This window comes from Anguilla rostrata, chromosome 19 (assembly GCF_018555375.3).
Source record: "Anguilla rostrata isolate EN2019 chromosome 19, ASM1855537v3, whole genome shotgun sequence".
In the NCBI taxonomy this organism is placed as follows: Eukaryota; Metazoa; Chordata; class Actinopteri; order Anguilliformes; family Anguillidae; genus Anguilla; species Anguilla rostrata.
Window position 1 is genome coordinate 9,679,966 of NC_057951.1, and position 132,779 is coordinate 9,812,744.

At 49.3% G+C, this 132,779-nt stretch overlaps 7 protein-coding genes and 1 long non-coding RNA gene across 14 annotated transcripts in view; 4 read left to right on the forward strand and 4 right to left on the reverse strand.

Annotated features, from left to right (window-relative positions):
- Positions 1-4,603, forward strand: part of LOC135246009 (leucine-rich repeat-containing G-protein coupled receptor 5-like) — a 55,602-nt gene extending 50,999 nt beyond the window's left edge. The window contains exons 16-17 of the mRNA XM_064319498.1: positions 142-225; positions 558-4,603. Coding sequence (XP_064175568.1) covers positions 142-225; positions 558-1,621 — 1,148 coding nt within the window. The 3' untranslated portion in view covers positions 1,622-4,603. The remainder of the gene's footprint in view (positions 1-141; positions 226-557) is intronic.
- Positions 4,604-11,026: 6,423 nt separating this feature from the next.
- On the reverse strand, positions 11,027-36,721 carry LOC135246008 (zinc finger C3H1 domain-containing protein). The gene is given in 36 exon segments (XM_064319497.1): positions 11,027-12,137; positions 12,260-12,322; positions 12,764-12,803; positions 12,976-13,077; positions 13,423-13,523; positions 14,322-14,487; positions 15,741-15,845; positions 16,992-17,099; positions 18,208-18,302; positions 18,692-18,890; positions 18,987-19,092; positions 20,115-20,355; positions 21,115-21,303; positions 21,938-22,124; positions 23,321-23,507; positions 23,730-23,858; positions 24,284-24,385; positions 24,581-24,702; positions 24,848-24,979; positions 25,452-25,561; positions 25,695-26,071; positions 26,074-26,230; positions 26,522-26,653; positions 27,240-27,414; positions 28,006-28,137; positions 28,364-28,482; positions 28,646-28,783; positions 30,384-30,533; positions 30,936-31,136; positions 31,521-31,615; positions 31,857-31,980; positions 32,766-32,983; positions 33,542-33,812; positions 33,997-34,091; positions 34,489-34,926; positions 35,989-36,721. Coding segments are annotated over 36 exon segments (5,997 nt in total). The 5' UTR covers positions 36,542-36,721; the 3' UTR covers positions 11,027-11,999.
- A 1,285-nt stretch (positions 36,722-38,006) lies between these two features.
- Positions 38,007-42,138, forward strand: LOC135245808 (transmembrane protein 19-like). Its single transcript, XM_064319093.1, has 6 exons — positions 38,007-38,241; positions 38,849-38,962; positions 40,039-40,173; positions 40,738-40,992; positions 41,204-41,413; positions 41,724-42,138. The coding sequence occupies exons 1-6, from the start codon at positions 38,112-38,114 to the stop codon at positions 41,885-41,887; spliced, it is 1,008 nt and encodes a 335-aa protein (XP_064175163.1). The 5' UTR covers positions 38,007-38,111; the 3' UTR covers positions 41,888-42,138.
- Positions 42,139-50,289: 8,151 nt separating this feature from the next.
- On the forward strand, positions 50,290-72,320 carry LOC135245884 (cystic fibrosis transmembrane conductance regulator-like). The gene is made up of 27 exons (XM_064319248.1): positions 50,290-50,439; positions 51,196-51,306; positions 52,800-52,911; positions 54,465-54,680; positions 55,264-55,353; positions 56,000-56,163; positions 56,552-56,677; positions 57,347-57,593; positions 57,894-57,986; positions 58,090-58,266; positions 58,588-58,779; positions 61,121-61,215; positions 61,516-61,602; positions 61,958-62,660; positions 63,004-63,132; positions 63,384-63,421; positions 63,756-64,018; positions 64,591-64,670; positions 65,123-65,273; positions 66,717-66,944; positions 67,152-67,252; positions 68,004-68,228; positions 68,753-68,908; positions 69,327-69,416; positions 69,781-69,953; positions 70,247-70,352; positions 70,908-72,320. The coding sequence occupies exons 1-27, from the start codon at positions 50,387-50,389 to the stop codon at positions 71,109-71,111; spliced, it is 4,410 nt and encodes a 1,469-aa protein (XP_064175318.1). The 5' UTR covers positions 50,290-50,386; the 3' UTR covers positions 71,112-72,320.
- Positions 72,147-107,174, reverse strand: LOC135245882 (cortactin-binding protein 2-like). Of its 6 annotated transcripts, none has more exons than XM_064319243.1 (24): positions 106,762-107,174; positions 105,976-106,242; positions 104,207-104,304; positions 100,012-100,119; positions 87,496-87,720; positions 86,023-87,412; positions 83,498-83,677; positions 83,041-83,140; positions 82,507-82,657; positions 82,055-82,276; positions 81,591-81,708; positions 80,594-80,824; positions 79,656-79,751; positions 79,379-79,458; positions 78,340-78,426; positions 77,983-78,082; positions 77,405-77,635; positions 76,791-76,978; positions 76,131-76,309; positions 75,778-75,983; positions 75,255-75,434; positions 75,030-75,063; positions 74,858-74,948; positions 72,147-74,516 (listed from the first exon to the last, which is right to left on the reverse strand). In XM_064319243.1, exons 3-24 carry the CDS (start codon positions 104,285-104,287, stop codon positions 74,313-74,315), a joined length of 4,482 nt encoding a protein of 1,493 aa, XP_064175313.1. In that variant the 5' UTR covers positions 104,288-104,304; positions 105,976-106,242; positions 106,762-107,174; the 3' UTR covers positions 72,147-74,312. The 6 variants fall into 6 exon arrangements, with proteins under 6 accessions (XP_064175313.1, XP_064175312.1, XP_064175314.1 ...); XM_064319242.1 differs by having other exon boundaries at positions 105,976-106,270; XM_064319244.1 differs by lacking the exons at positions 105,976-106,242; positions 106,762-107,174 and adding an exon at positions 104,720-104,858.
- A 303-nt stretch (positions 107,175-107,477) lies between these two features.
- Positions 107,478-110,489, forward strand: LOC135245887 (uncharacterized). The gene is made up of 2 exons (XR_010327435.1): positions 107,478-107,788; positions 108,396-110,489. It is a non-coding gene; the product is annotated as an uncharacterized LOC135245887 (long non-coding RNA).
- Positions 110,490-111,124: 635 nt separating this feature from the next.
- LOC135245885 (caveolin-1-like) lies at positions 111,125-116,304 on the reverse strand. 2 transcript variants are annotated; one of them, XM_064319249.1, is made up of 3 exons: positions 116,111-116,304; positions 115,150-115,317; positions 111,125-111,501 (listed from the first exon to the last, which is right to left on the reverse strand). In XM_064319249.1, the coding sequence occupies exons 1-3, from the start codon at positions 116,141-116,143 to the stop codon at positions 111,160-111,162; spliced, it is 543 nt and encodes a 180-aa protein (XP_064175319.1). In that variant the 5' UTR covers positions 116,144-116,304; the 3' UTR covers positions 111,125-111,159. The 2 variants fall into 2 exon arrangements, with proteins under 2 accessions (XP_064175319.1, XP_064175320.1); XM_064319250.1 differs by lacking the exon at positions 116,111-116,304 and having other exon boundaries at positions 111,127-111,501; positions 115,150-116,018.
- A 1,874-nt stretch (positions 116,305-118,178) lies between these two features.
- On the reverse strand, positions 118,179-120,427 carry LOC135245886 (caveolin-2-like). The gene is made up of 3 exons (XM_064319251.1): positions 120,188-120,427; positions 119,650-119,837; positions 118,179-118,680 (listed from the first exon to the last, which is right to left on the reverse strand). Exons 1-3 carry the CDS (start codon positions 120,335-120,337, stop codon positions 118,530-118,532), a joined length of 489 nt encoding a protein of 162 aa, XP_064175321.1. The 5' UTR covers positions 120,338-120,427; the 3' UTR covers positions 118,179-118,529.
- Between the last annotated feature and the right edge of the window lie 12,352 nt (positions 120,428-132,779).

The following is a 132,779-nucleotide window of genomic DNA, read 5'->3' on the forward strand; positions in this document are numbered from 1 at the left end:
TTATGAAAGGCAGGCTCGCGTGCCGCAGACACTCAGCAGGCCCGCGTCCTGCGTTGAACCGAGCGCCGGACACACGATCCCGTCTGCGCAGTTTACGACGCAGGAAAGAGCAGTCTAACGTGATATAATGCTTGATTCCAGAAGACCACGATCTGGAGGACTTTCTGCTGGACCTCGAAGAGGACCCGAAATCCCATCACTCAGTTCAGTGCTCTCCAGCTCCAGGTGGGACGGGGTGTACTCTCTGTTGAGGTCACATCCATGCATCTCCTAACCACAGAACCAAAGAATAAGGCCAGACTGAACCATTAGAGGGGATTACACACATATTAAGTAATTCCACTTAGTTTGGGGAAAACGAGTGGAACTCATCTAAGTCAGGGTTACATCCGGAATGGAGGAACACATATTACAAATGAAAGCAGCTCCCAGGCTGCATTTGATGTTAAGGCTTGGATTAAATATGGCCACCTGACATTTTCTGTTCTGCGTGTATATCATTTGAATGCAGTAGCAGCCTGGACTTGTCAGTGACCGTCGTCTCTGTCTCACTGCAGGTCCGTTCCGCCCGTGTTACCACCTGTTCGGCAGCTGGCTCATCCGCAGCGGGGTGTGGATCATCGTGGCGCTGTCCCTCGTCTGCAACGCCTTGGTGGCGGTCACCATCTTCCTGTCCCCGACCTACGTATCCCCGGCCAAGCACCTGGTCGGCCTCCTCGCCGTGGTCAACACCCTCATGGGCCTGTCCAGTGGCATTCTGGCCGTGGTCGACGCCCTGACGTTCGGCAGCTTCGCCAAATACGGGGCGTGGTGGGAGAGCGGCGCCGGCTGCAAGATCACCGGCTTCCTGTCCGTCTTCGCCTCGGAGACCTGCATCTTCCTGCTGACCACCGCCGCCCTGGAGCGGGGCCTGTCCATCCGCTGCTCCAAGAGGGCGGAGACCAAGTCGTCGGCGGGGAACGTCAGGGTGGCTTCCGCCCTCTGCTTCGTCCTGTCGTTGGCCATCACGGTCCTGCCCCTCCTGCACGTGGGCGAGTACGGCATCTCCTCCCTCTGCCTGCCCCTGCCCTTCGGCGAGCCCTCCAGCCTGGGCTTCATGGTGGCCCTGGTGCTGCTCAACTCCCTCTGCTACTTCGTCATGACCGTCACCTACGCCCGGCTCTACTGCGGCCTGGAGAAGGGCGAGCTGGACAACTTCTGGGACTCCGCCATGATCAAGCACGTGGCCTGGCTGCTCTTCGCCAACTGCGTCCTCTACTTCCCCGTGGCCTTCCTGTCCTTCTCCTCCCTGCTCAGCCTCTCCTTCATCAGCCCGGAGGTGGTCAAGTCCGTCCTGCTGGTCATCGTGCCCCTGCCCGCGTGCCTCAACCCCTTGCTCTACCTGCTCTTCAACCCCCACTTCAAGGAGGACCTGGGCCTGCTCCTCAAGCGGACGCAGTCCTGGAAGAGGACCCAGCGGGCCAGCCTGGTCTCCCTGAACTCGGAGGACGCCGAGAAGCAGTCGTGCGACTCCACGCAAGCCCTGGTCACGCTCACTTCCTCGGACAAGTCGGAGGGCAAGTCGCCGCGCCAGAGCGCGGAGGCGTACCGCCCGCCCGTGCCGTTTGTCCCGTGCCGTTAGGCCTGGCCGTGGAACGGGCTGCACCCCTGGAGTAAACCCTTTTCCTACAGCACCAGACTAACCACATGTCATTCTGCAATACAGTTAAGAGCCCTACATGGAAAACGCTGTACTGCCACCCAGCCCGTAGCCAGATAAAGAAACTGACAAGTTGGAGCATGGAAGGAGCCAGTTAGACTGTCATCCAAATATAGAGGTCGAGTCCAAATTCAGGTCTACAGGCGCCAGTTTTGCATTTACCTCAGCAAAGTCTGTCACTGTCAAGCAACTCTGTCGAGCTCAAGATGTCTTCTGACATCCATAGTGACATGGAATGGAAAACAGTGCTGGTCCTGAATACTAAATTAGTTTGGCAACTTATGGCCACATGCTTAACTGTGTATAATAAAGGTACTGGCCAAAGTTTACTCTCTCTCGAGGAGGAAGTTCTCGATGTTCTCGTAGAGAGCTGCTTCTTGTCCTTTTTTCATGGGGCACGTCTGTCTCCCGAGATACGATGCTTCGTTGATTTCAAACACTTGAAATCAGGCGTCCCGTGCCTACTCTGTTTGGTTAAATTTATTGTGAACCAGAACAGATGTGTGTGACCAATGAAAATTCATCCTTAAAAGGGCATTGTGGCGAGACAAAACTGAGGCACATTTTTACTAAGGATTTGTTAAGCACCTGTCCCAAATGGCAACGTGCCAGTATTTCCTGTTTGGTCTTGTTCACCATCTATAGTTTGTCTTACACATTCACATTATCTATATAAAAAAAATAATAATAATAATAACTTTTTGGGGCCTGATGAGTTCATGCACTCACATTAGGATTCAGGGTATTGCCACGTGGTAATTTTTGTTCTACCGGTTATCACAATGTACCCAGCAGGAATATGTTGTAAAATCCTGTTTTTGATAGTACTTATTTGTGTATATACGACACACTGAGTGCGCGCGTGTGTGTATAGTTATAAAACTGTGACAATCTTGTTATCCTACGTAGGCTATGAGAGCAATTTGTAAAATTTGTCTTCTTGCTCTCGGTGTTTTAATTTTATGTTGTGTTTGATTGCTTGTCGGTTATTGTTTCCTTCTACATTTCATTTACCTACACGCATTGTATTCCCATTCTATTGTCTTAAACGAGACTTGGCATTTTCCAGTGGATTGCTGTTGGTGTGGTTTGCATCGTGAAATCATCTCATCTCAAGTTTTAAAAGTATCCTCTCCCATGTTTACTGAAATTTATTTAGCTATTCAGAGAACTTAAAAGAGAAATTGCGATGAACTGTCAAACTTATTGTTTCACTTTAGACTATATTTCATATTTTACTCTGTTTATAGAGACCAGATTTTGGAAATGTTCTTTATTACAGTCACATGCGTTGTCTGAACTGTCAGAAACTTGTTAATTCTGTCTTGTTAAGCCTGGGAACGGGGACATCTTGTGTCTCCCTTTGTTCTTTGGCCAGGCGTAAGGCTTTGGGCGTTGACCTGGACAGGCCGTCAAGTGGGTCACAGGCTTCCAAGACCACTCAGATTCCAACAACAGAACGAACTCCATCGGGGAGCCATTTCAGTCACTGACATTTTTTCCCGCTTGTTTATTTGAATTTGTTTTGCATTTTTTTGAACAATTGTGTAGACAAACTAACTCTTAATATGAAAAAATCATGTTCCTGTTTCGATGAAGCCTAGGCGAGCTTATTTTAAGAAAAACCCAGAAACACTTCACAAGTCATTTTCACTGCTTTCACTTTCACATCCTCGCCCCCCAGGACTGTTATATCAGGACTAGATCATGGACTCTTCCTCAGTGTCTACAGTACCATTTGTTTTGTCTTTTTTAAAATCAGCTTAATGCCAGTCTTTCTTTAAATGGGCCAGAGGTTAAAAACCTTGTGGGCATATATATATATTTATATATTTGTTTATGTTGCATAAATGCTTCTTAATGCCATTTAAAAATTCTGTTTATGGAACACGCCAGAGCGCTCCTTCAGAATCCCGTGGCACACGCGTGGTTCCACACCAAATCAGCGGATCTCCATTGGCACTTCACATTGGACTGCTTCTGCCAGTTAAAATTTGCAGCGCAGCAATATATCTGTTTCCTGAATGCTCGAATCAAGAGAGCGTTTAGCGTTCTCTAACGTTTAGTGCATTTCCCTTGACCTTGGTTTTTTCATTCAAGTGGGCATCTCTGACATCCACATAGAAGGGACAGATCTGTGCGCACAGAACACTGTTAACGTGCCTCTGGCAGTCCAACCAGTGGAAATGCAGATGATATTCAAAGGTGGCCTCCAGTCTCAGGTCCTGCAGAAGTGTGTGTGTAATTATTAACACCCGAGATGGATAAAAGTGATTTGTGGTTCCGGGAATACTCCGCAAAAATGTTCAATCCTGTCAAGCCGTTTATGTCAGTATCCCCCTGCCAGCTGAAACTCCCCTCCTCTCTGCCTGTTAAATGTAACACACATCTATAAATCACCCTGTCAAGCAATGTTAAACTATGAGCAATGGTATCTGTTACGGAATATAAGCTTTTCTGATGTCATTATGAATATGTTGTTAATGTAAAACAAATGAACTTTTACTTACTCTTTAGACAACAATCACAATACCTTCATGGCACGTTTTCACCAAAAGCTGTCTATTTCTTGTTTTTCTTTATATGTATTGACTTCAGTTTTACCGTTGTTGAACAGATTCTTGATTTGGAAGCAAAGCTATTTTTGTATGATCTAGAGCTCTTTAAGGATTTTTAAAAAAAGGTGTATAAATATAGAGTTGTATTTATATCAAAGTTATATGTGTAAAGAGATGGACTGCTTTGCCCATGCACTGCAGGTTTTAGAACACTGCCTAGCTTTTGCCTCCGTGGTAGCAAAGGTGTTCCTGTACATTCATAGTGGCTGTAAATAGAATGCATATTGGCTTTTTTTATTGGAGTGCTAAATATATGTAATTTGTAATAAACGATTTACCAAACAAACGGTGAATCTGCGATTCTTTTATTCGTAATATTTCTTGAGTAATATATTACTTGTTAATGGAAGCTGAAGGTAAAACTGGAAACGTCATCTTCTTGTGATGATTAAAAATAATAATAATAATAATAACCCTACGTCTGAAATGTGAGGACTGCACTCAGACATAACAGAGCGCACCTAAAATGGAAAGAAGGAGAAACGGCCTGACCGAGATTTTATTTTTCCGATGATTAGAATGTATGAAGAGACCTGAATGGTCATTATGCAGGAGGACGGCACTAGTGCAGCCGAGGGCACTCGTCTTCCCAGACGACCGAGCCGTTTCCCAAAAACCTCTGGAAATTACATGGCTGGCCTGGTAAGAAGAACTGCTGTTGACTCGCGACTGATTCAGATCACTTGCAGGGAAGCAGTGTGTGTGCTCCTTATCCAAACAAGTGTCCTCAAAACACTGAACTTCTCATCCAGAATTTCTAAAAATGTTAAAGTATCATACGTGTGTGTGTGTGTGTGTGTGTGTACATTAATGACTCATGTACTTAAATAAAATTCAATGACATACAAACTAATGTAATTCAATTAATAAACAGTTATGCCAATAAAATATACAGGATTAAGCAAAAGTTATTTTAAAGTCATTTTAAATGAGAAATAAACCACTCTTTCTGGCTGTGGAACTAATCATCGTGTTCCATTCTCATAATGTCATTGCATGTACATTTTCATTAATGCATATTCATAAACAATTCGCAAAGTGTTTGCTTGGTCAAATATTTGCCTACCTACATTAAAAACTACTGCCCAAAAATGTCAGTTTATTATGTATGTATGTAGTTAATTACTTTAGTTTTTATTAGTTCATTTTGTGTGATTTCTTAATCAGTCAGCCTCACTCACCGTGCTCTGAGAGGGAGAAAAGGAATCTGAGCAGCTGGCCTACACTCCTGTACGTTTGCAACACCAGTTTCTCCAAACGACCTTCACATAACCATTTCCATCATATTTCAGACGATGGAAATATTCGTATTTATTTGTTCATTTGCCTGAAGCCCAAATACAGATACAGAGTGTATATTTTTCCAAATGTAAAACACGTCGGAAAACTTTGTCACGGACACATTTTCACGAGCTGTCCCAGTTTTAAAAAATAATACGTTTCTTGCATCGGTGCGTCCCGATCGCCCGGCTAGCTTAAGAAGGCATGTTTGTCCAAGGTACTGTAAATTGTATAAGTACTTTATTTTCTTAACTAATTTGAAAGTAAGCTTGTGAAGACAAAATAATTGTTTCAAAATGTCATCTGCTCAGATAATGAGCAGCACATTTTTCTTGCACTTTGTAAGCAGAAACTGAAGGTTGGAGCAGGATGCAATGGCCCGGATTCTTGTAAAGGAAGGAGACGATTAAGGTGTGCTCACCTATTAACCTGCATGCCAGAAACACAACATTAAACTGTGCCAGGTGTCCTTGCGGTATTCCACCCAGAAAGATCTTCCCATGGGACAAATACACCGGCCCGGTTTACAATGAAGAATTCATAATGCAGTTACTCATTTCATGGAGACAGCTATTAAAAGGCAGCTTATAAAACCAATGATCCGACACAGCACTTGTCAGTGCTACAGGAAACCAGGATAAAAAGAAGATTTCTGTGGAAGGGCCCGACCAAACCACACCGAACGCATGCGGACAACACGGGGCAATCTGGGGCTTTAACATCATCCTGCCCCCCCACATTAATCAAGAGCATACGCGCGCTAATTGTTCTATTTTCAAAGCATAAAGTAAACAGACATCGATCAGGCCGCGTATGAGTGATGTGTTTACCAGACCGGACCCCCCACCCCTCCAGTGTACGGGAATGCGTGTGTTTAACTGCGAGTTAGGGTTCAGATAAACGTTCCGGTTCGGCTGCAGTCGAAACAGAAACCAAACAAAACAAATAATTCGCAAATTTTCCATTTGATTGAGGGAGGCGGGGAGGGAGTGCTGCTGGAAGGGGAGGTGGAGATCCAAATTTTTTTTGACCAATTAGCTGCGTTCAGTATCAGTCTGACTCCTCGGGTGGGCCAGGGCCCCCCAAAGATATGATTCACCATCATTTCAGTTTGAAAGGTCCCTTTGTGCTGCAGCGTATGGCTACACACCTGCTAGTAGATGGTCACCCATCGTCTACAAATGCAGTATCCCCAATATATAAATACGCCTGAAACTACCACTTCCTGTCTCTGAAGTGCCAGATCATCTTAGACCTCACAGAAACAGGAAGCGCATAGCGATGACTGTCCGTGAAAATCTGCACAAAGCTTTATTGTTTTCCTTGGATGTTGGTACTGTATACGCAGAGAAAACTCTTTGAATATTGCCAGGAGTGAATGAGACAACAAGGGGGATTAAGAGCTTTGGAGTCCGTCAGAAGGATAATAGGCGTGTGCGGGACAGGATAAAGTCAGCATTGAATAGTCGATGGCTGCTAAGAATGACTATGAAAACAAAAATGTTCACTCATCCCTAAAGAGTGCTTGGTTTTGGATGCTGAGAATAGCAAAATTCCAATGATTCAATAAGAGGCAGACATAAACTAACTCCTTCCCAATGCATCCCAAGGCCTCGCCAGTCTCATAAGCTAACCTCACATAAAACAAGTGTTTTAGCTCAGCTTGGACGCAGAATGTGATACCAGACCTAGGGGCACATCGCACCCTGGATTCTGAACGTTTTAAGCACAATTTCTACTTGAAACAGTTGAGGCATTTCTGCTGAATTGGTTGGGTAGAATGTGAGGCTCAAATAAGACATTTAATGACAGAGGACTATCGAGGGAACTCACATCTGTGGTTGATTATCAGGTCCCACTTTCACCAAAGGTCCAAAAGGGCCAATTACATCTGTGTTCTTGAGTTCTCCCTCTCAAAAATCACACGTAAAATCCCACTGTATAATCACTAAGTAAACATCTTGCCCTGACAGGTTCCCTTACTAACTGAATCCCTCTCAAGTGGTTCCCTTATAGTCCCAGATCGGGATCAAATATCACAATGGTGGCATGAGTCATAATCTATATCCCACAGGAAATAAACCACACTACTCTTAGGCCTTGTTTGTTAAAAAATAAAATAAAAAATAAACTCACTAACGGTATTAATACCTAAAACAGAATAGGTAAAAATATTTTGATTATGTGAGATAAGTTCTCGTGGAGCCTTGAGTAGAATCCAGTAGGAGAAACCAGGTGTGGTCAATGCCACTTCCCCACTTTTTCATTATCTTTACTATTTGAAAATCAGTCAGCTAGCCTACACTTTCATGTATGCATGTGCTTTCCTCCGTCGATCAAGTAATTTGGAATGTCAACAGGATGTTTTTCTTTTAAATTTAATTTGGAAAGAATTTGACTTTTAAGAGGGCGTGTAGGCAGCTATTTCCGGCTTCCCTTGCCTCAAGTTCCCATAGTTCAATTCTTCATTATTGAAATGTTTGATGGGATGACATCCATTATGAATAATTTTCCTGCAACCGGGAATTACGCAAGGCAAGGGGCCAAAGTAGTTATCAGATGTTTCTTTTGCTGCCTGAAAATTTAGTGCAACTTGCGACACAGCAAGGACTGAATCACCCACCTGCTCAGCCAGCTCGTTTAACGTCCTCGCGGCGTCCTTCTGTCAAATAAGAATAACGTTAGTTAGCTTCTTGTTGAACGTATGTAATAATATAGTTTGTAATTTAGCACAAAAAAATTAGAACTGCACTTAGTCATGCGAATTCAGTTCACTGGAAGCAAAACGTTTTATATTAGCTAAGGTACAGCAAGTTGGCTACATTGCCATACATACATTTAAATGACATAACGTTGGCTAGTTAGCTAGCTACGTTTAGAAGTGGGCGTATCCTTAGCCGAAGAACCGTTCGTTTTTGCAATAATTAATTATTTTTGACAACCTGCGAACTAGCTGAATAAATGTAGCGATAAATAAAGCTATCTTACCATACGTTGCCAGGAAGAATTGGCAGGTTAAATGAAGTTTGCGTCTGGCTAATACATCAATCCATACTTGTCACTATGGAAATATGATTAGTGTCCGTTGCACCTGCTGCGCACGAGAGCGCACGAGAGTTGTTGCTAAGCACCTTGATTAGTAGAATCAGGTGTGTGCACCAGTTCCAGTTCACCAAAATACAAAAGACATATACAAAACACATTCAGTTAAAATTGTGACTTTGAACATTTCAACAGTAGGATGTCTGCATTTTTAAGTCCAGAATATATAGCTTAACTATCCTAAACTACATTTACATTCATGGTATATTTGCCATTGGGCTCTTTCTCTCTCTCACACACAAACACACACACACACATAAACAGTGAAAGCAATCACAGAAAGAAGCCAGAGAGAGGTCTGTTCATGTCTTTAACTGCCCTCGGGATTGTCGGTTCCATCTGAGCGTTTGGTGCACGTTTGACCTCCGCTCCATCACCTAGGGCATTTGACAGGCAGGCTGGGTATGGGATTTCTGTTTCTCGCATCACGAGTGTTGTCAGGAACTGCTGGAGAATCGAGCCCTTCTCCCACGGGCCGTGGGTGGGGAGGGGAGCGGAGTGGGCCAGAGGGGAAGCCAGGTTGTCTGCCATTTCAGCGAGGCCTCAGGGTGCATCAAGCTGTCGGGTAAGGGTGGACTGCACCTTCTCACCTGTTCGGCCTGCTCAAACAGCTTCCTGACAAAAACACAGTTCTCACATCACAGGAAGCACCCCACCCCAACCCCCTCCCAGCCCATAAAGGAAGCCCTCAAGGTTGTGAAAACAAAGCCATTTTTCACAGCTGCTCAGTCAAGGAGAGAATCGTCAAGAGATATGATTGCTGAGGGGGCCTAGCCCGAAATGGTGCCTGGACTGGACTGGCTGTAGGATATACAGCCATGCTGCGGGTTCACTGCAACAGATCACAGTCAAATGGGCTATTATGGGTTTGTCAGGAGAACCACCTGCTGTAAAATGGTTGAGACTGAGATGACCAGCAGTTGTCTGCTCTTAATACTTAAAAAGTAAATAAAAAAATAAAAAAACATTTTTTTAAAGCATCTCAATTCATTCCAAAGCATCCACGAGTTTTCCGAACTGCTTAATTTTTCCCACGCATTAACTTCCAGGAGGAAAATAAACATCTGCTTTATATTGCGATTAGTTTAATCAGATAACACGTTTCATTAACATTTACATTAAAATGCAGTTGCATAAGTAGTAGTATAATACTAACAAACGGTGCGATTCAGTTTTCATTTGACAAAAACTTCTTTCAGATTTTTTACTGTCTCTGGCATATTTTTATGTGTATTTCAAATATCATCCACCATATTTGTAATATTTGGATGCCTGTGAAGTGTAATCTCTTTCATATTTGCATGCAGTTAATAAAAAATGTCATGCTGCACAGTGGCATTAGACAATAACAGAACTGTACAGGCTATACTCCTGATTTGGAAACACTAATATAGTCTGCATCATTCCCTTAAATAACAATACATAGCGCTGAGCACTGTACACCTGCAGCAAATTAACTTTAAACTTTTGCATGCAAGTAAAAGTACTATGTAGGTGTGTTTTTATGGTGACCACCAAACATTCTGAATGCAAGTGTTAAGGTTCCGGTGCTCACAGTGATCGTGGTGGGTAACCGTTTTCTTTTAAATCACACGGCAAAGGATTGACCTATGACCCCTCAGCTGTTTTGAACGGATTCCAATAGCGTTGCGTCAGGTGGATTTCCTCAGTCGTGCCAAGCTTCAAAGCCCTCAATAAAACCCACATAAATCCATTACGTGCAATCCCAGCAAACAGGGAGTTCATAGTGGCCCAAAAGATTAGCATATAAGTATCACATTTGCACTTATTGAAAATTTGAAAACTATGCAAACCTGGCAGCTTTCAGAGACCGAGCAGACATGCCTATTAGGCAATATCCAGATACTTTTTATTTATTTATTTTTTTAAAGAATTTCATGAGTTCATTTTTTTACAGCTCCAGGTTTATAGACTTGGAGGCCAGTGTTGAAGTGAATGTGGGTTGCAGCTGTCTGTAAAGACCGTTACTGATGGCATGTAAGGTTGTGACACAATACCAGACATTTAAATGTGCTTAAAATGACTCGTACTGCCACACTGATAATTGCTTCACGACTCAAATCTCTACAAAGGTATAAAGAGGATCACTTCACAAGGATGAGTGTAATCATTTCATTTCCATAAAAATCTAAATGAAGGAATATGCATGAAGGAAATGTGTCACAATTACACAAAATTAAGTAACGTGTTTAAGTACTACGACTCCCTCCTGAATTTTCAGGGATACTACGATGACTTGAACCTCACAGTGGAAGGCCCACTGCACGGCGAATCCTGCATAACAATGAACAGACAAGACGACAAATTGAATTATATAAAAAATAATTTAATATAAACACATTTCAAAATTTAAATACAAAACAACAAAAAAAAAAACAGTTGAAAGTTTTTTTTTTGCTTTGATAAATCTTCTTTAGGTACTCTTTAATGGATGTTAAATTTTGACAAAAAACAAGATTGCACAAGGACATTTAATCGGGAGCGGTTTGTGAGTTCTGACACGTCGCCGGGGCGCTCAGAGTCAGCCCCACCGCGATTGGCCAGCGGCGCTCTCGCCTTCCAAACATTCGGCAGTCCCGGCAGCAGTGTCTCAAACGCGGCGGAGGCGGCGGCGGCCACCGGAGGGCCAAATAAAATACTTTCTCCCCCTGGCAATCCATCTGTTTATTTGCGATTTTACCGTCTAAAACAAAACGTGAAGGAGCCTGAGCCTTCGCCCCCCCCCCGATACGAAGCAAGGGGGCGGAGCGGGGGAAAAAAAGAGGAGAGCGGCCTAAAAACACGCAAAACGTTAACATCACAGAAAGATGTCACTGGCATTGCACTGGAAACCTCACGTTATAAAACAAAAATCAACGAAAAATTATAAATGACAGTACAAAAAACGAAACAAAAAAAAAAAAAAACAAACGAAAAAAAAAGGAACGGGTAAATTAAAAAAGGAGCAAAGACATCTGTCATTGAGCAGGACCATACTTACGTACGCGGTGCAAGAAGATAAATGCAGCCCAGATACTCAACAATCAGGAGTTCATTTGTCTTCCGGTCACGGCCTTTTCCGGGTTTCCCAAATGACCCTCGTCCGGAGCGAACACTGATTTGGGGAGGGTCTGACAACTTGCCAAGTTTGCCTCTCACACAAGCTAAATTGGGCTGATAAAATTTTTTTTGTTGTTGCATATTTTGCGAAGTGAATTTAAATGTTTTTCAAATTTGAGTTATTAGTTTTTTTGGGCCTGAGGGGTCTTTTGGGGATGACTTAGCTGCAGCTCTAGAGCTCAGCAGTCCTTCCCCTCCGTTCCGGTTGGCCCTAAATTTAACGGTTCATCTAGACTCACTCCGACCTCTTGGCACCTGGCAACAAGTTTTCTCAGTTTGTCAGTTTTACCTCCGTCTGCAGCTTCAAACAGCAGTCGCTGGACGGGAGAGACACAGAGACAGACGGGGTAAGTGCTCGCCGGGCCCTGTCTGAAAAGGCAAGCTTTCAAAATTTCCATATTTTAGTTGAAAGAGGGAAGAGAAAAAAAAAAAAAATTACATCTTTCCACAGAGCGGCACACAGAGGAAGCTTTTGGAGGGCTTGCCGGTAAAGCTGACGCACCTACGAGGATGAGAGAAAAGACAAAAGGAAAAAAAAAAACGCCAACACGCGGGAGGGGTGAGTTAGAGCAACAAGACAAACGGCAAGACCGGGAAGAGCAAGTCTTCAACAATGTGTGTTCCCGTTCCCCTCTGTGATTAACCACAAAAAAGCACAACGCTTGGACACCAAACACTCCGCACCCCTCACACACCAAACACTCCGCACCCCACACACCAAACATTCCGCACCCCTCACACACCAACACTTCAGCTTTTTCCCCACTGTCTTACGTTACATTTTCCTGAACACTGAACATGCCCCTGTAAGAAAAAGGTTTATTGAAACTTTAAGGGGCGGGTCACGGAGGAACCCCCCCCCCCAAAAAAGGGGTGAGTGCGGGAGTCCCGGAATCAGTGAGAGGGCGCACTGCGGCGGGACGGGACACTGGCATGCGCTCACCTCGGATCGTCCGTCTAACTCCCTCTCCACCGCGATCGCGCTGCGGGGCAGACAGGCAAACCACGTCAGCACCGGCCTCAGGGCCACACCGCGCCAAAAACATGCAACAGAGCGCTGCCTATCTGAAGCAATGAAGGGCCGCGGCCTAGCCTAGCCTAGCGTAGCCTAGCGTAGCCTAGCGCCGCGGCTGCAGACGAGAGGGGGGCACTTACATCTGCCAGTTAGCCAGACAGCCGGGGATGCTGTTACTGAGCATGCGGCTCTGCAGCTTCAGGTGCTGGATGTTCCCCTCCTGCCACTCCTGCTGCAGTAACCTGGGCAACGACAGAGAAGACTAACACTCCAGACATTACAGAGCGCACAGCTGATTCTACTTATCCAGGTACTGACTGAAGACCGTGAGTAGCTCTTTAGCCGAGGTAAAAAATGAGCTGGACTAAAACAAAACAAAAACCTGCACCCACACCGGCTCTTTTCGGATAAGACGGGACACCCCTGCCTCAGAGTGCACAGGGGTCTCTGGCAAGGGGAGCTTCAGATCTTCTGGGCAGGAATCCAGAACATTCTACATCACACCCAGCACAAAATGGAGACACAAGACAAAGAGGGGAGGGGATGGTTGCTGAGGGAGTGGGGTTTGGGGTTGGGGGGGCGGGTACCTTAGAGCCAGCTCAGTGTTGCTGGGCATGACGTATCGCAGCCTCTCCAGGACGGAGGAGTGCTGAGACGGGGGCAGGCAGCCCAGGTAGAAGGATATGACCTGCGGAGCACGGGGCACGCCAGTCAGGGTCAGCTTCACCCCCCCCCCCACCCCCCTCCGGATCCCGTTCACCCCAGCATCCGCTAAAAATCAGCCTGCCGAAACATGAGTCAGCCTGCCTTCCCCGGGCCGGACGCAGCCCTGCGCTTACACACGTGTGAGAGTTTAAAACTGCGTCTGCGTTTACCTGATCCCACTCAGCCAAGCGGGGGTAAGAGTGAGCCAGCCCGATTCACCTCACTGCGTCGCATTTACATAGCCAATCAGGAGACACAGCCCACTGAAGAACACTGTCTCCGGGCTGTGCGTACTGAGCGTGTGCGTATATTTGCTTTCACATTCCACCATTTTCCAGAAGCTCAGTTTCGTAACTTTTAAAAGAAATGATTTCCCCTAAAACTGGATCAGTTTCCCTCTGTAAAACAGCCCTGGTGCAGCGTGTTCGCAAACGGCGCTGTACAAACATAAGGGCCCACCGACTGCCGATTGGTGCATTCACCATGACTGTGTGCGTGCTGACTGGAAGACAGCTGGGGGGAGGGGCTAGATAAAGGAAAAGGAAAAGGAGGGAGAGGGACAGAAAGAAGTAGCGGTAGGAAAGAGGAGGAGGAAAACATTGGGAGAGAGGTGAAGAGGAGAGGGGTGAAGAGGAGAGGCAGATGGGAGAGAGGTGACAGTGGGAAGGGGTGGAGGGGAGGGAGGGTGAAGGAGAGGGGTGACAGTGGGAAGGGGTGGAGGGGAGGGAGGGTGAAGGAGAGGGGTGACAGTGGGAAGCGGTGGGAGGGGAGGGAGGGCTACCTTGTTGTGGAAGCTGTAGCAGTTCCAGTACTGGGCGGAGCTGAAGGGGACGGGCAGTCTGCTGGGGGTGGTCACCAGGCAGCGCTGCAGCAGGTCGGTGAAGGCGCTCAGGTCGCGCCTCTTGCACTGGGACCCGGCGAGCGCACTACTGGTGAAGAGGAGATAACTGCAGAGAGAGGGGCACGGTTAGACTCCGCCCACCCCGCTGCCACGCCCCAGCACGCCAGCACAGGCCACGCCTCCCTCTCCCACACACAGGCTGGAGCACAGCAGCTACACGGGCAGGCATGCCAAAAACACAGGGGCTGTGTGTCTCTGTACGGGACAGGGGGAACACAGGGGCTATGTGTCTCTGTACGGGACAGGGGGAACACAGGGGCTGTGTGTCTCTGTACGGGACAGGGGAACACAGGGCTATGTGTCTCTGTACGGGACAGGGGGAACACAGGGGCTGTGTGTCTCTGTACGGGACAGGGGGAACACAGGGGCTATGTGTCTCTGTACGGGACAGGGGGAACACAGGGGCTGTGTGTCTCTGTACGGGACAGGGGGAACACAGGGGCTATGTGTCTCTGTACGGGACAGGGGGAACACAGGGGCTATGTGTCTCTGTACGGACGAACAGGAGGGGGAACACAGGGGCTATGTGTCTCTGTACGGGACAGGGGGAACACAGGGGCTATGTGTCTCTGTACGGGACAGGGGGAACACAGGGGCTATGTGTCTCTGTACGGGACAGGGGGAACACAGGGGCTATGTGTCTCTGTACGGGACAGGGGGAACACAGGGGCTATGTGTCTCTGTACGGGACAGGGGGAACACAGGGCTATGTGTCTCTGTACGGGACAGGGGGAACACAGGGGCTATGTGTCTCTGTACGGGACAGGGGGAACACAGGGGCTATGTGTCTCTGTACGGGACAGGGGGAACACAGGGGCTATGTGTCTCTGTACGGGACAGGGGGAACACAGGGGCTATGTGTCTCTGTACGGGACAGGGGGAACACAGGGGCTATGTGTCTCTGTACGGGACAGGGGAACACAGGGGCTATGTGTCTCTGTACGGGACAGGGGGAACACAGGGGCTATGTGTCTCTGTACGGGACAGGGGGAACACAGGGGCTATGTGTCTCTGTACGGGACAGGGGGAACACAGGGGCTATGTGTCTCTGTACGGGACAGGGGGAACACAGGGGCTATGTGTCTCTGTACGGGACAGGGGGAACACAGGGGCTATGTGTCTCTGTACGGGACAGGGGGAACACAGGGGCTATGTGTCTCTGTACGGGACAGGGGGAACACAGGGGGTCTGTGTCTCTGTACGGGACAGGGGGAACACAGGGGCTATGTGTCTCTGTACGGGACAGGGGGAACACAGGGGGTCTGTGTCTCTGTACGGGACAGGGGGCGGTGTACTTACTCCAGCCACAGCCTCTGCACCACGTCGCGCTGCATGACGGTGCCCAGGGCCCTCTCGAAAGCGTCCACCGCCTCGCCCAGGCTGCCGTACAGAGACTGCCACAGGCTGCGGGACAGAGCGCACGGGATCAGGGAGGGCGGTCTGCGCCACAGTTAAGACCCCCACTCTCCTGCAGACACGTTTCCCAGCCTGCAACAGCACTGAGAATCCACACAACCCAAGAACCCCCGCTGCTGCTGCTGTAATCCAATACGCGTCAAGATAAACGTCTGTCATCAAGACGTGCGATCAAACAGAGAGAGACACGAGCTCAGTCCTGCGCTACACCGGCCTATCAGAGAGCGGCTCCCGCTCCACCACCTACCTGCAGCTGCGCTACACCAGCCTATCAGAGAGCGGCTCCCGCTCCACCACCTACCTGCAGCTGCGCTACACCGGCCTATCAGAGAGCAGGCTCCCGCTCCACCACCTACCTGCAGCTGCGCTACACCGGCCTATCAGAGAGCGGCTCCCGCTCCACCACCTACCTGCAGCTGCACTACACCGTCCTATCAGAGAGCGGCTCCGCTCCACCACTACCTGCAGCTGCGCTACACTGTCCTATCAGAGAGCGGCTCCCGCTCCACCACCTACCTGCAGCTGCGCTACACCGGCCTATCAGAGAGCGGCTCCCGCTCCACCACCTACCTGCAGCTGCACTACACCGTCCTATCAGAGAGCGGCTCCCGCTCCACCACCTACCTGCAGCTGCACTACACCGTCCTATCAGAGAGCGGCTCCCGCTCCACCACCTACCTGCAGCTGCACTACACCGGCCTATCAGAGAGCGGCTCCGCTCCACCACCTACCTGCAGCTGCGCTACACCGGCCTATCAGAGAGCGGCTCCCGCTCCACCACCTACCTGCAGCTGCACTACACCGGCCTATCAGAGAGCGGCTCCCGCTCCACCACCTACCTGCAGCTGCACCGCCGGCCTATCAGAGAGCGGCTCCCGCTCCACCACCTACCTGCAGCTGCACTACACCGTCCTATCAGAGAGCGGCTCCCGCTCCACCACCTACCTGCAGCTGCACCGCCGGCCGCTCGGTGAAAACCCACCCGAGACGTTCCGGGACAGCCGCCTGGCGAAGCCGTACCAGCGTCACGGCGACGACAACGTGAGCCGCGGGCGTGAGAGGTGTGAAGCAGCGGGGGCCGCGGGCCCGGGGCCAGCGCTATCGGGGGCCAGCGCTAACGCGGCGCACACTCACCAGTGCAGCACACACATGTAAGGCATCTGCGCGGTCAGCTGATCCCTCAGCTCTTTTCTGATTGGTGGAGCCTTCAGGGTGCCCTGCACTGGAAAACCCAGGATGTACCTGCCAAGGAAAAGCAGAAACGGTAAAAAAGCACATCACAGAACACAGCCAACTAAAAACTCCTTCAGATTCACGCCAAGCACTATCCCTGAAACACTGCATAAAGGTACACACACACACAGCCTCTGACCCACACACTGCAGTCCGTCCTACCCCCATAATGCATCTCCCATAAGGCCATGGGGCATATTCCACTATGAGGGGCAAATATTTAGGAAATGCACCACTCTGACCTCTCATAAGGAGTAAAAGGTTGCAGGGTTTTTAATTTTGCGGTGTGGTTGAAAGGCCCGTTTGCTGTAGTGAAAACAGAGAGGTATCAGATGAAGGGCTGTGTGTTTTGAACACAGAGCACTCTAACACCCCCCCCCCCCCCCACGCCACCCCCCATCCTGCTGTCCTGAGCCCCAGGGCCCTGGAAGTGTTCATCAGACCCCATCACTCACCCCCCCTCCTCCCCTCCACCCCAAACCAACCCCCCCAGGCAACATTTATCCACATTCCCAAAGCCACAGATAACCACCCATCTCCCCGACAACAGATCCACACCACTCCTCTTTCACAGATACTTCCCTGTGTGGCACTACAGCAGGACAAGCGTAGGCTGTGTTTAGGGGGGGTAACAGCGCCACCTTAGCACGTTAGCTTCGCCCTGCGGGAGTCTTAGCCCTGCGCCTACGAGCCAGACCACAGCCTCACACATCCCAGCTCTACGCCCGCTCTTCCTTCCTCACGCCCGTATAAGGAAACTCAGCCAAGAGGGGCGGGGTCAGCTTCCCGCTTTCCCAAAAGCTGTCGTCTTAGCGGTTTTTTATTTTTTATTCGATTGTTTTAAGCGTGCGCTCAGTGTGCCGTGTCATGGGAGACCTGCGTAGCGGTTCGGCCGTGTGATTTGCGGCTCGCGCCCGTAATCTCCCCGGACGTGGGCCTAAATCCGAGGCTCCCGCTCAGTAAACACTCTGGAAGCGCCCCTCTCTCTCTCCCCGCGGGGGGGGGCGCTGTTTACTCTAGACGGCCGGTAAAAGCATCAGCACGGCCCGTTTGTTCTAGCGGCGAGCGGCACGGCTTCCTGGCGCCGTGTTTACCCGCGAGCCTGTGAAAAACCCACCGCAGCACAAGCACAGGATGCTGCTCCCTCAGCTCGTCCTCACAGAAAGAGAAAACAAACTCCTTAAAGAGCGGGCCGATGGTGTGGGACTGCTCCTGGGGGGGGGGAGACACGGGGGGGCAGTGGGTTAGAGGATGCTGCCACACACAATATTTCATTCTGCTATGTAAGGCTTCATTGTCCCAAACACAAAAAAACTACAAAAAAATAACTCTCTCAATGGTATGAAGCCCCATGTGAAAAAACAGTATGCTGAGGTATATAATTTTACACATAAGAATACTTGTATAAGTATAAGTTTATACAAGTATATAAGTATGCTTAGTATGCTATTTTTCCACATGGGACAGAGAAGCTGCACCCATTTACACCATTGGACGCTTCCCTCACAGTACTGGTTTGTCCCAGGTTTACTGTATTTTCGGCTGCTGTTTTGGGGTGCTGCAGGGCTCCGGGACGGCCCGTCTGCGGGGGGGGCGTGTACCTGGGACAGGAGGAACTTGCAGGCGTGGTAGAGGATCTGCGCGTTGTGCGGGGTGTTGAGCAGCGCGCTCAGCCACACGTTCAGGGCCTTGTCCGGCGTCCCCCCCGCCAGGTGCAGCTCGGCCAGCGCCTCCAGCAGGGGGCAGCAGTCGGGGCAGGGGGCCAGCGCCGCCTCGCACAGCTCCACCGCCGGCTCCAGCCTGCGGGGAGGAAGGGTGTCAGCCCATTGGTCCGCACGTGTCACACGGTGGCACTCAGGCCAATGAGAGGGCAGAGGGGGGTTGGGGGGGCGTTACCTTCCCAGGAGCTGGTGCAGCGCGATCATGTTGGTGTGCAGAGGCAGGCAGGCCAGCGTCCGCTCCCTCAGCGACAGCGTCTCATCTGCACACTGCTGCAGAGCATCTGCAGAACAGCAACACATCAGCACCTCACAGGCACCTCCAGCACCTCACACATCAGCACCTCACAGGCACCTCCAGCACCTCACACATCAGCACCTCACAGGCACCTCCAGAACCTCACGCCTCCAGAACCTCACACCACCAGCACAACTGCAAGCAGCTTATTTACATTACTGTTCAAAGCAAAGCCCGGGGCATTTTGACCTCACATATTTCAGCTGCTTGATAGCACAGAAGTGCATTCTTTTTCTTTTTTTTTGTTGTCAAGCACGAAACATCACATTCTTTACAAAGGTAGCATTCACAAGCTACGAAAGACGCAGTCAGTCGGACGATGGAGGCGTTCTGTAAGGAGCGCAGTTGAAGAGGCACATCGAGATTTGTGGGGTGTCATGCACGGGTGCTTTTCTCCAGAGTGCCAGCAGAGGGCCGGGCGTGGCATGGCGGTTTAGGCGCACCGCTGACCCGCGGCGCTCCGTCTGCAGGCCCCCGCGCCGGCGGTACGGCCGTCCTGTCACGGGCCTGATGGATACCTCGGGGATCAGAGGAGAGCTAATTGGGCAATTAACCCTGGGAGTGCCGGGGGCGTCCCGAGGAGCGTTTCAGCAGCCTTCCCACGTTACTCTCGGCAGAGGCGCTGCTCCCCGACCCCGCCTCTCTGCCCCTCGGTTGACCAATCGTCACCGGGCCTGAGGGCGAACTGGCGGTGGGGTGGGGGGGGCAGGTCAGGGTCAGTGAGGGTCCTCCATTTGTTATTCTCCATTTCCTGTCTCCCAGTGTCTAGAGGAAGGTCAAATGAAACCATCCTGTTGGGGGGGGGCCCACCGGGGCTCCTGGGGCCTGTTACTCATCCTCAGAGCGGCTTCCTGCCGCTGCACAACACAAACAGGACACGCCCTGGCACAGGGACTCAGGTTCCCCCGCTGAGAGACAGGGGAGCGGGGCGGGGGGGGCACGGGGAGGGGACACGGGGAGGGGACACAGGGAGGGGGGCAGGAGGGCCGCCGCATGCTGCTGGCTCACCTCTGAACAGAGTGAGGAGCGCGTCCGGCTGGGTCCGGACGTCCCGCGCCGAGCCCCAGGGCAGCAGGAAGGGCTCGGTGCACACGATGCGGGACGGGTTGGACTGGGCCGGGTCGAACAGGCCCGCGGGCAGGCTGCCAAACTCCAGCAGGTGGATGTAGGACAGCCAGGCCAGCGAGCGATCAGCCACCGTCAGCTGCTCCACCACGCCCTTCTGCTCACTCGATGGCTTCAAGGCACTCTGATGCACACGCACACACACACACACATACACACACACACACACACAGGCACAAGCACAGGCACACACACACACACACACGCATGCACAGGCACAAGCACAGGCACACACACACGCATAAAAAAGCAGAAACAATGTTAGAGTATGAAAATAAAATGGCTCACATTAAAATATTAAGACTAGACAAAAGTAAATATCATCCCAAGTGTTTCAACATCATATTACACAAACACTATCACTACCAAAGATTTCACAGAACTATGAATGTTTGGAATGACGTAATATGCGGTTGCTAGGGTACAGTAGTCCATTCATTCAAAATTTTGTCTAGCTTGAAAAATTCACTGCGACAAGCATGTGACAAAAATCACATGGAGTTGGCACATTGCACGCGACCAGCCTGCAACTTAACTGGCGGGTAAGTAAATCTTACATGACAGACAGACTCACGCACAACATCCTGCACCGTACTGAGAAACACATAACATGTGAAATATGTATCAGTGCTAGACAAACACAAGAATCTACCACGCAGACACGGGGCAGGAGGAAATGCAATAAGAGAGCAGAGCAGAACATGCAGAACGTTCTAGAAACAGTCAGCAGGTCGTGAAGCGCACCCAGCTAATGTAAAATCTGCAGCAGCAGTACCCAGCCGTGGTCAGAACGTGACCAATCATGTTAACGCACGTACACCCCGTACGGAAGCGTGTTAAAAGTGCGTCGGACTCAGCATGGGGGAGCGCAGCGCGGGCTCACCTGCAGAAGGGCCAGGGCGTTCTGCCGCCGGCCAGTGAACAGGCTGAGCTGCACCCTGTACAGGAGGCACTCCAGCAGCTGGAAGGACTGCGGCTCCGAGCAGGCGCCCCCTGCAGCCCCCTGCAGGTACTGCAGCATGCGTCCGCACACAAAGTCCTTGCCTTCGAAGGAGCTCTCAACTGTCAGGTACTGGGGAAGAGAAAGGGGGGGGGAGGGAGAGAGAGGGAAGGAGGGGTAAGGGAAAGAGAAAGAAGAGGAAGGAGAGAGAGAGGAGGAGGCGAGAGTAAATGAGTCAAATTAAAATTTCCAAGAAGCTTGCTAAAAGGGGAACAGCCAGGAGAAAGGTGTCTGCGATACTGAAGGAGATTACACACAGGAACACCTGCCACTTTGGCAGACTCCACAGGAGGCCATTTGTGTGTGACCCTCTGGCACGAGAACAATGGGCCCAGAAAACAAGGGAGGTTTTGTCTGAATCTCACTCACACACACACACACGCTCACAAACACACACACACACACACAAACACACACACAGCCACACAAGCAGCAGCTGAAACCCAGGCCCAGCAAATAATCTACAGTTCACCTTGGGACAGAGACACCCTACCGCTTACAGTTAACTACAGCACCAACTCAAACTACGGAAGAACACGGTCTTGTGCATTAGTGGGTTTGACCCAGGTGCAGTCTGGGTGACAGAGTGAGCTGGCTGCCTCGGCCGTGCGGTACTTCCTCACACAGCCCCTCTCCCTGGGCCGCAGCCCCCCCCCCGGACGGCCCCGCCGGGCTGGGACGGGCGAGCGGCGGGCGCTAAAATCACCTTCCACCACACTTGGTAGCTGGGGGCGTGCTCCACGGCCATCTCGCACATCTCCTGCAGCTCCTCCCTCTTCCCGCGGCGGGAGAACAGGGTGAGGTAGTGGCACCACACCTCCGCGTCGCAGCGGTTGTCCTCCAGCGCCCGGGCCAGCGTGTTCAGGGCCGCGTCCAGGCACTCCGCCGCGGAGCTGCGACAATACAGCGGCTTAGCACAACGCTGCTCACATACCCTGCTAATGCTAGCACTCACCATGATGATGCTAGCACACACCCTGCTAATGCTAGCACACGCCCTGCTAGTGTTAGCACTCCTCACCACACACCCTGCTAATGCTAGCACACAGCCCGCTAATGCTAACACACACCCTGCTAATGTTAGCACACACCTCTCCTTCTGGTTGAGGTACTTGTAGGCCAGTCTGATGCACTCACCTCTCCTTCTGGTTGAGGTACTGTAGCCAGTTGTCCATCACCTCCTTCTGGTTGAGGTACTTGTAGGCCATCTGATCCACTCACCTCTCCTTCTGGTTGAGGTACTTGTAGGCCAGTCTGATGCACTCACCTCTCCTTCTGGTTGAGGTACTTGTAGGCCAGTTTGGTCCACTCACCTCTCCTGGTTGAGGTACTTGTAGGCCAGTTTGATCCACTCACCTCTCCTTCTGGTTGAGGTACTTGTAGGCCAGTTTGGTCCACTCACCTCTCCTGGTTGAGGTACTTGTAGGCCAGTCTGATGCACTCACCTCTCCTTCTGGTTGAGGTACTTGTAGGCCAGTCTGATGCACTCACCTCTCCTTCTGGTTGAGGTACTTGTAGGCCAGTCTGATGCACTCACCTCTCCTTCTGGTTGAGGTACTTGTAGGCCAGTCTGATGCACTCACCTCTCCTTCTGGTTGAGGTACTTGTAGGCCAGTTTGGTCCACTCACCTCTCCTTCTGGTTGAGGTACTTGTAGGCCAGTCTGATCCACTCACCTCTCCTTCTGGTTGAGGTACTTGTAGGCCAGTCTGATGCACTCACCTCTCCTTCTGGTTGAGGTACTTGTAGGCCAGTCTGATGCACTCACCTCTCCTTCTGGTTGAGGTACTTGTAGGCCAGTTTGGTCCACTCACCTCTCCTTCTGGTTGAGGTACTTGTAGGCCAGTTTGGTCCACTCACCTCTCCTTCTGGTTGAGGTACTTGTAGGCCAGTTTGATCCACTCACCTCTCCTTCTGGTTGAGGTACTTGTAGGCCAGTTTGGTCCACTCACCTCTCCTTCTGGTTGAGGTACTTGTAGGCCAGTCTGATGCACTCACCTCTCCTTCTGGTTGAGGTACTTGTAGGCCAGTCTGATGCACTCACCTCTCCTTCTGGTTGAGGTACTTGTAGGCCAGTGTGATGCACTCACCTCTCCTTCTGGTTGAGGTACTTGTAGGCCAGTTTGATCCACAGCTGCACGTCCCGCGGGCTCTCCAGCACGCTGGTCTCCAGGTTGGATATGTCGTCCGTCTCGTTGGTGAAGTAGCGCTCGTCGTCCTGCGTGACGCACACGTCGAGGGCGGAGCTTTGCCTCCAGAGGGGCTTCGAGCAGCCTTCTGTCAGAGAGAGACCCCGCCCACACTCGTCAGAACACAGCGCTGACCAACGCTACAGCTTAACACATCACATAGCACAGGGGTCCTCAATGTTATCCAGAAACGGAAGGTGTGGGTGCAGTCTTTTGTTACAACCAACCACTCAGGCAGCCCCAGTGAAGTGACCCCAGTGAGAGCGGGCACACACGGGCACACACGGGCATGTGGGCACAGGCAGCTCACCCTGCTTCTCCAGCCCCAGGCCGTCGGCCGCGTCCTCGTCGCTGCTGTCCCTGCCCGCCTCCGGCTTCGGGTTCCGCGCCGGGCGTGGCCTCCACTTCCTGGCCTCCTTGCAGGTGGTGTGCGGCGGGACTGGGGTGGGGGGCAGAGAAGAGGGTTCTGTCTCTTAGCAACAAACGCCACAACGGCAACGGGAGGAGCAGCAGCTACAGCAGCACCCTGCCGCTCCACAGAGAGAATATGTGCGGAACAGGCCATGTTTTTTTCTAAATTTTAATTCAGTGTTCTAGAACTCCACAGTGATTGTTACATCAGCATTAGAATGTTCAGTTAATAACATCCTAATCACATGTTTGTGACCTCAGACCTTAGAGGGGTAAACTCAAGGCTGGATTTAACAGAGAGCCATTATAAGGACTCAGGGACAGGAGCGCTGTAGCAGCACTGGGGAGGCTCTGAAGGGAGGGGGAAGAGCGCGGCAGACGATGGCGGGACAGACAGTTTGGGCGGGGCGGGGGCGGGACAGACGGTTTGGGCGGGGCGGGGCGGGCGCTCACCGTGGCCTCGGCTCTCGTTCACTTTGCTCACGAGCAGCACGGCCTTCTGGTCCGTGCCCATGCGGTCCTTATTGGCACCAAACAGCTTGCTCATGTACTTTTCTGGGAGGGACAAAAACAAGGGAAATACAAAAATAAAGAAAAATGTTCAGGCAGTTCAGTGCAGTTCTGCATGCTAACAGACAGGAAGTGGACTGCTCAGACGCTACTAGGAGGGCATTCACAGCACTGGCCCACAGACGCTCTTAGACACAACAACCTCCCAGCGCTACTGACACACGAGGCGGCAGTACCCACCGGTGGCAACGCTGACTTCCTGGTCGGTGCTGCTCTCTGAGCAGCCGATGAGGGGCAGGCTGTAGGACAGGATGTCCTGGAACAACTGCTTTCCGTTCAAAGTGCAGTTCCTCATGTGCTGCCTGGAAAAACAAGCGTTCGCTGGTAAGAGCGCGGAGAGGGAGGGGGAGGGAGAGGAAGAGGGAGAGAGGGAGGGAGCGAGAGGGAGAGGGAGAGGAGACGAGGAGGCGCGACGCGGTGGCGTATTCCCGCCCTGGTCTGACTCACCAGGGACAGGCGTCATCGTTGCACGTGCCCGTCAGGTCGAAGCGGCAGAAACACTTTTCCGGCTCGATGATGTTGCTGTAGGACACGGAACTGAGGGACAGTTTCTCCTTGGTGCGGAAATACGGACTGAATCTGTGAGGACAAGATCGCAACGGAAAACTGGCGCTTAGCCACTGTACTTCTGTACTTACGCACTGTACTTCTGTACTTAACCACTGTACTTCTGTACTTAACCACTGTACTTCTGTACTTCACCACTGTACTTCTGTACTTACGCACTGTACTTCTGTACTTACGCACTGTACTTCTGTACTTAACCACTGTACTTCTATACTTAACCACTGTACTTCTGTACTTACCCACTGTACTTCTGTGCAGATGTGCAGATACGCTTATTCTGGGACAATTACCGTTTGCCATTTATAGCAATTTAGCTACAACCCCCCCTTCGCACAAGATTACAAGCGCAGCGTTTCAGTAAGGGTTTCAACATCCTAGTCAGTCCCTGTTCCCTAATTACTGACCAAGCTAGACACGAGGTGTGTGTGTGTGTGTGTGTGTGTGGCTCTGCGTGTGTGTGTGCGAGTGTGTGTGTAAGACAGACCTGTAAGATCTGAAGGCCAGTAGGGGGCTGTGATAGGGTCCGAATGGCACTGGCTTCAGCTCCCCACGAGTCGCTGGCACAGAGAGCAGCTCCACATCCACAGGGATCTCCTGAACAAACACACACACACACACACACACACACACACAGAAATGTATTTAACGGTGGTGGTTCAGGAAGGCTGCAGCAGGATCGATGCCCTGTCCCTCAGGTTCGGACACACGCGCCCTCGCCCACACTCACCTTCGCGGGCAGCCGGCTCCCCACAGCTCCCCCGGGGGCCAGGAGGCCGCGCTGCATCAGCTGGCCGAGCCGGTCCGACTCCAGGTAGCGCTGGCGCAGGTCCTCCAGGTTGAGCCCCAGCAGCAGCTCGGGCGAGCCGGCGGCGGGCTTGGCGGGTTTCCCGGGCGACACGTCCGGGTGGCGCAGCTTGGGCTTGGTGAAGAAGCCCGACTCGCGGAAGGAGCGGCGGCGCCCCCGCGTGGCGGCGCTGGCGGGGGACAGCTCCTCGTCCTCGGCCTCGGCGTCCTCGCTGGCCAGCGTCAGCTTGTCCTGCGTCAGGTCGTGCAGCGAGGGCTGGGGCAGGGGAAGGGGGCGGGGCTGGGGGCCGGGGGCGGCGGCGCCCCCCGGTGGCGGAGGGCCTGGGCCTCCTTCAGCAGCTGGATCTTCAGGGCGTACTCCGACTCCAGCTGCTGCAGCCGCTGCTTCTGGGCGATGAGCGCGGCGAAGTGCTGCTCCGACGTGCGGGGAGAGCCGTCCAATCGCTGCAGCTTCCTGGGCTGAGGAGGGCACAACACACGCTACATGTGAAAACACGCTAACAGCACGCAGTACACGCTAACAGCACGCAGTACACGCTAACAACACGCAGAACACGCTAACAACACGCATTACATGCTACATGCTAACAACACACATTACATGCTACATGTGAAAATGCTAACCTCAGCTAACTGCCGTACAAACTCACACCAACAGAACAAACGCAGTGTAAAGAAATCGTTGGTCCATCAAACTCCAAAATGTTTTAGAGCTAGCGGTGAAAGGAATGAGGTGGCGGTGCTTCTCACAGTGAAGTGGGCGGGGTCATTCCTGCGCTTGACTCCGCCTCTCCCCGCCACCGCCCGCGCCTGGGCGAGGTCCTTCTCCAGCTTCAGCGCCTGGTGCTTCTTCACCGACACGCGGTGCTGCACCCGGTGGACCTGCGATCAGAGTGTGCAAGCGCGCACTGACCAATCAGAAACTAGTGCACAAGTGTACAGACCTATTAAAGAATGGTGTGGAAAAAAACCAGCCAATCAGAGCACAATGCGTGGACACAGACACGTGTGAGCATGCTGCAAGGACGCTGTGGGAGGGGAGCTGTACGTGTGTGTGTGTGTGAGCTGGCTCAGGGCAGGAAGTGAAATGGCAGTGAATGACACGCCTCACAGAAACAGGAAGGAAGGTCACGCTACACTGACTGACAGATGGGCTGGAATCTGCATGGCCTCATTCACAGGGTCTGAATGGACCCTGACCTACAGAACAGCAGGGAGGTGTGTGTGTATGTGTGTGTGTGCGCGCGTATGTGTGTGTGTGTGCGCTCGCGTATGTGTGTCCGTTTCGGCTTAAAATATTTCATTTTCCGTTGGTCCCCCGGAGCCGAGGACAGCAGGAAGTGGAGCCGTTTATTTGGGGTAATGGTAGCTGAAATAACTCTGTCTGATTTACGCCCCGGCTCGCTCCACACACACACACACACACACACACACACACACACACACACACACATACACATACACACACCTGCTCCTCCAGCTTCTTTAAGAGCAGCCGGTTGGCGCCGGCGATCTTCTCCGACGCCAGGAGCTGCTCCTTCAGCTTGGCGGCTTTGGCCTCGGCCGCGCGCAGCGACTCCCGCTTCCGCTGCTCCTGCTGGAGGAGGTGCTTGAGGAGGACCTCGTCTTTCTGCAGCAGGTTCCTGGGAGTCGGGGGAGGAGGAGGAGGAGGAGATAAACACACGGTGAAGGTGCCGGCTGAGGCGCTCCTCGCTTGAACCAATCCAATCACCGGCCCCCAAATTAAAGACAAGCGACCTGATGCACACACTGCTAACTCTGCCTTTCAACACACCCGCCCAGACACAGCAAACACGCTCCACACACTCTATCTCTTTCACCACACACACACACACACTCTCACACACACACACACACACACACACACACACACACTGCTAATCTGCCTTTCAACCGCACACACACGCAGACACATGCAAACACACTCTCACACACACACACTCTCTCTCACACACACACACACTCTCACACACACACACACACTCTCACACACACACACACACACACTCTCTCTCACACACACACACACACACTGCTAATCTGCCTTTCAACCGCACACACGCAGACACATGCAAACACACTCTCACACACACACACTCTCTCTCACACACACACACACACACACACTGCTAATCTGCCTTTCAACCGCACACACACAGACACATGCAGACACACTCTCACACACACACACAAGCTCACACACACACACTCACTTGTGTTTGGCCAGCTTGTTCTCCGCCTCGGTGACCTGTAGCTGAGCAGCGGCTCTCCCCGCCGCGTCCACCTCAGACTCGGGCGGAGCCTGGCGGGAGGCGTCCGGCCTCAGCACCCGCTGCTTCTCCCTGCTGCAGGACAGACACACAGACACAGACAGACACACAGACAGACTGCCGTCAGCTCCAGCTCCCAGTGCCCTGAGAACCCAACTCCACGTGACTGTCAGGTTTACTCCACCTAATCCAGTACTGTCAGAGGGACCGCAGGGAAACAGTCACAGCTGTAGAGCTGCTGTTTGTCTCTACACCAGTCAGAGAGCCCAGGAGTGTGCAGGGGGCGGGTTTGAAAGATTACCTGGCGATTTCCTCCTTCAGGCGCCGGTACTCCATCTTCTTGGCATCGGGAAGCGCCTCGGGTGTCCTGATTGGGTTATTCTCCTTCTCTGAAGCAGAGCTGCCCTTGGGTTTGGCAGCCTGTGGAGCAGGGACCTGCAGGGCTTGTGTTGAGGATTTGACACTAGTCTGAACACTGAGGTCTGGGGGGAGGGGACACTGGGCCGTGAGGATCTCAGGGGTTTTGGGGAGGGGACACTGGACGGGGCTCTGGGGTTTTGGGGAGGGGACGTTATGGACTCACCTCTGCTGTTCTCCGGGCCTCCTTGATCATGAACTCCAGGCCTCCGAAGGCCATGCGGGCGGGGCTGGGGGCGTCGCCCTCAGAGTCGCTGTCATCGGAGCCGTTCAGCCGCACCACCACCGACTTGTGCCTGGGGAGCTGAGGAGACCAGGCAGCAATAAGCTACAAGCTGCCAACGATGTCACTTCCTGTGATTGAGGATGCCACTGATGCCTCTTCTTAATACAAAACCAAATATGACCAAGCACAAGACACTGCGAGAGCTGTCACTACCCATCACACAGTGTAATAAACCACTACTGATGTTGATTCCTGTAATGAACACAAAGTGGCAGTGATGTCACTTCCCCCCGCAGGCCCAGAGGTGCGCGCGTGTGCCAGCGTGGCTCTCCCGCGGCTGGTTTTCCCCGCTGCGCCAGACGAGCGCCGCTGTCCGTTCACGGCCGCGCCGCCTCTAATGTCTATCCTCGGCCTGGCGGGAATGTAAACACCGGCGTATTATTAGCTACAGGCGCGCGCTCGCCATAAACAACTCACCCGGACAAACGCACAGACCAATCTCAACATGCTAGGTCTCAGAATATTTTGGGGCTGCCAAATGCACTCAGCCAGTCTTTTCAAAATAAATATGGCGTCTAAAGGGACTAGAAGCGGCAGCCAGAGAACCTCCCGCGAGGGGTTTTGGGATTAAAATTAGCAATGTGAACCTGGCAACCCCCCCCCCTCCAAATCTCTCACCAGGACAGGTCTCCAGAGCCCTCCTCCACCGGGAGGCCCCCCCCCCACCCCTCCCGAAAAGCATCCCGCGGGCGGCCAGGCCGGGCCCCGGACCTCACAGTGGGGACCTCACGCCACGCCGCCGCGGCCCCGCCCGCGTCTCACGGGCAAAAAAAAAAGACCAATAAACAAACGGACAAAATTTCCAGCTTCCCACCCGTAGGGGACGCCGTTGCCCGCGGCAACCCAGAAACACCCAGAGCACCGTTTGGGCTCGTCGGGGGTGGGGGGGGGGCTGGGAAAAGGCCTTCTGAAGTCGAACATTCGCCGCCGCCGTCTTTCCTCCCCCCCCCCCGACCGGCAGAGAACAGAGACGGCGGACTGCGCTTAATATAGCCCGCGGCGGCTAAATAAAGCCGGGGACGAACACAAAGGCTTCCCTGTTTACGGGAGGAGCAGCGCAGCGTAGCGCAGCACAGGGAGCGCAGGGAGTGCTTTACCCAGTCACAGCGCGTCTGCAGCTCTGAGCGCACTTTCCCCGCCGCGGCCGAGCTGCGGTCACACTCACAGCTCCAGAAATGAGAGGAATTCAGAGAGCTGCCCATTAACAGTGAGCGTGGGCACATTTAAATCTCTGTTTTATCCACCCATCATACAATGTTCATTCACTGTTAAACTGAAGTGCTACTGTAGTAGCTACAGAGCTATTTAAAAAGTATAGTCTTCAAAGCCGCTGACGTATCCCAATGCACTCCTAGACTTCCACCGTTAAACAATACAAAACAACAATACATTAATACAATCGGACTGCTGCAAATGTTAAATCTACACACCTGCGACACTAAATTAAGCACAGTAAACCACAGTGAATACACCATGATTCTCATCTCGCTATTAGAGCTTATGCTACAGCCTCAAACGTGCTGTGAAGTGGTGAAGCTCATCTTTAAGACGGCACAAGCTGTGAACGGGCCGACTCAATGGAGGCTGGAGCGGGGTCCTGCGCGGACGCGGAACGTACCACCAGCGGAGGGCGAGGGGGGGGATGTCCTCGGCTGAACTTGGTGCTGGCAGCTCGTGACGTGGGAAGGGCGGCGAGGGCACCCCTGGGCACCACCGGGGCGGCTGCGCTGGCCGGGGGGGAGGGAGGGGCGCTGTTGCTGGAGGTGTCCTGCGAGAAAAAAAAAAAAAAAAAAAAACAAATGGGGGGGGAGGGGGTTGGGACTTTCCATCAACCTGAAAAGCACAGATGCATATCCACTCACAGGAAACACACAGCACCCCAGAGAAGAGACTGTAAATCCAGAGGATCCTCAGCTCTCCTGGGACCCAGCAAGGCCAACACCTACCCAGCATCTACCCAGCAGAGCAGGGATGCTCAACCCAGGCCTTCCAGCCCAGCAGTGCTGATGCTGCTGGCTTTCATTATCCCCAACCAATCAGCACTGATTTAAACCAGCGGAGTTACACCTCTGGCCAATCAGTACCATTAATTGATCAGATAACATTAACATCAATAGCGGTGCCTGACGGACAGCAGGAAGCCCCGCCCCTCTCGCACAGTCCCACGTACCTCGGGCCTGAAGGCTCGCTTGCTGGCCAGGGACTTGAGCAGCTCCTCCCTCAGCAGCATCTCCTCCTCCTCCTCTTCGTCGGCGAACGGGGGCTTGGGGGGCATCTCGGGCTCGTCCGGCGGGAGGGGGGGCAGGGGCGGGGGAGGCGCCCCCGGCGACGGGCCCACGGACAGGGGGTCCGGGAAACACTGAGCCGGGGCCTGGGGGCGGGGCCGGGAGAGGACAGGTCTACTTCAGTAAGGTTACGGGCCGTCAATCAAACAGCCCTGTCTAAAAGGAGGGCGGAGCTACACCGGCGGTTCATCCCAGGTCATGTGACCCGCACCCCTCAGGGGCCCAGCCTGGAGCCCACTGCTCCACAGCCGATCCCAAACCCGCCCCGCCCGCGGCCCATGTGAAACACATCCAAAGGTGTTCAGTTACAGAATCGTGTTCAGAAACGCATTAGAGAGGCAAGTCACTACCCAGCACAGCGTGTAGCTTCATGTATTGATGCGTGTGTAAAGGATGCAGAGTGCAGTTAAGTAGGGTGACTGTGTAAACCGCAGAAGGCACAGAGCGCAGACTGGTTAGCGCGTACGTACCAGGCTGAGTGGGGGAGAGTCCGTGGGGAAGGGGTGCGTCGCGGGGATGAATGGCGGAGCGTCGATGCCGAGGGCGTCACGCACTGGGGACGAAGCTGCTCAAAGACAGGCAAAGAAAGACGCACTTCCTCACGCACTAACCATGTGCAGCTAGACAATAGAGCTCGTCACACCCAGACAAGACATGAACACATGAACACTGCTTAATGCTGCAGCTTTTCCCTTAGTGTTAATGGAAAAGAGCACACACACACATTGATATACATACACACACACACACACACACACACACACAGGCGTGACCATGCAGACTGCACACTGGAGCGGCTCCTTTACCTGGCGAGCTGGCCTCGCTGTCCGTGTCCATGGCAACCTCATCGTAGTTGTCGTACTGGTAGAGGTTGCCGGACGTGTCCAGGCCTTGCTTGCCCAGGGACTTCCTGTGCTCCGTGTCCACGGACTGTGACAGAAAACAGCTTATGAGCACCGCTACATCCATCCAGCCCCGAGCGCTCGGCAGGCTAGCTACCATCTGAGCCCGGTGCTGAGGACGCTGCCGCTAGCAACGCCTCCCATCTCCACGGAGACCGCGTTTGCCATGGCACAGGACCACTGGGACTCCCTCACTGCTACTGGCTGCCTGCATGTCCCGCCTCCCGTTGAACACCCCTTCCCTCCTATCGGGGGGGATTTACGCAGTCCCCCCGAGGGCCTGCTCACTTAGCAGCGTTCACACCCCGCCTTAGCGTCCGCCGTTCAGGAGCTCAGCACATAACGTGCGCTCGTTTATATCGATAAGGCTCTGGGGAAGCCACCGAAACGCCAGCGCTTTTGCTCTGGTTCCCGCTGTGAACTCCACGGAGTGTAATTTTAGACGAGCTGCAGGGCTTGTTCAGTTCGGTCTCATGTTCTTTGATGTCGTTATATATTTGGTTTATTGCTGGAGGCCGTAACTGCAGGTGCGCTTCGTTCAAATGAAGCACAGGCTGTCGTCTGGCACGTTACGACTGATTTACCCACATTTGGGTTTGAACAGTCATATCTGCTTTGAAATGTGCCGCACAAGGTCTGGGGTTGCAGTTAAGTCTTTGTAAATTTTACGACAGAGCGTTTTGCTGTCAAACGCACACAGAGTGATCAGCCACTCTGACGCTGATCCAACAGTGCGTGGAACATCCGAAAACAGGCTGTCCCCCCCAGACTAGCGCCCCAGAGAGCCCCGCCCGACCCCGCCCGCCGACTCACCTTGCTGCGGGAGCGTCTCTTGCCCCCCACCAGCTTCATGAAGCGGTTGTACTGCTCGTCCTGGTTGGACAGGTCCCGGATCTTACGGATCTCGTCCTCCCTCTTCCTCCTCTCCTCCTCCTCCTCCTGCTGCAGCCGCTGCTCCTCCTGCTCCTTCTGGTGCTGCAGCTTCCAGGTGCGCAGCTGCTGCTTGCGCCACGCCTGTTTGGCCACTGAACCTGAGGGTGGGGCGGGGCAGGGGGGGTGAGGAGGTTCACAGAAATAGGGTGTATCAGACTGCAGGTGGAGCAGTGTGGCGTATCAGAGTGCAGGGGGAGCAGTGTGCTGTATCAGACTGCAGGGGGAGCAGTGTGCTGTATCAGACTGCAGGGGGAGCAGTGTGCTGTAGCAGAGTGCAGGGGGAGCAGTGTGCTGTAGCAGAGTGCAGGGGGAGCAGTGTGCTGTATCAGACTGCAGGTGGAGCAGTGTGCTGTATCAGAGTGCAGGTGGAGCAGTGTGCTGTATCAGACTGCAGGTGGAGCAGTGTGCTGTATCACAGTGCAGGTGGAGCAGTGTGCTGTATCAGAGTGCAGGTGGAGCAGTGTGCTGTATCAGAGTGCAGGTGGAGCAGTGTGCTGTATCAGACAGTAGGCGGGTACTGTACAATGACGCACTAAGGTACAGGAACACAAACTGCAGCCTCACCCCAAGCTCTGGCTGCAGAAACCTATCAAACCACATTCCGGCGTTTCTGCCAAACCAAACAGCCAGACAGGCAGTCACAGGGCAGCCCTCACCTGGACTGATGTTCTTCTTGCCTGGGTGGGTCTTGGGCACGCTCTTCCCCCTCTCCTGGGGGGCCTTCAGCCCTGGTCTGGCCTTCTCTGGCCCGGCTTTGGGCCCCACGCCGCCCTTCTCCAGCGCAGGCTTGGCCTTGGTGATCTTCTCCTTGCTCTCCTTCATCACCTGCTGCTCCTTCTGCTGCCACTTCTTACTGGCCGACTGCAGGGCCAGGAGGCGGAGCTGCAGCTCTGACAGCTCGTCATCCTCGTCCTTCCCCCGCCCCGCCTGGAAACACAACATCACACAAACTGTTAGCCTATAAATTACTATTTATTTTTTTGGTCAAGTTACCGGAAGTGATCAATTTGGCATTTCTTCATTAGGAGGGGGTCCCTGGTTCCACCTCATCAGTGAACAGAAATGAAAGATACTCACTGTGAAAGAGCGTCTTTCACATGCACACACTCACCTTCACAAGTGGGACATCGGACTTGCTGCTTACGCAGGATATATTTGACAAGTCCAAATCCGCCTCCTCCTCATCGTCCTCATCTTCATCTTCAACTAGAAACAAAATAAAAATGCAAAGCCAAAATTAGTGAGTCAAATATGATTACCCCGCATGCACAATGGTGAACAGACAGCAGCTCTCAGGAGCGGTGAACTGCCTTTCCTGACCAGCTAAAGCATGGAGGCCTGTTTCCATTCACCAGCACATCAAGCAACCAGAATCCAAACAGTGGCTGAACAATGCTTTTCCCCCCCACAGCCCAGCTTAAGAGTTATCCCAAATTTCATTTACGTTCAGGCACCTGGCAGACGACATAGTGCCATGACGGAGCAGTATTTCATGCATGTGCAAATGAGTGTGTCACGCCCAGCGTGACCCGTGCCACAGAAACATGGCCGCACTGGGCCGTCAGCGAGCGCAGGGGCGCGCTGCGTGTATACTGTACCGCACCTTGCGCAGTGGCTGCGGGAGCCGGTGGAGGCGTGGCCTCTGGGCTCCTGTCCGCGTCCGTAGCGGGTTTCTGGTTCATGGCGTCCCTCTCGGCCGGGGTCAGGAGCTTCTGCCTGAGCGGCTTCAGATTGAAGGCCTGGAACGCCTTCTTCTCCGCCTTCTCCGGATCCGGGGGGGCCTCGCCCGCGGCCTCCCCCTGAACACTGTCCGTCTCCAATACCTGTTCAGCCTTAACACCTCTAGGGCCCTCTGCCTCCTTGGGAGGGGAGTCCGCTTTGGGGTCCAGCGCCATCCGTTCCTCCTTGCGAATACATTCCAGCTCCAGCTGGATCTGCTTGTACTTCATGAGCAGGTCCTCGAAGCTCTCGTCAACACCGTTCTCGGTTTTGGCAGAGTTATACATGGGTTTTCTTACCTGGTTCCTCCCGAAAAGCTTCTCTGAGGTCAGGAGTAAAGGACCGTGACGTTATCCTTGTTGACATTTACACGCAGTCAATTTGGCGAAGGACAAATGACCTGGAATCTGATCTCCGCTGAAGTTATTAATTTAAATACAGGTAAATAAGGCAAATTCTAACAAAGGTAGGCAAATGACTCCATCGTGTGGTAACTTACAGAACTGCAGTTCCGGTCCAGAAGTTACAGTTCATACGTATTTCGGACGAAAGATCTTTTTTGATTAATACAGAAGCTACCCTCTATTTCAGTCCGCCCTTAAACCAGAATTAATTTAGAATTAATTTAGTTATTTCTTAATAACAAATGGAAGTAAACGCTGTTTTAAGCGTCCACTGTTAGGTAGCAATGACAGCCAGGAACTGTAAATGACTAAGCGGGTGACATGTAGCCACCCAGCAAACGGTAGCTACTAACATCCCATATTAGGTTATACACTTTACTCAGTTGTGCTTTCAATATCAATAGAAAATGACAAATTTACCTAAGATAATTACCATTAACAAAATCTGACGCAATAGGCATGACAATATATCGCAGTAGGTAGCCAGTGAGCTATCCAACTTTTGAATACGTGTCAACATGTTAGCTAGCTAGGGAACCAGATGGCTAATTGTCAACACTACCTAGCTAGTAGCTACGTCTAGGTACTTGATAAACGTTTGAATATGTTTTAGGTAGCTATGCAAGTCACTGACCAAAAAGCAGCAACATGTTGTTAACGTATTAGGAAATACGTTTACGGCAGGTGTATAACTCTGGTCTTTGAGTCCTACTGTTAGCTAATGTAAGCTACAATAATGTCAGCAAGCTTACGTTGGCGGACAAGGGGATTTCTGCGCACGTTAGCAAGCTAGCTAGCTCGCTACTAGCTACCAGCCACTCAACCAGCTACTCTCAACGATTGCTCAATAGTCACAGACAAGAATGTCTCAGAACGTTTGAAGGGCGATGCCAACATACAGTGACAGACACATATACAATGTTGCTTCGTGCTAAACTCGAGGGTCTGATGGCCACTTAGCCCGTAATGGCAAAGGATACGTTTTCGTGAAGGGGACTCCTTTCGATTCCCATGATTTTCCCCGAAAGCAAACCGGCCCGGTGGCGGCCTTCCAGTCCCTCTACCTCCCCCACCTTCCCCCCAACCTACTCTTCCCCAACCACCGCGACTCTCGTGTGGTTTCCCTCGGTACCTTAGTCTACCAAGAGCCGTGTGGCTGCGCTCCCAAAAAGAGGACCGAGGGCCAGTGTCACAGTGCTGTCCTGAAAGCGGCCGGTCGGGTCCGCTCGGGCCACCTGGCTGTCTGTGTCCTGGGGGGAAGGGTGGGTGCGGGTGAGGTCCGCGATTGAACGGCATTTTTAATCGAAAATCCTGACCTGGCGGGGCTCCCATCATCGAGGGCAACGACCTCGCCGAGGGCTTTGCTTTCCGTGCACATCGTACTGAAGTGCTTGTGGCGCTACTCGTAGTAGTAACGTTAGGCCTCCTATCCCACGGCAACAACAGCTTTTCATCGGTGTCATCGTCGCATATCTCTCCGTCTTCAAGCTCCCCTTCTTCTCTAGGAGACTGGCCACTCGAATTTAACTCCATTACTATCGACGTCTGTACAGATTTTAGTTAGACGACCTCTCGTGTGTCTTCAGTTTCTTGGTTTGAACAATCATTCGACGTTAATACGTTATTTTCGGTCCTGTTTTAGTCGTACTTCAACACCTCCTAGCAGCTTGCTGAATATCCTTTTCCTTTCCAGTCAAGCTTACGTAGTCAAGATATCGCGATACTCTACAGTCCGCTATGTAAGAACAACGTGATTTCGTAATTTAACTCTTTCAACTCCGTAAAATATGTTAATTTACTTTCTGAACGATAGGGGGTGTCCGTCTTTAGGTCCAAAAAATAAAAATAAAAATTAGCCGGATCTTTCTTTTGTCCCGGTATGGATCAGCTCTCAATTCAGTCAAATGTATAGCGACTAGCAATCTGTTAACGTATGAAAACGATATATTATGAGCATTATTTTCATGGTGACATGCAAAGCATTCCATTGTGACAAGTGTAAGATCAGTGTGGGTGGGTTGTATTACATGATTCATCAATTTAATCTGATTCACCTAAATGGCCGCTAATATTTCACATTTTCTTCCGCATACCAAAGATATCAAAGCAATCCCATCTAATAATAAAAGAGCAGTAGCTGGACACCCATCGGGACAATGTCTACAAGTGTAACCTCTGGCTCGTGTGTCCGTCTCCAATCCCCATCATGGACTGGTATCCACTCAGAAACAAATATTGAAACTAACACAAATAACTGTATTTTTCACATTGGGATTATTATGATACTAGAGGCTGCATTATGAACAATACCGTGAAGAATACTGATAGCTTTCGCCAATTTCTAGCTTGGGTTGAATCTGCTGGCCAGCTTAGGTAAATAGATAAGTAATAGATAATTGAATGAAGAAACTAAATAATGTACATCAATGATTTCGGTTTTTGGTTGCCATTCCCACCCTTTTTTTTTGAGACTCATCCAAAAGCAAAAACAGCTGTGAAATTGAAAAGCAATGGCAATTTCAGAAGCTATGAAGTCAGACGGCATGTGATGTTGCGCTTTCTTCTGTTTTCCAGAGCAGGAATATTTTCTCAACTGTCTGTTTGTTTGTGCTGGGGTAGGTAAGCTTTTATTCACCTCTTTACAAGGATTATAGATTGATCAGTTTGTTCAGCTATTTTTATGAATACATTTCATTGAGTACTTTTTTTTCCACTCACCTTTTTTCCACAGGTGGAATCTAAATTTTTAAGATTTAATGAAAGGAGTGTAATTTTCTGTGAAATTTGAACAGGAGAGAGACAGGACTGGCTGTAAAATGCAAAATAAATGAAACTAACATGCATTTTTTCAACTAAATTAATACTGTTGATCTTTTTTGCAGAATACGGTGCAGTAAACCAGTGCTGTAATTGCATAATGATGATAATACAGCCCCTTCTCCTTGGGGAAATACTGTCATGTTTGAAGATGGTCAAAAGCCTATAAAAATGATTCAGCCTGACCATAGAAAAGCACAGTTCTGTCAAGGTGGTGTGAGCTAAGCTCAAATTAGACTGTGTGATAGCCTGTGGTGTCCTGCAGGTACTTTTCTCACCAACCGAGATGGAGTTCGAAGCAGACATCCCGGTGAAGGACTATTTCAAGACCATGGCTGACATGATGATATTCTGTGCATCCCTGGCCGTCTCTTTGGCATTCTGGGTCGTGTCTTTGGCGGCAAGCTCTTACCACGGTGGGTTCCTCAGCGACTCTGGCGCCCCTGTTGATTCAATGTTGTGCACGCTGTGGCTAAACGAGAGTTCAAGGTTGGCCGCGGTAATGTTCTGGACATGGCACAAAGGGGGGTTTTCTTTCTCTGGAAAAATGAGTACAATCCAGGGGGACCCTTTTGGGCAATTCCACCGAGTATGTAGAAATGAGCCTTCTGTACGCCATCTATTTGGTATGCTTGGTACGTGGAACTATGCTCTTCCCCTGAGTTTCGGTTCAAAATAGCCTTTACAATGCTGAAGGGGACATTGAACATACTGCACATCAGACCTATAAGCTGGGGATGGAAACATTATTGTGAAATGCAAATTAATTTTGGTCATTCCAGGGTTTCCTAGTAGCAGGAAAACCACGTAGTACATTAACCTGCTTATAATAAAACCCAGAACGGCTCAAAGCGCGATGCATTGCCAGCACTAATCCTTATATGTACAAGAAAAATAGCAATGCTCTGCGCGCACTTATGTCACATTATTCGTCGTTACACTGGGACTGGAAACCTGAGAGCGATGCAGCAGACAGACCGCGTGCAAGCCCAAAAAACTCCTCTGGATTCATTTGCGTTGCAGGCACTTTGCGGCCCGTATCTCCGTGGCGCTGCCTGTTTTCGGTCCTCGTGCCCTTAATTCTCACAATCCGTGCGACGAGGAACAAGAGCTTGGACCGCAGCGGAGCAATGGGAGGTAAGCAAGAGTCAATAAATTACGCTTAAGTGCGCCCCCGGCACCTGGGAAATCTACTATACAATCTGCTGCAGAAGCTGCGCTATTAACCTGCTTATGTGGGACGAGAGGTCACATTCAAATTTATAGCTCCATTTTGCAGCTGCATGGGTGTCATGACTGGAGCAAGCTGAAAAAAATACTGAACCTAAATCATATCCTTTGCTGCAAGAAACCTATCACAGGCATATTTTTCATTTCTAAATTGCTAGCCAGGGTCAAGGGAGGAAAATGCCACCTTGTAGTGTGGAACAGAGGTCCATCTCATATATGAACCAACAGGTGCTCCTGATGTTGAAGTGAGCAACAGTTCACAAATGGAAAACATTCTTCTTTTCATTTTTACACTCAAGCACTATCCTTTTTTTTGGGGGGGGGGGGGGGAGAATGGGACATTTGTTTTAGTGGATCCGTCATATTTCCCATTGACATCAGGGCACACCACGTGCTTGCTGGTGTGTACTGTACAGCTCTTGTTTTGAGACGCGGTGAACGAAAAGCTCTGCCAATTGATTGTTACACTACTGCCCAAAGAATGCTATCTGCCCAGAGAGTTATCCAGGGCCAGATAAGAACAGCACACGCATCAGCCTCCTTTGCATTCAGCGTGGAAGACGGCTGACTCATGCCGCCAGTTCCTTTAGGGCTTCTCGGGCTCGTACACTGCTGAAGCAGTCATAACGCCACAGGCTTGTGACTCATTTATCTGAGAGGCTATTTGAAAATGCCACAAAGGCGGTGACCGACTTTGCTGTGGTAAAGCGGTATGCAGAATGCCAGGCATGCTGCGTGAGGTAGAATCATACTTTCGGTTTGACATGTGAAATATACACTTAGGCACATTTCAGGTTTTTTTATTATTTTGGACAAGCAATGAGTCCTGCCTTTGACTCCTGCACAAAAGCTTTGTGTTAATTCACCTGCTGAGTCTTACTGTTGATAGGGACGGGCATTGCTGGGTATCGGTGCCACGCTTTATCCAGGTAAAATAAGGGAAGTGACTTCTTACTGTGGATGCATCTCTTTTTTCACGCCAGGAATGCTGGTAGGGTTCACTCTGTCCATGGCCAACCTCAGCTTCTTCTCCGCCTTGCTTGCGTTTTTCGTGACGACCTACAAGCTAGCGAGGTGGAAGGCCGAAGTGAGCAAGCAAACGGACGCAGAATATAAAGGTGAAAACGAGCCCTGTAATGCTGTGCAGATGCATACAGTCTACAGCCTGCGTTTCGTGCGGGTCTGTGTGGCCTATGGAGGGGGAATCACCTTCTGATGCGCATTTCACCTTCACTGTATGGCGAACTTCACTTTCCCCAATCCCTCATACAGAAAAATATGTGGGAAAAACAGATATTTGAGTATTTAACATAATACAACATAATGATAAGGACAGGCAATTCAGCCCATCAATGCCATTTTCCAGACTAAATTGAGCCGAGTGCTCTGATTGCCTACAGACTAGACGGTATCTAACACCTTATCAAGCCTGGTTTTGAAAACCCCCTGAAAATCCCTCTAATTTAAGCATTAGAGCACACTCTTTACTCAAAAAAAAAACAGGTATTCAACTGTTAGAGTACCGTCTCTACTCAAAACAAGAAAATTCACTCATCAAACAAAACCGCTGTTGCAGTTGCAGTTTATATATCTATACGTGCTGTCTAACAGCCACTGCTTTTTGCAGTGTCTGAGCGTGCCCAGATGCTAGTCACAGCACCTGAGGCTGTGCTGTGTTCCAGGGAGCCGGATGGGTCTGCTGCAGGTGTTCTGCATCGGGGGCATCCCCACGGAGCTGGCCCTGTTCTACATGATCGAGACGGGCCCCAGGGAGGCCCCGCTGGATTTCGTCGGGCAGTACACGGCCACCTGGATCTGCCTGTCCCTGCTGGGGGCGCTGGCCTGCAGCGCGGGGAACGTCTGGGCCTCCGAGGTGGGGCCTGTCCTCAGCACGACCCCGCCCCGCCTCATCACCTCCTGGAAGGAGGTCCCTGTGGGTGAGTTGAATTTAAAGTCTTAGAAACAAGGTGCGCAGACTCTTTAGCCAATCAGTGGGGGCTGTTTCAGATGACATTTCAGCACAGAGGAAGGCCTATGAACACTACGAATACAATTAGGCTTTTCCACTTTTGGGGAGAAATGTAAATGCAGAGGGTGAACCAATATCTCAGCGAAAAACGGTACTTGCCTCCTCTCCTTTGTCCACAGGTACGCATGGGGGCGTCACGCCCGTGGGCCTTGCAGCCAGCTTCCTGGGCGGGATGACGGTGGGTGTGGCTTACTTCGTCTCCCAGCTCCTATTCGCCAGCGACCTGAACCTGGCCGCTCCTCAGTGGCCGGTCGTCATGTACGGGGGTGTTGCCGGGCTCACGGGGTCCCTTCTGAGATCCTACCTGGGGGCTCGAGCACAGTACTCAGGTGAGATACGTGTGTGTGTGTGTGTGTGTGTGTGTGTGCGTGAGTGTGCGTGCGTGTGCGTGCGCGCGTGTGTGTGTGTGTTTGTGTGAGTGTGCGTGAGTGTGTGTGTGTGTGTGTGTGTGTGTGTGTGAGTGTGTGGTGTGTGTGTGTGTGTGTGTGTGTGTGTGTGTGGTGTGTGTGTGGTGTGTGTGAGTGTGTGTGTGGTGTGTGTGTGGTGTGTGTGTGTGTGTGGGTGTCATGCGTGTGTGTGTGCGTGTATGTGTGTGTGTGTGCTCTTCCCACTGACAGAGGTGGTTTCTCTCTGCTCCAGGTTATGACGTGAAGACTGGAGAGGTGGTGAGCTACGAGTCTCGGACCACAAAGAGGATCAGCGGGAAGCCGATTCTGGAAGACAACAGCGCCAGCCTCTTCTCTGCCATCCTGATCGCTTGGCTGTTGCCTGGCATGGCGTGGGGCTTCTGGCCAGAGCTGTAGAATAACGCTGCAGGTTATCTGATGTCTGACAGGTCTTACAGTGTTTTATCGCAGGGGGTGTGTCTGGATTAAAACAACCTTGTATATCAGTTATGCAATTATAATGTTACAGGTTGCAATGTTGTGCCTATGAAGGCTTACACTGGAATCACAACTGCAGAAACCAGTGCATTTGGTGTACAAATAAATGTGTGTGTGTGTATTTTTCTGTATGTAGGTCATGCCTAACCAGTGATAAAATTAAAGAGTACAACCCACGTCATGTTTATGCTATGACTAAGGACTGATATATTACATCATATCAGATAAATGTCCACATCATCACATTCACAATCTGGCAGCACAGCAGACAGAGACAGTGTGTTAGCGATAGCGCCAGTGACTGTGTGGAGCACGCAGGAACGTTACCATGGATACGTGTCTCTGTTCCCCCCTATTTGATGGAGCAAAAACTCCGTAATTTCTCTCCTTAATTCACCATCACAAGTGATTCTGTAATTCTCGTCCACAAAAATACATTATTCCCTGTCTATGCCCAGTGGAGGCCTTGCACCTGTCAAATTTCACCATCTGATTTAGCTTAAATATGAAATACCTGTGAATTATAAAAGTTATGCATCACGCTCCACGTGCGGGGACCCATAATCTCGGATTTAATCACACTACTAGACTTACCTGCTGAGCCACAGCTCAGCTCAGATCCCAACACTCTCTGTTAATATCCTGTGTAGTGCATTCTCCCAGTCTTCCAAATGAGGGCAGCATTACAGCAACAGTAGAACTTTTGTATCCCAATTGTAACGTGCATATAAAATCAATTATTTGATTAATCATGGCTGGCAGACATTATCTTAATTAAACTGACGTTGTATTACAAATCACAAGAGTTCTGTATTCACTTATGACACTGGATCTACTCAACCCCCTAAAATTGAGACAATTCTTCGATCTACAGATTATTACTATATACAAATTGAAAGAAGGCACACTGAATAAAAAGTTGTTTTTCTCATGAAATGTTTGTTGACAGAGCCCTGCAGTCACTTGAATAATAAATGCAAGCTTTTTATCCAATACTCTGGCCGGTCTTTTGTATTGTAGAGCACATGTTATGAGGTAGTAGCGCTTTCTTAATTACACTGACTGAGACACCAGAGCGTGTCCTCCCGAGTGGCTCAGCGGGTAAGTGTGCCGGCGTTCTCGTCCTGATGTTCGTGGGTTCAAGCCCCTCTACGGCAGTATGTATGACTGACCCTTGTTCCTCATTCACAGGTGCTGATCCGGATGACGGTGGTGCTGGGTAAGTGTGGGGGGGAGGGTAAAAGGGGGGGACTGGCCCCCCGAGGGTTGGAGAGAGAAAGTGAGGGGGTGTTAGATCAGGAACAGATTGAAGGTGACATGTTGCCAAATGAAACCATAAATTTTAACAGGATTTCATTTACAATATAGGACAATTATTGCTCATACAGCTTTCATTACAACACACTCCTACTGTCTTCAGCAGCCAGCACCACCATCAGCCCCAACACACACGTATCCACGCCTGAAAATGAGAGGCAGAGATTAGACACGCAAACAGCAGAAGCGAGAATCGAACCCACAATCGTTTGGTTAATACCGTCGGCACACTTACCCATCGAGCCACACCACAGCACCGGATGCCAGGCTCTCATTCAGCATAATGAGGTCTACAGGCCAAAAAAAGGCACAGGAGGCTTGAACCCAGGTTCCCTTTGGTGAAAACCAAACCAACTATAGTGAGTCCTCCACCAGAGTTCTGGAGTGGCTCAGAGGGTAAATGCGCTGGTATCACCCAGCATGGAACTGTGGGTTCAAGTCCCACTTGAGGTGTGTGGTAAATCTGTCTCTCAGCCAAACATGGAGATGTGATGGCTGACAGACAGTAAATAACCACACAACCCGATGGAATCCACGATTGGTGGAAAGGGGAGGACACCTGTGCATATACCCAAAGAGCAGCTCCAGAACTCTAAGGCCAATGACTGGTGTGTCATTGATAAAACTGCTTTTTGGCAGCACAATAAAGTCTACTTATAGCTGTGCATTGAACATTAAAAATCCTTTTCTGAAATCCCCTAACATGCTGCAATTTTGCAAAAAGGAAAATTCAGAGACAACACCTATCCATAGTCCAAAGACACGCAGGAAGGCTAATTGGAGCCTAATATGGAATGATTGATCTGAACAGGTCTTCCATCTCTCCCTGATGAGTCCTCAGCCAGCCATGCTCAGGACTCCTACAGGTCCTTGTTCAGAGAGTGCAGTGGTCTTTTGACCAAACCAACTATAGTGAGTCCTCCACCAGAGTTCTGGAGTGGCTCAGAGGGTAAATGCGCTGGTATCACCCAGCAGGGAACTGTGGGTTCAAATCCCACTTGAGGTGTGTGGTAAATCTGTCTTTCAGCCAAACATGGAGATGTGATGGCTGACAGACAGTAAATAACCACACAACCTGATGGAATCCATGATTGGTGGACTGGGGGGACACCTGTGCATATACCCAAAGAGCAGCTCCAGAACTCTAAAGCCAATGACAGGTGTGTCATTGATAATACTGCTTTTTGGGAGCATTTGGAGAAGTTTTACTATTGTACTTTTGGAGTCTTGTGGTGCAGTACTGCCTTGGTAACTTCTCCCTTTCACAGAGCAAGCATGGGTTCAGTTATCATACAGGTGAGCGCTTATACTCATGCTGCTGTTTCCAAATTATAAATTGGGTGTCCCCATACAGCATAATTCAGCCTGAACAGTGAAAGGCGAAAAAGGTTATTTTTCTCTACATTTCTTACTAAACACAATCCCAAAAATATTTTATATCTGATAGGACATATACTTATAGTACATAAATGTGTTCTGGTTACTTTTTTTTTTGTTGCTCGGAATACATGCATTGTCAAAACAGTACAGTGCAACAGTACAGTATACCTATAGTTGTGCATTGAACATTTAAAATCCTTTTCTAAAATCCCCAAGCATGACGCAATTTTACAAAAAGGAAAATTCAGGGACAACACCTGTCCAAAGTCCAAAGACATGCAGGAAGGTTAATTGGAGGGTGTAAATTGCCCATATGTATGAGTATGTTAATGAATGGTGTGTGTGGCCGTTCCTGTGTGTATTCCTGCCTCTCAACCAATACATGGATGGATGGATTTACGTTCTGGGTTTCACAAAGAATTGCATCAACATTTCCATTTTACACCACAGGAGGGCGGTATAGGATAAGAAATGACCAAGTTAACAAAAAAAATATGTGCGGAATTTGACTGTTCTACAATTCGTGGTTTCAGGTACCGCACGACTACCCTGTGAATAACGCACTCACAGATATACAGCGTAGCGCTGAGAAATGTCTGTAAAATAAAGAGAAGCGGTGTGGAATCATGACTATGCAGACGTCGTGAGCTGTGGTAAATAATATGGAATGATTGATCTGAACAGGTCTTCCATCTCTCCCTGATGAGTCCTCAGTCAGCCATGCTCAGGACTCCTACAGGTCCTTGTTCAGAGAGTGCAGTGGTCTTTTGACCAAAGCAACTATAGTGAGTCCTCCACCAGAGTTCTGGAGTGGCTCAGAGGGTAAATGCACTGGTATCGCCCAGCAGGGAACTGTGGGTTCAAGTCCCACTTGAGGTGTGTGGTAAATCTGTCTCTCAGCCAAACATGGAGATGTGATGGCTGACAGACAGTAAATAACCACACAACCTGATGGAATCCATGATTGGTGGACTGGGGGGACACCTGTGCATATACCCAAAGAGCTGCTCCAGAACTCTAAGGCCAATGACTGGTGTGTCATTGATAAAACTGCTTTTTGGGAGCATTTGGAGAAGTTTTACTATTGTACTTTTGGAGTCTTGTGGTGCAGTACTGCCTTGGTAACTTCCCCCCTTCACAGAGCAAGCATGGGTTCAGTTATCATACAGGTGAGCGCTTATACTCATGCTGCTTTTTCCAAATTATAAATTGGGTGTCCCCATACTGCATAATTCAGCCTGAACAGTGAAAGGTGAAAAAGGTTATTTTTCTCTAAATTTCTTACTAAAGACAATCCCAAAAATATTTTATATTTGATGGGACATGCACTTATAGTGCATAAATGTGTTCTGGTTACATTTTTGTTTCTCGGAATACATGCATTGTCAAAACAGTACAGTGCAACAGTACAGTATACCTATAGTTGTGCATTGAACATTAAAAATCCTTTTCTAAAATCCCCTAACATGACATAATTTTACAAAAAGGAAAATTCAGGGACAACACCTGTCCAAAGTCCAAAGACAAGCAGGAAGGCTAATTGGTGGCTCTAAACTGCCCATATGTATGAGTGTGTGAATGAATTGTGTGTGTGGACGTTCCAGCGTGTATTCCTATCTCTCATGCAATACATCGATGGATGGATCTACGTTCTGCGTTTCACACAGAATTGCATCAACATTTCCAATTTACACCACAGGAGGGCGGTATAGGATAAGAAATGACCAAGTCAACAAAAAATCTTACGTGCGGAATTTGACTGTTCTACAATACGTGGTTTCAGTTACCGCACGACTACCCTGTGAATAACACGCATTCACAGATATACAGCGTAGCGCTGAGAAATGTCTGTAAAATAAATAGAAGCGGTGTGGAATCATGACAATGCTGACTGGGTGAGCTGTGGTAAATAATATGGAATGATTGATCTGAACAGGTCTTCCATTTCTCCCTGATGAGTCCTCAGCCAGCCATGCTCAGGACTCCTACAGGTCCTTGTTCAGAGAGTGCAGTGGCCTTTTGACCAAAGCAACTATAGTGAGTCCTCCACCAGAGTTCTGGAGTGGCTCAGAGGGTAAATGCGCTGGTATTGCCCAGCAGGGAACTGTGGGTTCAAGTCCCACTTGAGGTGTGTGGTAAATCTGTCTCTCAGCCAAACATGGAGATGTGATGGCTGACAGGCAATAAATAACCACACAACCTCATGGAATCCACGATTGGTGGAAAGGGGGGGACACCTGTGCATATGCCCAAAGAGCAGCTCCAGAACTCTAAAGCCAATGACTGGTGTGTCATTGATAAAATTGTTTTTCGGGAGCAATTGGAGAACTGTACAAACTTTTAAAAACCACATAAAAAATTGGACATTTAAAATCATTTTCTAGAATCTCCTAGCATGATGCAATTTTACAAGAAGGAAAATTCAGCCTCACTCTGGTACTGGTAATTTGGGGGGGGGGGGGGGTGCAGTATCTGTCCCTCCTGTCTGTAGTCTCCAGAGGGCAGGTATTTGCCACAGATGGAGCAAATTGCCTGTTAATGTTAAGTGCACGGGCACAGGGAACAGCCTCTTTCCCTGACCCGGGACCCCCGTAGGCTTCTGCAGTCCCTTCATATCAGGTTTTTTTTTTTGTTCTCCAAAATATTTTGTCTGCAGAGGAAACAATCAATTTCCTACCCATTAGAACTATGCGCTGGCAGGGTCGCGGGGCGATGCCCGGCGCCGTCGGCATCACATCAGGGGTGGGGGGTGGGGGTAGGTATTTGGGGGGGGGCGAGGAACTTTACCCATGACTTGCTGGGAGAAATGTCTGTGGATGATGACAACACTAAGTGGTTCCAGACAGCCGGGTCTGGAGAGACCTCGTGCCCCATGTCTGCAGCAGTTGGTGGTTTGTGCACAATAAAGCATCATAATGGGCTATCCCATCATGCCTGCATGGAGTGCTGCCTGTCCTGATGGTTTGGGTATTACACATGCTGCTGGGTTAGAGTTGACCAGGACAGCAGAAGTTCTGTTTTTATTCTGGAAACACACAGGTGTCTTTTTTCTCTTCCTGGTCATGACACACAAGCCACCCTGGGTCGACGCCCCACAGCTGTTGATTGACATCTTCTATGCACACTGCAAGCAGGTCTGCACGTGCAAAAGCTGCATCACTGCGGTACGGTCACTAATACGGGAATAGTCCCCAATGCACTGATGTCTGACCATATCTGCAGCTGCCAGGTCGTGGGCTTAACAGACAAACACACGTCACTTTACATTAAGCAGGCTTTTAATGTCGGTACTTTACAAATGTAAAAGAATAAGCGATGCCTAAATATTTACGTGCTCGGGTTCGAGCGTTCGATGTCATTCATCTGGATAAAAATGAAGCGCCTGGGGTTGTTGTGGTTTGCTGCACAGCACTCAAAGCCATTGTGCGGCGGTTCACTGCGAGGATTAATCTGATTTAGACGGAGCCGGTAGCGGAGGCCGCTGCCCTTACGCCGCGTCTGAAGCAGGAGAGCTCGAGGCCGGTGTCTGGCGGACAGAATGACGAAAGCGCCACGCTCCGCGGACCGCTCTTATCAATCACTCTGGAGTTCCGTCACCCTGCGGAACGGCCGCTGCTCCGTCTCGGGCTTAATCGTTTCCTTTTGGAGCCCCAAGCAGCAGTCACCCCCGCACCCCCGCCCCAACTACCAAACTCGTGCAAGACGTATTTCTAGTTCACCGAGACTCAACAGATGCCTTCAATTTTTTTTTTATAAAGGAGAAACAGTGCTGTAAGTGTAAACTGAAAACACGCCATGGATTAGTGGATGTTTTCAATATTTCCCCTTTTTGCGTCACAGACATTAAGTAATGTCAGATGAAGAAAGGGGACTCATATTCTAATTGGTTCCCATCGCTGGCAGGACAACAGACACATTGAAAACAGTAATGCAAAGAGACACTGCTCCAGATATGAGGGTTTTGCTGGGAAGCAAACCATTCCCAGCCAGGATTAGGCTTAGCCATTTGATGTATGACACTGAAGGACACCTTACTTGCAAATCTTGAGAAGTCCTGTTTTTTCCGACAGTTGTGCGAATGCAAAATGTCACATGAAGGTCATTCAAAACGGGTCCAGTTCTCCAACCATCTTGCCAGAGTTGGATGGATACACTTGGGGATGTTCTTAACTGAGCGTTCTAATGCAGATGTAACAATCACTGCTGGTAATTGAAAGCAATTGAGTTCTACAGCAATGCCTATTTTTATATATATAAAAAGCATTATAAAAAACCTCTTCAAGAAGTTAAAGTTAGGAAAATCCTGTAAAGTGCTGTAGAAAAATTACCTGAGACACTTTTGCCAAGATTTTACATTTTGTAAATTAAGTCCAAAATTGTTGCTGGGCTATAGCCGAATAGTTGCATTGCCATTTCACGATACTATATATTAATTCTAGGATTTTGACCTATATGCTATTAAACATAGCTATCTCAGGAGTTGGTTTAATAGTCCAATTAGATTATCTTAGATTCGCAATCAGCCCAAACGAAGCCAGGATATATTAAACTTCATGTAGTATTTGACATAGCCTATTCTAATATTTATAATTTGACGAGATTTTAGTCCTTGAAGTTAAGAATTATTGCACTTATTTCAGGCAGTAAAAAACGCTGTATTCCTGTCAATGTTACAAGCAATTGCATTTGACAGTTCTCCTAATTCTCGGAATTAATGATTGAACAGAATAGGCAATCAACGCGACTATTCTCAATATTCATAATACAAATATAAATTCCAATTAAGGTCAATTAGATATAGCCTACTATGTCACAACATTGCATATCAAGTGTCAAATAAACTGCGCTTTTCCTGCTATTTCCTATTAGCCTACTGGATGTTCTGTTACAATCAATTGTTGGATATGGTGCGAATATAAAATTTGGAGCTCGTCGAATGTACAGGATCATGCAGTGTCATTCTACACCGAAATTCTTTGAGAAACTCTAAACCTATGTTGCTTGTCTGGAGAATCAGAGGAAGGAAAGGTCATCCTACAGGGAAATGTTTTGCCATCAGTGGGATTGCCATCCATATGTTCATCTATAGCAAAAAGGAATGACTCAAGCTTCCAACCGTCACAAACTTTGTAAATGGACAGCGACTGATAGTTTCCAGTTTTCTAGTGATAGTTATAAGGCAAAACACAGAGTTACGATGAGTTTTTCTACATTTTAGAAATGTCTTTAGATATCCACGAGACAGTAATAACAATTACGCAATTTACGCACTTTTACTTTTATTTTTACGCAGAATTATTCCAGACGTCATTTCCAAAATATGCAGCATGGTGCCGCTTTTGCGTCCGGGTTCTCTTCATGGAAGTGACATCTTGAAAGGATGTGTGACAGTTGTCAGCCCTGTAGCTTGCTATTCGCGTTTCAAAAACCCAAAGAAACTCTGGCGCTGCCGCTGCGCAGCTCTGCGCAAACTACGTCGCGAAACCGCTTTGAGTGAGGGAATGCGCTTTCCTAAAACTCCCTGGTTGTCCACCGCGGAGCTCTGACACTGCTGTAAACCTGGACTGAGCCAAACAACACACCAGTGACATCACTGCGTGCTATACACAAGGTGGAGAACAAAACAAGAGGTCTTTTTTGAAAGGGCAGAGTTAACGAGACACCCAATGCCAGAGACACTTCTCGCAGGTACAGACTAAGTAACCGGGTGGTAATTTTAGGATGCAGAAATCACCTGTCGAAGATGCCAACTTCCTCTCCAGATATTTCTTTTGGTAAGAATGAATTTGCTGTACAGGTGCATGGGGTTTTAAAATATAAGAATTCAAATGTACAAATATCAGTAGTGCATTTTGTTTATGCCAATTGGTCATGTAATGCGCAACTTATATTATTTTCTTAAGCTTGCAGTTGTACGGGAGCGAATTTGTTGTTTTTACCGATACACAATGAGTTGATAACATATGAAGTTTATATCATGACTCGAAATGTACAACTACTCAATTTCTTCTGGCAATAACATATAAAGTAGCTTTTCATTTTATCTAGCTTAAAGTATATACTCCGTGTTTATGTATACAGAAACTGGTCATTATTGTGCATGTTGCTTAATGTTTATATCCAATGTCATGTCATGAAAAACATAGTACAATTGCTTGTAATATCGAATAATTTTGTCCATAAAGTATAGGATGCAGATGATATACACATATATGCTGCTATAAAATTGGACTGTTTTAAAAAAAAAAAATCTATAGTACAAAAAAAATGTTTTATTTTTTTGTTTTTATTTTTTACAATTTTCAATGAAAATACTACAATTTTAAAGTGTACTATCATTCGATTCTTTGTTTGAATTTAAAGTTAAAACAAAGATTTCGAGAAATTGTTTCCTTGATCAACTGTGGACAAGTGCATGTGCCTGGCACAGTAAAATATATTTTATTGGTCAGAAATGGTATTGATTTTAGACACTAGCCATGTTAAATTATGTGACTGCTTGTAACTGACCTCTTTTTGCTTTGTTCTAGTTGGACATCTCCAATTTTGAGAAAGGGGTATAAACAGAAACTAGAGCTTTCAGATATATATAAAGCCCCATCTTTTGACACAGCTGACAATCTTTCTGAACGCTTGGAAAGGTGCGTATTTTTAATTGTACATATATATATTTAAAAATATTTCTTTTGGGTAATTATGAGAGAAAATTATGAAACTCCTGCAATAAGCTGATTTCTTCTCAGTTACACTGTAGGTAGGCTATGTCAGAGCACTTGGCAGAAAGGCTCTTGTCTATTTGTCCCAGCCAATTCAATTACAGCATTCAAATTGGTTTGTTGCCAAGTTAGGAAAATTGTGTTCTCAGGAATGTGAGAGAGGTTCAGTGTGAGTGGAACTACTGTAAGGGAAGATTTTTGGCTGGACGTGCCAAGTGTTATTACATAAAGCATTGTGAGGAACATCGACTTAGTAGTTGTTTATTTGATTGTTTCCCAAATAGTAAACACTATTTCTGGAAGATTATGCATTATTTTCTTGGAATAACAGTTCAAAATTCATGTGTCTTTTCATTTGCATTTTTACTACATTAATTAAAAATGCCATGCAGTCTTATACAAAGGCTAAATTGAATGAATCAAATCTATAGCAGATGAAAAAACCAAGTCTTTTTAGTCCCCGGGCTTCCTGCTCTCAAATCATTAGGTATTCTGCTAAACAATGAATGGGTGATTACCTTTCAGAGAGCTACTGTACTAAGCACTCTGTAAGTTCCACGGGTTTGTCTTTTCAAGGAATTTAATTTGTCTGTTTCTTGTTAACACGGTGTGGTGGTCTTCAAGAGAAGGCAGGTTTCATCACCGTTTCTCCGAGCTGGTGGTGAGAGAGAGAAAGAGAGAGAGAGAGAGAGAGAGAAAGAGAGCGATGGAGAGATGAAGCGCACACTTGCGCCTGATTGCCCTTTAACAGTGTTTACTCTAGCAGACGGCACGGCCTCAGGTCCTGAAGAGCAAGTCACGTCTCTGCCCTTCAGGCTCCGGTGTGTTTCCAGTGATTATGGGCGCGCAGCAGGGTCAGGGTAACAGGACTGACGAGAAGCGCCGCCTTAGCCTCAAATGTGGGATGGCGCTTCCGACTGGGCTCCCTCCGCCCCGTGACAAAGACAAAAGACCTCTCACTTTCCTCATTTCCTTACTTCCGTGCGATCGGCCTTGAAATTTAAAGCGCATAAATATCTCGCTTTCAGGTACATGTCATTGTTTTTTGCACTGACTCTGAAGTTCTTCTGAGCGTCTTCTCTGGGCAGAAGCAGTAGCGACATGTGACTCAGCACAGAGTTTCCTCAGGCCCATATTTGGTCATTGCATGGTTTTCTGAATGAGTGCAAAACATGACCTTTCAGTGTAACACGTAGTTTGGCTGATTTTTAATCTGCCACAACGAGCTTTCAGCTGCTACTTGGTCGGCATGGTTTTCGGTGGTCAAGTCCGCCGTCGCCCCCTCGTTTTAAAGACCTCGCCGAACCCCCCAGGGGTATTCACAGACACCCCCCCCCCCGAAACAATGGCGGCGGGCGAGGAGGCGAGACGCCCGTTTAATGACGCGGGTTTTACGGCCCTGTTTCTGTCTGGGGCAGAGAATGGGACAGGGAGCTGGCGTCCACCAAGAAGAGGCCCCGCCTCTTCAGGGCCCTGGCGCGATGCTTCTTCTGGCCTTTCGCCTTCTACGGAGTCCTGCTCTACTTCGGGGTAAGTTTTATGTTTTGTTTTTTTTTTGTTTCGGGGGGGGGGGCTGAAACAGGGTTCAGATTTAGGCTCTTGATGAGATTATCATTATCAGCGGGGTGTGTCAAGCTGGGGGGGGGGTGTCAAGTTGGCAGTGCTTGCAGCCGATGGAGGCGGCTAAGAAGGTAAGGAAGCTTGTTCTTTGCTAGAACCATGTAATTAACCTGAATTGCTTCAGTAATTGTTTCTGGCTGTATAAATGGGCAATGATGGAAATCCTAACCTTTCCGTCTAGGACAAGTGTGTCTACTAAGCAAGAATATAGTGTAATTCAATATTTTTCTAAACCAGTTGTGACTTATTTCTTGGTATTAGTAATTGCCTTTTAAATATGAGCATAATAGTCAAATGGTCAATACATGTTATTCTCTGTCTAATTAAATTTAATTTGTGGGGATTGGCCGTGCTGTACAGAACACTGAAATAAACTAGATCTGAGCCACATTTTCAAAGACGAAGAGAACCTTATTTGGGAATTGTACATTACCTCCGCGTATGCGCCTACCTCACTCGAAACGAGCGATCCCCGTTCGTTAATCTGATCTTCAATCACCCGGAAAGCAGGGTGGAAAAAAAATAATCTCACGGCTAATTGGTAAAACGCACAGCGGTGCTGACTGGAACACAGCACTGAACTGTGTCTGCTGTGCCACTAACAACAGTGATAACACACAGCAGTTTGGTTTACGTGTTGAGAGTATCATCAGCTCTGGAATATCCATAGTGGCAAGTCTCCAGCAGGTATGGCACTGTGTCTCATGGGCTTTCAGCAGAAGGAGATGCCACAACATCCAAAAACCTGCCAGCAACAGATCTGTGCTAATTATAATGGCGTTTAAAGAAGCACAACAATGCCACAAGTACTTCAGATTATCGTACATAATGCTATTAATCATGTTACTAAGTAAATGAATACGGTGCATTTTGTATATTGTCAGGTAGGAACCCCCACCGTGACAGGAACAGTCATTTTGTGTTGTAGGGTCATGCTGATATAATGTAAAAAAAAAACATTAAAGGTGGCTCTAGTTAAAATAATGAGTAACCTGGCTGCCTTAAAATCTTGAGTTAGGTGAACGGCGGACCTTCAGTTCTTGATGCTTCTTCTGCATGAACTGTGAGGAACTGAAGTATGAAGAACTGAAGATCTGTTGTTTGCAAAACTCATTTTTTAAGGCAGTCAGGTTACTCATTATTGTAAGTGTGGCCTCTTGAAAATTTTTACAGTGTGCTGGTTTGTCCTCTGTCCTCTGTGGTCACACTGGAGGATTCCTCTTTACACTTAACCTCTAGAGTCAAGTCACAGACAAGTCTACTGATCTGAGAAGCGGGGTTCAGGACATTGGGGTTTAACTGTTTAACTGTAAGACAGAAGCCAAACCTTACAGTTGTTTAATACTGGCCGTTATCGCCGATCGCTTGAGTGAATTGGCGTTCTTCACCCTAAACGGGTGGCGTTTAAATGCGAGGCATGGGGACTAAAGGCTCTCGTACCCCCCGCCCCGCCCCGCCCGCAGGAGGCCTCCAAGACGGTGCAGCCGCAGCTGCTGGGGAGGATCATCGCCTCCTTCGACCCCTTCCACGCGCCCGAACGCTCGCAGGGCTTCTACCTGGCGCTGGGGCTCTGCCTCCTCTTCACCGCCCGCTTCCTGCTCCTCCAGCCCGCCATCTTCGGACTGCACCACCTGGGAATGCAGATACGGATAGCCCTGTTCAGCCTCATATATAAGAAGGTGATCCCCCCCTCCTCCCTCCCCAACACACACACCTTAATGGTACAATCCGCTTTTTTTTTCATTTTCATTTTCATTTTTGTATGACACACAAATACACTCACAAAAGCAGTACAAAAAAACATATACATACAAAACATAACACAACAAAACAAAAACAAAGGAGGGGGTGGAACAGGACAATCTGATATAAATCTCAGCTGGAGATTTAATATTAAGTAGCACCCACCTATTGGCCACGTTGATACAACAGTAGGATATCACAAGAACATCAGGAACCCTATTGAGGGAGGTGCATGATTACAATACAAGTTACTATCATGATTACAATACACAACATATATTACAGATATGGCACCATCTAAATAGAATATCTTTGCTATATCCTTGTTCTTAAAGGGGAAATAAACCCTTAGCAGAAACATATCTAGACGACCACAGCTGACTGATTCGTCATTCCCCCTGTATTTGTACAGTGTGAGCCCAGGTCATATTGGCCTGACAGAAAAGGAATAAAATGAATCACCTTTGGATTTTAAAAAAATGTGCTCACATGGTTGCAAATGTGGGTCCATCTCTGCAGACTCTAAAGCTCTCCAGTCGGGTTCTGGACAACATCAGCACCGGGCAGCTGGTCAGTCTCATGTCTGCACACCTGAACAAGCTGGACGAGGTAAGCGTGAGATCACATGACAGCGTTTGCTCATTTTTAGAGCCTGTGCCTCTTTGATCTTCCCATTTCGGTAACAACAGAACCAAGTGTGAGACCGAGTCATGGTTTGTTGTGTTTAAAAAAAAACCCAGTTGGGTCTTTCATCCCATGAGAAAGGCATTGGAAAAATCGCGAGGGAATTATAAACCCCTGAATTGGTTGGGGTTTGTGCTGCCTACTTTAAGGGGTTCAGAACCACTCTTTCATTGTACGCTGAGCAGGTGCCAATGGCTGGACTTATCTCAATTCTTACGGGCAGTCAGTGAGTAAATATAATGGAGCATGATGATATAAGCACAACAGTCAAGGCCGTCCAGGAGACATGGGCAGCAGTGCTGATTGTTGATACTGTACACTGGTTGAAAGCAGCTCCCACTCATGTCATTTCACCACTTTTCCACCTTGCCTTCCAAGTAATGCAAGTAATGGCGGTAATGCGCACGGTTCAGTGTGGTTCCCTGTGATCAACTGAATCTCTTGAGCCTGTGCAGTACTGGGGTGTGCGTGTAACCCTGTGTGCGTAACCCTGTGCAGTACTGGGGTGTAACCCTGTGTGCGTAACCCTGTGCAGTACTGGGGTGTAACCCTGTGTGCGGTGTCTCTGCAGAGCCTGGGTCTGGCGCACTTTGTGTGGATCACGCCACTGCAGTGCATCCTGTGCGTGGGGCTGATCTGGGAGCTGATCGAGGCGTCCGGATTCTGCACCCTGGCCGCCCTCACCCTGCTGGCCATCATGCAGGCCTGTCTGTCCCAGAAAATGGGCCCCTACAGGTACCCCCCTGCCCCCCTCCCTCCGTCTCCGCCCGCTTCTGTACCCGTGGGAAGGACCTTCCCCACTCTCACGCTCATCAAATCTATGGCTAAAATCAGTTCATAAGGCACTGAAAGTATAAATGAGGCTTCCAGTACTGAAATCTTTGGGTGGTTTGTAAATCAGATTGATTGGTTTGTGATGCTAATTCACTGGAGTGATGGGTATCCAGCAATGTCCATTCTGAAATATTTCCTTTGATTGAAATTTTAAAAAATTCCAGTTAGATACAGTATATACCCACTAAATTGTTATGGGCAGACAGGTTTTAAGAGACCAGCCCCAGGTCACCTGTGACACTCTAACATGACTGAGCTCCCCCCCCACCCCACCCCACCCCACCCCCAGGACGAAGAGGGCAAAGCTGATCAGCAAGAGGCTGGCACTCACGTCCGAGATCGTGGAGAACATCCAATCAGTCAAAGCCTACGGCTGGGAGGAGATCATGGAGACCATTATCAAAAACATAAGACAGTAAGAGCTTAGTTTACGCCTGGGAGGGTTTATACCTGTGGGTCTTGACCCTGTTCCTGTAGATCTACCGCCCTGTAGATTTTCATTTCAATCCTCATTAGGCACACCTAGCTCTACTAATTAGCAGCTCAATGCAGATCTCTAGCTGTTGAATGAGGTGTGGCTTTGTTAGGGTTGGTGTGAAAACTTACAGGACAGTAGATCTCCAGGAGCAGAGTTAGGCCCTACTGGTTTATACAGAGGCCATATGCAATTTTGGGCACCTGAAAAAGCTGGAGATTAAATTAAATTTTATTTTAAACATTAAATTAAAATGTTTTTTTCTATGGTTCCTTTTATTATGTTTTCTCATTATTTCACATTGTTAATAGTCATTTTAATTTACTATTTTATTATAAAATAAAATAATAAAATGTATGCCCTGTAGCTTTTGAGTCCAACCTGGCATGCAGCACCACGATTAAACTAACAGTCTGGACTGATTTAGCTTAATTTGGCAGAGAGGTCAGTTATGATCTTGGTGCCCAGCAGACTGAGGCATTCCAGGCCTTGCTCAAAGCAGATGAGTGTTCTAGAAGCTTCTACCAGGCAGCTGTGATGTCACAGTCACCTGCTCGCGCCGAGACCTCGGCCAGCGAGCTGCGCGTGAACGAAACCCTCTCACCGCAGGGACGAGATGACCCTGACCAGGAAGATCGGCTCCCTGCGCTACTTCTACAGCGCGGCCTACTTCTACTCGGCCTTCATCGTCATCATCGCCGCCATCGTGCCCTTCGCGCTCAGCAAGGGCATCATCCTGCGGCGCATCTTCACCACGCTGTCCTACTGCATGGTGCTGCGCATGACGCTCACCCGCCAGTTCCCCAACTCCATACAGATGTGGTACGACACCGTGGGCCTCATCAACAAGATCGAGGTAAGAGCGTCACCCATAAAGACCATTCTCAACCACGGGCGATATGGTTTTTTTAGCCATAGACCTTTCTACCCATAACAATGTTTCTTTTAGCCACCTAAGACTTCACACTAATGGATGGTGATTGGTTTTGTCGCCACATAAAGCCATTTCAATGATGGGTGATGAGGTTTGTTTTCACCACATAAGTACACATAATCTCTTTCTTTAGAAGGCGTTTGATGTTACTGAATGCAGTACGAATGCTGTTTGTACAGTCCGTCCTGTGACCGCTGTTGTGTGGGTCTGCCCCCTCGCTAGGAGTACCTGACTAAGGAGGAGTACAAGGTGCTGGAGTACAGCCTCACCACCACGGAGGTGGAGCTGATGAACGTGACGGCCTCCTGGGACGAGGTGGGTGCTTCCACGCGCCGTCCGGCAGACCGGGGCTCAGGGAGGGCGGTGAGAGCGATGTCGAGGAGCTGAAGGCCGGGTTCCCCTTGTCTCGTCCCTTTAGGGAATTGGAGAACTGTTCGAGAAGATCAAACAGGAGAACAAGAACAGCGGACACCCCAACGGCGACGCAGGACTGTTCTTCACCAACCTGTACGTCACGCCCGTCCTGAAGAACATCAGCTTGCACCTGGAGAAGGGGCAGATGTTGGCCGTCGCCGGCTCGACTGGATCAGGAAAGGTAGCGCACACCTGTGGGCCTGTGGGCAGTGGCACACGTCACGTCAGTGTGTTTGCACAGTGCGGGTGTTGATGATGTTGAAACACGCCACAAACCACCAGCAGAGACTCTCCCGGTGGTGCCCACTTCCCAGTAGAAAACGAAATGTTCTCGCAACGTTCCTGGAATGTTTTGTCAATGTTTATAGCGCTTTGCATGAGCTGGGCCTGCTCCCTGTGCCTGTCCGCAGAGCACAAAATGTTCTCGCAACGTTCCCGGAATGTTTTGTCAATGTTATAGCGCTTTGCATGAGCTGGGCCTGCTCCCTGTGCCTGTTCGCAGAGCTCCCTGCTGATGATGATCCTGGGGGAGCTGGTCCCCTCGGAGGGCAAGGTGAAGCACAGCGGCAGGATCTCCTTCTCCCCGCAGACCTCCTGGATCATGCCCGGCTCCATCCGGGACAACATCCTGTTCGGCCTGACCTACGACGAGTACCGCTACACCAGCGTCATCAACGCCTGCCAGCTGGAGGAGGTAGGGCGCCGTCACCTCCACCCACACAACTCTCCTTTCTTTCTTTCCCTCTTTCTCCCTCCTTCCCTCTTTCTCCCCTCTCTCTGTTTCTCTCCCTCACTTTTCTCTCTCTCCCTCTCTCTGTCTCTCACTCTTTCTCTCCCTCTCTCTCCCTCCCCCCTCTCTCTACCCTCTCTCTGTCACTCCAACTCTTTCTCTCCATCTCTTCTCTCTCTCTCTCTTTCTCAGTCCCTCCCAAAGACCACTGCAGCTTTACCACCCCATTTACTCAGAAGTTACTACCAGACATTCACTTGCTCAGAAAAAAAACTGTCTACATTCATGCATCGTTACCTGGGTGCTGTGAAACCATGGAGACTGAACTTACTCAGAGACAGCGGTGACCCACTTCTGTCTACAAAAAGGCACTGTCACATTTCAAAATGGTGACATTTTGCTCTCAAGTTGTCAACACCAGGTTGGCCCAGGAGCTTTGGTGAGGTGCAGAGGTGTTTCACGTTACACCTATTTAGCAATTTCAGCACAGCACAATTCCCCCCCCCACCCCCCAACTCCACTGTCTTGTTCTCTCTCAACGCTGAGAGGGCCAGTCAGATATTCCCAGGGCATTCGGGACAGTCTATGACGAGTGAAAGCTCCATAGTTCAGACAGCAGACACAGAGAGCAAAATGTCCTGGTTTCTGAGGCTGAGTAAGGCTCCTGTTCCCTCCTGCGCTAACCCCCCCCCCCCACACCCACTTAGGAGTAGGGGTGCTATGATGTAATGCAAGTCTGGAAACTTGGATAGACAGGTGACATTCCGCACCTCGCCTGTAGGGGCGCCGGTCGCAGCCTGCATGCTTCCCCGGGGCCAGAAAAGTGAGCGCCTCGATTGCTGTTTCACCAAAAACAATGGCTTTATTGTCAAAGCAAACACCGGCAGCGTGAAACAAATCGGCGGAGAGAAATGACAACAACAGCTGCTAAATGTCAACCGTGCGTACTGGAAGCTCAGATTGAAAGTAGCAGGGCTAATGGCCGTGCTTAAGGCTAATCTCACCACACCCTGTAGCTGCCAGACACTGACGGGTCTGGGATTCCCTCTCCATTTTGAACGGAGCGCTCATTTGCAATGTTAATGTGCCCTGTGAGAGACCTTTACCAGGCGTCATTGATCGTTTCTGTTTATTTGGACACTTGTGGAGGTCACAGCCTTGAATGGAGCAACCTAACTGGACTGGCAACTCTCATCTGTTGACTTAATTAACTTCTAACTGGCTAGTTTGTGAAGTTGCCCTTATTCCATGTCTTGGCACCTGCCTCTTTGAATTGGTTGCATTTAGCAACTTGGCCCTTAAACAAGACAATTTGGGAAGAGTTTTCCTCTCGGCAGGTATAATGGTAGTGTCACTGTATATCCAATTCCACAACAGAACTTAGTGTCCATTTTGTGACTTGCTGATCAGTGTACATTCCCTTAGTTGTCACTACTCTAAGTGCCCTTGATGTGCCCTATAAATGGCTTTTTAGAAAAAGAAGTGTCTGTAAAGAGATTACATTCATTTGCAATTCTATGAAGCAGTTTGCAGTGAAATATATACATTGTGGAAAGACTTCCAAAAGAGTATTTACGCGTACGCTTAGACCAAAGTGATTGGGCTGTGAGATGAATGCTAGCTGTTTAGCCCTGTGTAACGATGTGCTTTTGAACATTTCTGCTTGCTATCGTAATGACAACAGCCATTTAAAAGGTAGGAGATTTTATCGCTTCTTTCCCCACACAGTCACCCCTCCCTCTGTTGGTGTTCTGTTAGAAATGCTAATGACCCTTGTGGACCCCATACAGTACATGTGCTCTAATAAAAATGAATGCAGTCTATCACATTGTGGGTCTCTGATAAGTACCCTTCGTTCTCTTTGTGGAGCCTGCATATAAACACCATGTCCTAGCGTACTTTCACACACTGCATGTGTGTGCTTGGCCAAGCGGGTGCTTGTGGTTTATGCAGTGTTGTGTCGCATGACCATGTTTGGCTGTGTTTGTACATATATGCATTTCATATGACACAAGCGTATTATTTGGTGCATGTGTGAAAATGGTGCATTGTAAAACCATGCGACAGTAAAACTGTTGCAGATAGCGCCTTCCCCTTACAACACATTTAACGTATCAACTTAAGCCAGATTTTATGGGCGCAAATAGGACAGGTAGCCATCAAATTTAGGGAGTCGCCTAACCCTTACCCTTGTGGGATTTGGACTGCCCCACACACAGTACACAGTACGAGGCTAGGCGCTACCCTACCTAATGGGTAGTAAATGTACGACCTCTGCTCTAAAAACTGTCCCGTCCCAACGCAGGACCTCGCCCTCCTCCCAGCCAAAGACAAGACCCCCCTGATGGAGGGAGGGGTGACGCTCAGCAGCGGACAGCGGGCCCGTATCGGTTTGGCCAGGTAACGGTCGCGCACGTGCACCCCTCTGTCTCACTCACAGCCCGTCATACAGTGCCTCCTTAATAAACGCCTCATGGAGCTGATATATACTGTCTACACATACTTTATGAATGCCTTGGTAAACCTTTGGTTGCAGCACTAGTAGAATATGACCAGAATATGATTTATCATATCTCATTTTTTAAATCTTGTTTGTTTTAGAAGACCGTTCAAAATGTCGGTGCCCTTCGACACATTCACTTTCACACATTCATATTTCGGCACATGATTGACAGGTATTTTTTTGCTTTGTTATTGCAGAGCGGTGTACAAAGATGCTGACCTGTACCTCCTGGACTCTCCTTTCACTCACCTGGACATTGTGACAGAGAAAGAAATATTCAACAGGTCAGAAGAATAAAAGTTTTCACGGATTGCACGCATGGATAAACAATTAAAATGTGCAGCATTTTTATGTCATAACATAAAGTGTACCTAGAAAATAGATACAATAAAATAGTTTTGCATTTTAATCTTCTTGCCATGCATGCCTGCTTGCGTACCACTTGTCAACCCCTTCACAGTAAAATGCCCAGTGTTACTTCAACTCTAACAGGCAACATTTGGTCCTCCATTTTACTGTGTGGTGATCTTGGTTCCCCATTGTACTGTGCGGAGATCGTAGCCACTGCCAGCCGCAGTGTGTTTGCTTTGTTTTGAGTGGATTATCTTTGCTCACACACACCTCTGTCTCCGCCTGCAGGTGCCTGTGCAAACTGATGGCCGCCAAGACCCGCGTGGTGGTCACCAGCAAGCTGGAGCACCTGAAACGGGCCGACAAGATCCTGCTGCTGCACAACGGGATGTGCTACTTCTACGGCACCTTCGCCCAGCTGCAGTCCAAGCGGCCCGACTTCAGCTCGCTGCTGCTGGGCCTGGGGTCGTACGACAGCATCGCGGCCGAGCGCCGGGGCTCGGTGCTGACCGAGACGCTGCGCCGCGTCTCCGTGGACGAGACGGCGGGCTCGCGGGCCGACGCCCCCGGCGACGGCCCGGACAAGCGCCGGCCCTCGCTGGTCCTCAACCCGACCTCCGCCGCCGCCGCCGCCGCCGCCTCCCGCCGCTTCTCCCACGCCCGGCTCCCCGAGGACGAGGAGGACGAGGAGGCGGCGGAGAACCGGTTCTCGGTGGTGCCCGAGGACGAGCAGGTGGAGGAGGTGCTGCCCCGTGGCAACGTGTACGCCCACGCCCACACCCTCTCCCGCCAGCGGCGCCAGTCCGTCCTGGCCTTCATCACCAACGCCCAGGACCAGAAGCGCCGGGACCAGAACCAGCAGGCCTTCCGCCGCAGGCTGTCCGCCAAGCCCCAGAGCGAGCTGGCCTCCGAGCTGGACGTCTACGCCCGCCGCCTCTCCAACGACAGCGTCTACGACATCAGCGAGGAGGTGGAGGAGGAGGACATGGAGGTGGGCGTGTCCACATAGCGACAGGCAGCCAGAGGTCGAGGGTCTAACTGCCATTGTAGAGGCGCATCTAAGGGTAGAACTAATAAACTATAGAGAGAGGGAAAAAAGTAACTATGCAAGCGCATTTGGGCTGTTTAAATGAAAACTCCACTCTGCTCAGAGCAAGTAATAAAATCTCACTGTGGAAGAAAGTGTTATATTCAGTGGTGCGATTCAGACAGGTACACAGATCTGAAACCTGATTTCTGAAACTGCCCTTCATTTACATTTACTGTATACTTGTGTTACAGTACAAGTACAGTACAGTACAAATGAGACTTTTTTACCATCTTTATTCCAACAGGAATGTTTTGCAGACGAACGTGAGAATGTGTTTGAGACTACCTCATGGAGCACGTACTTCAGATACGTGTCCACCAACAGGAACCTTGTTTTTACCCTCATCTTCATCGCTGTGGTCTTTGTGATTGAGGTAATTGTGCGATGCTGGGAAAAAAAAAAAAAAAAGAAAAGAAAAAATTGCATAAGCAAAGCAATTGTACTCTGCTAAGAAAATCAGTGAAATAAAAACAAAAATGTTCTTAATGTATTTGTACTCTGCCAGCAATGATAAACAATTTATTTAGAGTACTATTTGCATCTCAGATAATACTCCAAATAAAATGAAGTTTGAGTCTGCATGTCTTGTTATCTGAAATGTTCTATTGTATGCACTTGGTTTAGGTGGCTGGGTCAGTGATTGGCATATTTCTGATTACTGAGTGAGTACCTTTCTTATTTTTTGGCAAATCAAAATGTAGTTCCCTGTTGAATGTTCATCACACTAGTGTTTAATTATTGTTGGTGACTCTGTAGTCTTTTCAGTTTCAGAAATACAAGATGAAATATACCATAGGATACGAAGCAATTTCAAAGCCTAGTCAGATCATTGCTGTTTTTGTTAACATTTTTTAGCAGTGCATGTACAGTATTTATCAAGCATTGTATATAGCGACACGTATACAGCATCTCTGCCACTGGGTGGCAGCTTCATGCCCCACCCACCACACCCCTCCCTTTTTACCCATAATCCTCTTGCGCTGTCAAAACTTTCAGTAAAATCTGGCGGGAGGAGGACGAGAGCACGCACCCCAACATGTCCTCCCAGGGAACGCACTACGCGGTCATCGTCACGCCCACCAGCGCGTACTACATCATCTACATCTACGTGGCGACGTCGGAGAGCGTGCTGGCGCTGGGCTTCTTCCGGGGGCTGCCGCTGGTGCACACGCTGCTCACCGTGTCCAAGAAGCTGCACGAGCAGATGCTCAGCGCCGTCCTGCGCGCGCCCATGGCCGTGCTCAACACCATGAAGTCGGGTACGACTAACGGCCTGCCTCCCCCCCACCCCATCCCACCCCATCCCACCCCAATCCCCCACCACCCCCACTAGAAATGGCCTGTACTTTACCTCCTCCCCCTAACAGCCTGCCTCCCCTACCCACCCCACCCCAAATCCCCCACCACCCCACCGGAGCATGGCCCACTTTACCCTCCCTAACAGCCCATCTACACACCCATCCCTTCATAGCCACACCCAACTGACCCAATACCTGCTGGAACAGCCCCACCCCTCACAGTCCCACTTTACCCTCATGCAGCAGCCCCATACCTCCCCTCCCTCCCCCTCCCCCCAGAGCACTTCCAGTCTGAGGCGGGCTTGCGTGGAAACCTGCTATGACGCACGTTGTCTTGGAGGCATCCAAGGTCCGGGTCAGTCTGTGTCTGCCCTGGACGTCTGCCAGTTACATTTTATACAAAAACAGGGGTTTGTGCTGGACGATTCCTGGACTGCGGTGTCTGACCTTGACGATGAAACAAATGGATTTTTGCAGACCCGTGAGCTTTGTCTGAACTGTGCAGCTTTTTCAGAATTTTTCTTGTTTCCCAGGTCGGATTATGAACAGATTCACCAAAGACATGGCCACTATCGACGACATGCTGCCCCTCATCCTGTTCGATTTGGTCCAGGTGGGTAACTGGATGAGCCTTTGGAAGGATGCAAAATTCTCCACATAAGGCACAAGCCCACACATTTGATAAAATGTATTCACAGAGGCGCCTCACAAAGTTAGCAATGGACGTATTCACACACAGAATGTGTTGGCCTTAAGATCTTTATTGATCCAGTGATATGGATCAACTTTTAGTCTCTCGTGAGCGAGATTATCAATGGGGTGATAAATGTGTCAAACGATGCGTCCAGCAGGATCAGGACAGGATTTCCACTCTCGAAAGAGGATGTGCTACACAGTTCAGCTTCTCTCCTGTGGCCATCTGGGAACTTGCCCTGGGTCTATTTCCAGCCCTCACCCAATTTACATCTATCCTCCATTAGAGGGGTAGAATACTCTTCTAATAGTTACTCTACCCCTCTAACAGGGCCTAGCCATGGTGACCACTCTTAATCTTTCGTCCCGTAGCTGACCCTGATCGTGCTGGGGGCCATCTTCGTGGTGTCCATAATGAGGCCGTACATCTTCATCGCCGCCATCCCGCTCACCATCGTCTTCGTGATCCTGAGGAAGTACTTCCTCCGCACCGCGCAGCAGCTCAGGCAGCTGGAGGCCGAAGGTGAGGAGGTGGCGGGGGGTGAAATCGGGCCGCCCGCGATCCCGGCTGCGCCCCTGTGCTCTTTAGGGTCATGTGACCCGTTTGCCACCATCTATTCAGAAGTGCTCTTCTTCATACACAAGTGCAACACAGGTTTGAGTGACACCAGAAAAAGTCAATTTTTGACCTTAATAGCTGTGAGGGCTGTAGAGCACCATTTTGTCTAGGGCTAGCTAGATAACGCGGTTCACTGCATGTAACTGTATAGGTGCATGATTGACTGGGCACAATTTAGCATACTGCGAACTGTGTCACTCTCATACTGTACAGAGGGGTAACTGTGTCAGTCTCCATATTGTACAGAAGGGCTATTGACAGGAAGTGGGGAAGGAGGTGGGATATGAGCCGGTGTTTTTGATTTCGTTTGGGAAAGAGAGGAGACATTGTCGGCTCAGCCATAGAGTCTGGTGGCGGTGGGGACAGGAGCGGGGGGGGGGGGGGGGGGGGTCACGCTGATGGCGGAAAACGGGAGTGGAAGCAGAGCAGGCGGATGACTCCTGGGCTGAGGAGTGACGGGTACTCACAAAGGAAGCCGTAAAAAAAAAAAAAAAAAGGGGGGGGGGAAGAGTTCACGTCTCGTCCAATCGGCTCACGGTCCAACTGTTCATGATCCAATGAGGCAGAAGCAAGCACCCCGGTTCTGCATTCAGCTTGCTGGCGCCCTGTTCGCCCTCTCGCTGCCTCTCTCCAACATGGCCGCCGTGCGGTCGGTCGCTCTGTCGCTCCTGCCTGTTTCCACGCGGCGCACGCAGGGCGGAGTGTGTGCGGCGGGAGCTGGAAGGGGAATGCGAGCGGGGATTTCCGCACCGGCATCCTGGCATCGGTCACACGCTGCGCCGACGCGGCGCGCTGGGCGACGAGCGAGGAGCGGGGAGCGGGTCAGAGGTGCGCTCTGGAGCGCCGGCCCGCCCCCCTCGTCCCATGCGCGTCGCGTGCGTTGTTTTTTACACTGGGTTTTATTCGGGGGGGGCAGGTAAAAAGGTCACTCTGTGGTAAACAGCCTTTCGTCTGCTTCACAGAAATGCATTTCCACTGTCTGACGTCAAAGTCGCCGCGCGTTCCTGCGGTCCTGCTGGCCGCTGGCCGAGTGAAAAACTTGCGACCTGTGCGACCCGTATCTCTGCTCTGGCTACTGCATGAACTTCAGCTTCTAGCACCTAAATTGCTATCCGGAACTGCAAGTAAATTGCAGTGCGGGGTCACACGACGCAATCCTTAAGGCAATTCAGTCGCAAGCAACAAAAGTTGCGTAGCTAGACCCTAACCATCAGTACTGGCAATTCAAAGCAGTGGAGTTCTAGAGCACTGGTTTGGAATTTTGAAAAAAAAAAACATTCCAAAGAAACGTACTCTTCAGAGGGCCGGAGTCTCTCTCTAAGGCCGCGCGCTGTTCTCCCTCCCCAGCCCGCAGTCCCATCTTCTCCCACCTCATCCTCTCGCTGCGCGGCCTGTGGACCATCCGCGCCTTCGGACGCCAGTCCTACTTCGAGACCCTGTTCCACAAGGCCCTCAACACCCACACCGCCACCTGGCACCTGTACCTGTCCACGCTCCGCTGGTTCCTCTTCCGCATCGACATCCTCTTCGTCCTCTTCTTCACCGCCACCGCCTTCATCGCCGTGGGGACCAACAGTAAGGACCCGCGCCCCCCGGTTCTGTGTAACAGAACGATGAAAAGGCTGCAGACTGAGGACTGTGGGGGTGGGAGGTTATTTAGCTTTGCTTTGTGAAAAACTGTGGTCTCCATATTGGCTGGGAACAGGAAGAGTTTAGGCTCCGTGCAGCTGGAGTAGACCGTGAGGCAGGCCGTATGCTGAGGCTGTTTTTGTGGCCTTGCAGGGGACAAGCCCGGTGAGATCGGCATCATCATCGTCCTGGCCATGCTGATCCTGGGCACCTTCCAGTGGGCGGTCGTCACCAGCATCACAGCGGACGGCCTGGTACGTTCCGTTCCCAAATCCACTGGACTTCATTTCCCAGCATGCACTTTTTCCTGTGAACCAATCAAATTCAAGCATCAGTTACGCACAGAGGGCAAATGATTATATTGACCGTTATAATTCATGTAAATAGCTGTACAAAATAAGTAATTGTACCTTACTGAACCCGTGTTCAGCAGTTGTCTACGATCATGAAAATGCACTTTTGTACGTCGCTTTGGATAAAAGCGTCTGCCAAATGAATGTAATGTAATGGGATTGTTCCCTTTTAACACTTTAAGTACAGAGCAATGCAATGTATATGGAAGTTGGTACTGATATATACCAGTTCAGAGTAACACCTGTACTGTTTCTTAATATGGCACAGAGCAGAACAGGGGCAGCACATTTTCCAATTTATTCATTTTGCATTCATTTGAAGAGTAAAAAATTTAAGAAGGATAGAAGTAGCTAATCAGACTCTATGACGTTTTAATTCTTGGTAACTATTCAAAGAAAAGAGTCCCCAAGTATTATTCATAGGCCCCGTTTACAAATATTCCAGTTCAGTGCTTGTACAGTAAGTAGAAGCCGTAAGAAGCACACATGGACCCAATCTTACCCGCGCACTGCAACATGTACAGTAAATCCACGCACATTTAAACAGACGGGCCAAGCATCATTTGGCAGCCCAAACAAACCTTCCCCTCTAGAGGGAACCCGATTAATGGCTGCGTTACCCCTGGCAACCCTGTTTTCGCCCCGCTTCCAGATGCGATCCGTGGAGCGCGTCTTCAAGTTCATCGACCTGCCGTCGGAGGAGGCCGGGCCCGCGGGCCGGGGCAAGGACAAGGACCTGGTCATCGAGAACCCGCACGTCCACGACGCCTGGCCCTCCAGGGGTCAGATGGAGGTCAGGGACCTCACCGCCAAGTACACGGAGGCCGGGAGGGCCGTCCTGCAGAAGCTGTCCTTCAGCGTGGAGGGCGGGCAGACGGTAAGATGATGGGCGTGATGGGTAATTGTGTTTATAGTCCTCATTAAGTAGTTGAAACTCAGGTCCGGGTGACTCAAGCTTAGATGCAAAAATATTGAGGAGGTGTATAAACGATTTTCAGATTCACAGCCTCAAATAACTTACCTTTTCAGGTAAATAAATGGGTTCCTTTTCAGTGACTTAATCTCTTGCCTAGAAAATGGACAGACAGCATAGATTTCTATCAGAGATGGGTGATGCCAGCTGTTACAGACATTTAACCACTAATGAGCTGAAGTTTTCTGGAGCTTCTCCCTGGATGTGTTGCCTCATTTAGAGGAGCTGCAGCATGACATGCATGCTTCTAATAGGCTGAGGTCATGTCACCTGACCTTGCTCCCGACCCGTTTTAGCCGTGGTTCCTCCAGTAGGCCCAGAGGCAGATGTGCGCTTGACGGTTTGAAAGCTGTCATCTTGTAGCCCGCTGATCCCAGGTCAGTGGTGTGGACGGGCAGCCCATTGGAGTGTGTGTCCTCGCCCTGCAGGTGGGCGTTCTGGGTCGGACGGGCTCGGGGAAGAGCACCCTGCTGGCGGCCCTGCTGCGGCTGGCCTCCACGGACGGAGAGATCTCCATCGACGGCGTCTCCTGGAGCTCTGTGCCCCTGCAGACCTGGAGGAAGGCTTTCGGCGTGGTTCCCCAGGTAACCAAACACCACCAGACGCATGCATGCACCCATGGATACAAACACACAAACACACACACACACACACACACACAAACAGGCACACACTCACGGCTGCACTCACCGTTCTTCATGCATTACTTGCCCTAAATGTCAGATCTACTCATACGTCTCTTAAATCTCACAAATATCTCCATATGACTGTGTCTGGAACTGGAGATTAGAGCCAATCTGGACAATAAAGGGGAAAAAATGGTTACAGTCATGGAATAAAAACAAGTAACATTTGTTTCCAAAAAGCTTCCTGAAAAAAATCATACTCTTGCAAAATCCCAACTCGTATAATTCAAACGTGCTGAGATTGGCAGGAGCAGGGCTGCAAGATCGCTGCTGATAACAACATCCTGATCCCATCTCCTCTTCCTGTTTTGTGCAGAAAATCTTCATTCTGACGGGGTCGTTTCGCATGAATCTGGACCCCTATCTCAAACACAGCGACGAGGAGCTCTGGAGAGTCGCAGAGGAGGTAAACCTTACGCCAAAAATCGGGTCTCTGTTTATCTGTGAGTCGTGATTAAAATGGCACCTCCATATTGAATGTTATATGATGTTCTGTGAGTATGCAGCTAACATATGTACATTTACTGCTGCCTTAAAGGCCATGCGTTTCAGTGTGACAACCTTACAGGTGGAAAGTGCAGGGGTCAGAAAGTTAAAGTCCTGCCATGTGTTTCTTCCACACATGAACTCAGCCAGCTGATTTCAATAATTAGTTGTACCTCCTGGCTGAAGAATTGTGCTCACTAGCAAATCCAGGGGACTGGAACAAAATACTGGAGAGGATTCTACAGTCTGACCCTGGGTTCTCCACCTCTGCTTTTGCACCGCAGGTGGGGCTGAAGTCGGTCATAGAGCAGTTCCCGGACAAGCTGGACTTCCAGCTGGAGGACGGCGGCTACGTTCTGAGCAACGGGCACAAGCAGCTGGTGTGCCTGGCCCGCTCCGTCCTCAGCAAGGCCCGCATCCTGCTGCTGGACGAGCCCAGCGCCCACCTGGACCCCATGTGAGCACCCGCCCGCCCCACCATCTCCCCGCACCACACTCCAGCCAAGCCAGGCCTCCACGCTGCTCTGCTAACAGAGCCAGGAGCTAGGCCTGTGTGTGTGTGTGTGTCACGCAGCGCAAACACACACACATGGGGATTCACACAAACTCACTTCACTATATTCAACTGGCAAAACTCTGGCAACCGCCTTGTGCAGACACTGCGGCCCATCAACACTGGAGTTTGACACCCCTGGTCTAGGCTGACTACTGTGGAGTAGTGCTGATGATGTCATTGCTTGTACCACCCAGAACGCTGCAGGTGCTGAGGAAGACTCTGAAGCACTCCTTCTCCGACTGCACCGTCATGCTCTCCGAGCACCACGTGGAGCCCCTGCTGGAGTGTCAGTCCTTCCTGGTCAGTATCCTGTCCTCTCGCCTGTCACTAAGCAACCTGCTGTGCCGTTTTACTGGTTAAATTCTACTTTTACTGTAATGACTGGTATACGCTGTGAGGCATCCAACAATAAGAGTGATATTAAGGTTAACGGACGATGAGATGTGTCCACAGAGTGCTAGTCTTTTAGTTCAAATTTGCACATTACTTTCATATGTTAATCATTTTTATTTTCTACAATTTACATGATGGTAGCATGGGTAGTTAATGGGGGGGGGAAAAATCACGCTTTTTTTCAAACATCTTATGACTTGTTCTGGGTTTCCCTAGTGCATGCATATCTGGTCAGTACATATAGAACAAAGAGTTTGAGCCAATCTGTTTGAAACTACATGCCTCCCTCTACTGGTTATGTTCAAGCATGGCACTCCTAAACAGTGCACTACTGTTCCACTGAATGTGCAGCCCATCACTCTGCCTTGACCAAGCCACCCCTGCATCTGACCTGGCTTTTGACCCTCTCTCTCTCTCTCTCTCTCTCTCTCTCTCTCCCTTTTCTAAAAAATCATCTCCAAGATGATCGAGGGCAGCTCGCTGAAGACGTACGACTCGATCCAGAAGCTGATGAACGAGACCAGCCACCTGAAGCAAGCCATGAGCAGCCTGGACCGGCAGAAGCTCTTCCCCCTCAACCGCCGGGTCTCCAGCAAGCGCGGGGCTAAGCCAATCAGCTCCCTGCGGGAGGAGGCGGAGGACGAGGTCCACGACACCCGCCTCTGAAACCTCGCCCCTCACCACGGCAACGGCAAGCCAGGCTCCGCCTTTGGATAAGCCTGATGAACAGTGGAGCCACGCCTCTCCTCCAATGACACTGCTACGTTTACACCGCAGTTCCGACCGTCGTCACATGCCCTACGTTTGACCCATAACCTGACCTCCGTACCGTTTGACGTGACGCACGCATGCACACCTCACGACACACACAAGATCTCACGCACATCTCCTCAGAGGGAGACAGACAACAGACAACAGTCCAAGATCATTCAGAACTTTGCGATGTAAGCTAGCAGGCCACTTCAGCGCCGGTGTCTGTACGGTGTTTAGGCTACTGATGTCATTCACGTGCGTTGTGACATTCCTGGCTTAGGTGCGATGGCGGAAAATTTACCTGGGTTCCTAAGGCCCGATCCAGGCCGTACAGGCACACCGCAGGGGAGCTTCAAACGGGTAAACAGCACGCACGAGCGCGGTATAAATTCGAATCGAAAAGATGAGATTCCGTTTTTATTTCTGTGCAGTTTAGACTTGCAATAAAACGGACGCGCAACGCGCAGGTCCACAAATCTGTTTTTACGTCACTTAATGACCAGTGTAATATAGTAGTAGTGTAAATCCTTAGTTTTCAATCGTAACCACGATTTTTTTTGTATATTGATTAATTTGGTGACTTGACGGGCAAAAGCTTGACACTTCAATACGTTGCTGTGCTCGTTTTCATGTCAATGCACTTTACATATCTATGGTACTTATTAGCTGTTGGGACTGTGTAAATCTGATGCCCATTGTCATAAACTGGAAATTCTATTTTCTAAGCTAGATTATTTAATTTTGCGCAAAAACATGAAATGGTATACACTACCACAGAAATTACCTTTGTAATGTGGTAACTTGTCTATTATATGCATATTGAATGGACTTAATGTATAGTGTGTGTTAATAATGTTTCTTCCTTCCAAGGGTAAGGGGATGAGATTTGTTTAGAGAGAGAAATGTGCATTTGTTTGGAGAATGACTGAAATAAATGTGAGAAGAAGGTTCTAGAAACTGGAGTGCAGTTTAATGCTTGTGCTTATGCAGAAAGCAGGGCACTTCTTCAGCCCCCACTCGACAGATACTTAACGCTGGAGCACAACAGAGGCCAGTCCGAACAATTCTTCAGTACACATGAACGTTTCAAATGAAGTAAAATGGGAAAACGCAACACTGTTTTCAACAAAAATGTTTACACGCTTTCTGCTTTAATTCTGTGTCGGGGGGGTTATGAGGGGTTAGGCAGGTATGGGAAATGGCGTAAAGTTCAGTTGAGCGAGGGGAGAGGGGAGGGACTGACTAACAGGACATTTTCTTTTTTTAAATAACTGAGGGGGACACTAACGGTGATCACCCAACTAACTCCAGGCCTCCTGTGTGCTTGCAGTACATGGCAGTGCTCAGCCGAATGAGAAGTGTGCAGCACGGTTGATTGGCTAGTGAGGTGCTCTTCTGGCATATCCTACGTGTCACCATATCCCACAACATCCTAGCTTTCTTCATTTAAAAAAATAACTTACTTATCTAATGGGACTTTTCTCCCCTGGACTCTCTACTGACCGTCAGTCTATGTGGGGTCAAAGTCTATGCCCATAGCATTACTACTAAAACTATACATTCTGGGTTGACAGTAGTTTGTTGTTAAATTCAAACTTATAGTTCTATTGATTGCTAGTGAACTTGCTCAAATAAAAAAATTAAAAATCGAAATGACTTTTTATAACCTTAGCCAACATAATTTAAATGCAATAGAAAGGCAAACATTCAGTGCAACATCCTACAAGCTGGCTAGCAGCAATAAGATGCCAGTAAAACGGCAGCTGCATGAAAAGAAACAAGAAAACTTGTAAATTTAAGGTTTACAATACTTGGCTACAAAACATTACCTAATAAATATTAACACTGCAATGGGGGGAGGGGGGCATTACATTAATTGCCTGTTTGGCAAACCACTGCATAGTTTCCTGGTTTCTTTCTGTGAGTGGACATCGCAGGGTAACCTTAGTTACCCAGCCTGCATGTTCATTCACTGATTGCCATCTAGCTAATCTATTCATTAAATGACAAAGGCTGCTATTTATATTGCAGGCAAGCTGGGTTACAAGTATTGAAAATGCTGTTTTTTAGTTTTAGTTTTTTTTTTTTTTTTTTTTACAGCTGAGATTAGCTTGCATATACATACATAGTTAATGAGCTAGCTGCAAAAGTTAATCACTTTTTTCTTCCACCACTGTGACTGACAGAGGACATCAACGCACTAGCTTCTGACTGGTGACACACAGCATTTCTACTACAAATGGGAAGAGAAGTCCACAGAACGAGCAACTCCTGCAATCATGCAAACCGTTGACTACATATTCTGTTTCTTTTTCTTTTTTAAAAATTATATATCCTCTTTGTGGTTTCATAAATAAGAGCTGTGCATCATGGTGGGTCAAACCATAATTAGTGGTGTGGGGAGGGGGGGATTTGTAATTGAATTCTATGTTTAAAGGAATTACATGGTGTTTTCTGCATAATCATATTTAACGGCAGTCATTGGGGAGGCATGTCCCCCCCCTACCCCCTATATTCCTACATTCTTGGATATGGCTAATTGAAATGTTTATTATGGCTTACGGTTGAAAGAAAATGTCCTGTGTTTTTAGTTATGATACTTATTGCCACGTTCCATTCACTTTGAAACAAGTGAACAATTACAAACCAAATAAATGTTAAAGTACAAACATATGTACAATATTTAAGATCTTCACTGTACAAGTTAAACACCACTGTCCATCTATATACTATAAGTTTCTAGTTCCTATTTACACATTTGGTAAAACCCTGATTGATTGTAACAGTATTTAAAACAACCTTGCAACTATTTAAACATGGAACACTTATGTTCTAAAAAAAAAAAAAAAGCAATATCCAAAAAAATTGTCCTGTTGCTTTGATCCAAATAATTTTTTTTGTTTCGTTTTGCCAAAGGCTGGTTTAACATGTTGAGTTCTCCCCCACCTAAAACTCAATACACTATATAACAGAATAGAACTACGGTCCCCATGTACACAATGTTATACATTGCATCAAGTACGGCTATAACGAGAACAGATACGAAAAGCAGTCTCAGTTCTACTGTGACGAGGTGGAGAGAGAGAACAGGGAAAAGGGGGCGAGGCCTGGGTTTCAGTGCGGCTCTCTGTGCAGGATCCAGATCTCCTCTGGCGGTTTGCTTTTGGGCAACGGCGTCTGCCTTGTTCTGCTGCGCGGGACGCTGCCGGGGGGCTGCAGGGTGCTGGCTGGGACAGGGAGCTGGGACCTGGGTTTGGGGGCCCTGCTTTTGCTGCCGGCGGGCCCAGGGGCGCTGAGGTTCGAGGGAGAGCGACCCACCTGCAGGTAGACAACGGGTGTGTGTCAGTACATTTCCTGGAGGTTAACAGTGCATATTATAGGTTCTATTTATATCTCACTTAAAGAAAAGACTCCCTTATGTATTTTGTATTTTTTAAATGAAATGCATTTTTGATGATATGCATCTTTAGACACATTTACTGGCACATATTTCTTTATATTGACCAAATACACTGTCATCTAAGTTAAGAATATCACTGCCCATATTCATGTGCTGATGCTTGCATTCATGCATTCCCTGTATGTGGTAATGTGAATTTCCATGCATTTCCTTAGTTACATTCTGTCCTTGGTCCCCTTTCGGGGGGCGGGGCTCTTACCTTACTGACGTCCGGCTCGGAGCGGCTGCTGCACATGGCCTGCAGCTCCTGAATGAGGTCATCTGAGCTCAGAGACAGCTGCACGTCCTCCCTGTCGAAGCAAACGCAAACGGATTTAAAACAGCACTCCTTCCGACAGTCTCGGCACCGCCACCCCAACACTAGCGCCTACCTCTGGCCACTGGAGTCAGTGCTGCACAGCAAACCTGCAATGGAGCCACAGGGATAGACATAGAGAGAGACAGAGACAGAGGCAGAGAGACAGAGAGAGAGAGAGAAATTGATTTCCAAAGAGCCATTAAATATAAATATAAGAGCCATAAAGTCATTAAAGCAACCCCCTCCAAGGTCTATAAGGCAACCCCCCTTTCCAGAGACACGTGGGACCCCCGCTCACCCTCTCTGAGCGTGCCACCGGCCCTCCAGGCGGGGGCGGGGCCGCCCTTCTTGCGCGGGCTGGTGCTAGCCTTCCGCCAGCCGGCGGCGTCCCGCCCCTTCTTAGCTCCGCCCTTATTCGGGCTGAGTGACAGCAGGGGGAAGCCACCGCCCTGGAATGCCGGCAGGTGCTCATCTATCTCTGCGTCAGGAAAAAACAAAAAAAAGAGTCTCAAAGGAAATGAAACTTGACATGAAAAGAACGCAGACCCATCCTCTGCGATTAGCTGTTACTATTTTTAACCACCCCCCCCCCACAAACATATGTAGCACTAGGCTACATAAAACAGAAGGAGGCTGTGTCCTGCCAGAACACAAATTATAATACATGCACTCCTGGGTTGAATAGTGAGGGTATAAGTACGCTAGGACACAGTAATGAGTGTGCAGTGTATACTTGAGGGCCGTAACTGAGCATAGAGCTGTAAGAACCATAACTGCGTAGGGGCTGTATTTGCTAAGGCAGAGCCAAGCCCTGTAAGCACCTGTGCGCTGCAGTGGACACCCCTGCAGGACGGCCTTGTTGACCAGGATGCTGAGGGCAGCCTTCACCACAGCCTGTTGCCTGGGACACAGGTTTTTGTTGCTGGGCGACTGGCGCTGGCCCGGAGACCGTTTGGCCGTCACCCTGGCGCCGATGGCTTCCTCCACGCGGGGGACCACCACCACGTTCCACAGCCGGGACAGCCACCTGATCGCACACACACACCCGAAAATATCTTTTACCTAATGATAAACCTCATGCAACATGGCTGCCGCTCTGACTGTTTCTTACCCAGATAACCGCAGCGAGTGGGAGACTGTGGATTGTAATCGGCACAGGCGAGCAGAGACTTACTTGAGGACAGCCTGGGCCTGCTCTGGTACCACGGGGCAGGACAGGAACATCTGTGGCCCTATCAGGGCCTCCGGGGCCCCCAGACGGGTCAGGCAGGAGTTGAGCTGCTGCCACACGGCGCACACCCAGGCCACAGTCCGACTCAGCACGTCGGAGGCGGGAGGCACCTGGCCCCTCATCTGCAGGGGGAACGGCAGAGGGCACACCTGTGTTAGAATGTGTGTGACCAAGGGACACGCGTTCTGAAACAACAGTGTGCCCTTTAACACTGGCCACACATACAGCAATGATGTCACAGTGATGTCACTCTACACCCCAGGGATCTCAAATCGGATTTGGAATGTACTAAACCTGCTTTAGCTGTAACTGTGGGAAACTCCACACAGATTTTTGTCTACATTACAAACCCATGTCATGTCATTTTTCATTGCGTCATTCTGTCATACAAATGAATAATCTACCTACTTCTTCATATGTTTTAAATTAGACAAATGCATAGAAATATATGGTTCATTGGTTTTTTCCATCAATGTTTCAGCTTATTGAACATGTGAAAGTTAATACCATAAAATCTGAATTTGTACTGAACATATAATGGCCCATAAACCCATGCACCCCCCTCCCACCCCTGCCCTGGCCCCGCCCCACCCCGCCTCTGACCTTGTGCACCAGCTTCCTGTTCAGGTGTCGGTTCAGGAGGCCAGATAGTGGTTCTGAGTCCCAGCGCAGCTGCACCCAGCGGAAGTGCTGCTGCAGCAGAAGCTCCGCCCCATGTAGGCGGGGCTTGGTGAGCGTGCCAATCAGAAAGCCGCCCTCGTGGAAGTGGTGCAGGCCGCAGCCGTCCTGAGCTGTCGAGGGACAGAGGTGGGCGGGGTCTTTAACCTCATTAACTCACCTCAAAGAAAAGTCAAGGAATGAGGTGCTACCTTAATCTAAACCTGAGGGGATCAGCGGGATTAAGAATTGACTTTTCAACCCACAATCGTCTATGGGAACATTAGAGTTCATAACCCTTGCAGTTCTGTGAGTTACAGCCTCCATGGAAACTAGAGAATAGCATCATATTCAAATTATACCGTACAGCATTGAAACCAGTCAATTTCACCCAACTCTTTATATAAATATCGAACGCCTGTGTTGGCGAGCAAATGTGTGAATGTCACCCTCAGCTTGTGTTGCGTGTGAAGCCGATGTCTGCTGAAGCTGATTTAAGTGCCCAGAGAGGAACTAACAGAGAACCAGAGCTCCCCCTGGCCACTGAGAGCAGGCCTCACCATGAAGCAGGGGCAGCGGGTAGTCTGAGCCCCAGGGAACCAGAGCTCCCCCTGGCCACTGAGAGCAGGCCTCACCATGAAGCAGGGGCAGCGGGTAGGCCGAGCCCCGGTTCTCCAGCCCTTCGCACAGGTCCCCCAGGAGCTCCGACAGGGAGCGGGCTCTCTCCAGACCCTCCAGCAGCACCACCACACTAGCACCGGTCACACACTGCCGCTCGGGGACCAGGAAGCCTGGAGAGAAACACAACGAGGAGGGAAGAAGGGAGGAGGAGAGAAAAGAGGATAGCAGTGACGCTTACCATCTTCATTTAAACGGTGGACAAATGTAAATGTCCAGCACCAGGCTGGGTGAGAAACACAGAGCACTCCCAAGACTGATGGGACAGCACTAGATCTGCACTGATGGATGAATGAATGAATTTTTTTGACAATTTTAAAATACATATAACACTGTACAGAAGTCATCACATTCATCTCAAATCGAGGAGAAAGAACACGGTAAAGCCAAAACGTCTCAGTTCCTAAAAACTGAACAGGAAAAATATGTACAGACAAGTGATGGAGGTAAATGTCTGTACCACAGTTGATGAAGGTCTCCACCAGCTGTTCCTTGGACAGGGTCTCATCCACCTCCACTCTGATGATGTCACAGCAAACGCCCATAGCTTCCTGTTTGTGCTGAAGGAATGTTTTTTTTTATTTAGACAGCATTAAAGACAGCCATTATCACATATAACACCACAGATGTAACATTCAGCAAGAAATTGAATAGCTACGTATGAAATTTTATCTTGCACATTCCGCAGTTCAGATTTGGTTCTCTTTTATAAGCATCTGAAACAGGGTTTTAACCACTTCACTGTAATCAGTTAAGTCGGCCCCTTGTGGCTGCAGCGTGAGCAGAGGGGGGTTTTGATTGGTGACAGTAAGCCCACCTTTATGCATCGGCAGATTTGATTGGCTATATAATCCTGGCAGCTTCCCTCTAAGCCATGGAAGATGATATTGCGATACTGTTCCACCTGGAGGGGAAACAGACATTCTGTTTTAAAAACCTGCACCATCAGTGCATTAACAGCCATAAGAATACCATTCATCCACAGCATGAGGCATGCATTTCACAGGGGGTGTGTGGCGTGGTTGCAATTGCAGACCTGGGGGGGGGGGGGGTGTTTCTATTTCTATCTGTGCATGTGGCAGTTGGCCAGGTACCACCTATAGTATCTACGAGAGGACCCCCTATTGAAAACGGGAGTTATAAACAGGGGATTTATGTGCAGCATGGAGAACAGCAGGGTGGCTGGGTCTAGTTTTCACCTCAAAAATCAGCAGCCCCTTCTAAATGAAAAAGGCCAGTGTGAAGTGCGTCAAACCCTTAAATCACTTGCTTTAATTCATCAAACATGAGCCCAGTAAAAACGAAAAGCAACAGACCCAAAGGCTCTCCAGGAGCAAGGTTATAGACCTCCTGTTATAGACAGAGCTTATAAACATTCTGGCAGCAAGGCACAGGCACAAATCCAGCACAGTTACACGGTTTGTGTTTGAATGGAAACAACTCTCCGAGAGAGCTGATCTCAGCAAAATATACGTGTTCCACAAACTACCTGCAATGTCCCACAAGACCACATATATATATATGGAAAATAAGCCAGACTTCTTCTACACTGCGCAATTAAGGACTGGCCACAAGAGGGCCCACAAAGACTGAATCACACCGGGAAGAAATGCTACTGTCAGCTGGTCTGAACCGCCCACACATCCTGTACCCCCAGGTATGAAAAAAAAATTTTTAATTTAAAATTAAACAGAGAAGAGAGCTCAAGGTTCGTGTCAAAAATAATCTCCTAAATCACAGGGCAGACACAGAGTGCTTTCTGATCGTCCTCCTGGCCTGAACTGTGAGTGACAGGAAGAGGCCCCGCCCCCCACACACCCCCAACCCTCGTTAGCGCGCACGACCCCCCCCCTCACCAGCCGGATGTAGTTCTGGAGCAGCTGCAGGGGGATCAGAGAATCATACACCAGCTCCTCCAGAGACGACTCAGACAGGCCTGTCAGGAGACAAACAGGGAGGGGGGGGGGGGGGTGAGCAAAGCCTGCCGCCGCCTGCCAGACAGGAAGCAGCCCCTCCAGCCAATCACAGGTAGCCAATCATCCATCAATTCATAGTTATTTGTGACATGAGTGCAGAGAAGGTTCCGGAAGGTTGGGGAGCGGGCGCACGCTCGGTCGGGATTGGCCAGCGCACCTTTCAGCCTGACGGTCAGGTGCTGACAGTGACGCTTCCTTATCAGGTCCCACGGCGACGGGGAGAGCGGCTGGCCAGGGCGCCAAACAGCATCACCTAAAAAAAATAATTGCCATAAAAATAGATTTAAAAAAAATAATAATTAAAAAAAAACAGAAGCACAACAGATCAGAACACAGCAAGGGCAGATAATACCGGCTCGTGGCTGCGTAAAAAGGAACACTGTGTAAATGTGATTCTGCTCGGCAGGAGTGGGGGAGGGAGGAGAGAGGATGAGAAGGGGGGATGGGGGAGAGGGAAACAGACAGCGATTCTCTGATTCAGGGGAGAGACGCTCCAGGAGGACGGAACAATCCGTGCATTTCTTTAATTGTATCGCACTAAGTATCCTCTGCCACTCTCTCTCTCTCTCTCTCCATCTCCGTCTCTCTCTCTCTCTTGCATAATGCATTCGCTTCCTGCTGTCCGTTTCATCTATTCCATCAACCGATTTTTCCGAATTCGCCCAGTCGCCCCCCTCCCCTCCTTTCTCGCTGTGTGAATCAGCCTCTGCGTGTTTCCACCAGCGGGGGCGGACCCAGGTCCTGCAAGGTTAGCTCATTTTACCGAGAGTCGCATTTAACCTTCACACACTCTGCACTGCAGTGCAATAAAATGACAGCTGAAGGCATAAACACATTTTATTTACCAGGGCGGAATTTACGATCCTGCTTTTCTCGATGCTTTGGGTGGCCTGAACTACCCACCCAGCTGATTGGACAGGTCACGTGTCACTCATCCTGTACTTTGTGACCATTCACCAATGGAACACTCAGCAAACCTTGAGAAAGTACTTCAGAATTCCTAGTGAAGGCGTAACAAGTGTCAGCACATATTGAAACTGGTCTGCCGGGCAGTAGGTGGAATATGCAGGGTCATGTGACGCTGAAGTGGCTCACCAATGAGGACGGAGGAGACGCTGTCGGCGCTGAGCCCCAGAGAAGCCCCGCCCCCACTCAACAGGAGGAAGTGAGCGGACAGGGCCCGGGTCAGACTCTGGGACAGCTCCGCCCAGCCGGTGGCCCTGCGCACCGTTACCATGCCGACGGTGAGCCCGTCCTCCAGCATGTCCACGGTGCAGACCCGCTCCTCCGAGCCTCTCTGGATCCGGATCAGAACCCTGTAGGAGTCTGAGGGGCACAGGACGGCGGGGACGGCGGGTGAGAGGAGCGAGACCACCGGCAGACTCGCTACACCGGCGCTAAGCAACAGGGCCACAGCAACACCGAGTTTACAGGAGTTCCTGAGAGGCGCTCTCGCGTGACGCACGCCGTCGCTCCCTGAGGCACACAGAAACAGGGCTGAACCCAACCTTTACGGGGCATTAAAAGCCCACATATGACAGCGGGGGCTCCACAATGACAGACCCCCAAACACGTCAGAGTCATGAACGGGCCCCATTCTCCCAGCAGATGCATATTTACACCGAACACTTGGTGATTTCATGAAAATGTAACGGCACTCTTTGTGACGCGCTGAAGAATTCTCTCTCTCCGACACGTTCCGGAGGACAAAGAGCATTATCAGAGCGAGAGAGTGTACAGTGGCAGTGCATTGTGGGTTAAAAAAAAAACCCCTGACCCAGATGGCAGACTCAATGACTCCCTTTCATAAGCAACACTGTGACATGCTGAGCTCCTCCATCACTGACGCAGTCCAGGATTTCTCAAGGACACCCGTCACAGTTTCCAAGGCTGTTATTTGAGTGAATGTTCTACTGTGAGACCATTTTAATTCAAATTCCATAAAACCTAAAATCCATGGTCTGCAACCCCATAAAGACAAAGCACAGCCCCAAAGCGTACCCAGGGCGACAAACCCTAACAATTCATATAGGACAAATCAAGGGAGCGTGAACACACACACACACACACGCGCAGATGCGCACACACACACCCAGGTTCTCCAGCAGGTCTTTGCAGTCGTCTGTGGCCACGTCATGGATAGTCCGGTTGCACTTGTCCCTTTTCTCAATGTCCAGCTCGCTGTGGCCACACAGCACCTCCAGACAATTCTGAAAGGCACACAGATCCGTGTCAGAAAAACCCTGTGTGTATGGCATGTGTGTAGGTGTGTGTGTGTAAGTGTGTGTGTGAGAAAGAGATTGTGTGTAAGTGTGTGTGTGAGAAAGAGATTGTGTGTGTGTGTGTGAGAGAAAGAGATTGTATGTGTGTGTGTGTGTGTGTGTGTGTGAGAAACAGATTGTGTGTGTGAAAGAGATTGTGTGTGTGTGTGTGTGTGTGTGTGTGAGAAAGAGATTGAGTGTGTGTGTGTGTGTGTGTGTGTGTGTGTGTGTGTGTGTGTGTGTGTGTGTGTGTGTGTGTGTGTGTGTGTGTGATTGACAGGCCGGGCTGGGGGACCTTAAAGCCTTTGGATGCAGCGATGTGGGCGGGGGTCCAGCCGTCCCGGTTGCAGTGGTTGAGGAGGGCGCTGGGCAGGAGGGGGGGCCTCTTGTCCCGGGGGGCGGCGGTCACGGCAGCAGGGGAGGCGGGCTCGGCGCTGGGGGGCGGGTGGTGGAGGAGGAGCTCCAGGCAGAAGGCGTTACCCATGCTGGCCGCGGCGTGCAGGGTCGTCCAGCCGTCCTGCGAACGACACAAACACCCCCGCGGGTTCAGGAGCTGCCCCTCGAATCTTTTTTTGTTTGTTACTGCAACAGCTAAAAAACCAAGGGCTGAATTACACCCTGGTGAGAACACGAGGATGCTGGGAAAAAAAAGCAGCTGCTGCGAAAAAGAGGCGGCTAGATTGTTCCCGTTGCCATGGGAACACCGGCGAGCACCCTTTTACGGCGCTGGGTTTTTTGGGGTCTTACCGCGGTGACGAGGGTGCGGTCGGCCCCGGCGTCCAGCAGGGCCCTGACGCTGTCGGGGCTCCCGCTCCCGCACGCCAGGAAGAGCGCGGTCCGCCCGTCCGCCGCCGCGTGGTCGACGTCCACGGCCACGCCCGCCAGCTCCTCCACGCGCCTGCACACGCACGCGCCAGACACACAGGAGCCGCCGCTCAGTCGACCCCCACCGACCGAGTCCGACTGACAGGGAGGGGACCGGACAGCCTGAGGCAGACACTGCCCCTGTGTGTCTGCACACTTTACACAGCAGGGCAACTCAAACTAAACTCTCTGTGGAAATTACAGAATTGAAAGACCAACGTAAACAAGAAAGATGAAGCAAACTCCACCGGGGAGAAGTGCCAAAGAACTACAGCAAGACTCCGACTTAGTTTTGCGTATAAGAAACACCAGAATACACAGGAGTACCTCAGGCGCTGAGCAACGGTGAGCACCTCTCTCACTCTCTCTCACACTCTCTTCGCACGCTCTCGCTCTCGCTCGCTCTCTCTCTCTCACCTGGGCTTGCCGTGGGCGGCAGCAGTGTGCAGAGGCGTAAAGCCCTTTTTATCTGGAACTTCAGCGGCAACACCTGCAGCCAGCAGCAGCTTCACACATTCTGAGAGAGAGAGAGCGCGAGAGAGAGAGAGAGAGAGAGAGAGAGAGAGAGAGAGAGAGAGAGAGACTTTTGTAATTTACTCTGGATAAGTGCATCGGCCAACTGCCTAACTGTAAATATCTCAAGAAACTCAAATATCATACCTCTGCTTGAGTTATCTATAAAAGACATCCCACATGCAAATCTCCACAGTGGTTTACAGTTCTAATCGACTGACCACTCATTCCATCCTAGGTATGGCAAACTACAGTAAACACCAAAAAAAAAAAAAAACTACCTTCATTTCAAACTCCACTTGGAGATCCAAGTCAAAAGTACAGCCGGGACCTAAAATGGAAACCAGGGGGGGCCCCTCACCTGTGTGTCCGTTTTGAGCAGCAGAACACAAGGCAGCGGCGCCTCCCTCGCCGGGGCTGAGCAGCACGGAGAGCAAAGTGACGTTTCCCTGGGCAGCAGCGAGGAGGAGGAGGGTGCGCCCGTCGACCAGGGGGACGGGGCCCCCGCAGCCTGGCGGGGGGGCTACGGGCGCACACCAGCCTGGGAGTTAAGAGTCACACGGTTTAGAGGGAGGAAGCGAAGGCGTCACGCGCTGGGGGCAGGAGGAGGGGGGGGAGGAGGAGAAAGGGGTGGTGACTACAGTTATAAACCAGCCAGATCTTTCAGCTCCAATGTTGGTTCATACAAATTAAGAGGTAAGAAAGTAATCGGATTAACCTCTGTAGAGGCAGTGGAAAAAAACTGCTATTAATTATTATATTCTCATAAGCTTTTTGTAAAGCATAAGTTGGTCTCTCATTATTCCTCCCAGCCACATGGGGGCAGTGCTGGAGTTGTATTAGATCACTGGGAGGGAGAAAGGGGTCTGAGTCAGTAGGGTGGCGGCGTTATTTGGTGCTCTTGGAGGACAGGCGGTTAAGCGTGTGGATTTTACTGTACAAAGAACAGAAGACCTTGCGAGCAGGACTCCGCCTCAATAACTGAAAAAGGAGACAAAGAGAGAGAGGGGCGTGGTTCAGCCGCCGGTGCGGATCACCGCAACCGAGCAGAGACACGGGACAAGCGCGAGCGGTCTGCACCGCGGTTAAAATGAGTTCTGTGGCAGAGGCCAGGTCTGTAGAGTTCCAGCACTATAAACGCAGGTTTTTTTGACAGGGCAAACGGGTGTTTTCTTCTTAGATGGGAGAGAAGTTTTCTGAAAGGAAAAAGCACCGTTACTGCAGGAAGACCTGCTTAACATTGCTCCCTTCCCTTCAACAACTCCCAACACACCTTTACAGACAAGAGTTGTGTTATGACTGCAGTAAGCTGAAAAATTAGGTGAATGGATCTGAGAATCAATAAAATCAATCTGCATACAGTAAAGAGAGTTTTTTTAGATTTAGAAAGTGTGTCAATGCAAATTAGGCTTTTTTTGGCATTTCCTTGCACTGGCATGAGTTGTACCACAATCATGACAAAATAAAACTGAAATATAATTTCTTAAACGGAAATACTTAAACAGAAGAATAGTATATCCATCATATATTAATATATATATTATGGTACTAAATTAAGATCAGAGAAATACACTTGGTTAGCATCTTGCGTAAATAACTTTTTAAAATTAAACATGGGAAGTTGCCAACGGTCAGAAAGGTGTCAGTGAACAGGAAGCATCACATGCCATTAACAGCCAAACTTCATACGCAAGAGACAAACAGGCAGGAAAGAGAGCAGCCAAACTGTATTAGAGCCTGTGTCAGCTATTTAACAAGCCTCAAAACTGGAATCATTCAAACTAAATACAATCCCTGGCCCCCAAGACAAACCATTTTGTAATGCAGCCAATTCTCCAGGAAGAGACTTTTCACAAAGGGCACCTAGGGCTTTTGATTACATAACTGTTAACAACGATCTTAAACTCCCACATTAGATTTCAAAAATAATATCAAACTCCAATGAAGATATAGCAATTATACAGACTTGAGAGTGAACTGAGAAGAGTTTACAAGTACTTGGGGAAGTACAGACAGTGTTCACCAGCAGGCACAGCCCACACAGTCAATGCTGAGGGCCTTGGTTCCCCTCCCTCTTAAATTTCTCACTCATCCTAGGCGCCTTTTTAAACAGTTTTACGCGTCACTCTGGTTATCCACACTTTTTACGCAACACGACAGGAGCCGAGAACACAGCTTGCTTACTGCTGGCTGGACGAAAGCCAGGACGTGACTACAGACACAGGGCAAGAGACGCAGGGAGGCGGGGTTAGTGACACAGGGGTAGGAGGGGTTAGAGGGATCGGGGTGCGGGATCAGGGAAGACGGGGGCGGGGTCAGGGAAGACGTGCGCGGCATGCGACAGTGAAGGGGGGTCAAAAAGGGGACAGAGCAGCCTCCGGCATCAGCTTCAGAGGGGAGGCGGTTACTACGGTTACTCACAGGAAACCCCAGAACCTGAGAATCGGCGGATCCGACCTGGCCTGCGCGAGCGGCGTTGGGTCGCTCAGCGCACGCGGGGGAACCAGATCCGGGAGAAGCGGGCGGAAATGGGGGGGGGGGGGGGGGGGTGAGAGAAAGCGGCCATTCACAGGATGAAATCTAGAGAAGCACCATCTCCTCTGGAGTCAATAAGCATAAAGACGTGGGTTCGTTTGTTCCGAGAGCACTGACTCGACTATAGAACAGCGCCAGATTAGCCTCTGTGCAAAACCGTATCTCTTAAGGTTTTGACTCGCCCCCCCCCACCTCCCCCACCCACAGCTATGGCCTTTAGTGCAAAGAAATGATCACAGCCAGCGAAGGAGGCGGGCCTTGAGCTGACTGACAGCGTCTGTGAGTGCGGCGGGAGGAGAGAGCGAGAGAGGAGGAGAGAGAGGTGCGGGCGGGCGGGGCCAGGTGTTTTACCTGAGGCTGCTGCCGGGAGGCTGTCTGACTCACAGGGGCTACGGGGCGCGGCGCTAGCGGGGGGGGCGGGGGAGCTAGGGGAACACCCTGCGCATGCGGGCCGGTGGGGCCCCTGCTCCGGGGCGGGGCCGGCACCCACCTGAGTCGCTGTCAAGGCTGGGACGGGACAGCCGCCCCCCCGGCCCGCCAGGTCGACGGCGGGCTTGGGCGGGAGCTGGGGCGTGGCCGGTTTGGGCAGTCCCCCCGCGCCAGGGGCCGGGGGCCTGACGCCTTCCCCCGACACCTTCATGGCGGGGTGGGGCGGGGAGGGTGTCTGAGAGAGGCCCGGCTTTTTGGGTGGGATGGGCGGAGGGTTGCCGCGGTCGATCCGCCCCGGCGTGGGGGACTTGAGGCCGACGTGCGGGCCCAGCCGGGCGGGGACGGGGCCCCCCCCCTCGGGGGCGGGGTGGGGCGGGCCGGGCCGGAGGGCGCCCCCCGCGGGCGGGCTGGTGAAGCGGGACAGGACCTGGGTGACGGTGTGCCGGGCCTGCTGCCGGGCGGCGAAGCTGTCCCGGTTGTTGGGGGACAGGTCCCGGGAGGGGGGGCTGGGCGTGCCGTTTTGGTCCTGCTCGGCGGGGGCCTGGAACTTGTAGCGGGCGGCCTGGACCCGCGGGCTGATCCCGGTGGGGTGGGGCGCTGGAGAGGGGTCGGGCCCCCCCGGGCCGTTCTCGGACTGGGGGAGCCCCCGCGCCCCGCGGCCCACGCCCCCGTAGCTGGCGGGGGACGGTTTGGCGGGGAGGGCGAGGGGCGCCTTCCTCAGCCCCTCCATGCCAATTTCCGCCGCGGGCGGGTCGGTCTGACACATGGCCACCCGGCAGGTCACGTGATCGGTCCCCACGCCGACGGAGACCGTGGCCACCTTGTCCGCGGAGGGTGCGGCTTCGTCCGCAGGGGGCGGGGCCACAGCTGCAGGAGGCGCGGCCGTAGCTTCAGGGGGCGGGGCCTCCCTCTCAGTCCTCAGCTCCTCCACCTGGCGGCGCAGCGCCTCGCTCTCCTCCCTCAGCTCCGCCCCGCGCGCCTCCTCCCGGCCCAGCCGCGCCCGCAGCTGCTCCCGCTCTGTGTCCAGCTCCCACAGCTGCTTCTCCGAGGCCGCCTCCGCCTGCTGCCCCTTCTGCCGCTCCGCCCGCAGCTCCTCCCCCAGCCGGCCCGAGGCCCGCGCCTCCTCCTCCAGCTGGGCGGAGAGCTCCTGGCAGCGGCGCGCCTCCTCGGCCGCCCGGGCGCTCAGCTGCTTGCACTCGCGCACCAGCATGCTGACCATGTGCTTGCCCTTCTCCCGCTCCTCCCTCAGCTGCGCCGACAGCCGCCGCTGCTCCTGCTGCAGGCCCTGCAGCTGCGCCTTCTCCTGCTCCAGCTGCGAAACGGACAGAGTCACTGCACACCTGCGCCTGGGGGGGGGGTGTCACTGTGTGTGATGTAATCGTGGGCGGGGCCTACCTTCTTCTGCCGGGCGTCGGCGGCGGCGAGCTGCGCGGCCATGCGCTCCTGCATCCTCCGGCAGTGCGCCATGACGACCTCCAGCACGGCCAGGGGGCTGGCGCACGGCGCCCGCCGCGCCTTGGCCCCGCCCCCAGACTCGAAGTCGCGCTGCAGCGCCAGGAAGGGGTCCGACAGGTTGAAGTGGCCGTAGCGCTCCTGGATGAAGGCCTCGTTCCGGGGGGCCTGAGGAAGAGGAGGAGGAGGAGGAGGAGCGGGGTGAGCTCGGACAGGCGGTCATTCTCCCGAGTGTGTTTGGCACCGCAGCGCACACGCATTTAGCCTCCCAGGGCTATCCCAGCATGCCGCTGGAAGGCCCCACAGCCGCTCAGCGGGGCACAAGCTGGCACCTGCTGCCCCCTTCTGCCCATGCCCGGCCTGCAACCCAAACCACATCGAGCCGGTCTGATGAACGTACCGCACACAGAGACAGATCCGGTTTCCTCCTGCGTGCAGTAGGAGAATCTAATCTTTCAGCAGTATCCATCAGAGCATAACAAACAGACAGACTGAGGGGGAAATGGAGTTACTCAGGAGTAATGAAGCTGCTTTGGGGATCTGGGGCTCACAGGTTTACAGCAGACAGACAAGCAGAGACGGACAGACAGACAGGCAGAGACGGACAGACAGGCAGGCAGCCAGGCAGACAGAGACAGGCTGACACAGACAGACAGACAGCAGAGACAGACAGACAGGCAGACAGAGACAGACAGACAGACAGGCAGAGACAGACAGACAGAGACAGGCAGAGACAGAGAGACAGATAGACAGACAGATAGACAGGCAGAGACAGATAGACAGACAGGCAGACAGAGACAGGCAGAGACAGACAGGCAGACAGAGACAGGCAGAGACAGACAGACAGAGACAGGCAGACAGACAGAAGACAGACAGGCAGTCAGAGACAGACAGATAGACAGAGACAGGCAGACAGACAGACAGACAGGCAGAGACAGAGAGACAGACAGAGACAGGCAGACAGACAGACAGACAGGCAGAGACAGAGAGACAGATAGACAGGCAGAGACAGACAGACAGGCAGAGACAGACAGACAGACAGAGACAGGCAGAGACAGGCAGAGACAGGCAGAGACAGAGAGACAGATAGACAGACAGATAGACAGGCAGAGACAGATAGACAGACAGGCAGACAGAGACAGGCAGAGACAGACAGGCAGACAGAGACAGGCAGAGACAGACAGACAGAGACAGGCAGACAGACAGAGAGACAGACAGGCAGGCAGAGACAGACAGATAGACAGAGACAGGCAGACAGACAGACAGACAGGCAGAGACAGAGAGACAGACAGAGACAGGCAGACAGACAGACAGACAGGCAGAGACAGAGAGACAGATAGACAGGCAGAGACAGACAGACAGGCAGAGACAGACAGACAGACAGAGACAGGCAGAGACAGGCAGAGACAGGCAGAGACAGGCAGAGACAGACAGAGACAGACAGGCAGACAGAGACAGACAAGGCCTGAGGGAACAGATTCAGCTCCTCTAGATCATCGAGCAGAGAGAAAATCCCCAGCCTGTGAGGACGTGGAGAGTAAGAGAGAACACTGGGGCTACTTGTATTTTGCCAGGCACCATTAATTCCTACACAACTGAAAAAATATATACAAGATAATTAGGACAAGTCTGCAGAACAGACTCTACCCCCCTTTTTTATTGCTAAGCAACACGGTCGTTCATTTAAGCCGTGTGTGTCAGCACTTGACTTGCTTGTAGGAAAATGCATTGTGGGAAGCGCACCGTTTGATTGGCTGACTTATTGACTGACACACAGCCGGTTCACTGTAGGACAGGGAAAACAGATCCAACAGTGTTGTAAGTGAACATGTTAGATGAGTAGGTGCTTTGTCCGTGTTAAAGGGGGGGGGGGGGGGGCAGTGCTGTTTGCCAACGAAGGAAACAATCAATTTTTCTACATAAATAAATATGAAGGGACTGCAGGGCCAAATTCCATTAGACCGCTCTTAGAAATATCTAAACAACCGTGCTGAGCACATCACCATAAGGCCACCAATGACAGTGCCAGGACACATAAACCTAGACAGGAATGAGGAGAGAGGGAGGGAGGGAGGGAGGGAGGGAGAAAGAGCTGCAGCAGAGTGAGTCAGACATCTGCAGCTCTTTCTCCAAGCATCCAAATCCAGCCCCCCCCACCCCAAAACACCCCCCTCCACCACTCCCGAGGTTGGACACCACAAACAGCCAGTGGGGAACCCCAAATAATCCTCTCTTCGCTGATCAAAATCACACAGCGGGTTATTCAGGGATGGCCGGGTGCAGCTCTCCAGCTCTATCAGCAGGGGGCAGAAGGGAGGCGAAAGGTCTCCCCCTGAATCTGAGGAACACAAACACGGCTGCGCTCCTCTCCAAGAGTGTTTACACAGGAGAGACGGCAAGAGACGTCCTCCGGCACTCCAAGGCGCACTTTCCACTGTGTCAAATGCCTTTAAAAGGCGTTGAGAACCTTAAGGAGCGCCACACAGCGAAGACGGATGACACAGGAAATGAAACGGTGCTAAAACTGTATTCACCTTTTTAGAGGCATATAGGGGGACAACCCAAACCCCCTACAAGCTGCACGATGGGTCTCTGCAGGGTTAGAGGCGATGAGGGAAACTGCTTTCTGTCAGTATCCTTCAAATCACATTCAGTCAACATCCCCGCTGTCCATGAGGAATATCAGAGGATTCGTGTTGGACAGCAGGACACACACAGGGATTAAATATCAGGGTCGTAAAGCAGACGCAGGGAGTCGAAGCGACTCTGTACAGGCAGCCATTAGTCACAGTCACGCCCGCCGCCCGGGCCGACGCGACGTCAGACATGATTCATTCATCTGTCAGTCAAAGTGATGGACAGCAACACCGGCTCCGGCAAAAAAAAAAAAGAAAGTGTGAAAAGAAACAACGTTATGGGACACCAGTGACCTTTCGACCAATAAAAAAACGCACCCAAATTCTCACATTTTGGAGAACGCATGATGCCATGAAGGCGAGCAGTGTTTCCATGGCACCCTACCCTCACAGCTGCAGTTCAGATGATGGCATGGGGAAGAGGAGGAGGGGGGGGTGGAGGCTTTTTAAAAGCTGACCTGGAGTCAACCATACCTCAGATCGGCTCTCCCACCCCCAGTACGGTGGCCAGAGAGGACCACGCTGAACCAGGTTCTGTTTGTAGCATGGTGGAATGATCAACTTTGGAGAGTTAAATTCGCTTCTAATCTATCGCGCACTACACGCCTCTACCTACACACTGCCCCCAAACGCAGAACCGTGCAGTCTCACATTCAGTGCGTCACACAGCGTAGCATCACACACTCGTGCACACTCTTAGGAGGACACACTGTTTACACGGCACTGCGCCCCCTGGATCGGGTCTACAAACAAGAGACTGGGGTTATTACTGGCGTAACATTAAGAGCATCAGGTCACAGGTGCTGTTTGTTTACACAGGTCAAGTGCTGCTGCATACTGCTAGTGTCAACCTACAGGAATACACCGCTGAGCAGGAGGTCTTCAGAGCCAGCCAAGTGTGTGTGTGTGTGTGTGTGTGTGTGCATATCTGTGTGTGAGTGTTAGTGCGTGTGCATGTGACAGAGGAGGGATGAAGAGAGTGATGAGTTTTGAAAGAGAGAAGTGACAGAAGAGGGAGGGAGAGAGAGGGGGAGGAAGAATACAAACCCTGACTCCTGACAGCTGCACTGAAAGCACGGAGCATGTAAAATCCACAGCCAAGAAAAGCCCCTCCCCCCGATCCATTATTTAAGACCCCACTAATTACGCATTTATGAGCATCTGAATTTTATATCGGCTGGAGAGATTTCCATCGCTCACGTGGCCGAGCTCTGCTCAACGTGACGAGCAGTCGAGTTCAATATTTACTGTGATGTGCTGCCCAGCGGTATAAATAAACTCAGCTGGCCCCATAAAATGGACGCAGCATTTACGATTTCAGATTCTCACACGACTGCGCAGAGCGGTCCTCGCATTCGAAATGCATTAAACGCGCAGCGGTTCTGCATAACAGCTGTGCAGCTGACCCTAATGATATAATAAATATATATATATATATATAATTTTTATATTTAGGCATATATAAAGGCATCGCTTTCCCGCTGTGACCAGTGGGATGTACCGCCCAGGCCCCTGCCCAGCTTGGGGCCGTTTCCATGCGGTCTTATAGGAGATTCTGACAGCCCCAGGATGGTGACCCAATTCAGAGGAGTCCACACAGACCAGAGCCCCAGAACCCGCGGTGACATTCAGATAAATGAATGCCTCCCTTTGGCCACTGGGACGCTACACTTCAGACAGTATCACCCCGTTAATGATGGCAGGAGGTTAATTACAGCACACAGTTACAGCATGTAATTAATCGTAGTGGATAGCAAGTAGTTAAATACACTGCATAGCTTGAATAGTTCATTACAGCATGCATGCAATTAAAGAACATATTTAATTACAAGCATGCAATTATGGCATATATCATGCAGCTAAATGCAGCACAGTTAACTGCAGTACCAGGTTAATTGCAGAATGCTCGTTACATAATTAACAAGCGCGTATGGTCACGGTGCTGTGAGAGCCTCAGAGAGGACAGGATCTGCTACTTCCTGTCCCTGACCAAGGCGTGACCCCCCCGCTGGGAATACCTCAGCTACAAACAGGAACTTCCTGGAAGCCATTAAAAGGATGGACAGTGTGGATTGATTTCATTAAAAAAAAGTATCTTCTCAGCTCACTGAAATAAACGGTTCCACCACGGCGCTTCTGGTTACATGCGGTCCCCGGGGCCCGGTAAGCCCAAAGCCGTCAGATCAATACGCGTATCAGTCAAGTGCCTGTATCCTCCACCTCGTCAATCACAGTCCCCACCCGGCCACCTCCAGCCCCCCTGCTCCAGTCCAACCCACGTTCCGGAAGGAGAGTCCAGGGGTTCCGGAAAGTGGGGGGGGGAGGTTCGGTGCACCTGCAGCAGCTGACCGTCTGACCGGCACTGAGGGGGTCAGCCTCACTGTGGGGCTTTGTGCACAGAGCCTGGATGGAACAAGGAGCTTTTCAACTACACCCACACACACACTGCTCCCTTTGTAGGTACCAGACTGGACCCCCCCCCCCTCTGTCTGTCTCTCCCTCTCCTTCTCTCTCTCCCTCCCTACCTCTCACTCTCCCCTTCTCTCTCTCTCTCTCTCTCTCTCCTTACCCCCCATCCCTCTCCCTCTCTCCATTTCTCTCTCTCTCTCCACACACAAAGCCGGAGTGGTGAGGAGCTGGGATCACGGACCTCACAGAGTTTCCGGAAAACTCCGCCGTTGGGAAAAGCGAGGCCAGAGCGGACGGAATGTTGACTCACTCCGAAACCGTAGCGCCCAGAAAGGCCACTGGCAGGGTCACGCCCACGCCCCACGGGCCACTAGGGGGAGCCGGGCCAACTGCCCCTCTGCGGCGTGGGCCACATGAATTACATGAATGAAGAAAAAGAAAAGAAAGAAAAAAAACAAAACCGGGAACGTGTTGTGTTCTTTAAACACCCGACGCCTCCGAGGATCACCGTGTATCGAGCAAGACAAATCTCTTAAGATGTTATGTAATAAGTGTGAAACATGCACAGTTCTTGTTTTTTTTTGTTTTTTTAAAGCAGACTGGAGACGTCCTTCTGGAGATAATGAGAGGCAGGACTCGCAGAGCACCCGGGAGTGGGCGGGTGAGCGGCGTGGGGAAATTACCCCACCATTAGCGGCAGATGGGAGACTGTGCGGAACAGCTCTCCGACACAGAGGGCCATATTGTGCAGGATATCAATGCCCCAGCCTGTACGGTCGCCGTGGGCGGATCACGTGACCCAGTGACGGGCAGGCCGCGGTCCTGACGAAGAACGTCCCTCCCGCAGGTTACGTGGGAGTCGGCATTTTCTCTCTCCAGAACCGCAAGGCTGTTTTTTAGGCCGCTCGGTTGTGCCGGTTCACCGCGAAAGCCATGGAGCTGGGAACAACAGCCCCAGTGTCATCCCAGTAACCGTTGGGACAATGGGAACTCCTCTGAGACGTTGGTGTTGAATATTGCACCACACAGAAAGTCTGGCCTGGAGTATGGAAGCTAGGTAATGTACTGGAATACAACGTATAACTGTAATGTACTGTGTTAATTTTTTGGGGGTTTTTTTTGTTGTTGTTGTTGCTTTTTTCAATAAGTAGCCCCATCATAGCCTTAGCTCTTCAAGGCCCTCCATCATGTCACTCCCTAATAAGGATTTGAACCTGCAAGCCCCAAGCAACAGCTACAGCTCCCAGAGCAGTCCAGTGCACAGCTGGCCACAGACCGACCTCACTCAACCAAGCCCCTGGAGCTGAAAGATCAGAGAAACTGTGCCACGTCCAGCTGTTCTGCACGTCACGGGGCAAATCGTCAGGGAAACGGAACAATCAGTTGATAAGGGCAAAGATCGTGGTGTAGAGATGGGGGAGGGGCGGAGCCTGTCAGTTGAGCCTTAGCCCCAGGAGGTGCCCTGTGCAGGATCAGTGGGGAGAGGATTAGGGTGGCCCTCCAATCAAACGTGCACGGGACAGGGCCCTCCAGATCCACTGCTCACACACAGCAGGGGGGGAGGGGGGCAAGGGGAGGACACATGACACAGTAGACACACACACACACTAACGCCCCACCAGGAGGAGGAGCCCACCAGTGCTCAGGTTATTTACCTTCAGTTCCAGACTCACGCATACAGACACATGCGCGTGTACATACCTCACACATATGCACACAAATACAGCTGCACATGTGTGTACTCTCATGAACAAACAGCCCCTAAATTAGCAGGTAATTCAGCTTCGATTTCCCCGCTGTCATGGCGACAGTGACCGGATGACCCATCGTGGCCCCGCCCCCAGCTGTTTTTCCACATTAACCTGCTAAGAACAACATGGGACAGCACACCACCCTGAAACAGAAACCATTTGGAAGGTTCTGGCCACACAACCAGGAAATCAGTCTTTCTTAGAAGACAAGCATTTCCCAGAATCCCCCTCTGCGGAGTTCAGCTGAAGGCTCAATGATAAAACTGATGAGGCACCAGCCGTGGCCGCGCGTTCATCCAGGAGGGCTCAGGAATGATTTTTTTTAAAGATAAACAGCGCGCAGCTGCACACTTCGCAGATGCCAAGAGTAGCAGCTTAGAGAAGCCACACGTGTCATTTCACCTAACTCACAATGCAAAGGCTCACAGGCTCAAAACATTTTTAATCTGAAATTATAGGCACCGCAGTACAGCTGCGGCAGAACATCACGACCGAACTCATCCTGAGCGTGTACCATATCAGAGGGTCATTATGTGCTTAATTCCATGCCTTCTGAAGCCTGGAGTAAAATTAATTTGGCTGTTGTTGGCTCATTTTGGGGATGCAGTCACATACAGTTTCATAGCACCGCTCAGAGAGAGCAGCTGACACACAGCCAAACAGCCGACGCAGCTGACAGGCGAAACCGGGCCAGGAGAATGGATCGCTCGGGCCAGCGACGGAGGCGGCAATCGACCCGAGCCAGACGCACCGAGGCGGTGGCAGCCGTTGGCGTTTACCCCAGCGAATCACGAGGACGGATCACAGCGACAGGGTGCAGCAGAGGCGGGCACATCCCATAACGGCACCTGCCGCGTTGCCCCGGTGCGCCACGCGGGCGGATTAAAAATGCCACCACGTACGAAGGAGAACACCACAGGCCTGGCCCTCCTCCACAGGAACGCACCGCGGGCCACCGACTCCTGCGAGAGCCAGCGCTCGGGACGGAAAACAGGCCGGGCTCTTCAGCACGCCGCGTCACTTACACACGAGAAACGTCCTTCTAAAACACGCCGCGTCCTTCTAAAACACGCCGCGTCCTTCTAAAACACGCCGCGTCCTTCTAAAACACGCCGCGTCCTTCTAAAACACGCCGCGTCCTTCTAAAACACGCCGCGTCCTTCTAAAACACGGGTCATCACAACAGCTGCACCTCAAAACAGCGTGACACTAAAACAGCCGCGGCTTGCTACAAACACGGGGCCGGGTCCTCACAACGAACGACCAGCCAGACGCCGGCGTCCTTGCTAAAATCACGACGACGGTCCTGCGACAGGCACGGCGGTCCTCTAAAAGCACGCCGCGTTGCCCTGTCGCCACGCCGGTCTTAAAAAGCCACCCGTCGAAAGAACACACAGCCTGGTCCTTCAAAACACCGCGCGACTTCTAAGAGCCAGCGCTCGCGAAACAGGCCCTCTAAACACGCCGCGTCCTCTAAACACGCCACGTCCTTCTAAAACACGCCGCGTCCTTCTAAAACACGCCGCGTCCTTCTAAAACACGCCGCGTCCTTCTAAAACACGCCGCGTCCTTCTAAAACACGCCGCGTCCTTCTAAAACACGCCGCGTCCTTCTAAAACACGCCGCGTCCTTCTAAAACACGCTGCGCACTTGAAAAACAAGCTGTGGGCTCTAAAAATAAGCAATGTTCTTTAAATCATTCTATGTTCTTTAGAGCATGCTATGTTCCTGAAAAACAAGCTGTGCTCTTTAAAACATGCTATGCTTAAAACACGCCATCTTCTTTAAAAACAAGCTACAGCTGTACGCTCCTTAATAACACGCTCAGTTCTTCCAAAACAGTGGACAGCTGAGAAGTGTCGCTTGATGAAATAATTAAACAGGCAGACGGCTCCACACAAAGCCACTGCGGCATCAGCGATGCCAGGAGCCCTGGTGAAATTACAAACGCCTCACTGGCACAACACCTGCCCACTCAACAGGTCTGCCCAGGAGGGGGGGGTGGTTACGGATCACAGAATCCTATCAGCTCAGAGCAAGCTTCCCTCCGTGCCAGCCCAGCCATCAGCACAGGCAAGGCCACCAGCCTTAGCGATGCGGAACGGAACAGGAAATAAATCTGGGCAAACCATTCTGGGTGCCTCCCCCTCCCCCCTTTTTCTCTAAAATTGGAACACTCCATGGTATCAACCCTGCAATCTCCTCTGCCAATTTGAGGGGGCACAGACACGCACAGGTGCTCCCCTCCCAAAACACAAGCTGCTGCTCCGTCTCACTCTGCAGTCCACCAGTAGAGCGGAGTGCAAGAGGTCAAAGGTCACAGCTGGGTACCACGAGCACAGCAGTCATCTGTGTTCAGACCCAGAGAAGTGTGAAACAAACCCTCACACATTATGGGTAGTCATGGCGATTGTGACGCAGTGTCGTGATGAAATACAGCAAGCGATAGCAGTTTCTATCAGTTTCTGGCAGCAGACCCATACGCATGCCCTACAACCAGCTGCGGGTCGCCGGGGCAACGGGGCACCGATCCACATGGATCCGGGCCAGCGGCCCAACAGCACTTAACCCGCCATCCAGCCGAATCCGCACACAGCTAATCTCCAGCGCAGACTTCAAAAGGGGGACTCTGCGATGTCCAGAACTCTTCGGACGCTGGTTCTTTTATTCTGCTCACGGACACCACCGCCGGTCTGAGAAACGGCAGGCTCCAGCTGCAGCCGATACGAGCAGCAGACCGGTACAGCCAGGCAGACGCACAGACGGACGGACGGACAGACCCAACGCACTCTCACGTGGATGATTACCCACCCTGTTGAGTGGACTGGCGTCTAAGTGGGTGCGTCCACGTTGCTGAATCCCAAGCTTGCCGTTTTTGTTACGATGAAACCCGATCAAAGTACTTTTTCTTTTTCAGTGTTCAAAGCACCTCCCAAAGAGCACAAAAACCAGTACAAAGGGGGGAAAAATAATAGCAATAAATAGCAGTCATAAAAAAAGCCAAAAAAATGTTTTTTCCCCACGCTGTACCACCGTTCAAATACTAGGCAAATCTGCCCATCGATGCTGTCATCACTCTCGACAACATAAGTCATTATCCTCATCACTACAGTCCGAGAGTCGTGTACCGCAAACATACCAGGCTTCCTGCATAACACAGTTCTCCTCAGAGAGAGAGAGAGGGAAAGAGAGAGAGAGAAAAATGTGAAACCATCATGTAGTCAAAATGAGAGAGCTGTTATAGATGCATGAATAAATTATCAGCAGTACTTGACCGCTTCATAGTCGCATCAGTGGAACTACGACAATTTTGACAGACCTACTTTCCAGCCGTGCGCATACGTCCCTGCTGCTGTTCAGCCAATCGGAATCTCGCATTAATCCAACTTGGCCAATCAGGGTCGCGCATTAATCCAGGCCCACCTCACAACCCTCCAGCATGCAACCCAACAGCTTTAGAGATGACAGCTGGACACGGGACAAATGAAAATGCCCCCCTCTGCCTCCCCTGTATGAGAGCACAGGTTGAATTTTTCAGACATATTTGTGAGGGAAAAATGGGAGAAGAGTGGCAGTATAGAAGGCAAATAACATCCTTCTCCCCCCCCCCCACAAAAACAGCCTCACACCCAGGAGCCCCCGCCACAGGCACCCACGCAGAGACGAGCGGGGGGGAGAGGAGAATTAAGCGTTTTAGCGCATTAACTCGGCCACGGGGCTCAGAGAACCAGCGAGCGCAGAGACGCTCCGCACACTTCCTGTCTGAGGAGGAGAGCGAGCCTCAGACTGCACAAGGCCCTCCATTCACAGGCTCAGACATCTGGGCCTTTCTGAGGCACGGGCAGGGAGAGGCAGGGGAACAGAGCTCATCAGAACACACACACACACACACACACTCATACTCATACTCACACACACACAGATCGGTCTCCTGGGTTCAGGGGACCGACGGACTCAGTCACGCTCGTTTTGGCATCGAAGCCGACCGCATCACCGCAGCCGAAACACACCTTTCGCCGCTCTCGAACACATTTTTTAACCGCTTAAAAATATCAACAACTCAGGATCCTGTAAATAAGAGCAGAAGGCTGCGGAGAAGCAGGTGACGGAGCTCAGGCCGGGGTAATCCGCTCGCTCTCCTCCACCCTTTCATATGAAAAGTGATACGCCGACTCACCAGGCTCCTCCAGCACGCTAATTAATAGCTGAAAGCAAAAAAAGCCTCTTAATAATTCACAATGACATTAAACAATAGCGCCGTGTCCAGAGGCAAGTCTGCCGAGTTTCAAACACCAAATTAAACTTCCTTGACTCTGTGCGATTGTGAAACTTCTAAGATCACTTCAAAAAAATGTTTATTTAACTAATATTAAAAGTGAACGAAATGTATCAATAAGCACATAGTCCAGACACTAAAACGTATGTCCTTGCTGCCCACTTATGCAAGGCAGAGGACCTTTCAGCATTGTGCGCTAATCCCCTCCCACCCCCCCACCCCCCACCCCACCCCCGACTTCATTCTCCCTGAAAACTAGGAACAAGTTTATCTTGCTCTTTTTCCAATCCCAAAATATCCTGGATCGTACAGAAAGAAGGCCAGAAACAGCAGCGCTTTTGTCTTCGGGGGGGGAGCTTATCACGGGGCAAGGCGCACATTTCGGAGAGCGGCGATATCCCTGGAGGAAAGGAACCGGCTAAGAAACACAGCCAAACTGACACAACAGCCAGGATAAGCTGCTCGCGCCCCCAGCCCTCAGCCCCCCTCCAATAAACCCACAGGCACTCTGGAGTGTGCCTGCCTGCCCCCCCCAATCATTTGCTTCATCTGGGGTGTACTGGACATTTTCAAACACTTACTGACATGTTCCAGAACACTACATTAATTTCAGATCGCGATGCCAGCGTGCGCACAAAACGCCGCCCCTTCTGTGTCCGTGGTTCAAGCGGACCGGACCGTTTCGTCCAATCGGGACGGCCTCTCAAAAAATCAGCTGTGCGCTCGCTCAACGCGCGTCCATTTCCCCCCCCCTCACGTACTTCTGGAATCCGCGCCGTGGCAACAGACGCGCATTCTGCTGAGCTGATGCGCCCGGCGAGCCGTGAACCTTTAAAAATGTCAGCCCGCGTTACGCAATCCAATCAGCTCCCGGCGCGCGGAATTCCAGCGCTATTTTTAGCCCGGCCCGGGAGGCCTACGGCATGCGCCGAGCAAGGCCACCGCAATACACTGATCCCTGTGATGAAATCACCGTACAGCAGCAGCACCAATACTACCACCAGGGCCATGACGGTTTCCTAAATGTTAACCGACGCCGAATGTTTTTTTCCCCCCCAGTGCTCAGGATTGTACCTGAACACCGGTGCTCAGAGCATGAAGTCCTACAGCCAGGTAGAGGAGGGTGTTAAGTCACCGGCAGAAGGAGAGTCTCGCTTGACAGAACACAGGACTCCGCCACCCAGATGGCCCATAAATAAAGTTTCTCAGCGACAGTAGGCTTTGGGGGTCGGGGGGTAGTCGGAAACTCAACACCGGCACACGCCCGCAACCATGATACCCCTAACCTCTCCAGCCTTCTGGGAGGCAAAAAGGGCACCCCTGTGTAGATGAAGCTGGCCGGTCAGTGTGCGGTCAGTGTGCGGTCAGTGCACGGTCAGTAACTCACCCTAAGAGCCTCGATAACCAGGTCCCGTGCCTCCAGCTCGCCTTCCATGATGCTGAGCAGAGTCAGAAGCTCGGGCTTGCTCAGGTTGTCCATGTTCAACTCGCATTTCTGCAAGACAAACGCAATGCTGAACTCCCATTCCTGGGAACCAAACGCACCATAAAACTACAACACGGTTACAGTGTGCTTGTATTACCAAGACAAAAAGGAAAGGAGGTCTCTGGAGAACTGGACTGGACAAATGTTGCAGTATCTAATGCTAAACAGGTTTTGCTGACAACCCTTTTAAAGCATTCATTTTGAAACAGGTGAGACAGAGCAAACACACTGTCCAGCTGAAAAATAAAAAAATAATTTCAATAAAAAAAAACGTTACTCACGGTGGCTGCACCGAGAAGCCATTAAGCTCAATTACAATTAACGGGCTCGTTAAAATGCTGATTCTTTAAGTGGAACCTACACAGCAGGCAATAATGGTGATGGTAATTTCAAGTGACCAAACCGCTTTGCCACTTAAACGAATTAAAAGCCCCCCACCCCTCCCCTCCCAACTGCATTAAAAATAGTCCGGAGCTCAATGTTTATTTTCCACTTTCAGCCCTCAGAACAGTCGCTGCTCTGTCAACATCCCAAATTCCGCACTCCTGACTGGCTGACCAAAGACAGGAAATGGATTCTGATTGGAGCTGGAAATCAGCCCAAAAAAGGATGACTTCTTCACTGATATCCCCCATCTTAGAGAGGGCATCATCTCTGAAGTCTCTCATCACTGGGGGGGGGGGGGGACCCAAAATGCTGTTGTGACAGGTGCAGGGTGAAAAGGTTATGCAACAGTTTCTTTCATTTTTTCTTTCAGTATGATGGCCCAATCCAGCTGCAGTCAGCATTCTCCATAACTGAATAAAGAAATGACAAACAATACATCTTGTCCGCACCCGGCACGTGTGTCACAGTCTGTACTGTCGGTCATGAGAGAGAGGGAAATCTCCTCATCTTCTCATTCGTTGTCAGGGCCAAAGCACAATGAGATTAGATCCAATCTGAGTACGCGTCAACCCGTTTGATCAAACTAGCAGTGCAATTCAGTGGCGACCACAGCTTCTGCACATACTCACGGCGTACGGCTCAATGCCGCTTACAACCCACCGTCTTTTTGGAAACACCGTTTAACTCCTTGATTGTTTTTCTCCTTCTGGGATCAAGGGAGACGTTGCGATATCTGATTTTATTAAGCCAAGGGGAAGCGCGTCGCTTGGACTACAGCAGGTCATTCTCTTCAAAAGGTCAGCCCAACCTGATCAATGGCATTTCAGCTCCAATGAAAAACAGCTCTGGGCAGTGTGGCGGACAGAAAAGAGCAAGCTATTGATCCTCAATTCCGATCTATTGATCGGACACTTTTATTGTAATATGGTCAATGCAAAAAAAATAATAATAATAATTTTACCTCATGTACATGCGTCTGTATGACTGGAGCTAAATCATCACAGCCGAGGAGGGTAATTTATTGCTTCCACCGGGGATCTGAATTGTGTTTCTGTGCTTGGCGTGGGAGTGGGGGGTGGGGGGCTGAAATGCTGGGGACAGTTTATATGCTGCTCTCTGTTTAAAGGGCAACAAAAACTGAACGTTTATATATTCACTGATAATACAGTAAAATAAAAAAATAAGACAAAGAAATTGGAATATGCCAATCTTCGAGATGAGTCTCCCACCGTGGAAAAATGTTTTCAACTGATGCAATATAGCATCACTGAGGCATGGCCGCTGTCATCACGTTACAGATAAACAGCTCAATCAAAGAGGTGTGTTCTGGACGCAGGGCACGGCAGGTAAGACGTCTAGACAGCCACAGCATAGTAAAACGTGATTTATTTCAACCTTCCGACAGCAGACGGATCAATAAAACACAACAGCACTCAATAACGGTGACATTTCCCTTTAATAAAGTCTGTCTCTCTTGGTTCACATCCCCACACGCGAGGTTTTTACCCATCGGAACACTTTAATTAAGACGGCTGACATTGTGTTTGCACATCACAACATTAGCACAAGGCTTCCTCCCCTCTGATTGAAGTGATCTCTGCAACAGGACCGCCCCACTGGTACGGGCAAAAAGGGAAGGCATGGGGATGTGCAGAATTAGCCACGTGAACTGAACCAGGACGACATGGCCGCCCTCTAACATCTGTCCCCCCCGTAAAACAAGGAGCACAGTTCTGCATCTGAAACGGTTGGGAAAAACCTGGACCGGAGTCCTGTCCACGGTCACTGGAGGACACGGAAAGGGAGCCTGAGGTAAACCATTGGAACAGCATGCCGTGTTCCTCAGAGCAAACCGGGAATCCCGCTTTAAAGGTCCGTGATCTTTAAACCCTTTAAAGGGGTAATGTCACACACACGTGATCAGAATGTTAACTGAGCATTCTAATTCAGTTAAGAACAGTCTAATGTTCCAATGTTTGAATGTTCTTCACTGAACATTCTCACGCTTGTGTAACAATTATTACTGGTAATTGTGAGCAATGGAGTTCTAGAATACTGATTGAGAATATTTGAAAAATAAATAAATAACATTCCCCCAAAAAAGAACTCCTCTTCAACGGGTTAAGTCAGGGTAAGTTGGGTAATTCAGTACTCTAAGCAGCGCAAGACTAGCCAATGAAATTAAGATAAAATTAGAAAGGTATCGAGTGATCATGCACCCTTACCACTACCTCCATGGTGTCAGAAACATGGTGCCACCACATTCCAGAGGATCCGCGTGTGCCCAAGCTCCCAAAAACATTCCTCGTTATTAACACACATATAAAAACCTGCAGATAAAATAAAATGAAAATATACTGGGCTGTGCCAGTGAAGAAGCTCTGTACAGGAAGAGACCGTTTCAGTACAACTGGCTCCAGGGAGTACAGTCTGTTACATGGCACCTACCCAAGGGGTGTCTGATTAATTCATTATCACACAAGGGGAGCCAGAGAGTTCTGGCACATTGCGTTGCATCCCACGACCAGCTCGTGTAAAAACTTCCCGACAGGTGAAGAAAAGAGGGGAAATCGTATGGGCCAACTGGAGGAAAAATAAGCACTTAAAAAATTTTATTTTTTATTTTATTTCAATCAGTAGCCCAATTCGATAAATCGTGTGATATGTGCGTGGGACGACAGAGACGACGGCTTACACGAGGAACATACCACTGAACTCATTTCTCCCCCAAAAAAACACAGAACCCATACAAATCTTAAACCGTGATTACTCATGTCTGAGTTTAATTGCTGTCCATTTAGTCTTAACGCAAAAAAGGGAATGTCCTTTTTAAAAGACCAAACGCAGAGACTGTCTCTTTTCATGAAAGATGCACGATTTAAATTAAACTGAACGTGTCTTTATGAAATGGTAAAATGCATTAAAAGACAATGATAAGCCACAAAACACCCTTTCTGACCAAAGGTATCTTAAGAACTGATGACTCCACTGCGCGTCGCCAACTCCGCAAATTCTCCACAATTGGAACTCGTAGCATTTTACGTTCCGTGTTTACACGCGGTCTCTGGATAATAATAATATTATCATTTAAAATAATACATTCCCATCATAGATTTTCCAAATAACTTAGGCTATACATCCGCTTTAACAAACAAACATTCGACGTCACGGTATATACATTGTCGTGACGTTAAATGTAAAAACAAGATTTAACCATCTGTATTCCAAACAAATGTGAACAAAATATTTAGTAATGCTCTGGAACTGGCTCCGCCAAATTCAGCCATTACAACCGCAAATCACGGCATATAGCCATATTTTGGTGAAATACCCAAACAATTGCTTTTGGTATACAAAGACTGCTTTGCACATATCTACGGGTTACCAGCTAGGCTATTTCAGAGCATGCTTATAAATGGAACCTCTTTCTCGGCTGTGCTGGATACGGCATTTTTATAAATACAAAGTGCACCTCCAAAGAACTTGTGCAGTTGGCTGGTTTGCTTGCTTGCTTGGTTAGTTTGCTTGCTTGCTTGCTCGCTGCATCACCCCAAAAAATAACACCTCTATCTTCCAAGCCGCTCCAAACGATCAGCCAAAGGAGTCCGACAGAAAAACGATTTGCGCGTTCTTTGTCCGACTGCGCAGCAAAAATGAACCACACGCGTAAATATAATTTGCATTTAATCTTTTACTCAACGCGTCTTACCATTTCGACGCTTCCACACACAGCGGTTGTCAGCGTTTGGATCTGAGAAGGCTGCTCCCCACCCGCTCCGTCCGTCGCCATCTTCTCACTGTAGCGTTCTGGTGAAGCGAGAGCACCACACAGATCAGAAAACAACGCATTCGGCACAGTTTTAACTATTGAGCTGCTGAACGTGAATTGAGATGATTAACGAGCCCCCCCATACGACAGTGTGCCTCTGTGCACCGGGCAATGCACAGAACACCCTCATTTGCATACGGATAAAATGTTCCAGCGGTGGCACGGCCTTAGATCAGTAACTCACTCAGTGGTTCTGAAAGGAGGTGCCCGCCTACCCGGGTACACTGGGACATTCAAATGCTAACTCTCCAGTGGGAGAATATATGCAATTATTTCACACTGTGTCGATTTATGAGGGACACGCTCCGTGACCGTAAGAATCACAGCAATATTATTAAGACAATTAACAATATTACCACAGTTAGGTACAAAGATAAATGTACGGTTTTCGACCTGACACTTGATTTTTGTAGGGTTAATGAACCCGAAGTACTTGTCTCAACATTGTCCGAAACATAAGTTTGAATTTTTTTAAGCCTTCTATTTTGTGGTAGTTTTTTTGTCGAAGCATTTCAGTTTCCATTTAGAAAAGTATACTCTCTTTCTCGTTTTTAATGCAAATAAAATTGTGTCAGCAATGTAGGTTACTGTCCCTGCTCCAACACACCTGATTCAAATGAATGGATTGTCATCAAGCTCTGCAGAAGCCTGGTAACGACCCATTCATTTGAAGCAGGTGTGTTGGAGCAGGGAAACATCTACAACATGTAGGGCAGTGGGTCCCCAGGACCATGGTGGAGAAACACTGTTCTACACCAATATTATGTATTCAGCTTAATCCATTTTAGCGGGGAGGGAGGCTGGTGCTGTTGGGAGGGGTTAGGATGGGAAATGTGAAATGTAGCCTGAATCCGTGCCAAATCCAGTTAATTACGTTTGGTGAAATTGACCGGCCTTCAAAGAAAGAAAAGAAAAAATCCATCTGAGCAGAAGCAGATTGGAAGTGAGAGTCAAAGGAAGGACATACAGTCACCAGGACAAAAATCGCATTACACTCCACACGCATCTGCTCGCACGAGCATGTGAACGCTGGTGTAATCAGATCTGTAATCTGTAATGAACATGGCTCGACGTAAGAGCGTAGGGGGTGTAATTCAGTTAACAGTGGAGTTTAATGAGGCGGACAAGTTTTAAACAACTTTGAAGTTTAGTAGCTTTATGCAACGTCCTCTGCCATGTTTCATAGCATGCACAAGGGCATCAGAGGCTGACGGAATAATGACAAAGTAAAATTTGTGTGTTCTGCTAGGACTTGAAAACTAGAGGAGGGTTATTTTGTCACTAATAAGTAAAACCATTACCTTTCGTTTTTATATCACTGTATGTTTTAAAGTTTATTATTATTTTGATTAAATTCAAATGTTACTAATTAGGGTGCTGATAACATTATTGATAACAACAACAAAACAAATAAGAATATTAATAATAATAATAATAATAATAATAATATACATTTTAAGTAATATTCAGATTAATATTATACTACAAACCTGTTGACAAGTGGTTGAAATGTGAACACCTATAAAGATGAGACTGTACAATGTAAAATGTCAAAAAATTTAATTATCATGAGTAATTCAAAAGAAATGTGAGCTGCCCTGCTGGACTGTGATTAGAGAGGCCCTTCAGATATACCCCCCCCCCCCCACCCCATTCATGTGGACTTGGCTCTGGTTGACTCGGCCATTGTTGGGGGCAGCGGTGGCAGTGGTGTCCTGTTCAGAGGGCCAGAGGGCTGTATCCACACAAGGCCCCTCCAGTGTGCTTCCTCAGGCAGGCAGGGGGGAGAAAAGTGACCCCCGGATCCCCTGTCCCGGCCCTGCTCCAAATCTGCAGCCGCTGCAACCCCCACCAGTGCGGATCCGGCCCGCTGTGGGGGGGGGTCAGGGGGCCTGGAGTGTGTCTCTTCCTGTTGACTGTGCGGTGTCACGTGACATAGGGCTCCTATTCAGCAGTAGAGGCAGCAACCAACCAGAGCAGAATTTGACTGAAGCGGCTCAGTGATCTCTTGCCATTACACAGGGACTCACTTTTATTTGCTCCGACAGTCGTTTCGTAGACATAGACGTACGAGCAGGACATCAGGGGCCAATTGCAGTGTACTTAGCTGGAGTTTAAACCTCAGCTTTAAACCTCCAGACCACATAACTGCATTTCAACTGGAGCAGCTAATCCTTATTCCACAGCTTAGGATAGCTGCTCCAGTTGTTGCAGTTTTGTGGTCTAGAGGTTTAAACCTGAGGTTTAACGTTCAGCTAAGTGCACTGCAAGTTCATTTTACAATGGAAAACATGCAGTCATTAAATCATTTTGTGTTCTTAATACAGTAAGGAATTTTTAAATTGATTGTTGCAGCTTTCTATCTTTATTCTTATCTCTACTAGAAGAACTGAAACAATTTTCCTACTATTGACTGATATAAAAACACACTTTACCTTGCTTTTCCCGGCATGATCGTGTGTGTGTGTGTGTGTGTGTGTGTGTGTGTGTGTGTGTGTGCGTGTGTGGGAGGTTTTGCTTCAAGGCAGTTGATTCAGAGTTTTTCTTCTTCTTTCTCTCTTCCTCTAAGTCCACAGAGATCCGAATGCACCTACATTATGATTTGCTTCCTACTATTAAATAACTCATACACCATATCTCGCCTGACACAAGATAAGAATTTAGTCACGGGAAAGCAATGTAACTTCAAGAAACTATAACACATAACTGAGCCTCTGAGGTCTAGCAGGCAGCCGTGCTGCTTTTCAATATTTACACTGACAGCCCTCTGCAGAGCATGAGAAAGGAACAGAAACGAGTGCTGATGACTGCTCACACAGATTGATAGTGCTATATCGCCACCCAGTGGCCCTTTGTATTTCTGTCTGCGGACCAAGAGGCAGAGAAGTACAAACACACATTTTCACTATAGCTCAGCGGTTCAGTGGGAACACCTGTGTATGCTGGTTTTCGTCCCAATCATAATTACAATCCCACAATTTTGCATGCCATGAAGAACAAAAGTCCCATATTTACACTGTGAGTATGGTGATATATTGCAAACAATGACATAAAAAGAGGTTATAAAAAATGTTTTTTAACTGATCAAATTAGACTGAGGTGACTCAGTAGGTTGCTGATTGGCGAAAGTGTGAACACCTGGCCACTAAAACTAACTAATTGTTAGACAATGAAGGATTCAAGGACAGCCCAAATGACAACGAGCCAAACCTGCATTGTGTTAAGAAAATTAAGGAAGAATGTGAACACGTGTGTCCAACAGCCTTAAAGGAGTAAGAGACTGGCTGTAACAAAATCCAGCAAACACAGGGGTGCCCCAGTACTGCGTTTGAGACCGCTGTAGATTCAATCGCTTCACCAAGCCCTTCCTCTGACGTTCTGCGCTTGTTTTGTGAATCGATGAGGTGATTTAGAAGAGGATGACCGATGAGGAGGAGGGGCTGAGCCTGGATGAGGACAAGGGTCTTTTTGTATAACCTTAACACAGGGGTGCACAACAAGGGGCTGATCCGTTTCAGCATTTTGTGCCGACTTCTCTTCTTAATTATTCAATTAGCTCAATCGTATTTGATCTGAAAATTGCATAAGCACCAGCTGCAGCTGCACACTGCAAGCGTATCCTAAAGAGTTTACTGTGCCCAGGTCCAGGAGTTAACCAGCCTAGTTCATAGAGCTGTCAAAAAACAAAAACTAAGGTAATTGGTTGGAACATTGACCAGCATGCACACTGGCCCCCCAGGACCGGAGTTGTGCACCCCTGCCTTAACACAAAATGAAAGGCATTCAGACATAACTGCAAAGTTTGTCTGTTCTTTTTCTGTTAGTGCCTCCACCGGCAATCGCTCCAACCTTGACAAATGTGGCAGGTAGACGAGAGGCACATGCCAAATGTCAAATCGGGTCTGGGCAGTGGACTCATCAGACTAATAGCACTAGACTGAAAATCTAATTTTTTAAAATTATATGTCAAAGTTCTGAAGCCATGAAAAATACCTTTTACCAGTCTGGTATTACTGCTGAAAGGTACATTTGCCTCAATCTTTCATCTGGACTTTATTTTATCACATAGACTCAGTGGAGGACCTGTGGTGTCTGTGTGGGTAGACGTGATGCGTTTGTCCAGAAGCAACGGCCACTTCCTCCAGTAGCCGCACTGGGTCGCGCACCGGGTCCCGAACGCAGACTGAGAGAAGTGGCCCCTCCAACAGCCATTTTACCAGCAATTTCTGACGGGCCCCACCGGGTGAAACTGACCTCATTCTCCAGCAGATGGCGACATCATTCCAACTGCGTATCCCGGGAGACCTACGCCTGAAGAATGAACAGGCTTCTCTAGGCCAGGCGAAATAAAACAGGGAAAAAATAGACCCGTGATAGAGCATGCGATACCGTACACAAGCGTGTTTACTCAGTGCTGACACACACTGTAAAGCCAGTTTTCATTGTGTGTTTACCTTCTAATATTTTATTCAAACACAACCGGCACCAGAGGATCTACCTGCAGCACGTCTCAATGAAAGAGGAGCTGTCGGCCTGCAAGCACCCTCCTGATGAGGGCATGTTTACTGTGTAGAGCTGAGGAAATGTTTCAGTGAATGATCCGGGTGTATTCTGTCAGTTGAACAGGAGCGTATGAAAAACATCTCCATGGTTACCTCTCATATTCAGCCTATGAGATAAGCCATGTTGTGGCTGTAAGCTATAAATGCTGGGCTCTGTCTGGTTCTGCACATAAAATTTCTGCACCTTCCTTACGGCTGAAACACATGCAACAGATGGCATAATCCCCCATGCCCTTGAAGAAGTTTTCAGAAAACGGACACCACAAACGATTCAGATTAGTTGCATATTTTTAATGTGTTCAGCATGATGTCAGTTTGAGCAGTAAAAAGCAGGGATAGGAAATTCCATATATAAAACATGACCTTTTTTTTTTTTAGCTGAAAGACGCGTTCAAGAAGCACTATTATCATTATCATATAGACAAACAGTTTACACAAATGCAACAGTATGAAATGGTGAGATTATGTCATTATAATATGTTCCCCCATTCCAGTGTGAGGGGAGGGACCCTTTAGCTTTATAACAGGTCCTCACCAGTGTCTGTAGCAGTGCGCCAGACCTGGGTCAAATACATATTTGTTTTGGATTCCAATACTTTTCTGCGCTCTGTTGATCTTGCCTGGTGTAAGTGAGCCAGCCAATGTGACCAGAATGCGGCGTTAGCACTTTTTGAAAGTATTTAATTGGTTCAAATCCGCCAGACAAGATCAGTAAAGCACAGAAAAGTGTTTGAATCCAAAACAAATGCGTATTTGACCCAGGTCTGCAGTGCGCTAAGCAATAAGGATTGCGTCACAGATCGCCACGCAAGATGACTATTAAAGGCACTTAGGGATGCTCTTAAAAATAAAATAAAAATCACTACAATTTGTACTCAATATTTTGGTACATGAAATCATTTGAATATAGTTTTTTAAACAAAAAAGAAAATAAATTCTGCATTAGACAATTAACCCCAGAGGAAGTCAGTAGTTGAGCGTACCACGTAAACACAGTCAGTGGACCTCAAAAAAAAGATTTATAAATTTTTGGCACTTTGTGCACTACCAGTCCCTTTTCTCTGGGTTTGGCGTTCTCACAGAACACCTCTACGTGCCTCTTTAAATACTACAACGGGGCTGTCGGGCTCCAGCCCTGGAGAGCTGCAGTGTCTGCCAGCGTTTGTCGCGTTTCGCCTCTTAAGGGATGCCTTTAAGTCATCGCATAGACGAGTCTACACACCTCGTTTTCGAGGCTTACACTGACTACTGGTCGAAGGGGAAACCCCAAACCCTGCAGACACCGCAATAGTCCAGGACTCCAGTCAGACAGCCGACGCTACGACGCTAGCCTGTACAGCAGCTGTTAAAGCTCAGTGAACCACAGCGAAACAAATTTCACACGTTTTCTTCACTTTCAGAGAGAAAAGCAGGATTTTTCTTATGCTTGACAGTGACACGCGCACGTATCTAGAAGTGCTCAGCCTTCATAACTGAAGAGGGCCTTTTTAAGTACGTTTTAAGTTCCAGGTGTGTGGCTGCATACTTCAAGTGACATTTTTTTTTTTCACGGGGCGGAAAATACTAAAATTAGACCATTCGCGGCCACGTTCTCAGTGGTGTGCTCCTCTGGAAGGAGGGGACAGCCACTGCAGACCCAGGGTGACCCCCCCCAGAGGAACAGACAGAGCAGGGGGGTTTAAGGGCGACTGTGCCTGGGTGCTGGAATGTTCTTTTGGCTGTGCGTCTGTCCATCCGGTCACATGGGGGAGGGTGGAGTAAGCAAGCATACAGCAGCAGGCCCAAACCAACGCACCTTTTTCGTCAGGCGACCGTCTGACAGAGCTTTCCGGGTTTGGTGGCATAGGCACCCCTCCCTGGCACCCCCCCCTCTGAGCAATCCCCCCACCCACCGACCCTGGTCCCCAAAACCCGGCAAACCCCAGTTTTTAGGACATCCAACATAATGAGAGGGAGGGCACTTCCTACCCCTTTGAGAACAATGGAATGAACAATGTGGGGGAGGAACAAAACAAACAAACAAACAAACAAAAAAAAAGCAGGAATAAAATCTAACAGGAAAAAAGGAATGAAAGGAGGCGGGGTCATAGGCCCCGCCCACCCCCACATAGCCACGCCCCCTCCCTCTAGACAATTTCTCATTTCCTGGTGTTCTGGTTGTGATTTTCTTGGCTCTGAGGTCCCTCCATCCCCCCAACCTCCCACCCACCCACCCACCCCCCAACCTTCTTCCCCCCCGCCCCCCTCCTCCTCCTCCTCCTCCTCCTCCTCCTACACCTCCTTGGTGGTGCGCACATGGATGCTGCTGAAGCACTTGCCCACGGCCTCGAAGAAGGGGTCGCAGAAGGTGTGGATGCAGATGGAGTAGACCCGGCTCAGGCAGTGGATCTCGATCAGGTAGCTCTTGACGCACGGCACCACGGCCCAGATGTGCAGGAAGGAGAGGATGGCGAAGAAGATGCCCCACACCAGCGCCAGCGGGATGCCCACCAGCGCCGTCAGCAGCCGGTAGAACCAGTACTTGGTCACGGTGAAGGTGGTGAAGCTCGCCTTCCACACGCCGTCGAAGCTGTACGTCCCCGGGGGCTCTGCGATCACGTCCTCGAAGTCCACCTGGGGTGTGTGTGTGTGTGTGTGTGTGTGTGTGTGTGTGTGTGTGTGTGTGTGTGCGTGTGTGCGAGTGCGTGTGCGTGTGTGAGTGTGCGCGTGTGCGTGAATGCATGCATATGTGTGTGTGAGACAGTGTACATGTGTGTATGTCACAGTATGTATGGGAGACAGTAAGTGTGGGATTGTGCAGGTACGTATGTGTGTGTGTGTGAGAGAGAGAGAGACGGGGGGGGGGGTCAAGAAATGAGACATATTTTCAGCATTTCCTCATTGGAACATTTTAATTTGGCCTTTAAGGAACTCAACAAATCACAGAGCAGCACAGACCCTGCAGCTCCACTGCAGGTCACAACAGAGAACCCCAGCTGCAGCGTGGAGCCCTGGCTGCCATAGCAACGCTCCAGGCACACACGGCTACAGCGCTTGTGCAGACCCACAGTGGAACACTGGCTCATTTTAGGACATACAGAACAGCGCAATTTTATTTTAGTTTGTCACCAGGCAGAGACCTATATAATGTGCCTGATGCTTTATGCTGAACCTGGATCTTTGTGTTTTTGTCTTGAAAACTTCCTAATTTCTAAGATACTTGCTATTTCTCATCCGGGCATTGATTTTAGGGAGCAAACTCTCACTGTCGAGTGAGCTCTGGCGGAGTGAAGAAGCTAAACTTGCTTCGGTTATGAGGACAAAGCGTTCTGCGGGCCGGCTGGATCCTGGCAGGCCTCTTCCTTCACAAACGTAAACGCTGGGTCTTAGAGCAAACACACCTCACCAAGTATCAACATTTGCTCTCTCTTGCGAGCATTTGCCCATGACTTCACTGCTACTGAGGGCATGATGGCACAGTGGAAAAAACACACACACACACACACACGCGCACACACACACACACACACATACTGGGCAAAGAAGGACTTTCCAATGGCTTTCCAAATCATATGTATGCATTTACTCCATGACTAAACTGACATCTGCCATTGATTAGTAAATACAATGAGTGTGTTCTTCAAATGATTTTTTTTTTTAAAGAAACACAATCGGGACTGTGGGAATGGAAAGACATTATTTTCTTCTTTCCAAATAAACACTCACTATATATAGTATGTGTGCGTGTGTGTGTGTGTGTGTGTGCTGTATTCCCATACAATTTTACAGGATGCAGGAAATTCAATCAAGAACAAGTTTCATCCAAGACTCAATGGAATCGGGGGGGCTGGGGGGGGGGGGCATTTTCAGCTAAAGCAAATCTGCAATCCTCATCAAATGAGAAGACCGTTGATAACACAGATTCTGTGATTAAGTTTTGTTTTTTCCCCCTGTTGAAACCCTGTGTTTAAAAAAATACCACATCCATAATGAGAGACTCAACCCACTATGAGAGCGAGAGGTTTGGCTCTGTCAGTGTCACACTGCATTCAGGCCACCAGGGGGTCCCCGCTTTATCACAGAAACACCAACTCTGATGCTTTGGGTAGGTGTTCCTCCCAGAGCAGAGAGTGAGAGAGAGAAAAAGAGAGAAAGAGAGAGAGAGGCGATATCAGTGACAGCATTCCACAGCATTACGAGCCTGCAGCGTAACAATGCCCCTCTCCTTGCCAACACCGGTCATCCAGGGGAAGCTGGTTCACTCCCAGCGCACAGCATGAATCCTGGGAGCATTTTATTACGGACAAATGACCCACTCAAAACTCCACCCCGCTGGGAACGGTTTCTACTTTACCCCCCTCTTGGGTGCCTTAACCCCCTCTCCACCCACCCCCCCCCACCCCCACACCCCACCACCACCACCAGCGCCAGCACCACTCCTCAAGAGATTGCAGTACTGTCCCACTGTGTTATGAAAAGAATGTAGTCTATGAGAGGAGCACATCTATTGTAGGGGAAAGTGTATTTTTGTAGCGAGCTCTTTGATGTGGTGGCAGGGCTGTTTGCAGAGTGAGTGCAGCTGGGTTTCTCTGCAATGCAGCGGTCAAGTTTGGTAGAGAGCGCACTGTACATTCCAGAGGTATTCCCCGCGTGCCACACGTACGGGAGGGGAAGCTGCCTGGGAGAGGTTAGCCCAGGTTTCAATAGAGCTGCAGCTAACCTTCTTGTCATAGGGTGTGTCCGCTTATGACCATAAACACCTAAACAGGCCAATAGGAGCTTGCACACATACAAGGTGCACTGTGGTCCAGTCTAAGAAAGCTGATCCTGTTGCGGTCACCTCAGAACTTCAAACAATGCACATTCTATTCCACTTTAACTGTCGTTCCCTTCCACTTCAGTCTAGTGCCTCTGCATTTGTTCTAGTCCTAGAAGAGCCACCTCTTATATTCTATCTGCTGTTATAACTCAATGCCCTTGTGTCCAAAGTGCTCTCCACTCTGTTCCAAGTGCTGTTCTAAGAAATTCTGCGCTATGAGTCAGAGCCACAGTGTGGACCAGAGCGGATCTCCGGGGACGGTCAGACTGTCCTCTCGTTTCCCGTGCCATCCATCGGGAAGGGGGGGTGGGGGGGGTTCTGAGCATGTGCGAGATCCCCACATTCCGGCTCCGCCCCTCTCACCCAGACGCAAGGGCGTTCCCGCCTCCCACCAGGCCAAGGCCACCACTTCAAAATGCCAAATTAACCTCGCAGGGGAAATATTCAACATAGGGGAGAGGAGTCGGAGATCGGCCAGATGGGCAACAAATGTGACTCCCTGGTCTTAAAACGCTTTAGCTTGTGTATTTTTAGTTTGGGGGCCAGCTGATTAAAAAGACACACCTATGAAAGTTGCAACCCCCCCCCCCCCCCCCCCCCAGAGACACACACACACACACACCCCACACTGTCCTCAGATACACTGGCCATACTGAAAACGACTTAATTTAAGACAGATGTCCAAATATATAAGAAGAGATTTCTGTCAAGCATTCTTTGGAGTTTACATGTATGATCAAACTGAATACAGTTGAAAATAAGCCCTTTGCAAATCGTGCACTTGTTGCACCTTGACAGCACTCGATTGATGCATTTACAGCTTCAGAGTACCACGTCACAACTAAAAAAAAAAAAGGAAAGAAAGAAAGTGTTCAAGCGGAATTAAACGGAACAATTGGACACTGTGCGTGCAAGCGTTCTGACTAAGGATGGGACAGGCACGAGGCAGTTTGGAGCACCTTTTTTCTCGGTTGCTTACAAAGCAGAAATCAGTGGCGTGTTGGATCCCAGGGCATTTTCACGCACGAATTAATTCAGCTTTCAGACACATATGGTCAGATGACAAGTCATTGGCGGACTGAATGGTCTTTATTGACATGCGTAAACCATGCGTAAGATTCCAGCGCTTTAACGTGACAATATAGCTGCATTTCATTAATAATTTTAAAAGCATAATTTGAGTAACTGAAACTCAAACTAGCAGAACGCTCAGTCCGTGTCAAGTTTAACGTTTGTGTTAAAGTAACAGGCATTTTACTGACGCACCTCGCACAAGAAGCTGCCCTTTCCTGCGACAAATCAAAATGCACGCAGTTTATTAAATGGTCACAAATTAAAAACTGTCACATTTTGCAAAGCATATATGACATATTACAATTTTCCTGAGCATCATCATAGACACATACTTCAATTTTAAGGTCCAAAACCGGCGGTAGTGTATGGAGTTGTGGATTTCCACTTACCTTTACAACCTCGTCGTTTAAGTGCTTGGGGTCCCGATTGACCAGGTCGATTTCCTTCGTGTGAACATCATCAAATGCCTTCTCGTTGATACCGTCGTCATCCATACTTTTGTTGTTTGGTTTGTAAATATTCCCTTGTTTCCTAATGAATGGCGAGTGTACGTATTCCTAGTAGTCCAATAAGAACGAAAATAAAGTTAAGTGCGGCAGAGTACGAGCTTGCAGCCTGTCTCAGCCTGGGGTGGTTTTAAATGGATTTAAATGGTTTGTACCACACCCCTCTGAAACAGTGTTCTCACTCTCACCACAAGGGGGGACTACAAAATTATCCTCCCCAGCCACAGCGAGCACGCACATACAACCACCTTTTCAGCGTGTCCACAGCTTGCATTGAATTTCACACCTGACTTTTCAGTCCTTTGGTCAACATAGCAACGCCAAAAACAGACAAGTATAATACTTGAATTAGGCTCAAATAGCAATTGGGAAATGTTTCTAGTTCCTAAATGCAAAATAAAAGTGCACGGTAGTCTATTGATAAATGCACATAACTAACCGTAACATGAAGACAGAATGTGCCAATTGTGCGTAATTGTAGTTCGTCTTAGAATATAACTTGTTTTTCTCCATTGGCATAACCATAAATGATAATATGAGAAGCCAAGTCAAGTAGACAAATGGTTAAACAAATAGGCACGCACATTCCGTTAGGGTGATGATAAACTTAAAGTGTGAAAAGCAGTTACTGTAGGCTCACGATGAAAAAGACTTCAGTTAGAAATCTGTGTTGTCTTCCAGACATAGGTCGCCACACTTTAATTGATTGCACAATTATAGATCCACGAAACATCACTTTCAAAGCACAACGGCGACTGGAAATGCGCGCGTCCGACCCAGGCAACCGCTGTAATCTTGAAGTAAGTGAAAACACCAGTTAAGTACGGACGAGACGGGAACATACCTCCGTCCCCTCGTCCTTAAGTCCTCCAGTCATTCTGTCTCTACTATAAAGAGCGATACGACAATGTCTGTCAAGGCAGTACGGAACTTTTCAGTGGCGATACAGAACCCAAAATGGGAGGCGTGCGGACTTAAATTATCCAGCTTAAGAGGAAGCGTAGTTAGGCTGACATCAAGTCCTGTCACGTAATATTTCCGCGTTGCTCTCAAAGTACAGTGTAATGCTTGTTAGAGACACGGTGCGACTTGCTCTGTAATACAGTGCGCCTTAGTCGCCAGGTAACCACGACTGCAAGATTGGTTGCGTAATTATGTATAAAAATCGAAAAACATAAAACAATAACGCGCATAAATTATAATTATACAATACATTGCTGTGGTCGTTACTATTTTTATTATTGTCGTTATGAGTTTATTGTTATTAATGTCATCTGTTGTATTATTCATGGAAAATGTGTATTGCGTGCGTGTAAACCCATATTTGTATATCTATACAGCTGCAAACCCAACTCATTGTGTTGCTTTTCACAGTTGAGCTTTTAGCTTTTAGCCAACTGTGATGGTTGTTGGTTTTACACAGCTATGCATTTTCAGTTAACCACCTGAAAAGGAATGGATTTGTTGTGTTTAATGGTATTTCAATTCATTTTCCGTTCATTTTTGCCACTTGAATGAATTGCTGCTTATACAAATAATGTAGGATTTATTTTCAGTAATTTGTTATATGACCCTAAGAAATATATTAGCCATATGAAATGGAATTGCAACAGCTGTCCCAATGGGCAGATATAAATCAAAATAAGTTTCCTCTGTCCCAACTAAGAATGCAAATCTGACACTTTGTTACAGGTATACACCTACTAGCAATATAAAGCAAAATAAATTAAGTTTACCAATCTGTTAACCATTTAAGTTGAGCACTTGAGAGCGGTATGAACAGAAATGAGAGCATGATCCCCACGGATAGGATTAGCAAACCGGTGGACTCCGCTAGTGGATCCCGTGTGTGTGTGAAAAGCCTTGTTTTGTGAAGGCAAGGCCACAGCAGGTCAGAGATAATGCAAAAGCAAGCAAAAATACAGCTGTCAAAGCAGGCAGTAGTCTATGGCAAAGGTTTTTTTTTTGTTTGAATATGAAGGCAACACACACAAAGGCACACAAATTACTTGTGACGATGTGTAGAATCTGGCACTGTTTTTCACAGGGGAGATGCGCTCTGAGTGGTATGCATGATCCAGGGCCACTGCAAATCAGCTGATTTTGAATAACTGTCACTCCCAAGATCTTGTCATACTGCAAAAGACTGCACATTTCAAACTCCAGGATAATAAAAGGAGTGTGTAGTAATCTTGACACATTTCCTTGACTAGTCACTTCCCTTACCAAGCCATGCATATCAATCTACGATCCTCCTGAAGTTTAGTCATGAATAACCCCTAGGTACATTAACATTCAGTTGTTATTATTACACACAAGAGTGCTAGCCTACTGGTGAGGTGTTAACAGTTAAAACATTTTAGGGCACTAGCTACTTGATGGAAAATGGCTCTTTTTCAAGAACGGAGTGTAATTTACAACATCTAGCAGCCACAGATGATTTGAATCAGCAAACTAATAGTCAGGTCTGCAGCAGTTCTCCACTGGGCATTTCCTTACGTAACACTGTGGAATCTATGATTTACACGTAGCCCCGAGCCTGCATAGCAGGGTGAGTGTGAATATAGTCTTCATGGCTTCATTATATGGGAATGCACTGCACACAAACCATGACTTAACACGCGTCCCTTATGAGGCGAGGCTAATGTGATTTTTTTCCAAAGACTGAAATACATGTTCGCTACTTTTCCGCAACATAAAAAAAATATTAAGTCTGAATTTTGTGACGGCACGTCACATGACCATTTTGCCTATGAGCCAATCAGTTAATACCCTACTGCGCCAAACGGGTTGGCACTGTGTTGAATGGTACATCCGGGCAAAGTAATGTTTTATTCACCACTCCTTAAATGCATACCACTAAAGCTTTGCCTACAAAAGCAAGGCTGTTATTAAAAGCACAGTGAGATCAATGCAGTTGCAGCAAAAAGTTTTATTTGGCCTTACTGCATATCTGTGTGTTTTTGTGTAAATATGCACATTATATTATATCTTTTAATAAATCGGACTCTAAATGGTCCATTTTTAGACAATATATTCAATAATTTAAAAACCAGTCCAGTATTGCATTGCACAGTCATGTAACGTCTTACCAAACCCATCTGAGGCTAACTTTACTGCAGCTCACATTGCATTTGATCCCATAGAACCATGTGGACAAAATGTCGTCTGACTCAGGAGACGACGTGGAAGCAGAGGAAGACATCTGGTCGCGAATGGAAGGCTTTGCTTGTCTCGGCTCTTGCGGCCTTCATCTCGTCGTCTCAGTTTTCCAGGACCTTGGCGTCGACGGCGGACAAACACGCGCCCGCGCTGTGGAAGAGCGGGGCGATGAACCTGTCCGTCAAACTCCGCCAAACGGTCCGGAGGGGGGGCAGGACCATCAAGAGGCTTCGGATCGCGGGCATCGCCACCCTGTCAAAGAGGAACGGAGGGCCCCGTTTGCTGTTTCACTTCACTTAGGCCAGGGGTGTCCAATCTTATCCAAAATAAAAAGGGCCGGTGTGGGTGCAGGTTTTTGTTCTAGCCCAGCGCTAAGACACCTGATTCTACTTATTGAGGTCTTGATTGAGGACCATGACCACTTAATTGACTGAATCAGGTGTTGTAGTGCTGGACTAAAACAAGAACCTGCGTCCACAGTTTTTGGATCAGATTGGACAACCCTAACTTAGACTAATATATTTATCATACACTTTCCATTTTTTCATTGTTATTGAACTTTTCAGCAAGTCGGAAGAAGGCACAACCTAAATTACATCAAGTCGTACCAAAGTTGCTTAGTGCACACTGAATTGCATTGGGTAAGTTCAAAGTTTCTGGATGTGCACTAAATTATATTAAGTTATATCAAAGTTGCTTAGTGCATACTAAATAATTCACTGTTGTCTCATAATAAGCAATGCTATGGGAAAAAATGGTTAACATATGGAAATATTACGCATTACGCAAATATTTCACAGTCACCCATGCAAACGCTAAAGCATCGCTCCGTGACCTCTTGAACGAATTCTTGGAACGTTCAAACAAGAATTCGGTGGAAAATGTGTTGCTGTAAGGCAGGTGAGAACGATGACAATTTAACAGGAATTGTGCAATCATCTATCTTCTACTGCTAGTCATATCTGCACGTAACCACATGGTGTGAACATAACACCTTTTAGGTAATTCAGGTTTTGAGTATCCCATCTGTCTGGTTTGGGACTCTGACATAGACAGTGACACAAACGCTTAAGCGAGTTATTAAAAATATATTAAGTGGCCAGAGAAGAAAACGCTATAAGCACTGGTAATTCATTGGCAGTTGATTTGAACAACATCGAGTGTTATGGCAAGGCTATAACAAACACGACAGTATGTAAACGCACGGTGAAGGATTCATACCAAATATGTACGCAGCTGAGGACCGCAAAGGCAACCCCGGCAACAAATGACAGTGGGATGGCCAGTACCGTCGTCAGCAGCCGGTACAGTACATATTTAACCAGTTCGAACACCGCGTGACTTCCGATCCACACTTTGTCGAAGCTGTGAGCTGTGCCGGGCTCGCCGACGACATCCTCGAAGCTAACCTGTGGGGCAAGATTGGCACTGTTTCAAAACGACGCGCAAACTGGGTAGACCGCACTTGAGCGTGGGTTTGATACCCCTCGTACTGTTTTGTCGCTGAAAAAGAGCCGACTGCAAGCGCATGTGCGGACAGTGGTCTGTTTAGCTGCTGGTCGACAAGCGCACGCCATGGACATAAATGCGTCTGAACAAAAACGCAAGCTACATAAATTAGATGGAATCCACACAATGGTAGGCAAAAGCGAGACACTCTTGATAGTTGGATTAAAGTATTGTACAAGCTAAAGCTTTCAGCCCGACAAGTAGTTTTATTTGGTTTAGCACTGCTAAAGTCTTCCCAGTCCCCATTTACCTTTAAGTTTCCATTTGTGTCTTGCGGGTCTCTATCTGGCGTCTCCGTAAATACTTTATCTTTCTTGTTTAGAATAGGTTCAACAGATCTATTGAACTCGTCTTCGTCCAAAATAATGCTCGTCTCGGATTTCTCATTTTCGAATCCCATTTTCAGCTCGCAGTCGCTTCAGTGTGGAGTGCGCTGCGCGCGCGCATAGTAACCGGACGGTAAAACGCACCAAGAAAAGACTCACGCCCCCGTTCGCAAAGCAGCGCACTATGGCGTTGACACAGCATTGCTTCTGTAGTCACGTCTTTGGTGACAGTCCTCATAATTTATGCATTGCAGTGTAGATGTATGAACTTAACTTTGATTTAAACATTCATTTAAAACGAAATTACGCATGGAAACTGTTTATGCTTAACAGTGGGTAGTTCGCACGGAAAATGGGTACCCTGAAATAAAGCCATGAAATGTTTCAGTTTGTCCCGCATTCCTTAAAGCTCTGGCCTCTGTGAATGAGACCAAAGGGTTTATTGGGTGTAACAATTAAAGCAAGCAAAACCGTTTCAAAAGAACTCTGCAAAAAACAGTCGTCAATCTTCCTACTTTCCCATTTTGGAATGGGAACCCTTTTAATTTTCTTAGTTTGTGACTGGAATTGAGTCTGCAAATAAACCAGTGCAGCATGGGTGGTGTCATACATGTCTTCAGGACACAGGCCAGTAGCCTTGAAAGATTATACATTAATTACAGAGTCTATAAAAGATAATGAAAGAAAGCTGTAAATGCATTCTTCAGACCACAATATCTATAGCAGGGAGGAGCTGTTGTGAAAAGGGTTCCTTGCAGCATTTAGACTTTGTCCCTTGTTTTCCTGAGAGAATCTCTAAACCTGATTTCAATTTAAATCATAAATGTGAACCTTTCACACAGATCGTATGGTAACTGAAGCTACTGGGGCTCAAGGGTGCGGCAGCTGTGTCACGAGCAAGATTCAAACCCGCGACCCCTCCGGTCGCCGTTCCGCTTTGCTGCAGTCTGCCTGGCGCTGCTGTCTGTGAATGGGAAAAGCGAGCTGTGTGGATCGAGCGTGGCTCTGTGCCGCGCTGGAAAGGCTCTCCCGCCACACTATGAGCTGTGTGGTGAGAGAGAGTACAGCGTAGCGCCGAGGGCGGGCTCTCCGGCGTGCCTCCACGCTACCAGCGCAGAAGCACCGGCGTACCAAACTACCAACACACACGGAGGTGCCGCTCAGCACACCGTCCCCTGCCCTCTGACATCACTGACATGACATCGCTGAGGGAGTCTAACAGGCAAAAACACCATTTGTGTGTGTGTGTGTGTGTGTGTGTGCGTGTGTGTGCATTTGGCACAGTGTGTGCACGTGTGTGTGTGTGTGTGTGCGTGTGTGTGCATTTGGCACAGTGTGTGCACTTGCGTGTGTGTGCTTGGCACAGTGTGTACACGACTACGCGTGTAGATTTGTGTGTGCTTGGCACATTGTGTACGACTAGCGTGTGTTTTGTTGCTTGGATTGTGTACACGACTACGCGTGTAGATTTGTGTGTGCTTGGCACAGTGTGTACACGACTACGCGTGTAGATTTGTGTGTGCTTGGCACAGTGTGTACACGACTACGCGTGTAGATTTGTGTGTGCTTGGCACAGTGTGTACACGACTACGCGTGTAGATTTGTGTGTGCTTGGCACAGTGTGTACACGACTACGCGTGTAGATTTGTGTGTGCTTGGCACATGTGTACACGACTACGCGTGTAGATTTGTGTGTGCTTGGCACAGTGTGTACACGACTACGCGTGTAGATTTGTGTGTGCTTGGCACAGTGTGTACACGACTACGCGTGTAGATTTGTGTGTGCTTGGCACAGTGTGTACACGACTACGCGTGTAGATTTGTGTGTGCTTGGCACAGTGTGTACACGACTACGCGTGTAGATTTGTGTGTGCTTGGCACAGTGTGTACACGACTACGCGTGTAGATTTGTGTGTGCTTGGCACAGTGTGTACACGACTACGCGTGTAGATTTGTGTGTGCTGGCACAGTGTGTACACGACTACGCGTGTAGATTTGTGTGCTTGGCACAGTGTGTACACGACTACGCGTGTAGATTTGTGTGTGCTTGGCACAGTGTGTACACGACTACGCGTGTAGATTTGTGTGCTTGGCACAGTGTGTACACGACTACGCGTGTAGATTTGTGTGTGCTTGGCACAGTGTGTACACGACTACGCGTGTAGATTTGTGTGTGCTTGGCACAGTGTGTACACGACTACGCGTGTAGATTTGTGTGTGCTTGGCACAGTGTGTACACGACTACGCGTGTAGATTTGTGTGTGCTTGGCACAGTGTGTACACGACTACGCGTGTAGATTTGTGTGTGCTTGGCACAGTGTGTACACGACTACGCGTGTAGATTTGTGTGTGCTTGGCACAGTGTGTACACGACTACGCGTGTAGATTTGTGTGTGCTTGGCACAGTGTGTACACGACTACGCGTGTAGATTTGTGTGTGCTTGGCACAGTGTGTACACGACTACGCGTGTAGATTTGTGTGTGCTTGGCACAGTGTGTACACGACTACGCGTGTAGATTTGTGTGTGCTTGGCACAGTGTGTACACGACTACGCGTGTAGATTTGTGTGTGCTTGGCACAGTGTGTCACGACTACGCGTGTAGATTTGTGTGTGCTTGGCACAGTGTGTACACGACTACGCGTGTAGATTTGTGTGTGCTTGGCACAGTGTGTACACGACTACGCGTGTAGATTTGTGTGTGCTTGGCACAGTGTGTACACGACTACGCGTGTAGATTTGTGTGTGCTTGGCACAGTGTGTACACGACTACGCGTGTAGATTTGTGTGTGCTTGGCACAGTGTGTACACGACTACGCGTGTAGATTTGTGTGTGCTTGGCACAGTGTGTACACGACTACGCGTGTAGATTTGTGTGTGCTTGGCACAGTGTGTACACGACTACGCGTGTAGATTTGTGTGTGCTTGGCACATTGTGTACACGACTACGCGTGTAGATTTGTGTGTGCTTGGCACAGTGTGTGCCCATGTATAAATGTGGCCATGGCCTAATTGTGGATGTGGAGCACTAGAAGGGAAATTTAGCATATGGCCAAGGTCTTGTTTTTTGCTCTTTCTGTGGCACTAAAAGGGATGCTTGGCTGCTGTGTCATCACAATCGTCTGTACTTCTGTTCCACAGCCTCTTCCTAGCATCTAATTTCAAAACATGCCTGTAAAAAGCACGTACGGCTGCCTGTTTGGTCATGGATTAGCTTACTGTTGGGTAAAATGGTGGCATTACAAAAGTGAAGATCCCAGTTTTGTTTGGAATTCACACTCAGGGCTACACTGGGCAGTGTACAGCACAGCAGCAAGCTGTCTATGGGGCAAGATCCCAAAATCATCCGACTGTTCAGTATGACCATTTCAGGTGATGGGCAATCGCCTTCTCAATAGATGTTATTTTCCTACCTCAAATGTATAACGATGAGTCAGATACTTCCCTGGGGGTGTCTGACTAACAATGAAACATTAACTTGAAAAACATCATTATGACTGGTTCATAGCAGATGGTCTAACTATGCAGCTGTGTTATTATTCAATCATCAGACCCACAAAAGATAAAAAAAATCTACCTTCCCGTGAATACCCTGGGATTTGTTTTTACTGGAACATTCCAGGTACAGAACCCTTACTCCAGGGTCCATAACTAGGACGCCGTGCTGGGATTGAATACCTGCAGTGAAGCCTCTGGGTCCTCTGTCGCAGGACTTTTTTTTTTTAAAAAGAGGCATACCTACACGTATGTGAACCGCAGGCCAGAGTGGAAAAAACGTCCCATTAAGACGTGTAGCTGAGGAATCTGTCAACGCCACGGAGCTTTTTATCCATCCCCAGGCATTAATGAGTGTTCACACTCCCCTAGCTGTGTGGTGGCGGACTTTCAGACCGCTTTCAGTGGCCTGGCGGTGCAGGTTTGTCCTCTGCTCACAAACTGCGAAGCATTGAAAAGTCACCGAGAGCATTTCGTTTGGAGCCAGTAAACCTGCGCCGGCTGCGTGGGCCGGCGGGGCGAACCGTCCCAGCTCCTCTCAGTCGCCCTCCTCGTGACGGACGCTGCTCTTCACCCGAGCGCGATGTTTGCCCAGCGTCGACTCGCCGAGGTGCCATTTTAAACTTGAAAGCGGAAGGTCGCTCGACAGACAGCAGGCGACATAAAGGCTGCTTTGTTATGAATACGTCTCACCCACCGCTTACAAAATACGCCCTCGGAGAACTGCTTTTGTGACGAAACTGCCTTGTTTCTCCCCTCAAAACTCCTGCCTACACTCCCCCAAAAATTTGGAATCTGGCCCATCACTCCAGTGTTCTCTGGAAAGTTTTGGGGACGGCAAATATAGCATGTGCAACCTCCAAAAATAAACTTTGACCTGGTCGATGGCTCAGTTGCCGTGGCGTTACAGAACATTCCCGTCTCCCGTAAGACAGTTGTCTTTAGCGTGCGAATGACTCCACATTGGCAATGCGTTGCATTATCATTCTGTTCGTGTGTTTATACATTGTGCAGGCGACAGAGTTCAATATCAAAGACGATGATGTCACAATGTAGTGATATCCATCAGGCAATCATGCATGTACACCGCCCTTAGCATTAGCACTGTACTGGCCATGGGAGTGTGGCAGGGGTCTGTAGAGTTGCCCTGAGGGCATAGGAGAGAATGCCCGCTGCTGGTCTCCATAGCCGCGAATCTGGGGGAAGCCCGCCCCCCGTCTGACGTGAGAGGCGGAGCCAGGGGGCCTCCGGCGGGAGACGTACCCGGGACGCGACGCCGCGTGGGGAAATGCGAGGGTGTGTCGCGGGAAGACCCGCCATTCCCACAGGTGGTTTGGCCCTCCCATTCCCCCCGGCCCCGCCCCCCCAGGGATGGGGCCGGGCGCTGCGAGAAAGTGGACGAGCCTCATCTCTGTGAACGCGACTGAACGCGCGTGGCGTGTGCCTGGCTCACCCCAAAACACGAAGGTGCGGTTTCGGGGAACGTGACTGAACAAAAACACCCGTCAATCATCTGTGAGAGAGAGAGAGAGAGAGAGAACAGGAGGGCACTGGGCCAAGAAGCTAAAACTGCAATACCGGAAGAAGAAAAAACAAGAATTTTGAAAAACATACTGTGGTTTTAAATACTTGTGTCGGTCAAGAGGTACTATTTTTAAGAGTCCCAATTGAGGCAGAACGCTAAAAGGATAAGGACCACTTGAAGTAAGGGGAATTATTAGTGAAAACACAAAGAGCTTTAAGACTAGATGACGTTGGCAAAATATCAAACCATCATTTCCCTTGCAAAAAGAAAAAGAAATGACAGACTATAGTGCTGAGTTCTAACAGGTCTAGTGAAACTGTGACTTTAGTTGTGCCCCTTATGCATTCTACATGTGCGTGTCCTCTTGTGCAGTAGAAACTGCTGATGTTCACGGCATATCTCAGCTGTTCAGAGTGTAAGTGCGGCTCGGTGTTAGCGGTAAAGACAGCCGCTCTTTGCTGTTTGCCTGTCAGAGCGATGTTTGTACAGCAGGGGGGAGGCTCCTGAGAGGAGGGAGGCCTTCTAGTGCATCCTGTCTGCCAAAGCTGCTGTTTTCCACCCGCTGACCGCTCTGGGGTCGAGAAACGTTCCAGTGTTGACTCATTAGCCTGACTCCCTGGCACTAATGACTAATCAAAGCAGGGCCTCTGGCTTGGAAGGCAGGCGGCTGCGGCTCCAGCTTCTTCTTCCGTCTGGCCTTTTAGGACTACGGTACGTGAAACCTGACAACATTCTTTTTTTTAATTAATTTGAAAAAAAATTTTTTCCCCACCCAGGTTAGAAGTTCCATTTGTGCTGTTCACGTCACCGATTCTCCAGCCACCCGCCCAGACGAAGAGCACAGGAGAGCAGTCACAGCGGTGCTCTGGTGACTGTGTGGCTCGCTGCAGAGTTCTGCGGTGCTCTAAGAAACGCATCCCCTGCTGACGACACCTGCTCACCTGCAGACTTCCGGCACGTTCTCCTGCGGCGGATCATGCAACGGTAACCCTAGAAACCTTGGCCAACCGTAACCAGAATGGCCCGATCTGGGGAGCCCAGCCTGGAACTCACAAGATCAAAGCTGTAGGGCCGTCCAGCAGAACCATACTAACTGAGGATGAGACTGTTCGGAAGATTTAAAGCTTGCGATGAATAAAACGTTATCATGTGTGCATCAATAGAAAAGAAAAAAAAAACGTCAGTCCATATTTACCCACAAAAGGGCACTTGTTCTCCCGCTGAGAAGACATTCTGTGTATGGCGGTCCTTAGAAAGAAAGAGCCGCTCCTTAGAAAACAACCAGTCAACAACAGCAAGCCCAAGCAAGGGACGACAGAGCAGGCAGCCTGAGCAGCGCTCTCAGCCAGTGGCGTCACTGACGCAGGCACGGCCTTTCCGTTTGCGGGCAAAAACAAAAAAAAGGTGTCTCCTGTCTGCCTGGCAGGAGAGAAAAGAGAACAGCGTTCTGGGCACGGTGCCTGAACCCTGTTCAGAAGGGTTCATCCCTTCATCTCGCTGAACGGCACAAGGTAGGACACATCGGCCTCAGCTCGCCGTTCCCAGGTAAGCACACCTGGGAGCCACGCCTTGCAGCCCCGGGTGCCGTAAGCTGAGAGCCATAGACACCTTTCATATGTTTACCTGGTAAACATCTCAGACAGTGGAGAACCGCACTGGCCGAGGCTCGGCGGGTCTTCGCTCTAAAACCCTGAAGAGCTCTGTCCAGAGGTCACTCCCGGTGGAACACTGATACAGCCACTGAGTGGGGTTCCTTAGTGTGCAACGGAAAATTTGGCGCGCGCAGCTCTGGGCATGGAGAACAGACCGAATGTTTGAAGGGAAATGCTCGATAGCACGCTTCTTACTGGCTGAACAATTACGCTATTAGAGTTTTATGAACTGAGCATTCTAATGCTGATGTAACAATCCCCTACTGGTAGCTGAACGCAATGGAGTTCTAGAACACTGACGTAGAATTTAAAAAAAAAAAAAAAAAACTTCTAAAAGAAACCTACTCTTCAAAGGGTTAACCAGCTTTCCTCTGTGACACAGCAAGCGTCCTTGTGGTCAGCTGGAGATACTGTGTCCATATTTAGACGGGAGTAGATAGCTTCTGTGTCTGCTATCAATGGCTGCTAGAAATATAATCAGAAAAAAATCAATGAGAGCTTTGTGTTTGGCCATTTACCAGCAGCAGGAAATGTACAGTTTTAAGGAGAAAAAATGTATGCATACGATATGTAAGATAAGAAGGAATGTATTTTAGGACAGGCATAGCTGAATTCTTTCGAAATAACAAGCGAGATGCCTCTATCTGTTGAATCAAATCTAAGGTGGGGCATTGCTATAGTCTAACATACTGTTTGGTACTTCAGCTATATCTGTTCAGTAAACACCCATGTCGGGTACACTGTGTAATTTACTTGGGATAAGTGTACTTGCAAAGTGAATAAATCAGAAAGAATGTCATCCTACTTTACTTTCATCTTCAGAAACAAAGAAAAACAGTCCTGGGTCAACATTTTAAAATCTGTTTGTACTTGTTCTTTTGTGCTAGTAACAAAAAACAGTGAGCGATCTGCCTTTTATGATTCAAGACTTATGCACAATGAAATGTAGCCTGCTGGTGCATGTCTATTCATGTACAGAGCCAGCGACTAAAAATCTATTTATTTAATGTTCAGTGGACACAAAGTGCAGCAAGCATGTGAAGATGGCCTTTGTGTTTATTGGTTGTTCAAAAAATGTATCAGGGTTCCGGCCAATGGGAGGGGCCTCAGATACTCGATGGCAGAGGATGCAGGACAGAGTGGCTAAGCGATGTTCCCTTGGTGATACAAAGTTCTCAGCTATGCTCAAACACAAGTTACATGCCAGCAGCCACAGCAAGCTCCGCCTTCCCCACAGCAAACCCCGCCTCCCCCACATCTTCTTTCACTGCCAGCCCAGCTCAGTGGGATTCGCTGAGGGTACCCACAGGAAATCTCACTTAAACAGAAAAAAATATCATGGATTATGTTCACGATGTTGGCTTTCAAGAACAGACGGGCCGGGTGATAGGCAATGCTGACCTCTAGGTGTTCTCCATATTTAAACATCCTACCGCCTTCCTCGATGATTTATAAATGCTCACGATCAGTTCTTTTCCGCAATTTTGTCTTAAACAAGGAAAATGGTTGACAATACATCACGGTAGTCACACAGTTCACAGGAATCGCTAAACTTGGATGCTCACATTCCATTCTGACTGAAATCCGGAGATTTAGGAGTACAAACTTTAGCAATTTTAAAAATGTATAATTGCTTCCTCAAACCTGCAAACACATTCCATGCACTCCACAACCCTTTCTGTGCTTATCGATTAGTTCTATCAGGTGTGCTTGAGGCGGAACACATCAAATACCTGGATTCCATGAGTATTTGTGCACAGTAGGGCCAGGTACATTTCTGTGTGTGTGCATGTGTTTGTGCACACCCGCACATGTACGTGTTACATACATTACTGCATTATTATACTACTGTTTCTGTCATCTTTCTCTCTTTACCAAACTGGAAGAAAAGAATAATAATAATAGTTTTCCCAGCGGTGGGAGAATGTGAAGGCAGGCCAGGGAGAATCCGCAGCAGCAAAGACAACAGCGCTCCCAATTCCCCAGGCCAAGGAGAGCGCCGTTCCCAGCGCTCCGGCCCGGCATTCCCAGATTTTTCCTTATGTGGGCAGCGCGGGGAAAAATGATGGCTCACAGCGAACGTTGCCCTGGAAACGCTCATGCCTCGCATTCTGATGCCGTGACTGAGCTCCAGTGTGTTTGCGTGTTTACAGTACGAGTACGTGTCTGCGTATCTCCGGATCCCACTGCACTGCATCTGAATTCCGGTTCGGATGGAAACAGCACAGCCTTGTGAAACTTTACACTTGGGTTTATTATTACTTATAATGGCCATCAGAATCAGGATGCTTGTGTGAATGGAACTGTTTTTCCAATTAACACTGTTTTCTTTGCCGTGTTTTATGTAACTGATATTTTCATTACATCTTTTCAAAGCGATGTATATTATATCAAGGTGGCCTTGCTCCGATCGTTTTGTCTGACAGAAGAATGTGAAGTATCACTTTTAATACTCCCTCTCTGACAGATTCTCAGTCCTCTCCCTCACATTTTTCTGCTTTACTGCATCAGTCATGAACCGCCATGAAAAAAATAGAAGGATGCAGAAAAGCAGCTGCAGCCAATTCTTGTTTCCTTTTTTGTACTTTTTTTTTTTTTTGGTCAGTCGTACCCTTAGGAATAGAAAACTAAAATAACCATGATCTTAACAACCTTAAAAATAGTTTTGCCATTGATATGTTGTGCTTGTTCTTGTGATATATTGTTCTTAGGGTTAGGCAACAGTGAAACCATTTTTGTGAGGGGCTTCTATCTGTTCCACAGGGAGTCTCTGTGCACACTGAAGACATCAGTGAGACACCTAAAAAAAGAAAGACCACACCTCTTAGGCAAATTCTGCCTGGGTTGTGTTAAGGATTGGAAAAGAAAATCTGTTTACAATTTAGGAAAATTGCACGTTTCTCTCTCTCTCTCTCTGGGAGAGAACGCGGCTGGAAGCAGGACTCGCAGGAGTCGAGACGAACCCCGCCCCCAGCCCCCCCCCGCCCCCCCCCCGCCCCCCCCCGCCCCGAACCCCCCCGCCCCCGCGTGAGTCACAGGGTTCCCCGTGTGGGGTTCCCTCTCTGAGCCCGGCGCAGAGTCGCGTCGGCCTCTAATCAGCGTCCCGCCCGGCCTCCCCTCTCGCTTACCTAATGACAGGGAGAGAGAGGCGCGCTGTGCTGGGCCGCCCCTCTAGACACTGCCCCGCTCTGTTACCCTCCGGCCCCTGATTGATTAAGTAGCTCCCCCCGGTTATTTTTAGGGTCCCGCGGACTCCCTCTCCTGCCACCGCTCGGCAAACATCTAATCTGATCCTGGAAATCTGGAAATAACCCCCCCCCCCCTCCGCCCCTTCCCCATTTGCCTGCCTCCTGCATGTGCCGTAAGTCGTGTTCTTTCACTAAAGTATGCCTGTTTCCTTTCCACTCCCTGGCACTAGGCACCCAGACCTTCCCAGTGTATGCTCTCAGGAAGGTAAACCCAGCCAAGTGCAAACATTTAAAGTCATTTGGGCTGTTTTTGTTTTTTTTTTGTTTTATTTTTTACATTCAGGGCTCCACCATCACAATGTTACTCAGGACTTTTTTTTTAACTGGCTCCAAATATCTCTTTTAAAACAAAGACCATGAGTCTCAAGGTTGACACGCAGTCCGATTCAGTAGCAGCTTTGTGCCTTCGCTTCCTAAAGCACCGAGTCCCTCTTCCTCATCCTCCTCCTCTTCCTCCTCCGCCTCCCCCTCCTCCTCAGGTCTCCCTCCAGGTGTGTGTGTGTGCGTGCATGCATGCGGGTGTGTGTATATGTGTTTGTGTGTGTGTATGTGCCTGGGCGCATGTCTGTGTAGCGAGGTAGGGAAGTATTATTAAGATCACCAGGGGCTGGGAGTTGTATTCTGGATCTTGCAGTCTGTTGGGACTACAGATATCAGGGACTCAGTCAGCAAATGAGAAACTTCATCCACAAAGGCAGGATGAAGACAAGAATGCACACGCTGCAGGCCACATTCCTCTAGCAGCTGGAAATACATTTACACCTGCTTAATAAAAAAAGTACAATGCAGCGAAGAAGTCACCAAGGGCCACAGAACACTTCCATAGAACACAGATCATCACTTCCTTCTTCATCATGCCTGCCCTTCACATTTCTTTGTGTTAAAATATACATGCCGTACGTTCCCATGTTTATTAAAAAAAAAAAAACTATTATACACATTTAAGCCTCGTGAGATTATTGCTTGGTGTTGTACTGAACATACAGTATATAGAAGTGCAGCGTCTGTCGAAAGTACACAGTGTTGATTCTGCTAGTTTCTGAATGTGATATTTATAACTCATCTTAAAGCCAAACTTGCACACTTGGTTGCAACAAACTTTCATGTTTAACTAAAAAAAAGGAAAAAAAAGGGTGATTCATCTCATCAGAATGCCACTGTGATGCGTGAGAAGGAACTCGACCAAAACGCACATATTTTGTGCCTCCGTCCGGCCAAATAAGGGGATGAAGCGTCGCTGTAAAGCCACAGCGTGAGTGCGTACAGAAGTGCGCTCAGCCTAATCGGCCCACAACAACCGACTGAAAGGACAGGTCAGCCGGTTCTGAAGGGCGAGGCCGTTTCGGTCCGGCCATTTCAGGAAGAGGTGTGGAAAGTACGGAGGAAGCTGTATTTATGCCACTCATGGCGGCAGTGATGCGAAGAAAAACCGCGAAAACCCGTCGCCGCGTGAAGACGCGGACGCCTCCGATTGGTTAACCGGCCCCAGAAGGGGCGTGTCACTCGGCAGAAAGGGGCACACAACCTAAGACGTGTGACGCGACCGTCTCATCATATCACTTTCCACCAATAAAAAGGGCTGTCTGAAAATATGGTCAGAGATGCGATTTGCTGCTACGGAGAGCACTGCTCTAGAACATGAAAGCTGAGCGAAATTTAAGTTTGTATTAAGGCTGGCGCGTGCTAAATTAAGCAAGAGATTTACAGTTTATGGTTTGGCTGTTTGGCAGACACTTTTAGCCGAGGGACTTTTATCCAAAGCGCATTTCCCATGTTAGGCAAATAACACTTGAGCTAGAGACTGGCAAAGATGCTGCCCAATGAGTGCCACTGTCAGGGTGCGTGAGTGCCTCACAAAGGCAGGAACACTGAGGTGAAAAGGTGGGTGAGACAATAACAGAAGGCCTACACAGTAAAACGTCCAGTGTCAATTCAACTCTAACAGTGTTAATTCAACTTTTAAACAGATAACATTTTGGTCCCACATTCCCAAGTCAAGTCGGACCAAATGTTATCTGTTAAGAGATGAATGAACACTGTTAGAGTTGATTTAACACCAGACATTTTACATTTTACTAAGATCTCCACTCTCATGGCTTGAAGCTACCATAAATATACTTCTCCCTGTGCCTCAACAGGTAGATAGTTCAGTGGGAGATAGGGAGTCTCTGTACTGGGATTTCCAGCTGTAAATCAGTGGTTACATTAGAGGAGATTTTAGTAGTTCGATGAATCCATATTGGGGGCAGGGCTGGAAAGTCCCCTGTCCTAAATCAAACTCTTTGTGCCACCCCCCCCCCCCCCCCCCCAATCCCCACACACACACACAGTGTTTGTTTGTCAGCCTTTGCTCATATGATCAGCATCATAAAACCCCATACCCATGTGTTACAGTTGCCCTGGCAACACCCTAAGTTCAAAACACAACACTCCCGATTTAAAAAGAAAAAAATTTTTTTAAAGGCTGCTGTCAGTTTGCCAATTACAGGTGAGTATTCCTCTGTGAGTAATCAACAATTCCCGCATTCCACAGAGCAGTCTTCTTTCACTAACGGTGTGTCTAAATACCAAGGAAAGGACCATCTTACCAGGAGAAG

Excerpts from the sequence above, each read along its gene's own strand:
- LOC135245808 (XM_064319093.1), top strand. The coding sequence starts at position 38,112 with ATGGAGTTCGAAGCAGACATCCCGGTGAAGGACTATTTCAAGACCATG. Across the intron at positions 38,963-40,038 it reads CCGCAGCGGAGCAATGGGAG|GAATGCTGGTAGGGTTCACT; the intron begins GTAAGCAAGAGT and ends TTTTCACGCCAG. Across the intron at positions 41,414-41,723 it reads GGCTCGAGCACAGTACTCAG|GTTATGACGTGAAGACTGGA; the intron begins GTGAGATACGTG and ends TCTCTGCTCCAG.
- LOC135245884 (XM_064319248.1), top strand. The coding sequence starts at position 50,387 with ATGCAGAAATCACCTGTCGAAGATGCCAACTTCCTCTCCAGATATTTC. Across the intron at positions 57,987-58,089 it reads TGACGGCCTCCTGGGACGAG|GGAATTGGAGAACTGTTCGA; the intron begins GTGGGTGCTTCC and ends TCGTCCCTTTAG. Across the intron at positions 63,422-63,755 it reads GGCATATTTCTGATTACTGA|TAAAATCTGGCGGGAGGAGG; the intron begins GTGAGTACCTTT and ends CAAAACTTTCAG.
- LOC135245882 (XM_064319241.1), bottom strand. The coding sequence starts at position 104,559 with ATGTCCCAGTGTACCCGGGTAGGCGGGCACCTCCTTTCAGAACCACTG. Across the intron at positions 82,658-83,040 it reads GCCGCCCACGGCAAGCCCAG|GCGCGTGGAGGAGCTGGCGG; the intron begins GTGAGAGAGAGA and ends GTGCGTGTGCAG. Across the intron at positions 76,979-77,404 it reads CCCGCTGCCCCTGCTTCATG|CTCAGGACGGCTGCGGCCTG; the intron begins GTGAGGCCTGCT and ends GTCCCTCGACAG.
- LOC135245885 (XM_064319249.1), bottom strand. The coding sequence starts at position 116,143 with ATGACTGGAGGACTTAAGGACGAGGGGACGGAG. Across the intron at positions 115,318-116,110 it reads TTAAGGACGAGGGGACGGAG|GAATACGTACACTCGCCATT; the intron begins GTATGTTCCCGT and ends TTGGACTACTAG. Across the intron at positions 111,502-115,149 it reads TAAACGACGAGGTTGTAAAG|GTGGACTTCGAGGACGTGAT; the intron begins GTAAGTGGAAAT and ends CACACACCCCAG.
- LOC135245886 (XM_064319251.1), bottom strand. The coding sequence starts at position 120,337 with ATGGGATTCGAAAATGAGAAATCCGAGACGAGCATTATTTTGGACGAA. Across the intron at positions 119,838-120,187 it reads ACACAAATGGAAACTTAAAG|GTTAGCTTCGAGGATGTCGT; the intron begins GTAAATGGGGAC and ends CTTGCCCCACAG. Across the intron at positions 118,681-119,649 it reads CTCAGCTGCGTACATATTTG|GGTGGCGATGCCCGCGATCC; the intron begins GTATGAATCCTT and ends CCTCTTTGACAG.